This window comes from Cupressus sempervirens, chromosome 9 (assembly GCF_028749045.1).
Source record: "Cupressus sempervirens isolate cs-2001-9-10 chromosome 9, ASM2874904v1, whole genome shotgun sequence".
NCBI classification, from domain to species: Eukaryota; Viridiplantae; Streptophyta; class Pinopsida; order Cupressales; family Cupressaceae; genus Cupressus; species Cupressus sempervirens.
In genome coordinates this window covers 547522098-547666276 of record NC_143126.1, presented here as the reverse complement: position 1 = coordinate 547666276, position 144179 = coordinate 547522098, and positions in this window count along the sequence as shown.

Sequence of the window (144179 nt, the reverse complement as noted above, 5' to 3'; positions counted from 1 at the left end):
TGGGTTACAAAATAGTGAAGAAGGAAATTACTTATGATCTTGTTGAGTTGCAGTTGCAACAATTGATTGAGAATTAGGGAGCTATAAGGAAGACCAAAAGTGTACAATGTAAATTTAGATCTATTCTTATATGCATTTTCTTTTATGTACAAAATACATTTCCCACATTTGGTAAAGTTGCATGGAAAGTAAACAAACCTATTATAGGTCAAATAGGTGAATTTATTGAGCAACTAGGTAATAACTTTGAATCTATCATGACAAGTTATTTTGAAGATTTTAAATAATCAATGAAGAAAAGAGTAAGGATACCAGTTTCACTAGTGGAGAAACATTTTGATGATGTTTTCTTCCTAGTTGACACTGATTTCACATATGTTCATAAAACAATTCCTAAAGTGAGATGGATAAGGCCATTAGGATATGAAATAAATGTTGATGAGGTCTCTGCAACAATCACAACATTACTTATAGAAGAAGTAGATAAAGAAGCCACAACATTTGGAAACTATGACATGGCCAAATCAAAGATCACAATGGAATTGAAGACTGCCTCAATGATTAGGAAGAAGAATAAATTGGTTAAGAAGATGAAAGAAATATTTGGTGAAGGAGAAGATGAAGAGGAAGAGGAAGATGATGAAGAAGAAGAGGAAACACGAGCTCAAGCACCATTAGTATTAACACAAGGTTAGGGAGAAGACCAACAAGAAGAAGAAGTGCAAATTGTAGAAAGTGTTGAGGAAGAAGAAGCTAGTGAAGCACCTATATCTACTGAGAAGAAAAAGAGAAAAGAACAGACATAAGTAGTCAACAAACCAAAGAAGGTTTCTAAAAATACTTAGCCTAAGCCTACAATACCTACCACAATGGATAGCACTAGAGTCACTGCACAAAAGGCTAAATAAGTAGCCAAGCCTAAGGAGAAGAATGCTGAAGCTCAGAAGAGACCAAAGAGGAAATATGTTGCTCAATCTGAATCTGATGAAGAGAAGACTGATTTGGATGAAAACAACCAACTTCAAGTCGTAAGTCATAGTCCCTCTTCAGATTTAGACAATCTATGTGAGAATATTAGGAACAATGTTGATTTATCAGGATTCTCTCATATTGAATTTGACAATCTTGGGAAGATTGAAAAGAATCAAGTTGAAGAGGTAGTATATGCCATGATGGAAATATTCAAAAAGAATCCTCTAGAACTTTCCAACTCCATACCTAAAAGATTGTATGATAGAGTTGAGCAAAAGTGGCATTATCGTTTAGACATTGAGAAAAAAATTAGGGAGACAACTCTTGCCCAAGTTATGCCAAAACTTAGTAAGGCTGAAATGACTAAAGTCATTAAGAGGTATGCTGCAATATTTGTGCCAAAATATAGGGAATTCAACATATTGAAAAAAAACATTGAGGATGTTGTACAGAAGTCCAAGAAAATGTGGAAAATAACATATGGACTATCAACATCTGGGGAAGCTGAGCAGACACCTATTGAGGTAGGTTAGGATAAAGAAGATGACACATAATAGGACATAGTTGAGGGACACACCAATATGAATGTTGACACCTAGACACCAATTGAAGAAGAGCAACAAACATAAAAAAGTGTACAAGATACACAAGTGCTGAGTGCCAACCTTCCATAGGAATTAAGTACAAATGTTAAAATTGTCAAAGTTAAAGGATGTTATTGAGACTATTGCTCAAAACATCAATCCCCTTACAGAGGATGATTTGAAAAAGATACTTGTTGAGACCACTCTCCAAGCCAAACTTTGTGACAACCCTGTACTGGTGAGTGGAAATGAAATTCAAAAGGGATATGTAGAAGAGGAAGTGCAAACACTAGACACACCTTTAGTCACTCCTCAAGTCACAATTGTATAACCTTCACTACCTATTGTGGTATATCAAAGGAAGGAGACAACAAGTTCCACCATTAGTACACCACTGTAGAACACTCTAGTCTCAAAGAATGTGCAAAAACTTGAAAAAGATAAGGATGAGACAGTTGGAGAAGACAAACTAGAGACATAAGAGAATGAAGGCACTCAAGGAAAAACATGCTGAGTAGATACAACTGCACTTCCAACACAAGATCAAGGTGCAACTAGAACTATAGAGGAAGAAAAGGACAAGACCGAAGAGTTAAGTTTGACATCCAAGCCAAGGTGCAACTAGAACTACATAGGAAGAAAAGGACAAGATCGAAGAGTTGAGTTTGACATCTAAGCTAGAGGAGCAACTAGCAATTCAAGCACTAGTGACATTACTAGAATCTACTACTCCTCCTAGTCAAGATCTTTAGAGGCCAAACACAGATGCTACACCATTACAATTTTTAAGGTCGAGTCCTAGCTCATCTAAGGTAGAAGAGGTAACTACATATGGTGATGTTAGCCTAGATGAAGAGATTGTATTGCCTAAATTTGATTTGGCAACAATCACAATTGAGTAGATGGGTATATTACAAGAGGCCCTAGAAAAGAAGAAAAATCAAGAACTACTTAGAAGGGAGCATAGGAAAAAGAAAGCTTTAATTGACATCAAAGAGATTTTCCTAGATGCATTTAGTTTGCTGACTTTAGATAAAAAAAAGCCCATCATTGAACAATTAATCAATATAGTGTAAAGGGTTAATAACATAGACCTAGATACAAATGTAAAACTACTTGAATGGTCTAAAAGGAAGTTACAAAATAAGGTGAATGAGAAGATATCAAGTGTTATTGCACTAACATAGGTTGAACTAACAAACAAGATAGAGAGTGTCAAGAAGGTACTAGAGAATATTTTCTATTTGTACACCAAATTGTGTAATCCTACATTCTTCACATAAGAAATAAGGAATCACATCCTAAGTTTGGAGAGCCATATATAGTCATTTGGCAGTACTTTGCCCAAGTCTTCAACTCAAAGTGATAAACACTTCAGGTACCTCTTGTAATCTCAGAGTCAGTTAGCATCTTTACAAGTAGATGAAGCCAACATTAGGGCTAAACTTATTAGCATCCAGTCAACATTGACTCCACACATGGAGATATTGCACAAGAAACTAGGCTATGTTGAAACTCCTATACAAAAAGATCCTCATCTTTCTACATTGGAAGGATTAGTCCACCTTATTATCGAGCTAGACCTCCAAATCAAGTCTATGGAGGTAGCTTGTACTAATTGGGATGCAACTCTAAAGATTATACTTGAGCTTCATAAATCATTTTTGGACAAATACACTACTAGTATATAACCCATTGATATAAGTGTCAAAAAGGGGGAGTAAGAGTAATGAGGGAGCTAATGGGGGAGCCAATAGAGTAAGAAGAACAAAGATGGAGAAAAACCCAAGGGGGAGTAAGTAAATAGAGCAACAAAAGACCAAAATATCAGCTCAGACAAAAATAGAGACAAAGTATCAGTTTATGCAAATCTACTCAGTACGAGAAAGATTTTGATACAAAGTATAGAGAAAAATTGAATAATCAACTCAAGGGGAGTTATGAAATTTTGAGGTATGACTGATAAGTCATGTGTTGCAAAATTTTGATATTTTAAATTTTTTGTATAGAAGTCAAATAGATATCTATGTTATGCTCATAATGATAAGATCATTAATGCATGACCAAGTGTTTTTTGACACTCATGTCAAAGGGGGAGATTGTTAATCTCAAATTGGTTTTGAAAAGTGAGTGTCTATACACTTAAGTCATTTACTTAGTTCATGCCACAAAAGTAACATATGTTGAGTACAACATATAAGTTAGAGCATGCCAAGTAAATAGTGAGTGCCAAGTCATTCAAGTGCTACACAAATAGTATGTGCCAAGTGATTTAGGTGCTGAGAAAGTAGTACATGCCAAGTCATTCAGATGCTAATTGACAACATTGAAGTTATAGTTAGTGTCGACCACTAGGGAATTCAGATGCCAAGTAACACAATTTTGACATAGTTGTTTGTATTGGCACAAACTACTATGTAAACCATTTAAAGCCAACTTAAGGATTGATTTATGATCTTTTGTTGATAAGGACAAATATTAAGTGTGAATCTCTATGTATTACATGCATCCAATCAGTAAAAGGGAATGTGTAGAAATATGGGTGAATCATAGCTATTGATTTATACCTAATCCTAAGTCACTTAGGTCTTCTTAAGGAAGACAAACCCTAAATGTTCTAGGTGTAGAGAAGGAGAGTTTGCATGCGCAAATAGCACATTCATGGTGACCAAGGTATTATGATTTGAGTTTCATTTTAGAATCAATTAAAGGATAATAGAGGAAAGGAAATAGTGGACATTAGAGAGACATTTGATCAGAAAAGATCAAGTACACATCAGTATAAAGGTGATCCGACATCAAGCAATAGAGTGCTAATCAGAGGATCATTGCTAAGACATTCTAGTAGGTGAATCAGTTAAATCTCTTAAGAGAGTAGTCCTAATAGGCTGTATTGAAATCCTCTAACAAGGTGCTTACTTAATTGTGAGTTAAAGTCCTTTAATCAGGCACACTTCTAATAGGGTGTTGAAATCCTTTAATAGGGTAAGAGCTAATAGTCCTTGTAAGCTTTTAACAGGGTATAGCTTTCACAGGGTAGATCATGTTTCATGATCAAACATTGTAACCTTCATTAGATACACTTTATTACTGTAGTAGTGAAGATTTGTGGGTGTCATCCCCACCCTAGTTTTACCTTCTCATTGGAGGGTTTTTGGGTAATCATATCTTGTGTCATACATGTGTGAATGCTTACTTGTTTACATATTTTAGATGTATATGCTATATATGGTATTTTAATTTACTTGTTGAATTATGAGATGGATGTATGGTGAATATTTTATGGGTAAATGTTTGAAGCACTAATTCACCCCACCCCCCCCACCCTCTCTCAGAGTTTACCTTTCCTATTGTAATTCCAACAAAAAACATCATAATAACATTTACACAAGTTTGACACTAGGATTTTATGTGGGAACCCACTATGGGAAAAACCACTAGCATCATGTCACTAATTTTCGCTCTTCTAAAGTAAGCCCTATTTGGAGCCAACCCTATTAAAGTTTACAATACATATTGTTAAATGTAACATTGTTAAAGGATTTAATCACCCTATTAGGAGTGGCCTTGTTAGAGGACTTTAGAAAATTCCATTAGAATATCACTTGGTTAAAGGATTTATATTGACTGCTAGGTCCTTATGACTATTAGTTCCACCTTGATTAAATTATTTCAAATACTATTCACAATGGTTAGAAAGTAACAACATGTTTGATTTGTTTAGTACAACTCACTTTGCATGTTTAGATATCTGTTCAGCTCTCAATATTGATTCACTTTCTGGCCTCCATTATCATTTCAAACTCAAATTTTATTGGCAACCCTTTAAGCAATCACCCTTCATTTCTTCTCAATTAATCTTTCTACTCAGATTTGTGAGTAACAACATTAGTAATAGTTCCAATTGTCTAGAACTCCTTCACGCTCACATACAACACATCACTGCTATAAGTTTCCCTTTGTACCTCTTTAAATAGGTAGTTCCAATATTTTTCCACTTAATCAACACCATAGATCTTAGGTTTCCTGATTTGATCCATCATATACAATATATCTGATTGCCACTCTATTAATCTCTTCTTTTTTAGAAACTTTCCTTGAATTTATCTCTTAGGTCATTTACCTAAACCTCTCTTGGAATTAAATGATCCAACTCGTCAATCCTTATTTTCAAAATGTTTTCCATATCCCAAGAAATCAACTTAGTCAGCTAGAAATTATGATTTCTTACAAATAATGAAAATGTTGTTCCTCAACCAACACTAAGTTTTAACACTTGGTCATCACTGAATTACTTAGTTGCTATAGAACTTCTTGCTTGACATCAACACTATCACTTGTTCAATACTAATGCTTGATTAACATAGAATTTGCTTAGCACATATTGTGGCTTGGTTGACACTAGCATCACTCAACATACACATCAAAATTCCTTGATCTTTTACTTTGTTACTCGGTCAAGCTTAAACAAGTGACCTATCTTTGCTCACAATTTCAAGGCTTGAACATTATTGTCTTCTCCTCTATCAACATGATTTAAAATAATCACTTTGTCTTGTCAAAGTCTAACTAATCAAATGTCCATTTTAAACTTCCTCTTAATAACTCAACCTTTTCTCTAGATGATTTTGTTATAAATAGCTTCTCAAATCCTCTTCATTAATCAAATAGATTTGACATCAATGACAACACAACAATTGTTCCAATTGTAGTTTCCAACAATAGTGTTAACCAAGAATTTGTATTGACCAAGTGTCAATATATGTGCCAAAAAAATGTTAGTAGTGACCAAATAACCTTGTGATGAATTAGAATTAGAACACAATGTTGGCCAAGGGACAACATTTGATAGTTTATGAGGAAATCATGATTTCTAGTTGACAAAGTTGATTTCTTGGAATATGTAAAATGTGTGAAAGACAAGGATGGATGATCTGGAACATTGAATGGAAGGATAGGGTTTAGTAAGTGATCAATGGATTAATTTGAAAGAGAAGTTTTTAGAAAAATAAAAGGATGAACAAGAAATTAGAAAGATTCATTTTATATATTGAATCTGATCGAAAACCTAAGATTTATGAGGGTGTTTAAGAAACAAAAGCTTATAATTACCTATTTAAGGATGTACAAGGGTTAACCTAAGTAGGTTGGAGTAGTTGTTGATGCTTTAGATTGGTGAAATTAAGAAAGAGGCTAAGAAGAGTTATGAAGAGGTAAAGGGTGATTTCTTTGAGGGTTTTGAAGCATATCAGAGACAAAGTTGACAATGCAAGCCAGTTAGTGGATCATCATGTGAGCTAAATTGTGATATGTATTTGCAAAGTGAGTTGTCATTTTCAGTTAAAACCTATTGTTACTTTCTAACCATTGTATCAGTATTGAAACCCTATAATCAAGGTTGACCTAATAGTCATATATAAATCCTTTAATCAAGGTGACGTTTTAATGAATGTTCTTAAGTCCTCCAACAAGGCCAGTCCTAACATGGTTATTAAATCCTTTAACAAGGTCACATTTAACAATGTGTTTTGTAACCTTTAATAGGGTTGGCTCTTAACAAATCTCACTTTAGAAGACTGAAAATATTAGTGATATGTTACTAGTGGTTTTTCCCAAATTGGATTTCCACATTAAATCTTAGTGTCAAACTTGTGTGGATGTTATTTGTGATGATTTACTATTAATGTTTTACATTCTAAAAGTTTGTTATTAGGATAGTGGACTGCTAGTTGATGTCATTGAAAATATTCAATAGAGGTTGAGGTAATGGATGTTAAGAACTAAAGTAGTTGAAGCATTTTTTTGTTTTATTGGTATATCTAGACCTTGGATAACTGATTCAGCCCCCCTCTCAAATATTCTAAACATTCTAACAATTGGTATCAAAGCATTGGTGCTTGTAAATAAAATTTTGAAGGTACCTAAAGCTAAAGATCAAGATGTACAAAAAGGAGGCGCCAAGGTTGAACAAAGAAAACTTCCCTACATGGAAAATTTTGATGAGGCCACATTTGGCAGAAATTGGAGATTTTTCAATACACTTTGTGGATAATGCATATGTGGAGATAACATTTTTTCCTTTGATAGCTCAACAACCGAAGTAGAAGAAAGAACACAACCAAGCTATGTTAGAGATTGCATTAGCCCTAAGATATGCCAATTTTGATGACATAAAAGACTATAAAAATGCCAAGGAAATGTGTGATATACTATAGACCATCTATGGAGGAGACACAAATGTCTTAAGCGAAAAATAAAAAATCTTGAGAGGCAAGTTTGATGAAATGAGAATGATTAAAGGTGAGAATACTATCTAGTATTGTGGAAGAAAAAAGGAATTTGTTAATGCCATAAGAGAAGAAAATGGAATGATTGATGATGAGACTGTAATCCATAAGGTATTGAGAACTCTACTTCCTATTTATGCTATTAGGGTTTCTACAATACAAGAATTGAGATATACTCCTGGTAAAAATGTAACTTTAGAAGGTGTGATTAGTAGGATTACTCCTTTTGAAATGTCAAATTTTAATAATTTCAACCCTACCACTATTGAATCTACTTCTAAATCACAATTAGTTCTTACTAAGAAAGAAAAAGGAAAATGAGTTAAAAGTGACAGTGATGTTTCTGATGATGAACTTTATGAGCTTGAAGCATTGATCATAGAAGACTTCCAAGAGGTGGAGGAAAATACAATGGTAAGCTTCCTATATTCTATTTTTCATGTAACAAAGTTAGTCACATTTCTACAAGATTCCCAAGTAGAGAAGACAAGAATGAAAGGAGAGAAATCAATTACTAAGAAAGAATAGGTGACTAAGACAATAAGAGAAACAAGGACTATAAAGACAAAGGTAAGAAATCTTGTTACATTGCTGAAGAAGAAATTAATAATCAATCTAATACTAATGATGAAGAAGTTTTCTATGTTGCTATGAAAGAAGATTCTAATGAAGATGAGAAAACTACATTAATTTTGTATGAAAGTAAAGGAGATAGATGGATAATTGAAAGTGGTTGTTTACATCACATAACTAGTGATAAAAGCAAATTTGAAACCATGAAACCATACAAGGGTAGTTGTGTAAAGTTTGGAAATGATACACCATGTCTTTTGAAAGGTAAATGATCAATACAATTTATTGATACCATTAAGTGTGAAAATATTTATTGTGTTGAAGGACTTAATTACAACTTGTTAAGTGTTTTATAGTTGAATAAATCAGGATACATGGTTGAATTCCATCACAAAAAGGCTAAGATATTTGATGTTGATGGTGGACTAATTGGAAGTGGTGATCAAACAAGAGGAAATTTATTCTATCAAGATTTGTCTAATGAGACATGTTTGTTTGCATAGTATGGAGACATATGGTTATGGTATAAGAGGTTGTTTCATGTGAATTTTAACAATTTGGTGAGCATTATAAAGATGATAAGAGTAATAGGTATGCCATAATTAAAAAAACTTGATAATGTTATGTATAAACAATGTCAATTGGGAAAAATGACAAAGTCTAGTTTCAAGAGAAAGACATATTCATCTAATGATATTTCTTGACCTTTTTGGACCTATTGGTATTCAAAGCTATGGCGACAAATATTTCATTCTATTTGTTGATGACTATTCTAGGATGATGACTATGATGTTTCCTAAAGAATAATTTGATGCTTTTTAATTATTTAAGTGGTATTTAGCTAGAGTTGAAAAGGAAATAGGCAAGAGTCCAAAGTGCTTGAGATCTGATAGAGGTGAAGAATTCATCTCTAATAAACTCAATATATTCTACAATCATAGAGGAATCAAAAGAAAAATGTTCGTACTAAGGACCCATCCTCAAAATGGAATTGCTAAAAGGAGAAATAGATCAATCATGGACTCTGCTAGAACACTAATGACAGATAAGAATGTGTCATAGAAGTACTAGAGAGAAGCTATAAGTACAACAATTTATACTTTGAATAGAGTGCAAGTTAATAAAGGTACAAATGTTACACCCTTTGAGTTGTGGTATGGATATGCACCTAATGTGAAGTATTTTAAAGTTTTTGGAAGCAAAATGTTATCTACTAAAGAATAATAGAAATGAAAAACTTGATACAAAATTGATGAAGTCATATTCCTTGGATATTTCACTAAGAGAAAAGCTTATAAGTGTTCGAATTCTAACACTAAAAAACTTGTGGTAAGTGGAAATGTGGAATTTGATGAATATGAAGAAAATAATGAAGTTTAATGAAAGAAGGAACTTGAGGATTACAAGACATTTATATATGTGAATGAATGTGTTCCTTGCACCTTACTTGAGAAAGAGAATGAAGCTATAAATTAGAAACAAAGTGTGAATGCTGAGTTGCAATAGCTAGTTGCTGAGCAACAAAAAAATGATGCTCAGGTACATGTAGAAGATGCCAAACATTAGGAAGACAATGAAAAACAACAAGAACCTAACCCAGAGAGACAAAATGAACTTGAAATCATTTTAAAAGGTGAACCTATAGAAGAAGAAAGAAGGAAATAACCTATACTAGCAAAATATGTGAGAAGACACCTTGCACCTAAGCAAATTGTTGGTAACAAAGGATGTGGAGTTATGAAAAGAAAAAGACTCAAGAGTGAGACAAGACTAAATTTTGAATTTGAACCTAGATCATTAAAATATGCTTTGGATAATGAGGATTGGATCCAATAAATGAATGAATAAATTGAGTAGATAAAGAAGAACAAAACATGAACACTGGTACCTAGACCTAAGGAAAAAAATGTTATTGGAACAATGTGGGTATTTAGGAACAAGCTAAATGAAAAAGGTTAAGTTAGAAGGAACAATGCTAGATTGGTATGAAAATGATAAGCACAAGAAGAAAGAATTGACTATGGGGAAACATTTTCCCCAGTTGCAAGACAAGGAGTTAAAACATTACCTTCATATTCTACTTATAAAGGATTTAAGGTATATCAAATGAATGTCAAATCTGCATTTCTAAATGGATTACTTGAAGAATAACTTTACATTAAACAACTAGAACTATTTTTAGATCCCAACAAGAAGAACATGGTATGTAAGTTGCATAAGGCTCTATATGGTTTGAGATAAGCCCTTAGAGCATGGTATGAAAGAATACATAATTATTTAGTGGAGATTAGATTTGCAAGAACTAATGACAACAATAATCTATATTTGAAGACTAGTAGTAACAATGAGATATTATTATTTGAAATTTTTGTTGATGGAATCATTTTTGGAGGAAACAAAGAATTATGAAAGTCATTTTAAAAAGAGGTGAAGAAGGAATTTTAAATGTCTATGTTTGGTGAGCACAAATTCTTTGTTGGTTTACAAGTATATCAAATAAAGCAAGGTATTTTCATTACTCAATAAAAATAAATCAAGGAGATATTGAAGACCTTTGGAATGGAAGATTCAAGAACAATTAGTACACCTATGGATATAGGACATAAGTTATCTAAGAATGATAATTATACTGATGTGAACCATACATTGCATAGATCAATGATTGGAAAACTAGAATATGTTGTTAATAATAGAATTAATACTACATTAGCAGTTGGGATTGTTGAAGATTTTTTGCAATTCCTAAGGAGAATCATATGATGGCAATAAAAAGGATACTAAGATATCTAAAAGGAACAGATGACTAACTTATATTACAAGAAGAATGACAAGTTTGAACTGAAAGTATACACAGATGTCGATTGGGCAAGAAATGTTGATGACAAAAAGAGTACAAGTAGAGGAGATTTATTTCTAGGAAAGAGACTAGTTTCATGAACAAGCAAGAAGAAGAACTATATTTCTCAATCAAGAGTTGAATATGAATATGTGGCAGTAGCAGTGAATTGTTCAAATATCATATAGATCAAGAAATTTTTGAAAGGAATGATGGAAGAGATCATTGATCCAGTTGTTATCTATTGTGACAACACTAGTGCAATAAATATATCAAAGAATCTTGTGATGCACACAAATATAAAGCATATTTATATCAAGTATCATTACTTGAGAGAGCTAGTTCAACACAAAGAAGTGAGATTGAAGTATGCAAACACCAAGGAGAAAATAGTTGATATTTTCACTAAAGCTTTACCTAAGGATGCTCATGAATATCTAAGAGGTAAATTAGAGGTGATTCCTCTAGACAAGGCTACTTAAGCTAAGATGGAGCTCAAATGTGCTAATAAGAATATCTTATGAATTCATGCAATCAGTCTTAGTTTAGGAGCTACCTAAAGTAGTAAAGGAAGAAGCATAGAGTAAGGAAAGGAGGACATAATGTTGAATTAGTATTGTCATTAGGATACCTACATGATCAAGATGTATGAGATAGATAAAGTGTCTTTGGCATTGTTGTCAAAGAAGGATATTATGAGGCAGTTACCTATGCAGTAACAAGAAAGAAGGAGACTATGTTAGATGAAGAGAATGTAAGGGAGATTATGAAGATGAATTTGAGTTATTCAATAAGAAATGTTGCAAAGAGGTAGAATGTATGCAAGGTTTTGCTAGCAATAGAGAGGAAGCTGATTGGTTTCTTGATATGATATGATAGAGGGAGCTTATGTGTTTCATATCAGAGCTGCATGGATGAGAATTACAATGCAATAAAAAGAGAGAAGATTGTTGGACACATTGATAAGAATCATAATGAAACTAAGGATAATAATGAAGATTTGATACTAAACATAGAGGAAGATTTCTTGATGCGGTACATGTATTGGATTGCATCATAATGAGAGGTGTTTCCATCAATGCCAAAGAGAGAGAGATTATTGGAAACTATAGTTTGGAACAATTATTATGTTTTCATTATTGTCAAACCTTATAGGTAAGATAGTTTTCTATCTAATTTGATGCCATATCTCAATAATTGATGAAGAGGATTTGAGAATTTTCTCATAACAATAGAACCTAGAGGAACGGTTGAGTTATGAGAGGAAACTATAATGGACACTTGATTAATTAGACTTTGACAAGATAAAGTGATTTTTTAAATCATGCTACAAGTGAAGATGATAGTTGTACTAAAGCCTTGAAGAAGTGATCATAGATTGACCAAATACATAGGCTTAACTGAGAAAAAGAGTAGAAGATTAAGGAAATTGCAATGTTTTCTGAGTGATGCTTTTGTTGACCGAGTGCCAGTATGTATTGAGAAGAAGTAGTATCAACCAAGGATCAGTACTGACTGAGCATCAGTATATGTGCCAAACTAAAATGTTGGTAGCGACTAAGTAACCCAATGATGATCGAGTGTTAGAACATATTGTTGGCCGAGCGACAACATTTGAAATTATATGAGGAAATCATGATTTGTAGGCTATAGAATTGATTTCTTGGAATATGTAAAACATGTGTAAGATAAGGATGGATGACCTAGAACATTTAATGCAAGGATAGGGTTTGGTAAGTGATCAGTAGATTAATTTGAAAGAGGATTTTCTAGAAAAGAAGATAATGAACAAGAAGGTGGATAGATTAATTACATGTGTTGAATTTGATCAAAACCCTAAGATCTATGTGGTTTTTAAGCAGAAAAATATCAAAATTACCTATTTAAGGAGGTACAAGGGCTAACCTATGTAGGTTGGAGAAGTTATTGATGCTATTGATTGAAAAAATAAAGTAGAAGGCTGAGAAGAGTTACAAAGAGGTAAAGGGTGATTGCTTGAAGGGTTGCCAAGCATATTAGAGATGAAGATGACAATGAAGGCCAGTTAGTGGATCAACATGTGAGCTAAACTGTGATCTTTATTTGCAAAGTGAGTTGTATTTGTTAGATCAAAACCTACTATTACCTTCTAACTACTGTATCAATATTGAAATCCTTTAATCAAGGTTGACCTAATAGTCATATGTAAATCCTTTAATCAAGGTGGCATTCTAATGGAGGCCAAGCTAATGGATGTTAAGATCTGATGTTTTTGAAGTGTTCTTTTATTTTTTGGTACATCTAGACCTTGGATAATTGATTCATCCCCCTCTCAATTATTCTAAACATTCTAAAAGGTTCATGATACCTCCACAATTGTTTGGAAAATATAGAGATACAATTTTTTCCTTGTTGACACCGACACCACATAATTCAAGTTGTTAAACTGATATTTGCATGGTTAGAGCTCATAGACTATGAAATTAATATTGACTAACCCACCAAGGCCACAAAAGAATTTTTGGATAAATCTATTAATAGGAATGCTAAAACCTTTTGTAAATATGTAAAATATAATAATAGAATAAAACTTGACATATTAGCTCCAAGAATTAAGAAGAAAACCAAGAAGATGATAGACAATTTAGAGGGAGCACTTGGTGAAGGTAAGGAGAAGTCAATATTAATACTTACAGAAGGAAAAGGAAAAGATGTTGAAGAAGGAGTTGGAGGTAAAGAACTTGAAGTATTTATTAGAATAATTGGGGGGGTAGGGGGGTGAATCAGTTATCCTTAGGTCAAGATGTGCTAGTTTAACTTTTAATCACTTCAAATACTTCAGATCTAATCATTAAGTAGCTTGTGTTGAAATGAGATTGTTAAGTGAAGAAGATTGATGAAACTATCATGGAACAATCATTATTTTGTCACCGATGTCAAACTTACTACTTGTTGGTGAGACAATATCTTACTTTGGTCTGCATGCTATCATTTGTTTGATTGATGAAGTTGATCTGAAAAGAAAGGATAACAACAGAACCTAGAGAAAGTTTGATTATTTGGTGTATAAAAGGAGCACTAAGACTAATCAAGAAATTGATGATATAGTGTATTTTTTAACTACTTAAGTCTATAATGAAACTATACCTGAGAGAAGACTAGAAGGAGGCTAAGTAAAGAAAAGTGTCTGCCAAGCCTGATCGAGAAAATAGTGTAAGCATAGAAAACTTAGTTCATGCAGAGTAGAATTGAGCATGTGTCGAGTGTCAGAAAGTTAGTAAGTGTCGAGCGTAAAAAAAATATAGTAAGTGCTAAGCATAAGGGAAATGAAAGTAGTGACCAAGCAAGGAAGACTTAGTTGATGTTGAGCAACTCAGTATTGGCTGAGCATCAGAAGATTGTTATTGTTGAGTGAACAGTTTGGATGTCGAGTGATAGTAAAACGAGTTTAATAGAAGATTTAATGAATCTGAGCTGGCAAAGTTAATTTCTTGAATTGTGCGAAGTATGTGGAAGATTTATATAATGAGCTAGTGGGACAAAATCCAAGAGAAACCATTTTGAGGAAAATTCAAAGAGGATTATAGAAGAAGTTTCTAGAGGGGACTGAAATGGAAAAGTGGGTAGATTCATTAAATCTTACCTAACCCTAGAATGGATGATTGTGGTTAAGGAAGAAAAGACCTAAATTATCTATTTATAGAGATAGAAGGCTAGAAGAAATAGTTGTCATGTGTGAGAACTTAAAGAAGACAAGAAGTCTAGGGTGTTTCTTCATATGGTGGCCAAATAAAAGAGTTTGCAATTGGCATGCAAAGAAAGAAGGCTTAAGAGGTTGAAGGTTTGAAGGGTGAAAAAGAAGTAGGAGATGAAGGGTATGAATGCCAAGAAGAATGGAGGACTGAATGTGAGATCTGTAATCTATAAGTGAGTTGTATTTTATTGTTAGATCAAGTCCTATTGTTACTTTCTAATCATTGTAACAATCTAGATAAATCCTTTGGATTTAGGTTGACCTAACAGTCATTTGTAAATCCTTTAACAAAGTGACATTCTAATGGAATGTTCTAAAGTTCTCTAACAAGGCTCACTCCTAATAGGGTGATTGAAACCCTTTAACCAAGTCACATTTAATAGTGTGAATTGTAACCTTTAACAGGGTTGGCTCATCACATCACTCACTTTAGAAGAGTAAAAATTGGTAGCATGTTACTAGCGATTTTTTCCAAATTGGATATACACATAAAATCGTTGTGTCAAAATGTTTGATTGATTTTGTGGTTTTGCATGTTTATATTTCTGCAAAGTTATTTTGACATAGGACAACAATATGCATGAGTTTGATATATTAAATGGTCAATGCATGCATAATGATAAGTTGCAGTACTAAATTTTTTTATGTGTACATTTGGACCTTGGATAATTGATTCACCCCCCTCTTAGTTATTCTAAATTATTCCAACAACTCAATCTCTATAGAAAATAATTAGTAACATAAAACTTGCAATCCACTATCCTAATAGTAAAAAACTTGCAAAATATAAAAAATTTATAGTAAAACATCTCAAATAACATCCACACAAGTATGACACCAAGATTTAACATGGAAACCCAATTTAGGAAAAACACCAATAACATGTTACCAATTTTCACTCTTGTGAAGTGAGTTCTGTGAGGACCCAACTCTATTAAAGGTTACAATACACACTGTTAGGTGTGACCCTATTAAAGGATTTAATCACCCTATTAGGAGTGACTTGGTTAGAGGGCATAAGAACATTCCATTAGAATGTCATCTTGATTAAAGGATTTACAAATGACTATTAGGTTAACCTTGATTAAAGGATTTCAAATTGATACAATAGTTAGAAAGTAACAAAATGTTGATCTGAATAAATACAACTCACTTTGCAAATACAAATAATAATGTGGCTCATATGATGATCCACTGACTAACCTCCATTATCATCTCTATCTCTAAGCTACTTGGCTATCCTTTAAGTGATCACACTTCACCTCTTCACAACTCTTCTTAATCTCCTACATAATCTCACTAGGCAATAACATCCATTTTTTTTTGCTCTTTACTAAGGGCTTTACCAGCTTTGCTAACCTCTATTATGATTATCCCTTGTTCCTCCCTAAGGTAACTTTGATATTTTCCTACTTAAACACCACTGTAGATCTTAGGGTTCAGTCAGATTCATCAAAACCTTCCACCATTTCCTTCATCTTCTCCCCTTCTAGATACTTCTTAAAAATTCTCTTTGAATCCATGTTGAGGAGTGCATAAACATAGTTTATCATGTAGTATATGCTCTAGGTCATGCATCCTTATGTTCAACACATTTTACAAATTCCAAGAATTCAGTTGTGTCTTCTAGAAATCAAGATTTCATCACAAATTGTCAAATGTTGACACTTGGTTATCATTAAATCACTTAGTTAATATGAAGTGTTTTATTTGATATAATTTCTGATACCCAGTCAATACCATTGCTTGATCAATGTTGTATTTTTCTTTTCTTATACTATTACTTAGTCAACATTAGCATCACTCAACATATACTTCAAGTTCCTTAATCTTCTGCACTTTTTCTCAGTCAAGTATATGCATTTGGTATTCTTCTGATCATTCCTTCTAGGTTTCAATACAACTATCTTCTCCACTTAGGTTATGATTGAACACGCACATTATCTTGTCAAGTTCTAACTATTCAAGTTCCCATTATAGTTTCACATAACTAAACATTTCCTCTAGGTCTTTTTGTTATCTCTTCTTCTCAAATCCTTTTCATCAATCTTCTTGATATGAGACTCTCCTTAGGTAGAAACTCTCCCACCAATAGGTTTGACAACAATGAAAATAGAACAATTGTTCTAATTGAAATTCCAATAGTACTAGTGTTTAAGGATAAGAAGGGGAAGAGAAAAAATTGGCTACACCATAGAGTCCAAATGCTATGCACTATAGAACTAGAGTTACCACCCTTGCCATACCACTTGTAAGAAAAGGAGTTACCAAGATCATAAAACCATAATCATAAAAGAAAAGAAAGGATTATCATGCATCCTCAAGGCAACAAAAAAAGAGAAGGAGAAGGAAATTAATTCTAGAAGAAGATTGTGATAAGACCAAATAAGATGATGTTAGCCAATTTAGACTGGATAGAAGTAAATGATTTGAAATAGTTTATGAGGCTACAAAGTCATTAAGGGATACTGGAGTGCCTGCTAATTTTAGTCACATTAAGTACCATATATTGAATTATGAAGATAAGCTAAAGATTGAAAATTCTTTAATTGATATGATGCCTACTTTTAAGTTTACTCCCATTGAGATTGGGAATATGATCCCTAAAAAAATGTACAAAAAAATCATTACTAGATGGTGGTATTATTTAGATACCAAGCACCAGATGAGGGAGTGTCTACTAGCTACTATTATACTAGAATCTCAAGGGCTATAGTTGATTGAAGAAATGAAGAGATATTAGAAGAGGTTTCTATAAAAATAGAGGGTACTACAAATTTTAACTAGAAGATCAAAAGAAGTTGATGAAGAAGGTCAAAGGATATGGACATACATTTCAAAAACAAGAGATCCTTAGGAGACTATACAAGTAGAAGACTCTAAAATTTCACATAAAATTTAATTGGATAACAAGGAAGATGAATTTAAAAATATTTTTATTCAAGAGTTTATGGATGAGACACTTAATATGGTGAAGGATATAGTTGACAGTGTAATGATTAAAGATCTTACTAGTGAAGATCCAAGTGATGAAGTAAAAAAAGATCAATATGTGATGGAAGATACCAAGAGAAATTTTGAATACAACACTTTCACTAACTAACCTACCATGCACATACTAGGATACACACCAATAATTGAACAAATCAAGGCATACACGAGGCCTAACCCACAAATTGAACCACAAAATGTAAATACTAATGTTAATGATTCATTAAATGTTTTTGTTACAAATGTGTACATGGATGCAAAGAAAACAAATGAACAAATACATGAAAAACAAGGTCATACTACTCAAGAAGAAAATAAGGGTACCGGGTAAAAAATTGGAGATGGTAATGATGGTGCAACATGAATAGAAGGAGAGACCAATGTTAATTCATCACATAATTTTTCTACTGGCATAGAAAATAGGCTACAAACTCAAGGACCTAAGAGTAAGGGATTGAAGGAGAAAGGTATTCAAGCTCAACCTAAGTTGAGTTCACATGGTGAACAAGAAAAGGAAAAATAGAAACAACCTAAGGATCAACCTCATGTATTAAAAGTTTATAATGTACAAAAATTATCCCTCAAACAAAGAAATGAGAAAGGAGAGTAAAAGAACGTTAATGAGCCTAAAGAGACATATAAAGAGCAGAAGGACTATATGCCACCTAAGATATACCAAAGCATAAGCACAAAAACATCAAAAGATGAGAAGAAGAAGAAGACATCAAATATGAATCCTATAACCCTAGATGAAGTTATTGTTATTCTTGATTGGGACCCCCACACTCTAAACCTAGAAGAACTAAGAGAATATGGAGAATTATGTACCAAGAAGGTAGAGCAAGATAATCTTCGACAAGAACTTAAGAATAAATATATTTTAATTATTATTTAGGACATCCTATTAGAAGTTGTTCTTGATACTACCTTATATGAGAAATACCCCATATTGTAAGAAATAGTATTATTAGTTAAAAAAGTGAATGAACATGATATGGATGCACAAGAGAAGCTACTAGAGTTGACATAGAAGAAATTTGAGCACAAGTAATGGAAAAGGTTGCCTAGACTATCACAATTAAGGAAGAAAAACTTTCCACTATGGTTACCAAGTTGGATTCTCTTGTTTAAAATGTAATTTCATTATTTCAACAGTTGTGTGATATTCCTCATTTCACATAGGATATTAGAGAGAAGTTGAAGAAAATTGGAGATGATACAAAGAAAAGTGTAGATGGATTGAAAACTGACTCAAGTTCCTATCAAGTTCACTACTCCTGAGTGAAACATTATATAGGGGTCCAACATGAATTGCTAATGGAAGAAGAAAAGACAAGGGACAAAGCACATGAAATGAAAGCTTTTTTATTACCACATATTGAGGTTATACAAAGACAAATTAAGAAGACCAAGGATCTAATAGGTGCACCTTGAGTTAGTCTTAGAATGGTTTTGACATTTGAGTGCCAACACACTTAACCACTTTCTACATTGAAGCCGAGCACACTATGCATGCAAAGCCACAACATGTGCTGAGTTAGAAAATCCAACAAGTGCTGAGTGATCTTCAGGTGTTGAGCATCATAAATTAGTTAGTGCTGAGTAACATAGAAAGCACATATGAGTCTGTAACTTCACTAATTTAGATGTAAACCATTTTTATGGCTGACATTGAAGGATCTAGAAGGATCAAACATATAAGATCAAATATTTTATTTTTCCCATGCAAACAACATGCAACCAATAACAAAAGTTCAAGGAATGAGCAAGAAATAGAGATTCAATATGGATCATAGATCCACACCTAACCCTAAGTCTTTGAATGTCTTTATAAGGAGGACAAAATCTCATTGTATTATGATTTGATGAAGGAGTGTATGGGGAAACTATAGTGGAGTTCAGAGTGAAGAGTAAAAAGACTTAGAGGAAAAGAGAAACATTTAGACATTCAGTTGATCAAAACAAAGCAAGGGATACGAACAAATATCAGATCTCATGGGATCAAGATCAGAGAAAGTAGACCAAGTGCCTGTATTCAAAAATCAAGGAATGTAAGCTATTAGGTTTATTTTACCTAATACTCTCTAGCCATTGTATTAGAAAGGAAATCCTATGTTGATAGGTTAGCTTAACAACTATTTTGTAGAGCCTTTAAAAAAGGTGATTAAATCCTTTAATAGGGTAACACTTCATGTAAAGTGGTTGTAAATCCTTTGACTAGGTCACTATTGACACAATGTAAAGCCTTTAATAGGGTAGGCCTTTAACAGGGCAGACCATCAGAAGTGGTTAAAAATTATTGTTGCAGTGATTTTGTGGGTATCATCCCCATCCCAATTTTACCTTATTATTCTTGGAGGGTTTTTGGGTCACCAAAATCTCAAGTGTTATGTGGTGATGCATGTTTGTTTTTCATGTTTCCATGCATGCAATATACTTTTAGTTAAAAGTTTTAATGGATAAAGTGTAATACTTCTAATTCACCCCCCCTCTCAAAAGCATTCTTCCTATTTGTATATTCCAACAATTGGTATCAGAGCCAAGTTCTCTCAAAAAGAAGCCTAACAGCTTGGAGGAAAAGATCTAAAGATGGAAGTTTTCAAACTTGGAAAGATCATTGAGAATCAAATGATAGATGTGCATCTCGCTCTACATAAGGTAGAGGAAGCTAGAGAGGAATTAAGAAAATCCTTGGAAAGAAGGAAGGAGATAGCCATAGCTGAAAATGATATAAACTACAGGGAGATTGATACCACAAAAGTATTTTCCAAAGGAGATTTAAAAAAGTTTGATGCAGCAATAGCAGAACTGATGGAGAAAAACAAAGTTCAAGCAGAAGAGATAAGATCTCTCAAGATGGAACATGAATCATAGGCCACAATGTTATGTGAAATCACTGAACAAAAGAAAAGAGTGGTCGAGGATAGAGTCATGATGGAAGATGACAAAAGGAATCTTACAAATAGAATTGAAGAAAAATGTACTAAATTAACAAGGATCTCGAACATGCAGATGGATACACTTTCCCAAATTATGAACCTTCATCATGAACTCAATATGAAAGATATTGAGATCTCTACTTTGAGGATGTAGAATGAACAACTACAGAATGAATTGAATAGAGAAAAAGAAATAGTAGAGAATCTCAACAAGTCAAGTGAAGCCATCAAGTACTTTGAACAGTTGCTGAAATCCCCAAGATCAGCCCATGATACATCAGGACTTGGATACAACAACACTGAAGTTGGGAAATCATCAAAGAGTGTTGAGCAAAGAAGTGACAAAGGTAAGGATTCAAAACCCACTTGTCATTACTGTAATAAAAAGGGGCATACTGCTAATGTTTGTAGGAGTAGAAGAATCAATTAGCCAAACACACCAAAAAGCAAGGGTTACTATCACAAGTGCAACATGCAAGGACATATGACACAAGATTGCAGGTCCAAAGTCACAAGGATAAAAAGATTTGATGGACATTTCCATAATTGCAAGAAGTATGGACATAGAGCCTTTGAATGCAGATCAAAGCCTATGTGGACATCAAATCAACCAGCAAAAACAAAAAGAAATGAAAATCATTACAATTGGGACTACAATACAAGGCAAAGTTGTCATTATTGTCAGGAATATGGACATATCCCCAAAAATTGTATAGGGACACACTTCAAGAGGGAATTATAGCAGGTGGCTAAGTTAAACCACTTGTTTCAACTACTTGAAAACTAGTCATATCAGCAAAAACTATCGTAGAAGGTCAAAAGCACCAAAAAATGAAGCCAACAAAGGAAAAGAAAAGATTTCTTAAAAAAAAAGAGGGCAAATGAATAAGACTTGGAAGAAGAAAGATGAGTGCAACACATCAAGTGAAGGGATCACTTCACCCAATGGGTCAAGTGATCACACTTCATCAAACTAAACATGAATAGATGCATGGGACTGATATACAAAGTTATATCATACACCAATCCCAAGAAAAATAAGTACTGAAAAGAAGAAATCAACATAAACAAAGATGCCGAGTCATAATATGAAGATTCTTACAAATTGTCTAGTTGTCCTCAGAGGTTGAGTAAAACTCCAGTGGGTGCCGAGTTCCTAACAGTGACCGATTTGATGACTGATGCTGAGTTGAGTAACTCCAATGGAAGTTGACTGAAGTGGAAATGTAGTGCAAGCCGCGTAATGTTAAAATCCTTTAGAAGCTCAGTGGGTAGTTGAGCATTTAATGCGATGGAAATAGGGTATATTATCGCAATTTTAATCATTTTTCTTCATCGTGAACGAGAAGCAAAGAAGAGAAAGAGAGCAGAGTGACTTCATAGCAAAGAATCCAGTGTTCCAAGAAGATTCCAATCTCTTACAACATGTTTTCATCGATCTTGAGGTATTTTTGTTTGTGCCGAGCTACGTAGTTTCATATTTCTTTGTAATGGAAACCCTAGTCTGCACAAATGGCTTTGAGTTCTAAGAAAACCCATGACAAAGAGTCATTTGAGGTCCAGCTAGTATCTAATGAGGTTAAGCAGCCTAATTTTTTTCCCATCCCTGAAGTTGCATATAAGAACAATCCCGTCAGAGCCCTTTCTCGCATACCCCCGAAAGTTGTTATGGTTCAAGACATAAGGAGATGCTTTAAATGTAAGATAGGAGCCATAGGAGATATGGAAATAAGGGAAGCCTTGTTAGGATAAACCACGGACAGAAATAAAAACTACATGAAAATATAACCAATAACAGAAAATAATAGAACACACAGAAATGAACACAAGGCACCAAGATTTAACGTGGTTCACCCAATCCCTGGGCTACGTCCACCAAACAGCAAGTCCAATCTTATTACAATCCAGTGATTACAACCTGATTACAATCCGTAATCCCTTACAGCTCAATACCGCCGTAAGAACCAATTTCATATCACAACATTATGAAAAATACCCAACCCTAAGCCCTTTTTATACAAGTATTAAACTGCTTTAGGGTTATAACATGTTGGCCATATGTCGGCCATAATATGTCGGCTACTTCCTAAATTTTTTTTTTTTTGGGGCGATGCCCCGAACCCCACTATTTATGAAGTATGTACAGTACTTTCCTGATCAGTCACGACAATCTAACAATCTCCCACTTGGGGACTGATCAGGCTCCACACTAAACAACAATCTCCCACTTGGAGACTAATCCTGTAGAAATACCACTACCACATGGGGCTCCCGTTGGATCAAACCATCCTGGACTCTACTGTTCTTTTATTCATGTTCAGTCTAAAAGACCAACCAAAGCTGAAGAGGAGTTCAGCTTCTCCCTTGTTACAACCTTTGTCAACATATCTACTGAATTGTCATTGGTATGTATCTTCTCCAGCTTTAACTGTCCATCCTACAAAACTGATCGAATGAAATGGTACCGCAACTGTATGTGTTTGGTCTTAGAATGCAGAGCTGAATTCTTAGCAAGATGAATGGCACTCTGACTATCTGTGAACAAATAATTATCCTTCTGAGGATGTCCCAATTCTTCCAAGAAGAACTGAAGCCATATCATCTCTTTGGCTGCCTCTATAGCAGCAACATACTCTGCCTTTGTAGTGGAGAGAGCATTAATCTTCTGTAACCTAGAAACCCAGCTCACGGCTGCCCCACCAACAGTAAAGACATAACCTGTAGTACTCCACCTGGTATCAATATCCCCAGCCAAATTTGAGTCAACATAGCCCTATAAATCAGTAGTAGAGCCCCCAAAGTGTAAACACTTATTGGATGTTCCTCTCAAATATCTAAGAATCCGCTTGACAGCATTCCAATGCTCAAATCCTGGATGACTCATATACTTGCTAACGGCTCCCACTGCATGTGCAATATCTAGCCTAGTGCATACCATAGCATACATCAAACTTCCTACAGCTGAAGCATAGGGTACCTTGGACATCTTATCCTCCTCTTCCTGTGTCTTGGGACACATCTCCTTAGTCAATTTCAAATGACCAGGTAAAGGTGTGCTGACAGCTTTAGCATTCTCCATAGAGAAACGTTGCAACACCTTCTAATCATAATCAGCTTGAGATAGCATCAATGTTCTGTTCTTCCTATCTCTGCAAATCTTCATACCAAGGATTTGTTTTGCTGCCCCCAAATCCTTCATAGCAAATGCATGTGCTAATTGGCATTTCAGCCCCTTAATATGATCCATGTTAGACCCAGCTACAAGCATATCATCAACATATAAACATAAAATAATGTAGCTATCATCATCCAACCTCTTAAAATAAACACAGTAATCTAAATGACACCTATTATATCCATGCTCATGCATAAAACTGTCAAATTTCAGATACCATTGCCGAGGTGCTTGCTTCAAGCCATATAAACTTTTCTTCAATTTGCACACTAAGTTCTCCTTACCTTTGACCTCAAAACCCTGTGGCTAAGCCATATATATTTCTTCATCCAAATCACCATGAAGAAAGGCTATTTTAACATCCATCTGCTCTAAATGCAAATCTTCAGTAGCCACAAGACTTAAAATAGTACGAATAGAAGTCATTTTAACAACAGGAGAAAATATCTCATCAAAATCAATTCACTTTTTCTGTGCAAATCCTTTTACAACTAACCTGGCCTTAAATCTTTTCTTATCTCCTTCCTCTTCTTTCAACCTATAAACCCATTTATTCTATAAAGCCTTTTTACCTGTAGGCAACTTGCACAAATCCCATGTCTTATTTTTCAGCAAAGAGTCCATTTCATCTTTCATTGCAGACTCCCACTGAATCTTAGTATCCACCTACACAACTTCATCATAACTTTCAGGTTCACCAGCATCAGTAAGTAAAACAGAATACAAAGAGGGAGAAAACCTTTGTGGAGGTCTAATTTGCCTTGTTGACCATCTAACATTCACTGGTGTGTGTGTTATTTGTTGTTGCAGTTGTTGCACATCATGAGGAATGGCTGGAACATCAGCTTTTGGAGTATCATCCAGCACTACATAATCATCTTCTTTCTTCTCATGTTGCTACAACAGATCTTTGTACAACACTTTCTCATTGAATATGACATCCTGACTTCTAATAATTTTAAGATTTTCAAAATCCCAAAGCCTATAACCAAATTCATTAATGCCATATCCAACAAAGATACATTTCTTTGATTTAGCTTCTAGCTTGGTTCTATTTTCAGAGTCTATATGAGCAAAAGCTTCACAACCGAAGGTCTTGAGAAAAGAATAACTCACCTTCTTACCAGTCCATGCTTCCTCTGGAATACCACAGCCCAAAGGAGTAGATGGACCTCTATTAATCAAATATACTGTAGTATTGATAGCCTCTGCCCACATGTGTAAGGGCAACCCAACATGCAACCTCATGCTCCTTGCGCGCTCCATTATAGTCCTGTTCATGCGTTCAGCCACTCCATTTTCTTGTGGAGTCCTTGGAATAGTTTTTTGTCTATGAATACCATTAGTGGAGCAATAATCTTCAAATTCATGACTGCAATACTCACCATCATTATCAGATCTGAGACATTTTAATTTCTTACCAGTCTCATTTTCAACCAAGCATTTCCATTTCTTAAAAGTTTGAAATACATCAGATTTCTGTCTAAGGAAATAAATCCATACTTTTCTAGTTGCATCATCAATAAATTTAACATAATAATGAGAGCCACCAAGGGAAGATACCTGAGCCGGTCCCCATACATCTGTATGCACAAGCTCTAATTTCTCCTTTTTGTTTTCCTTCCCTATCTTTACTAAACTCACTCTCTTTTGTTTTCCATACACACAACTTTCATAGAAATCCATATTCACACATTTTAGACGTGGTAAAACTTTCCTTGAATGAAGTACTTTCTTACCTTTCTCACTCATGTGCCCAAGTCTATTGTGCCACAGTGCTGTATCAAAATCTACAACAGCTATTTGTTCTCCCTGCTCAACTGCAGTAATTGTTCCTGAATATTCATTTTTCTCTGAAATAATCAAAGTAGAAGGAAAAATATGACCTATACAAAGATATAAGGTGCCTACTTTCACACCTTTTTCTACTACAAGGGAACCTTTTGAAACCTTCCAATTTTTATCATTAAAAGTAACTACACAACCCTCATCACCGAGTTGCCCTGCTGAAATTAAATTTCTACTTAGTTTTGGAACATGTCTTACCTCATGTAGTAGCCAATGATTCCCATTCTACAACTTAATCTTAATTTTTCCCTTTCCAAAAATCTAACAGGGTTCATTATCCCCCAAATAAACAAGCCCAAAATCCCCTTGGACATAATCAATGAAATAACCTCTATGAGGTGTAGCATGAAATGAAGCACCAGAATCTAAAACCCATGAATCATCAACACTCTCTAAAGAAAGAAGCAAAGCATCCTCTTTGGATTTTTTACTTACCACATTTGCCTCCTTGTCTCCATCTGATTTATCTCCTTCATTTTTCTTTCGATTCCAACAATCTTTCTTTTTGTGCCCTGGTTTCCCACAGTACCAGCAATCATTTGGTCCTCTCGATTGAGACCTTCTCCCCTTTGACTTTCCTCTTGATTTCCCACGATTTCCAGAGTTACTTCCTCTTTCATTCATTCTGCCCCTACTTTGTGCATTTAAAGCACTTCCTGATGTAGATCCACCTGAGGATTTTCTACGAGTTTCCTCACTTAAAATAACACCGATCACATCATCATATTTTAGGGTACTAGATCCAGGAATAGAATTACTCACCGCCATTACCAAGCCATTCCAGCGTTCAGGCAAAGAACACAAAATCAAGAGAGCCCTAATTTATTCATCAAAATTGATACCCACAGAAGATAATTGACTAGTAATAGTATTCAACTCATTTAAATGATCTGCAATAGACCCACCTTCTGCCATTTTCATATTAAATAAATGCTTCATGAGAAATACCTTATTTGAAGTGGAGGGCTTTTCATACAGTGTCGCTAGGGTTTTCACCAAATCTTCTGTCGTCTTTGCTTTTGTAATATTAAATGCCACCGATGGTGCCAAGCATAATCGAATGCTTCCGAGTGCCTTTCTGTCCAAAAGATCCCATTCAGCCTCTGACATAGTTCCCTGATTCTTGGCTTTTCCTTCCAACGGCTTCCATAAATCCTTTTGATATAAATAGTCTTCCATTTGCATCTTCCATAACTGGAAGTTCTGCCCATTAAACCTGTCAACCCTCAACTTGCCCTCATTTGCCATCGCTCCCACTCAACTGTGAGACTCCCACTTAACCGTGAGACTTTCCTGCAGAGGATAACTGAAAGAAAACCTTGCTCTGATACCACTTGTTAGGATAAACCACGGATAGAAATAAAAACTACATGCAAATATAACCAATAATAGAAAATAATAGAACACACAGAAATGAACACAAGGCACCAAGATTTAACGTGGTTCACCCAATCCCTGGGCTATGTCCACCAAACAACAAGTCCGATCTTATTACAATCCAGTGATTACAACCTGATTACAATCCGTAATCCCTTACAGCTCAATACCGCCGCAAGAACCAATTTCGTATCACAACATTATGAAAAATACCCAACCCTAAGCCCTTTTTATACAAGAATTAAACCGCTTTAGGGTTATAACATGTCGGCCATATGTCGGCCATAATATGTCGGCTACCATGTTGGCTACTTCCCAAAAAAAAATAAAAATTTCAGGGCGATGCCCCGAACCCCACTATTTATGAGGTATGTACAGTACTTTCCTGATTAGTCACCACAATCTAACAAGCCTATGAGAAGTTGTGTGTTGATGGAGTTTTGAAGGATGAATATAAAATTGCTGAGAGGAAGGGTTTAACATGAGCTTTGGGTATTCCCACCATATTTAAGATAGAATGGATTAGACTTGTGTTAAGCAGAATTCATGATGGTAGTCTATGGTTAGAAGATGTTCCCATAAAGATCACAAAAAGAATCATTCATAGGGTAACTGGATATCCTACCCTAGATTGGTAAAAGACCTTGAGAAGTGAGTCCAAGGAGGTTATTGAGAAAAACACAAATGCCAAGTGGAATAAAAGAGGAATGACAATTGACACCATTCAAGATCCTCTCATTGAATTTGCTGTTAGAGTTATTGCTCATAAATTCTATCAATCCAATAGACTCAATAGTGTGCCTTGTATTGCAATAGATGTAGGCTACAAATTGGTGAAAAATGATCATACTTATGATCTTGCAGAGCTGCAACTACAACAGATTAATGAAAACTTAGCAGCTATAAGAAGGACAAAGGGTGCCCAATGCAAATTCGGTGCAAATTTGGTTTGTATATTCTTCTATGTTTAGAATGAATTTCCTTCTTTTGGAAAAGTTGCATGGAGAAATGATAGAACTATCATAGCCCAAATTAATGAATATATAGAATAAATAGGAGACAATTTTGACACATTGATGATGAGTTATTTTGAAGATTTTAAGAAATCAATGAAGTAAAGACTCAGGATTCTAGTTTCTTTAGTGGAGAAACATGTAAATGATTTTTGTTTTCTTTTAGATATTGACTATACCTATTTACAAGCCATCATACCAAGAGTGATATGGTTAAGGCCTCTTGGTTATGAGATCAACATAGATGAAGCATCTATAGCAATAACTGCACTATTGGTAGAAGAGATAGACAAGAGTGCCCCACACTTTGGCACTTATGATGTGGTAAGGTGAAGGGTGAATATGGAGTTAAAGACTACCTCCACACTTAAGAAAAAGGATAAATTGGTTAAAAAGCTAAAGGCAAAACTTGGTGAAGGCACAACAGAAGGGGATGAAGAAGAGCATGAGCAAGGACCACCTACATTAACCCAAGGCATGGGTGAAGATGTTGAAGAAGAGGAAAGTGGAGAGAAGGATGCACCCAAGGCTGAGCCTAAGAAAAGGAAAGCAAAAAAGAAACCAGTTACACAACATAAGGCACATAAAACTATGACAAAACCTAGCCCAACTAAGCCAACTACAAGGGCAGATACAAGGGGAACAACCAAAGTAGAAAAGAAACAAGAAAAGAAGAAGGCAATAGAGCAAGGTGGGCCTACAAAGTAGAAGAGAAGAAATTTTATTGCACCATAGGAGTTAGAGGAAGAAGAAATAGAATCTGATGAAGAATAGTTTAGAATGGTAAGACACTACACTTCATCCAGATTAGAAAGCATTTGTAATGGTATTAGAGATAATGCAGATTTGTCTAGTCTTAAGACCATAAAGATTAATAAGTTGTCTTTAGAACAAAAAAACACAGTTGAGGAGTCCATCTACAATATGATGGAAAAGTTCAAGGCTACTCCACTTGAACTTGATGACTCAATACCCAAGGAGCTAAGCACACTAATTGAGAATAAGTGGCATTACTACCTCAAAGTGGAAAAGGAAATAAGAGAGTCAACTTTGGCTCATGTAATACCAGACCTTACAAAAGGTTAAATCAGTAAGGAAAGAAAAAAATATGCAAGAAAATTTGTACCTAAATATCGAGCCTTCAGTATCTTGCAGATTTGAATTGAAGATGTTGTCAAAGAGTCAACACAAATATGGAAGGTAATCTATGGATTGACTACAAGAAAGGAGGGAGAAGAGGACCCTTTTGAAGGGAGAAATGAAGAAGAAGATAATGATGAAAGTGAAAAAGAGGAAGATGTGGAGAAAGATGCCCAAGAAGGTGAACAGGCAACAATTGAGGAGCAGCAACAAGAACAGAGTGTCCAAGACACCCAATTGTCACCTCCTAGTCCTCCACATATTACAACTACACCTGCAGAATCTGTAAAAATAAAGGATGTTCCTAATACCTCTTGTTAGAATATCAATCCACTTACTACAGAGGATCTCAAGAAGATTCTTCACCAAACAACATTGCAATTACAGTTGTGCACTAGTCCCATTTTGGTGAGTGTAGATGAATTGCAGAAGGTAGTAGCTGAAATTACCAAGGAAAAGGTGAATCCACAAGAACCACCTTCACAAATTCCTATAGCTACTAGTACTCAACCTAAAGAGCAATAAATCAAAGATACAACTTCTAAGGTTGACACTATAGTAAGTACACCTACAGGGGAGACAACAAAAGAGCAAACTAGATAGAAAGATACCTCTGTATCTATAGCACAAACACAAGGTTCATTGCCTAAGATAACTATCATTGATCAAGGTAGAAAATAATAGGAAAAGGAAGGGTAGATCCCTAAAGAGAAGGAGCAATAGGCAATTCAAACATTGGCCAACTTGTGACGCAGGCAAAGGTGAATAACTAGGGCCAAAGCCTCACCCAGCTATTTAAACCACCCCGCAAGAGTTAACACAACAGAAGCAAACACAAGTGGATAGCAACCAAAGGAGGAGAAGAGGGAAATACTTCTATTGATTCATCAAAATATCTTCATACATGCCCAGATGTGAGGCCTTCTAGGTTATGACCAATTACAATACATTCACATTCAAAGATCCAACAACAAATTCGCACTTTCAGTTCTACTCCCTCAAAACTTTCTTTTCTCTAAAAACTTCCTTCTTCTCAAACTTACCTAGCTCTAAGCCTAAACTCTCCATTTGTACTTGTCAAAATGGCTTATAGAACATTCTAGAACATTACATAAGGGGAGGGCCAACCCAACAAGGGTCTGGATTCATCCCAAGAAAAGATCTTAACTCGCAAAAATCATGTCCAAATACTGGCACTCGGCATACACTAGGTAACTTGGCACTTGAAGGAATGTTACAGTAACTCGGCACCTAAAGAGTGCTACAGTAATTCAGCACCTAAAGAGTGCGACAAGAACTCAACACCTGTAGAGTGAGATGGGAACTCGGCATCTGAAGAGTGCTATAGTAACTCGACACTTGAAGAGTGTGATAGGAGCTCGACAACTGAAGAGTAACTCAACACTTGAAGAGTGCGACAGGAGCTCGACACCTAAAGAGTGATACAGTAACTCGGCACCTAAAGAGTGCGACAGGAGCTTGGCACCCGAAGAGTAACTCGACACTTGAAGAGTGCAAAAAGAGCTCGACACTTGAAGAGTAACTCAGCACTTGAAGAGTGCGATAGGAGCTCGACACTTGAAGAGTGCTATAGTAACTCTGCAGCAACTGCAAAATGAACAAAAATTTTGCAAGATAGCAAGGCAACCCAGGATGCTCCTACATCAAACAACCGAAGTTGGAAGAAATTATTCTCTTGAATCATTGAGACGTCCCAACCTGAGCTGAATCCAACTTAAATTGAGAGATCCATGAAGCATCTTCAATAGGTCTGTTCTTCCACTTCACCAAATATTCATAGTAATCTTATCCTCTTGTACTCTTGCCAACTCTTTGATCCAATATTTGTTCAACTTCCTCAATCTGTTTCTTAGGATAATCATCTAGTATAAAAACTTCATCCTCTGACTCATGATACTTATACAAATCAACAATGTTAAATATAGGAGATATATCCATGTCATCAGGTAACTCAACTTCATAAGCATTACCACTGTCAAACTTCTTCACAATCTTACAAGGTCCAAATTTCTTCATCTTCAACTTGCTATATGTTCCAACTGGGAATCTTCCTTTCTTTAGATGAACCATCACCTCATCACCAACCTAAAAATCATGTTGTCTTCTAAACTGATTAGCATTCTCCTTATACTTCTGATTACTTTGTTCCAACCTCAACTTCACTTCTTTATGCAAGGACTCCATAAAGTCAAAAAATTCTTCTCCTGCAACACTTTTCTTTTCTTCACCAACAACATCTCTCAAATTTGATATACCTCTAGGATGCATTCCAGTAACAATCTCAAAAGGTGTCTTCCTTGTACTCCTATTCACAGAATTGTTATATGCAAATTTAGCTTGTGCCAATACCATCTCGCAATTACTTGGCTTATTCCCAACTAAACATCTCAGCAAATTACCCAAGCTTCTATTCACAACCTCTGTTTGTCCATCTGTTTGTGGATGGAATGTAGAACTAGACTTTAATTCAGTACCCATCTTCGTCCACAACGTTTTCCAAAAATAACCAACAAACTTACTATCTCTATCTAAAATAATGCTTCTTGGTAATCCATGCAATCTCACAATCTCTTTAAAGAAAAGTTCAGCAACATGCTTTGCATCTGATGTCTTCTTACATGGTATGAAATGAGCCATCTTAGAAAATCTATCCACTACAACAAATATGGAATCATACCCTTTCATTGTTTTAGGCAATCCAAGAACAAAATCCATACTTATATCAGTCCAAGGTTTCTCAGGAATAGTAATAGGTGTATACAAACCTATATTTTGACTCACTCCCTTTGCAACTTGACAAACTCCACAGCTCTTTACAAATTTCTAAACATCCTTATACATTTGTGGTACCAAACTCAATGTCTTATCAATTCCAAAATGTGCAGCTAATCTACCATTATGCTTTTCCTTAATCAAATTCAACCTCATAGGACTTCGAGGAATACACAACTGAATACCTTTGAACAACATACCTTCTTGAATGAAATACTCATCATACTTACTTATGTGTTCTGTCAGATTTGGTGATCTGCACTCTCTCCACGCCTCAGAAAAATCAGGATCAGCATCATATAACTCTTTCATCTCATCAAAACCAAGAACTTCAACCTTCATTTCAGTCAACAAAGAACGTCTTCTACTCAATGCATTAGCAACTTTGTTAGTAACTCCACTCTTATGCTTGATCACAAATGTAAAACTCTGCAAATACTCAACCCACTTCATATGTCTTTGATTCAATTTATATTGACTTCCCAAGTATTGTAAAGCTTTATGATCAGTGTACAACACAAACTCCTTAGGCATCAAATAATGTCTCCATTTCTTCAATGCTTGAACAATGGCATAGAATTCTTGATCATACATAGAATATTTTCTTTTAGCATCATTCAACTTTTCACTAAAGAAAGCAACAGGCTTACCTTCTTGACTTAATACAGCTCCTATTGCATTACCACTTGTATCATATTCAACTTGAAATACTTTGTTGAAAGTATCAAAACTCTTATCAGCTCCATGCATCCACTTGAATTCCTTTTTATCTCCCCTCATTGTTTCAGTCATAGCATTACAAACAGCAATGGAATTCTTTATAAAATTTCTATAAAAACTAGCCAAACCATGAAATGATCTTACCTCACTTACATTCTTAGGTGTAGGCCATTCCAAAATTGCTTTAACCTTTTCAGGATCCATCTTCAAACCATCAGCTAAAATCACAAACACCAAATACACAATCTCTTCTTGCATAAAAGAACACTTTTTTAGATTAATCAATAACTTTTCCTCTTTCAACCTCTGCATTACTTGCCTAATATGCTCAAGATGTTCTTCCTTAGTCTTGCTAAATATCATAATATCATCCAAATAAACAATCACAAAATTACCCAAGAATCTTTTCAGAACTTCATTCATCAACCTCATGAAAGTACTAGGTGCATTAGTCAGACGAAAAGGCATAACCAACCATTCATACAAACCATCTTTTTTCTTAAAAGCAGTCTTCCATTCATCACCTTCTCTGATTCTAATCTGATGATAGCCACTCTTCAAATCAATCTTGGTAAAATACTTTGCCCCACTCAAACAATCCATTATGTCATCCATTCTTGGTATAGGAAAGCTATATTTCACTGTTATCTTGTTAATGGCTCTAGAATCTGTACACATTCTCCATTCTCCATTTTTTTTAGGTGCTACTACAGTAGGTACAACACATGGACTCAAGCTTTCTTTGATCAAACCTTTCTGCAACAGTTCATGCACTTGTCTGTTAAGTTCTTCATTCTCTACATATGTCAATCTATATGGTGTTTTGTTTGGCAAACTAGGTCTAGGGATCAGGTCCATACAATGACTTATACTTCTTATTGGAGGTAAACCATCAATAATATCTTAAGCAATAATGTCTTTATACTCATTTAGCAACTCTACAATTTCTCCTGGCACTTGGTCAATACTACCATCTATCACTCGGTCACTACTGATTTGCACTCGATTAACATTGTTTTCTGGCACTCGGTCTCCATTAACAAAACTTGGTTTTCTTGGAATTATAGAAAAACAAACCTAATTCTTCTTTAGTTCCTTTTCAAATTGTTTCCCATTAACCATGCAAATTTTTATAGTAGTACAATTAACCTCATTTGGAACTTCAATCAAAGGCAACAATGTTTGTTTCTTCCCATTTACCCAAAGAGTATATTGATTCAATCTTCCATCATGTACAACATATCTATCATATTGCCAAGGTCTACCCAAAAAAATATGACAACAATCCATGGGCATAATATCACACAAAACTTCATCAAAGTAATGTCCAATTTTGAATTTCACGAGGCATTGTTCACTTACCAATATCTTATGCTCATCTTTGATCCATTAAACATGATAAGGTTTGGGATGTTTCAGCCTCTCTAACTAAAACTTTGTAACCAGCTCTTCTGATGCTAGATTTGTAGAACTTCCACTTTCAATGATCACTTTACAACATTTTCCAGCCATCTTACATCTTGTCTTGAAAAGATTTCTCCTTAAAATAGGTTCCTTGTCACTTCTCTTATTGCATAAGGTTCTTCTCACCATCAAATTTTCTCCAGCCTCAGGTCCACTTGGTGAACCCTTATTATCTTCTTGAATCACATCATTTCTATTATTCTACCCACCTTCAAAAGATCTACATTCAAAGGATCGATGCCCTTCTTTGCCACATCTAAAACAATTACCATGAAATCCACCTCTAGAATAAGAATTACCTCTTCCTCGATAAGAATTAGTGCCTCCTCGATAAGAATTACCACTTTTCCATTCAATCTTGCTTTTGTTATCATTCTTCCATTTAGATTTTCCTTTATCCTGCACAAAACTTTCAGATCCACCACTTTCTCCATAAGATCGACCTCTGCCTCTCTGGAATCTACCACCTCTACCTCTCTATCTTTGTTCATGCTTCTTTGTCAAGATCTCCTCAGCCGTCAAGGCATACTGATATGCTTCTTCTACACTTTCTAGCTTCACAAAACTTATTTCATCTTGTATTTTAGATCTCAATCCATTAATGTACCTTTCAATTTTCTCAACATCATCATCCACATGTCCAGATCTAATGTCTAATCTATAGAATTCCTCAGTATATTCTTTCACAGTCATGTCCCTTTGTTTCAAATTTTGCATCTTTCTCAACAAGCTAACTTGGTAATCAGCAGGAAGGAATTTGTTCTTTACCTTGTTCATCGTCTTTGGCCAAGTTCTGATCTTCTCCTTTCCTCTCCTTTGTCTATCAGTTTGCAAGTGTTCCCACCATAATGATGCATGACCTTTCAACCTAGTGAGTGCAATCTTCACCTTTCTATTATCAGGAGTGTTTTCATACTCAAATAACTTCTCCATATTAGAGATCCAATCCAACACAACATTGGTGTCCAATTTTCCATCATAAGGAACAACTTCTACAATAGGCTTTGAATTCGCTCTAGATAATAATCTCAACAATCTTGCTTCATCTTGGTCTTCCTCAGGTTCAGGATTATGGTTTGGTGCTACTACTTCATCATCACTTACATCATCAAGATGTGCTCCTCTCCTCTGAGCTGTCTCCACAACATCTAATCTGGCTGCAATTTGTCTCAACTGATCCAATATAGCATTATCAACATTATTTCCTCTACCATGAACCATCTTTACAAATTAGGTTCCTACAAGATCGTAACCCTCTGCAAGTTATAGGTCAAATCCACAGATCTGCCACCCTACAACCAAATCTAAATCAGGGTTCTACACGATCCAATCTCCACAAGGATGAACCTCAAGCTTTGATACCATCTGATGCAAGGAAAGGTGAATAACTAGGGCCAAAGGCTCACCCAGCTATCCAAACCACCCTGCAAGAGTTAACACAATGGAAGCAAACACAAGTGGATAGAAACCAAAGGAAGAGAAGAGGGAAATACTTCTATTGATTCATCAAAATATCTTCATACATGCCCAGCTGTGAGGCCTTCTGGGTTACGACCAATTACAATACATTCACATTCAAAGATCCAACAATGAATTCACACTTTTAGTTCTACTCCCTCAAAACTTTCTTTTCTCTAAAAACTTCCTTCTTCTTAAGCTTACCTAGCTCTAAGCCTAAACTCTCCATTTATACTTGCCAAAATGGCTTACAGAACATTCTAGAACATTACATAAGGGGAGGGCTGACCCAACAAGGGTCTAGATTCATCCCAAGAAAATATCTTAACTCGCAGAAATCACGTCCAAATATTGGCACTCAACATACACTGGTTAACTCAGCACCTGAAGGAATGCTATAGTAACTCGACACCTAAAGAGTGCTACAGTAACTCATCACTTGAAGAGTGCGATAGGAACTCAGCATCTGAAGAGTGCGACAGGAACTCAGCATCTGAAGAGTGCTACAGTAACTCGGCACCTGAAGAGTGCAACAGGAGCTCGGCACTTGAAGAGTAACTTGGCACTTGAAGAGTGCGACAAGAGCTCGACACCTGAAGAGTGCTACAGTAACTCGACACCTAAAGAGTGCAACAAGAGCTTGGCACCTGAAGAGTAACTCGACACTTGAAGAGTGCAATAGGAGCTCGACACCTAAAGAGTAACTCGGCGCTTGAAGAGTGTGATAGGAGCTCGGCACTTGAAGTGTGCTACAGTAACTCAGCACCAACTACAAAATGAACAAAAATTGAGCAGGATAGCAAGGCAACCTAGGATGCTCCTGCATCAACTTGCCTAGAACAAGGACTCCCCCTAAAAATTCACAACAGTCGAGCTTTTTAGTACCATTACATATATATATACTGGGCTCGAGTTCTACCAAGGTTGCAAAGGTACTTCACTATAGAGATCCTACTCTTGATGAAGAGATAGTCATTCCCTTTGACATAAGTGTGAAAAAGGGGCAGATAAAGAGAATGGGGGAGATGAGATAAAGGGGGAGATATAATGTTATATCGGTATTCAGCATGAGACATATTCAACACAAAATTTTGGTTACCAGGACAGAACAAATAATGGCACAATCAACTCAGGGGGAGTTACAATAATTTTGTGGTATATATTGTTTCTTACAAAATTTTGATCAAGTTTTTAAAAAAAAAGAAACCATTGTATATATACTGAGCAGATTAGTGAATGTACTCATAAGGTTAGATAAATAATTCTTAGTTAAGTGTTTTTGACATCATGTCAAAGGGGGAGATTTTTAGTCTGAGAATGATTTTGACATTTGAGTGCCAACACACTTAACCACTTTCTACATTGAAGCCGAGCACACTATTCATTCCAAGCCACAACATGTGCCAAGTCAGAAAATCCAACAGGTGCCAAGTGATCTTTAGGTGTCAAGTAGCCTTTAGGTGTCGAGTGAAGATCAAGTGCTGAGTGACTTCAGGTGCTGAGCATGATACAAAAGCGAAGTGATATTTAAGTGCTGAGTCACAGACGATGCCGAGCAAAATAGAAATGCAACAGGAGCTGAGTGAGATAGTTTTGTTACATGTGTTGAGCATTAGAAATAGTAAGTGCCAAGTAACGTAGAATGCACATATGAGTATGTAACTTCACTAATGAGATGTAAACCAACTTTATGGATGACATTGAAGGATCTAGAAGGATCAAACATATAAGATTGAATCTTTTATTTTTCCCATGCAAACGACATGCAACCAATAACAAAAGTTCAAGGAATGAGTGGGAAACAAAGATTCAATATGAATTGTAGATCCACACCTAACCCTAAGTTTTCAAATATCTTTATAAGGAAGACAAAATCTCATTGCATTATGATTTGATAGAGTGTATGGGGAAACTATAGTGGAGTTCAGAGTGAAGGGTAAAAAGACTTAGAGGAAAAGAGCAACATTTAGACATTCAGTTGATCAGAACAAAGCAAGGGATATGAAAAAATATAAGTTCTCAAAGGATCAAGATTAGAGAAAGTAGACCAAGTGCCTATATTCAGCAATCAAGGATTGTAAGTTATCAGGTTTATTTTACATAATACTCTCTAGCCATTGTATTAGAAAGGAAACCCTATGTTGATAGGTTAGCTTAAAAACTATTTTGTAGAGCCTTTAAAAAAGGTGATTAAATCCTTTAACAGGGTAACACTTCATGTAAAGTGTTTGTAAATCCTTTAACCAGGTCACTATTGACACAGTGTAAAGCCTTTAATAGGGCAGACCATTAGAAGTGGTTAAACATTATTGTTGCATTAATTTTGTGGGTATCATCCCCACCCCAGTTTTACCTTCTTATTCCTAGAGGGTTTCTGGGTCACCAAAATCTCAAGTGTTATGTGGTGATGCATGCTTTTTTTCATGTTTGTTTGATATGTTTACATGCATGCAATATACTTTTAGTTAAAAGTTTTAATGGATAAAGTGTAATACTTCTGATTCACCCCCCTCCTTAGAAGCATTCTTCCTATTTGAATATTCCAACACCTTGTTTATCAATTACTGATCATATGTTACATTTTGTAACAAAGGCAAGAGTGGAGAAGAAAATTTTGAAAGCATTGAAAGAAAATTAGGACTCCACCATGGGTACTTTGATAAAGACTCATAACTAGTTTCTTGATAACTTGTGAGTGTATTTTTTTAAGAAATTTCATTTTCGAGGTTATGTTTTTTGCTAAGTGTAAAAAAAGTGAGAAATTTGAAATGATATTATGTATTATATATTTAGTTATAAATAGGGAATGATATGTATGTTGATAGGGGGATTCTGAGATATAAGTACAAGTTATGTTGGGAGATATAAGGATTGTAATACTAAAGTGTTCTACACAAAAAGAATTTTGAAAAAGGTTTTGCAAAACACATGATATACCGAGGAAAAGTACATGATGTGGAAGAAGTATGTATTCTGGGGAAGTTATGCAAATTTTCACTAAGTCAATTTTGCACTATTATGTAGAAGGTTTTTGCCACTAATGACAAAGGGGGAGAATGTTACTCCTATAGACATTAAATATTGTCATTAGTGAAAAAGGTTTATTGGTGAGTATAGAGGATATTGGTCGATGAACATTGTTGCTAAGAAATAGTTTATTGACCAAATCCAAGAAGAATGATAAAATAAGCATGGGATAGTTGTAAATGAGCATTAAATGCATCAAGAAGTTCTATTTATACCAATTGAAGACTTAACTAAGAAAGCCAAGCATAACTGAGCATATTGTTACAGATTGTCAACACATCTACTGAGCATGAACATAGTGTTTACTGAGCTATACATGAAGAATATAAAAGTTTGGAATGTCACTAAAATTTATGTATTTTGATTCCACTGAGTGGGAAAGGATGTTTACATAGATCAAGTAGAATATTTGGTAAGATTTATTGGGAAGAGGACTCTGATTAGTCATGAACCCAAGATAAAATATAAACCAATGGAATAAAAGAAGGTTAATGAAATGACAATGATGACTCTAGATCTTAGATCTTGATCTATGGTGTATTCTATGAGTTTCCTAAACCCTAATTAGGTCATGGATTGCAGATGCAAAAATATTTCTATATGATGACCTATTGGGAAGTAGTTTAAGGCTATTATTTCTGAAGTTATGTTGATGAGGGGATAAACTAGAGGAATGAAGATGTGAATCTACTATAGAGAAGAGTACTGCACATCAATAAAGGTAGATATATATGTCAAAAGAGGTGATAATGAGTTGAGAAGAAGAGAGATATTGACAACAAAGTAATTTGCACTCAAAAAGATCAAGTTTACTATTACTTTCTCACCACTGTAGTGGATAAATCCTCTAATAGGGTGACCTAATAGTTTATTTGTAAATCTCTTAATTGAGTACACATATTGTATAAGTGTTGCAAAATTCTTGAGAAACATGGATTCTTAATATCCTTTTGTATTACTCCAAAAAAAGTAAGTCACCAGAAGTGACAAATATTTGTAGCCCTAACAAGGCAACCTCTTGTTGTAGTAGTGAAGGATTTGTAGGTGTTGTCCCCACCACAAATTTCCCTCTAACCAAGGGTTTCTGCATGACCGAAATATGTGTCATGTGTTATGATTTTATGGTTTAAGTTTATGTGCTACTAAAGTAGAATAGATGAGTTTACTTTTATTCATTATTGAATTTATGAATATACATGTCTACCAAGTTCATAAATCATAAGGGAAAATCATATTTGAATGAGTATAAAAGGTTTAAAGGATACTAATTCACCCCACCCTCTCAGAATCTTGCCTTTCCTAAATATTCCAATAGAAATATAATAAACTTCGCTAAGGGATTACGAGTTCTATCTCTTTATCATGTGTAAACAACCTTTCATTTGAGAAGAATTATTTCTCATAACATGCTATAAACATTATTGGACCTTCATAATATGACTATAAATCCCTACATGTGCATCATCATTAATTCATATTAATCCCTTTGAATGAAATTATTTTCTAAACTCATTATTTTACCTTTCTTTAGACAATGCTAACATACAAGATCAATACAAATATTCAAGAGATAATGTATGCACAATGCCAATACAATAACAATAAGTCATTTATCTGTATATATATGGATCTAAGGAATATTGTACCATATTAATTACTAACTCATTTATGATAAATAGGTTAAATATAATGTTTATATCAATCTTACTTATGGGAGAATCCTATTTTTGCATTGATTTGTATATAAGATTTTATACTAAACTAAAGCCCAGTTTTGACTATATTTTCTTTTATTTATATCTTTTTCTCCCTCTAAGAGTACATTTAAATCTTGCATGAATGGGAACACATTGATAAAAAGTTTAATAATTCTTTAGTTTCTCCTATCTCTTGTTTTGTGTAGTATAAGGCTTTAATGAGAAGAGATGAGAATTAAGTATCTCGGAAGCTGCAGTGATATTTATAAATTTTAGTTTGATATTGATGTGTCACATTAGTATAAAGGAATTAAAAGTAGAATGCATTATTTGAGACACTTGATACATATTTCATTTCCTATTTATTCTTTAAGAATAATCAATTACTATCTTTGACTCAAGTAGAATTCTATCATTTACAACTGACTACTAAAATAACTGGTATTGTTGGCTTACTTTCAGCACCCAAGTTTTAAAACTTAAAAAGTTAATCCCAAGGGAAGAATCTACCCCATTTTCTTTACATTTATACAAGTTTAATTAATATTCTTGTTGTAAATCACCAGTAGCTTCCTGATAAATACTGCATCCGTTGAAAGGTGCGAGACTTTGTATCAACAATCTTTCATCTAAAAAAGCTCGAGAGCCATCCTTTTATAGACATGATGAAAATGATGGTTTATGATCTAAATGGGAGCTAAAAATGTAGGTAAACACTTTGAAAAATGATAAGCCTAATAATATGGTCTTCATGAATTTACCTTACCTAGTCAAATCGACATGCATTATGTGGTAGCACAAACTAGGCAGCCGAGGGAACAAATAACATATGGAAAATTGGACATTAATAGGAAATATTCTGAATAGATCAGGATATCTTTATGTAATCTCAAAATTTACCAATGTACTAAGAAGAAATGAAAGAGTGGGACCATAAATAAATAAAATCACCAAGAGAGATTCCAGGAAGGAATTGTTTTGTATCCCAACATGGTTCCTCCCACAATCTAAAACTTCTACCCTGAGGTACACACACCATATATGCATGTGTCACATGTACAAAAAGATCTATGAATGATGGTGACAAGTAAATGAAATCTATTAATGCTAAATGTGAAGCAACATAGATTGTATGAAAATTATTTTGTAGAATAACAATTGTGATATTCCTATCAGGATTCAATTGTGTAGATTTTTGAGTCAAACTCATTGACCCATGTATCATGAGTAGCGATTCACACATGAATCCATATCTCATGAGAATAAATGGAAAATTTACCACTCATTGGATCTAGGTGATGCTCATAAAGATGAAGTACTAGGACTTCTTGGGAGGTCACCCATCCTAGTAATAGTCACCTTTTAGCACATTTAACTATGGATTTTCTTCCATGGTTAAACCTACTCTTATTTCAACCAAATTTAAAAAATCTTTAAAAAATGTTGTGCCTTATGAACCATTCTTTAGAAATACCATTAATCTCATCAATAGATAGATATGAGCTATTTTCCATAGCAAGTCAAATTGTGATATTGCTATCAGGATTCAACTGTGTAGTTTTTTGAGTCAAACTCAATTACCCATGTATCATGAGTAGTTATTCACACATGAATCCAAATATCATGAGAATAAACCAAAATTTTATCACTCATTTGATCTAGGTGATGCTCACAAAGGTGAAGCACTAGGACTTCCTGGGAGGTCACCCATCCCAATACTACTCTAGCTTGAGCGTGCTTAACTATTGAGTTTCCTCCATCATTAAACCCACTTTGATTCAAACCACATTTGAAATAATTCACCAAGTATTGTTCCTTATTAACCATTCATTAGAAATCCCATTAATCTCATCAATCAATAAGTAGGAGATATTTTCTTTATCAAGTCAAATTGTGATATTGTTATTAGGATTCAACTATGTTGTTTTTTGAGTCAAACTCATTAACCCATGTATCATAAGTAGTGATTCATATACAAATACATCTTCCATGATAATAAATGGAAAATTTAGCACTCATTAGATCTAGGTGATGCTAACAAAGGTGAAGCACAAAGACTTCTTGGGAGGTCACCCATCCTAGTACTACTCCTGCTTGAGCATACTTAACAATGGAGTTTCCTCCATGGTTAAACCCACTTTTCTTGCAACCCCATATATAAATCTATAAAAAAAATTCTATTTCTTATAAACCATTCACTAGATATCCCATTAATCTCATTAATTGATAAGTAGAAGATATTTTCCACAACATGTCCAATTGTGATATTCCTATTAGGATTCAATTGCATAGTTTTTTGAGTCAAACTCATCTACCCATGTATCATGAGTAGTGATTCACACATGAATCCATATTTCATGAGAATAAATGGAAAATTTAGCATTCATTGGATCTGATGTGATTCTCACAGAGGTGAAGCACCAGGACTTCGTAGGAGGTCACTCATCCCAATACTACACCAACTTGAGCTATGGATATTGTGATATTGCTATATGGATTCAACTTTGTAGGTTTTTGAGTCAAAATCATTGACACATGTATTATGAGTAGTGATTCAAAAATTAATCCATATCTCATGATAATAAATGGAAAATTTAGCTCTTGTTGGATCTAGGCGAGGCTCATAGAGGTGAAGCACCAAGAATTTATAGGATTTCACCCATCCTAGTCCTACTCTAGCTTGAGCATGCTTAACTATAGATTTTCTTCAATGTTTAAACCCATTATACTAGTGAACCCATTTAAAAAACTATCATAAAGTGTTGTGACTTATGGAACATTCATTAAAAATACCATTAAGCTCATCAATTCGATAAGCATGAAATATTTTCCACAATAAGTTAAATTGTGATATTGCTAGCAGGATTCAACTATATAGTTTTTTGAGTCAAACTAATTGACCATGTATCATGAGTAGTGATTCACACAAGAATCCATATCTCAAGGGAATAAATGGAAAATATAGTACTCATTGGATCTATGTGATGCTCATAGAGGTGAAGTACTGAGACCTCCCAAAAGGTCACCCACCCTAGTACCACTCTAGCTTGAGCACCCTTAACTATGGAGTTTATTCCATGGTTAAATCCAATCTTCCCGTAAATTAATTTGAAACACCTTAACCAAGTTTTTTTCCTTATGAAACATTAATTACAAATCCCATTAAGCTCATCAATTGATATGTAGGATATATTTTCCACAACAAGTTTGATTGTGATATTGCTAGCAGGATTCAATTGTATATTTTTTTGAGTCAAACTCATTGAACCATGTATCATGAGTAGTGATTCAAAAATGAGTCCATATCTCATGAGAATAAATGGAAAATTTATAACTCATTGGATCTAGGTGATTCTCACAAAATTGAAGCACTGAGACTTCCAGGGAGGTCATCCATCCTAGTACTAATCCATCTTGAGCACACTTAACTATAGAGTTTCCTCCATGTTTAAACACACTCTTCTTGAAACCCCATTTGCAAAACCTTCACCAAGTGTTGTTACTCATGAATAATTCATTATCAATCCCATTAAGCTTATTAATTAATAAGTAGAATATATTTTCCACAACAAGTCCAATTGTGATATTGCTATCAGGATTCAACTGTGCAGTTTTTTGAGTCAAAATCATTGACTCATGTATCATGAGTAGTAATTCACACATGAATCCATATCTCATGAGAATAAATGGAAAATTTATCACTCATTAAATTTGATGTGATTCTCATGGAGGTAAAAAAACATCATTTCCTGGGAGGTCACTCAACCTAGTACTACAACTTTAGCATGCTGAACTATGGATATTGTGATATTGCCATTAGGATTCCACTGTGTAATTTTTTGAGTCTAAATAATTGACCCATGTATCATGAGTATTGGTTCACACATGAATCCATATATCATGAGAATAAATGGAAATTTTGCACTTATTGGATCTAGGTGATGTTCAGAAAGGCAAAGCATCAAGACTTCTCAAGAGGTCACCCATCCCAGTACTACTCCAGCTTGAGTTCACTTAACTATGGAGTTTATTCCATGGTTAAATCCACTCTAATTGGGACCTAATTTTAAAAAACTTCACTATTTTTTTCCCCTTATGGATCATTCATTATAAATCCCATTAAGCTCATCAATCGATAAATAGGAGATATTTTCCACAATAAGTTAGATTATGATATTGCTATCAGGATTCAATTGTATAGTTTTTTGAGTCAAACTCATTGTCCCATGCATCATGAGTATTAATTCAAAAATTAATCCATATTTTATGAGAATAAATGGAAAATTTAGCACTGATTAGATCTAGGCAATGCTTACAAAGGTGAAGCATCAAGACTTTTAGGGAGGTCATCCATCCCAATACTACTCTAGTTTCAACAAACTTAACTATGAAGTTTCCTCCATGGTTAAACCCACTATGCTCACAATCCCATTTGAATTTTTTTTCACCAAGTTCTATTCCTTATGAAACATTCATTAGAAATCCAATTAAGCTCATGATCGATAAGTAGAAGTTATTTTCCACAACAAGTCCAGTTGTGATATTGCTATAGGATTTAACTGTATAGTTTTTGAGTCAAACTCATTGACACATGTCTCATGAGTAGTGATTCACACATGAATCCATATCTCATTAGAATAAATGGAAAATTTAGCATTCATTGGATCTGATGTGATTCTCATAGAGGTGAAGCACTAAGACTTCTCGTGAGGTCACTAAGCCTAGTACTACTTCAACTTGAGCACACTTAACTATGGATATTGTGATATTGCTATCAAGATTTAACTGTGTAGTTTTTTTGAGTCAAAATAATTGACCCATGTATCATGAGTAGAGATTCATAGATGAATCTATCTCTCATTAGAAAAAATGGAAAATTTAGCACTCATTGGATCTAGGTGATGCTCATAGAGGTGAAGTACTGGGACTTCCCAGGAGTTCACCCATCCCAATACTACTTTAGCTCGAGCGCTCTTAATGATGGATTTATTCTATGGTTAAACCTAATTTACTTGTGAAAAAATTTGGACCATTCATTATAAATGGACCATTCATTTGAAACCCCATTAGGCTCATCAATCAATAAGGAGGAGATATTTTCCACAACAAGTCAAATTATGATATTGTTGTCAAGAATCAATTATGTAGTTTTTTGTGTCAAAATAATTGACCCATGTATGATGAGTGGTGATTCACACATGAATCCATATTTCATGAGAATAAATAGAAAATTTAGTACTCATTGGATATAGGAAATGCTCACAGAGGTGAAGCACTGGGACTTCCCAAGAGGTCACCCACCTGAATACTACTCCAACTTAAGCATGCTTAACTATGGAGTTTCCTCCATGGTTAAACCAAATATACTTGAAACTAAATTTGAAAAACCTTCAAAAAGTATTAAAACTTATGTATCATTCATTAGAAATCTTATTAATCTCATCAATTGATAAGTAGGAGATATGTTCGACAAGAAGTTAGATTGTAATTTTGCTATCAAGATTCAACTATATAGTTTTTTGAGATAAAATCATTGACCCATGTATTATGAGTAGTTATTAACACATGAATCCATATACCATGAGAAAAAAAGGAAAATTTAGCTCTCATTGGATCTAGGTGATGCTCACATAGGTGATGCATCGAGACTTCGCAGGAGGTCACCCATCCCTGTACTACTCCAACATGAGCACACCTTATTATGGAGTTTACTCTATGGTTAAACCCACTATGCTTGCAACCCCATTTTCAAAACCTTTACCAAGTGCTATGACTTATGAAAAATTAAATAGAAATCCCATTAATCTCATCAATCAATAAGTAAAAGATATTTTCCACAACAAGTCCAATTGTGGTATTTTCTATCAGGATTCAACTGTATAGGTTTTAGAGCCAAACTCATTGACCCATGTATCATGAGTAGTGATTAACAAATGAATACATATCTCATGAGAATAAATGGAAAAATTTGCACTCATTTTATCTAATGTGATCTTACAGAAGTGAAGCACCAAGACTTCTCGGGAGTTCACTCAACAAAATACTACTCCAAGTTGAGCGTGCTTAACTATGGATATTATGATATTGTTATCAAGATTAAACTATGTATCTTTTTGAGTCAAACTAATTGACCCATGTATCATGAGTAGTTATTCACATACAAATAAATCTCTCATGAGAATACATGTAAAACTTAGCACTCATTGGATCTAGGTGATGCTCATAGAGGTAAAGCACTGAGACTTCCTTGGAGGTCACCCATCTTAGTACTACTCCAACTTGAGTGTGCTCAAATATGGAGTTTTTCCATGGTTAAACACACTATAATTGTGACCCCATTTTGAAAACCTTCACAAAATGTTGTGCCTTATGTACCATTCATTATAAATCCCATTAAGCTCATCAATAGATAATTAGGAGATATTTTCCACAAGTCAAATTGTGATATTGTTATTATGATTAAAATGTGTAGTTTTTTGAGTCAAAATAATTGACCCATGTATAATGAGTAGTGATTCATGAATGAATACATATCTCATTAGAATAAATTGAAAATTTAGTGCTCATTGGATCTAGGGGATGCTCATAGAGGTGAAGCACTAAGACTTCCCAAGAGGTCACCCACCCCAGTATTGCTCTAGCTTGAGTAGACTTAACTATGTAATTTCCTCCATGGTTAAAAATAATCTTCATGAAACTAAATTTGTAAAGCCTTCACCAATAATTGTGCCTTATGAACCATTCATTTGAAATCCCACTAAGCTCATCTATCAATAAGTAAGGGATATTTTCAACAATAAGTCAGATTGTGATATTGTTATTAGGATTCAACTGTATAGTTTTTGGAGTCAAATTAATTGACTTATGTATCATGAGTATTAATTCACACATTAATCCATATCCAATGGAAATAAATAGAAAATTTAGCACTCATTGGATCTAGGTGATTCTCACAAAGGTGAAGCATTGGGACTTCCTGAGATGTCATCCATCCTAGTACTACTCCAGCTTGAACATGCTTAACTATGGAGTTTCCTCCATGGTTACAACCACTCTTCTTGCAACCCCATTTGAAAAACCTTCACCAAGTTCTATGACTTATGAAACTTTTATTAGAAATCCCATTAATCTCATCAATCAATAAGTAGAAGATATTTTCCACAAGGCCAATTGTGATATTGCTACCAGGATTCAATTGTATAGTTTTTTGAGTCAAACTCATTGACCCATCTATCATGAGTGGTGATTCAAACATGAATCAATCTCTTATGAGAATATATTGAAAATTTAGAACTCATTGGATGTGATGTGATTCTCATAGAGGTGAAGCACCAAGACTTCCCAGGAGGTCACTCAACCTAGTACTACTCCAACTTAAGCATGCTTAACTGTGAATATTGTCATATTGCTACCAGTATTCAACTATGTATATTTTTTAGTCAAAATGATTGACCTATGTATCAAAAATAGTGATTCAGACATGAATCCATTCCTCATGAGAATAAATGGAAAATTTAGCACTCATTGGATCTAGGTGATGCTCATAGAGGTGAAGCACGAAGACTTCCGAGGAGGTCACTAATCCCAGTACTACTCCAACTTGAGCGCACTTAACTATGAAATTTTTTCCATGGTTAAACCCACTCTACATGTGACCAAATATGAAAAAAATTCACTAAGTATTTCACCTTATAGAACATTCATTATAAATCCCATTATGTTCATCAATCAATAAGTACGAGATATTTTCCACAATAAATCAAATTGTGATACCATTATCACAATTCAATTGTTTAGTTTTTTGAGTCAAAGTAATGGACCCATGCATTGTGAGTAGTGATTCACACATGAATCAATATCTCATGAGATTAAATGGAAAATTTTGCACTCATTGGATCTGATGTGATCTTGTAGAATTGAAGCATCAGGACTTCCTAGGAGGTCACTCAATATAGTACTATTCTAACTTGAGCACACTTAACTATGGATACTGTGATATTGTTACCATGATTCAACTATGTAGTATTTTGAGTAAAAATCATTTAGCCATGTATTATGAGTAGATATTCACACAAAAATCCATCACACATGAGAATAAATGGAAAATTTATCACTCATTGGATCTAGGTGATGCTCATAGAGGTGAAGCACTGCAACTTTCTAGGAGGTCACCCATCCCAATACTACTCCAACTTGAGCGTGCTTAGATATGGAGTTTTTTCCATGGTTAAACCCAATGTAATTGTGACCCCATTTTAAAAACCTCCATGAAGTGTTGTGCCTTATGGACCATTCATTAGAAAGTACATTAAGTTCATCAATTGATAACTAAGAGATATTTTCCACAACAAGTCAAATTGTGATATTGTTATTATGATTATAGTGTGTAGTTTTTTGAGTCAAAATAATTGATCCATGTATCATGAGTAGTGATTCACAAATGAATCCATCTTTCATGAGAATAAATAGAAAATTTAGTGCTCATTAGATTTAGGGGATGCTCACAGAGGTGAAGCACTGAGACTTCCCAGGAGGTCACACACATCAGTACTACTCCAACTTGAGCACACTTAACTATGTAATTTCCTCCATGATTAAACATAATATTCTTGAAAATAAATTTGAAAAAACTTCACCAAGTGTTGTGCCCTCTGAAACATTCACTAGAAATCCCATTAATCTCATCAATCGATAAGTAGGAGATATTTTCCACAACAAGTCAAATTGTAATATTGCTATCATGATTCCATTGTATATATTTTGAGTCAAACTCATTGAATCATGTATCATTAATAATTCACACATTAATGCATATCTCATGAAAATAAATAATAAAAGGTGAAGCACTGAGACTTCTTTGGATGTCATCCATCCCAAAAATACTCCATCTTGAACATGCTTAACTATGGAGTTTCCTACATGGTTAAAACCGCTCTACTTGCAACCCCATTTGAGAATATTTTTCCATGTTCTATGACTTATGAATGATTCATTGTAATTCCCATTAATCTTATGAATCAATAAGTAGAAGGTATTTTCCATAGCAAGTCCAATTGTGATATCGTTATTAGGATTCAATTGTATAGTTTTTTGAGTCAAACACATTGACCCATGTATCATGAGTAGTGATTCATGCATGAATCCATATCTAATGAGAATATATGGAAAATTTAGCACTCATTGGATCTGATCTAATTAATTATATAGGTAAAGCACCAAGACTTCCTAGGAGGTCAGTCAACATTGTACTACTCCAACTTGAGCACACTTAACTATGGATATTCTCATATTACTATCAGGATTCAACTATGTAGTTTTTAAAGTCACTATCATTGACCCATATATGATGAGTAGTGATTCACACATGAATCCATTTCTCATAAGAATAAATAGAAAATTTAGCACTAATTGGATCTAGGTGCTGCTCATAGAGGTGAAGCACTAGGACTACTTGGGAGGTCACCCATCTGAGTACTACTCTAGCTTGAGCACACTTAACTATGGAGTTGTTTCCATGGTTAAATCCACTCTAATTATGACCACATCTACAAAAAATTCACCAAGTTTTGTGCCTTATGGACCATTAATTAGAAATCCCATGAAATTCATCAATCAATAAGTAGGAGATATTTTCCACAATAAGTCAAATTGTGATATCGTTATTAGGATTCAACTATGGTGCATTTTTTTCAAACTAATTGAGCCATGTATCATGTGTAGTGATTAACACATGAATCCATATGTCATGAGAACAAACTGAAAATTTAGTACTCATTGGATCTAGGTGATTCTCACAGAGATGAAGCCCCAAGACTTCCTAGGAGGTCAGCCACCCTTGCACTATTCTATCTTGATCACACTTAACTATGGAGTTTCCTCAGGGGTTAAACCCCACTTTGCTTAAAAAGAAATTTTAAAAAGCTTTAGAAAGTGTTGTGCCTTATGAACCATTCATTATAAATCCTATTAAGATTATGAATCAATAAGTAGGAGATATTTTCCACAACAAGTCAGATTATGATATTGCTATCAAGATTCAATTGTATAGTTTAAAGAGTTGTTGGGATGTCATTTTTCATGATGCTTAAGGATAGGAATCCTTTCAAACTCCTCTCTTGGAAAGCTAATCTGGGATCAACTCCAAGGTTTTGGGTGATCTTTGGACCTACTAGAATCTACTCAGTTGAAGATAAATGTATTTGTTCACAAGGATGCCTTTTCTAGTTCAAACCAATTTGGATGAGATGTTTGATTTGCTGTAATGAAAAGTAACCACAAAAGAGATATGTTTTTGGTATTTTCTTTTTTATGATGAAATACAATTTATTAATACAACTATATGAGTTCCTAATTTAACCAAGTGTTAGAAAAGCAAATAAAAAAGATAAGGCAATGAGAGATTAAAGCAAATAAATTTGAAAGGGAAATTCCTAATGGACATAAACCACAGTAACAACATGTCTATGAGTTAAATTGATGAAAAGATAAACTAGGAAACCAATGAAAATAGGAGCAATACCTCCTCAAATCCACTGATGCAATCGTCGATGGGAACTTAGTAAAAACTAAAAGATATTTCAGTACTCATGGAATCTCAAGGCCACAAAAAGTGCGCTCATGCAAGACAAAAAGTTATGTAGGCACAATAAGGTGATCTCTTCTCGAACTTAGTACATTAGAAAAAATTTTCAACATATGACAAATGCCAAAATTGAAAGATTTCACAATCAAATCAATACAACAAAACCATTGGCTCCATTGTTATTCATGAACAAGAATTCAGAAAAATAACACACTTCGACAAGAATAACTACACTTAGAATGAGAGCACCAATAGCATATGTTATTGCATAAAAACAATGGCCTAGATTACATATTACATCCATGTATTTATAAGAAATCATCTCCTCAATTTCTGCTGAGAATGAGAGATCTCTTAATGCAAACATATGCTTAAAATTAATAAAACAAAGATAATTATATACAAACTGACTCTCTAAAAGGTGCTAAGTAGGTCTCCACCTTCATTTATATCAATTAATGGGTGCATGAGCTTTTACATGCCTTAAAAAAAAGAAAGAATAAGTAGATAAGAAGAAGGAAGTTGCAAGAGGATTTAAGAGTCACTAGAAGCTCTAAAAATGGAAGCTTGACCTTCTCTAGGTGTTTCTGGGAGTTGAACTACCATCAGAATGCATGTCTAGTGCATGGAAAGCTCTAAATTAGCAACTAGTAGTTAACTATCGATACACTATTACTTCTTCAAAAATTTTGGCACACCTTGTGAATATCATACATGCGCACTTGTGCACCTTGATTGCAAGTTCCAAAAATGAAAATTTTTCCCAAGTGCCAAAACTGAATTTTTAGCTTTTGGGTTTTGTACCCCTTTATACCAGAGAAATTTCTAGATGTTTGCTCTTGAATTTCTCTATAATATTGGCTACTTGGGAAGCTTTCAAAAAATCCAATGCTTTATACTTATCTTTAAGTGTTTTTCGGTAGTTACTGACCTCCATACGGGTCCTCGCAAAATCCTCTAGTTTAGTGACTTGTTCTAACAAACCCTATTTAGTCTTAAATGCTTGCCTAATATCTTCATTAAACAAAGCATCCCAAAATTCTTTAGAATTTTTCAACAACTGATTGTACTAAATTGATTGTTATTTTTGACTCATCTTCAAAAATATGAAGGGCAACAACATCATAATACTTCTCTGCTTCCAAAATTTTCTCTTGAGTATGGTCCTTCAACTTTTGAATATGTTAATGAAGTCCTTCCATGACCTTATTGCTGGCAACTATCTTCTCAATCCAATCTTTGATCTTATCAAGATCTTCCACTATATACACTTCCATGAGTGTACAATACTTTTGACCCTTTATTGCTATCAAAATATGTAGGTCTTTAGCCCAGGTATGTACATCATCCATTAACCCAAAATCCTAGTTAACTATAGATACTAGTTTATCTACACTTGAATGAACATAATGCAATAGGTTCAAATTACCTAGTATTATTTGCATACCCTTCTATTCAAAATTGTCACGCCATTGCTGACATGCTCCCAAAAATGAATCCATTTGTGATGTCCCCTTTTCTTTTTGCTCTAATATTGTAGCAAGAGTAAGCTCCTGATGATCCAGGTATATTAGGCCCAGTATTTTGTGCATATAACCCCTTATAATTTCATTTTTCTCCTAAGCATCACCAATTCTGACTCATTCTTGTACAAATGCTTGAGAACTTCTTTCACACTCATGGTGATCAAAACTTTGGCAATATCTCCCATGGGCTTCCCTAACAAGACCTCCTCGATTTGGTAATCATTAGGTTTGATATTTGATGTCAGCATGTGGAGGCGGGATGGAAATATGTGCAAGCAAGTCCTTGTCTTGGTTCTTCATTATGAAGGCCAATGGTCGTGCATCACCTGTAGGTGGCTCAGGCTTCTTGATTTCTTTGACTAACTCTTCCATTCCCTCAGCTATAGTTACATTTATCTACCTCTTGTGTCAAATCGTAACCTCCCTCTTTAGCTAGGCAAGTGTAGTGCCCATTGGAGACATGTATTTGGCTAAAGAGGGGATTTGTACTGGAAGATTCTTCCCCTTATTACTCCTTTCTAGCATCTTTTCCTTTTGAGAAAAATCTATACTTGGAGTCTTTGTGTCTATTGTAGATAGGGTCCTAGCCTCTATAACATGAGGAGTTTGCTAAGGTTCTTCTAGTATTTGAACCTCCTTTGATACTTTATTGGTTGGAATTTTTTCAGGCTCTTCCTCCTCCTCTGGTGCTTTCTCTTTTTCTTCAATGGTCAGAGGGAATGGGGTGGCTAAGCCTTTGTCCAAAAATGAGAAATCCATAGATGGTGGTGAGGGTAGGCTAAAAGATCCTTGAGGCATAGGTGGTATTTGATTCTAGTCCTTTCCTCAGGGTTGACTCCTTAGAGTATCCCTTGTTTTCTCCCCCACCATCTCAGTGCCAATAGGCATTAAATCAAAATTAGATAGGTTAAAAACACCAGTCCCTTGATCCTCCAAGTCTATGATCCAATGTTTTTGATCATCCTTTGAAGTTGTGATATGAATAAGTTATGTTGGACCAAATGGCAGTGTTAGAGTGGAACTCCTTCTCCTTTCCTCTTCCAAGGACCTGGTTGATTGAGTCCTTTTACTCAAGGGAACATTATCAGGTTGTTCCTCCTCTTCTTCTTCAACCTTAGGAATGGCTTCAGGGGAGGAGTATTCTTTTTCTTCAATTTTCTTCTTCTTTGTGGGTCCCTTATAATGAACTATACCCTAGCCTTCTTAGGAGATGAGGGGAGGCTTCTTCTAGCTCTTGTTCCTATCTTGGAGGAGGCACTTGCTCAGTCTCCTAGACTTGGGCTACCTGGTCATCTTGAGACTCTTCTTGTTTAGGACCATACTGTGGTTGTTGAGATGGTTGGGCCTAATCTATTTGTTTGCTACCCCTTGTCACTAGTTTCCTCTTATTCTTCCCTTTATCTAGTCTAAAATACTTAGCCTCCCTCTCATGTTGATAAGTTATTTCTGGCCTCACTAGGGATTGAGCAGGGAAGGTTGGTACTATGGATTTCTCACCTTTACCCTTAGTTGGGCGTGTTGTAGCTTGTAGAGGAACAACCTATGAAACTAGATCAAGTTTTAATGGTTTCTTGATCCATTCTCTTGTCAACTGGACAATATGTTGGCCTTTGTTGTTGATATCTGCATTCTCATCTCTATCAACTCCTGCATTCATTATAGGTCTGTCATATATCTTGTCCCTTTTATACTGTGGATCTAAGACATCCTTTGTGTCATTTTCAACATTCTTGAGGAGAATCTTCATCTTCAATGCCATTTCCACTAAATATAGAGTCATCCTACAATAGTCTCTAATTTAGACATCATAGTTATCTATGGCATTCATCCAATGATCCTCTAGCATATCCTCGTGTACAAACTACTTTCCTACCAAATACTACACCCTTCCAATATTAGCAAAGTATGAGTGAGGGGAATTGTACTCTTCCAAGAGATATTGATCCCATTCTAAATCAAAGGTTATTATATCATACTTCTATTTAACCTCAAAAGCACCTATGGTAATTGTCCACACCCATGTCTTCTTATGCTATTTCCTCACTCTAGCATATGTAGATGTGAGTTTCTTGACAATCTCCAACAAAATGAGTCTATCCAATGAATATCTCAAGAGCTTCTTTGGGTTTACCTATGTGGTGACTACCCTCAATTACATGAATGTTTTGAATTGAATGTAGTAGGTGCCAATTTTTGTATTCCTTGTTGCTCCCTCTATTGACATTATTTTAGCATAATCACCCTCTATAAATTAGATGATTGCAAATATGAAACCATCATTCACTATCCTGTATTCCTTTCTCTGATATGAGAGCTTCTTCTTCACCAGCTGAGGATACACCACATAGGGATGAGTATTTGCATCTTGCATGCTTCCCTTTTTGTACAGTGCTGGGTAGTTAGTTGTCCTTACTTCCAATAAGTACACCAAATATGATGTCATATAGAACTTGGGGTTAGTCTTGACTCCCACCAGCTACTCATGTAAATTCTCACTAAGGATAGTAGCCCAATCCATTGCCATTTTTGTCATCTTGATGGTCTCTATGAAGTGCACCATCCAAATGTTAAGGTGTCCCATAGCTCTACTCAAAAGTACAATTGCATAGCCAATATCATCCCTCATGTACCCTTGTGTCATATCTACCTTCCCTATTCTATGACCTACCGATGTTCTATCTATTAAGAAGGAAGATTGAATTTTTTTTTGGCTTACTTTTCATTCTCCCTATACCATCTTTCTGCCCAGTCATAGGTCATCTTTACATATTGATCAACCATTGGGAGATGTAACACCTTCTCAATATTCCTTTGTCTGAGGTCAAAAACAATCTCCCCTCTGGCAAACTTGACAACCTATTCTTTAGGCACATAATATTCTACCAAGGTCATTATCAACTCAAAGGATTGTATAGAAGTTAGATGTGATGCTGCATTCACTAGCTTAGACCTGATCATAGATGATACCATTATGAATCTTTCTTTAGGCTTGTTGCATATATTGAGGAATGTGTTCCAATCAATGTGTCCCAGCTTGGTGTCTCGAATTTATGCATGTCTTTCTTGAAAGCATGATTTCTTTGGCACACCTTGGTATTTAAAAACCACTAGTTTGGGAGCCATCATTTATGCAAGAGAGGATGATGAGGATGTCATTATATCTACATAAATAAAAAGGAATTAGTCTGGAGAGTTGCAATTCAACCTAGAAACAAACCCTAATTACCAAAAAACCTAACTTAGAACACCAAAACATGAAAAACCAAATTAAATCCCCCCATAAAGCTCTGATATGCAAAATAGTGCACTTAACAAGTGCACTAGGTGCACTAAAAAGGCATATAAAGGGTCTTTTGGAATAATTGCACACACATGCACCTAGATGAGGTGCACATGCACATGTATGCAGCTGTGCACATGTGCTTAGTACAAGTGCTATGTGGGGGGGGGGACTTAGTGTTCAAAATGGTGCACAGATGCACACCTTGACAAGGTGCACATATGCACACCATTATTTTAGGTGTCTTTGTTTGTGTAAAAAGGTGTGTATCTATGCACCATGGGGAGGTGTGCACATGTGCACCTTTCCTTGGTGATTTCTTAAGTTTCTTTTAGGTTTTAGTTTTACTAAGGGTGCGCACATGTGTACCTTGGATAGGTGTACATGTGCACATCTTTGGTGCCTTAGGTTTTGTGTATTGCCAGTTTGAGGTGCACCTCTGGATGTGTAGAGGTGTAGGTTTGATCAAGTACATGAGAATAATGAAGAGAAGGGGAGAGGGTACCTAGACTTATATAGGCCCAGGAAAGTGTGCACCTTTTGGAGGTGCACACCTGTACATGTTCACATGTGGACCTCTCCAAAGGGAGATAAGTGCACACTTGTGCATTTAGCACACCTGCGCATCCCAAAAGGGCGTGCATGTGCGTTAGGTGCTCTAGTGCACCTTTTGGAACTAAAAAACCTCAATTTCCTAGAAAATTCTCAGTTCTAGCATCTTGTTCTTTTTAGTTAGAGGACAAGGGCTAGACCCTTAGTCTAGGTGGAATCCCAAAATGACCCAGCCCTAGAGTAGGGGTCTAGGAAACAAAACAAGTACTAGGGAGTCCCTATTTCTAGCAGAAAGGGGGTGTGCATTGTGAAATCACAACAAGAGTCAAATTGATTGACCCATGTATCATGAGTAGTGATTTAGACATTAATCTATCTCTCAAGAGAATAAACATAAAACCCCCTCTCATTACTACTTCATAACAACAACCTTAGCCACTAATACATGTGATAATGCACAATTGATAGATGTAGGTGCTTCTTTTCACTTAGATCTCCATAGAATCTAGTTTGATATGTTATTCCCAACTAGTACTGAGAGGGGGAGGGGGCATGTGAATTAGTATGTTAAATTTTGAAAAATAGCACTCATTAGATCTCGGTGATTCTCAAAAAGTTTAAGCACCAGGACTTCCCAAGGGGTAATTCATCCTAGTACTACTCCACCTTGAGCACACTTAACTATATAATTTCCTCCACAGTTAAACCCACTTTTCTTGCAACCCCATTTGAAAAAACTTCACCAAGTGTTGTGCCTTATGAACCATTCATTATAAATCCCATTAGGCTCATCAATTGATAACTAGAAGATATTTTCCACAATAGTTCCAATTGTGATATTTCTTTCAGGATTCAAATATATAGTTTTTTGAGTCAAACTCATTGACCCATGTATCATGAGTAGTGATTCAAACATGAATCCATCTCTTGTGAGAATAAATGGAAACTTTAGCACTCATTGGATCTAATGTGATTCTCATAGAGGTGAAGCATTAGGACTTCCCTCAAGGTCACTCAACCCAGTACTACTCCATCTTGAGTGCACTTAACTATGGATATTGTGATATTAATATCAAGATTCAAATGTGTGGTTTTTTGAGTCAAAATAATTGACTCATGTATCATGAGTAGTGATTCACACATGAATTCATCTCTCATGATAATAAATGGATTTTTTTTCACTCATTGGATCTAGGTGATGCTCATAGAGGTGAAGCACGGGGACTTCCTAGGACGTCACCCATCCCAGTACTACTCCAACTTGAGCATGCTTAACCATGTAATTTATTCTGTCGTTAAACCCACTCTACTTGTGACCCCATTTGCAAAACCCTCACCAAGTGTTGTGCCATATGGATCATTCATTAGACAACCCATTAAGTCCATCAATCCATAAGTAGGAGATATTTTCCACAACAAGTCAAATTGTGATATTGTTATTAGGATTCAACTGTGTAGTTTTATGAGTCAAACTAATTGACCCATGTATCATGAGTATTATTTTTGACATGAACCCATATCTCATGAGAATAAATGAAAAATTTAGTACTCATTGGATATAGGTGATGCTCACAAAGGTGAAGCAAGGAGGTCACCCACCCCAATACTACTCTAGCTTGACAACGCTTAACTATAGAGTTTCCTCCATGGTTATACCCAATCTTCTTACAACTCAATTTGAAAACAATGATTTTTTTAGTGGTGAATCTTCACCAATTGGCTATTCTATATCTTTGGCAAATTTTAACTTGGCGAATAAAACCTACATATGGGGTGAACCACGTCGCCTAGATATTAAATAATTTGGGTCCAGATCCCAAGATAATTGCTCATTAGTTTACACATAATTGGTCCCAAATCCTAGTTCAATCACTAATGTAATCTACATTTAGAATATAATTATTTAATAATTTTCACGATTCTTTCCTTGATGTTTTCTTATTGAACAATGTTATTTTTTCCTTAAAATAAAATCATATTTTCCCTCGGGTTGAGCATTGCCTACGATTTTATTGACATGTGTCTCCAACTACCCCCATTTAGCCAACTATTTTGGTCTTTGGGACATGTGTCCTAGTTTCGAGAACATTTAGACTTTATGGCATGGCGTTTAAAATTATGCCCGAAATAGATCTTAAGCCCTAGATCTATATTACATTGACGGTCCAAATTAATTCCTTTCACCATAAAAATGATAACATTAAAAGTGATTACGACCAAGTTGGCAATAAAAAAGGACACATTATTAATTGAATCTTAATTGATTGGCATACTACAAGTACACTATATGGTGTACACTTGGCATGTGGGCCATAGACAACTTGTGACTATAAATTCACCAAAAAATTAAATAATCTCTCTTTAGAAATTGACATATTAGCCAACTATATTAATATTTTTTGTTATATGAAATAATTAAATTGCCTCTTAGATTACAAAAAATGTGTGACCAACAAAAAAAAATTGCCTACATTTATTTTCATACACATTTTTTTTTTTAATTCACCATAGTTATTATTAAATTTTGATATAGAAAGGAAAATTTTGCAAATAGAAAATAAATTTCTCCCTTGCCTCGAATGAAAAAATTTCCCTCGATTAGAAAATTTTCTTGCATATTTAATGTTGTATTCGCCAACATTTTACATAATTTTCTCAGGAGGGGTTTCTTAAAGTTATCCCTATTTGAAAAACCTTCACCAAATGTTGTGACTTATGAATCATTCACTATAAATCTCATTAATCTCATCAATCAATAAGTAGGAGATATTTTCCACAACAAGTCAAATTGTGATATTGCTATCAGGTTTCAACTGTTTTATTTTTTTAGTCAAAATCATTGACCCATGTATCATGAGAAGTGATTCACAGATTAATCCATATCTTATGAGAATAAATGAAAAAATCCCTCTCAGTAATACTTCATAACAATAACCTTAGCCACTAATACATGTGATAATACATAGTTGATAGAATTAGGTGCCTCTTTCTACTTAGATCTCCATAGAAATAAGTTTGGTATGTTAGTCCCAACTAGTACTGAGAGGGGTAGGGTAAATTAATATATTCACTTTTAAAAAATAGAACTCATTGGATCTAGGTGGTGCTCACAAAGGTTAAGCATCAATATTTCCTAGGAGGTCACCCATCCTTATACTACTCTAGCTTGAGCATGCTTAACTATGGAGTTTCCTCTATGGTTAAACTCACTCTGCTTGCAATGCCATTTACAAAATGTTCACCCAGTTCTATGCCTTATCAACCATTCATTATAAATCCCATTAAGCTCATCAATCAATAAGTAGAATATATTTTCCATAGAAAATCCAATAGTGTTATTGCTATCAGGATTCAACTCACTACTACATTCGGACTCCAATTGTGATGGCATGCTGTCACAATTAAGACGACCACCTATCACCTGAGTGACAATAATAGGAATTGGCCCCATCAGACAGGCATTAGGCTTTTTCTATTGAAAATTTTGATAGCATGGGCTTCCATTGTAATTACAATAGACAAAGCCATCAAAATTTGGAAAAAATAAGGTGAAGAGTTCCTCTTCACATTGTTGGATGTTCGATGGTATCGTAACTACAACGACCTATAGTTTTAGTTGGTTGTTGTAGGTCCAACAATATTTTTGTACGCCCTATAGGCATCCAACCAAAGTGATGTTGCAATGGTGATGAGATGTAATGACAATTTATTTCAAGCAATGACCTTCCATTGGTGGTTGTCATTGCAATGGCGACAAAAATGTTGTCAAAGTGACGATTGCCCATTGGACAAGTCGTCGCAATTGTGAAGGATTGCTGCATTATAAAAAAAAAATCATTTGCAAAGCTCTACATGGATTACATAATCACACTCTGCATGGATGGATGCCATACCAACTTTTGTACAAATTTTATGAATATCTACTCCATTGAAGCATGCCATATAGTTAGTTGTCATACAATCATAGGTTAATATTAAGCTTCACTTGGGTTTGAGGATATTTTAATATTCTCTACTAATCAAGGCCAACCACATGAAAATGGAAACTCATCCCCCTCTAACATCTAAAATCTTTAAGAAATGATCAATCTTTAAAGTACAAAAAAAGGTTCTAGACCTACAAAAATGATAGATCATTTTCCCATCTTCTGGTGCATGTCCTTTTTCTATCACATCCAAAATAAGATTTTGCCACTCTGAATCAAGAATGCAAATGTAGTTGCATTCTATATGCATGGACAATAGAAGAAGCTGAAAAGACCTAGCATGTTTACATTTATTTAATAGGCCTATGCAAACCTTTAACAAAAATGCAAACTTGTTGGGTTTTTTCAGCTCTACTTGATGTCATATGTATATGAATTGAGGTTGCCTATTGAACTATGGTGTCCTTCTACATTGCCTAAAACCAATACATTCATATAGTTAGTTTTCATATAATCATAGGGTAATGTTGATCTTCACTTGGTTTTGAGAATAGTTTAATCCAAACCTACAAAAGTGACATCATTTTCCTATCTTTTGGTGCATGTCATTTTTCCATCACATTCAAAATAAGATTCTACCACTTTGAATCGAGAATGCATGTGCAGCTACAGTCAAATGCATGGGCAACAAGAAAAGCTGATAAAATACAACATGATTACATTTATTTAATAGTTCTATTAAGTTTTTAAAATTATAGACCATCATGAACAATGTTTGTGATGGTCCATAACTTAAAATACCTAATTAAAGACCTCTAACAAAAATAGAAACCTATTGTGTTTCTTAGCTATGCCTGATGTCATATGCATATGAATTGACATTGCATATTAAACTATGCCATCCTTTTGAATTTCTTGAAACCAAGATATTCACACAATTAGTTGTCATACAATCATAGGTTAATGTTGAGCTTCACTTGGTTTTGAGAATAGTTTAATATTCTCTACTAATCAGAGCCAACCACATGAAGGTGGGAGCTCATTTTCCTCCCCCTAACATCTAAATTCCCCATTAACATCTAAAATCTTTAAGAAATTTTCAATCTTTATAGTACTTAAAATGTCCTCATTAGTCCATCTTCGTTGCTCACGAGCAATTCATCACATGAGTACATGTAAGAATGTCCTCATCACCTCCTGCATAAAAAAAATCCAATATTAGAAAATTCCCCATAAGAAATAATAGTTCAAGTGAAATAAACACATGAAAAATGGGAGAGAAAAAGAGGAATCTACTTACCAATAGGCATTGTCATTGCATCTGTTGCCATGCTACCTATTGAGCGAGTTTTATTGTCTTTCTATTGTGCAAATATCTCTTTGTTTATATACATACATACATACATATAGACATATACATACATACATACATACATACATACATGCACACATACATACATATACAAATATCACAAGGGCATGACAACGAGATGCAAAGATCACAAGGGTGTGACAACAAAATGCTATGATTACAAGGGAATGACAATGAGATGTAAAGATCACAAGGGTGTGACAACAAAATGCTATGATTACAAGGGAATGACAACGAAATCCTAGATCTCCACTGATGTCCACAATCCACAAGATCTGTATATATACATACATACATAGATGGACACACACACATGTGTGTATGCATGTACATATATATACACATATATATACATATACACATATATATGTAGATATATTTATATACATACATACATACATACATACATCAACATATGCAATTTTATCACCTTGAAAAATAGTATTTGATCTTGCTAGCTGGGAACAACTGATTATTCATTTTATTGTACCTAATATGATGAAAATTCTATAGGAATTTGTAATCAACCCAACTAATCAACAACTAGACCAAATTAATAGGAGCAATAGATACTTGGAATCCTCATAGGGAGAGCGTTCCAATATATCCATGGTTATATCCTTGCCTACCATTTTTGGCCCAGCATGTGGAGCCTTTATATCTAACCATTCATTATAAATTGGGGAATGTGCTTCATGCCTGGCATGCAAATAGAAAATAATATAATCCTTCATCACACAAGGTCTTTCATTCGGTGTGCTCATTCATTAAGTACCCAAGTGTGGTGTCATATACATACATAGATATACATAAATAATAGTTGCAATGTTGGAGGCAATATTTTTTCGAAAGTGGTAGCAGGTTTTGTATCATTGGCTTTGTTCAAGTCCTGATTTTAATGAAGTAACAAAATGGTTTTTAGGGTGGAAAGAACTATTTCTCCCCGAGCTTCTTGTTAATGAGAGGATAAGAAGTTTGTTAAATGTAGCCCTTGAAATGATAAATCAAGTTGTAGAGGGTACGACTATGGAACAACCTGGGGCTAGAGAGAATGTAAGCTATCTTAGGGTGACAGAGAAATGCCAATTTTATGCACTTCAACAACATATGATTAGCAACAAGCCTTAGCTTCCATGGGCAATGGGATTTACCTGAATAATTCCATGGGTCACCTTAGTTGAGTTTGAAGGAAGTGATTGTAATATATGCACAAGAACATGACATCCAATCTTTTCCTAAAGTGGGATGCACACATAATGGTCTTTAGGCTTATGGCTTTGGAAGTCTTAGTATCTATCTAGATTCTATAAATCAACAAGTTCTTGCATAATATTGAGATAGATGGGTGATTGCATCATTGGAGCAACTAGTTGAGATGCACTATAATCAAATTGGAGGAAATCATTGATAAACCAAACATATAATGAAGAGGAAACTTGAAAGAATGAATGCTAAAATGCTGAAATGAAAGCTATCAATGATCAAACACCTATTCTAGAGTTACAACACAATGTGGAGTTAATTTTACATTGAAAAAAAAGAAAATAAAACATGACATAAATCATTCCCAATTTTATGTTCACAACTCAAATGCTCTCCCATGGCCTAAGCTAAAACCCTTTTTAATGCATCTAAAATTAAGGAATAAAATATGATTATGTCCCCAATAGAGAATTCAAATGCAATTTTTTTGGATTCCACTTAGTACCATGTCAATAAATTCAAGAAATTCTAATACCATGCAAATTAACTTACATTGATTTCGAAGCTTAGGCCCTAACAACAGTCGAAAGGTAAATTGTTGTCAAAGAATGTGCTAAAAATAAGAAAGAGTACATATTTAGAATGAACATAAATATTGGAAACAATGAAGAAACATATAATCCTCTTATACATAATCAAGATTATGTCAGAGATGAACTCAAGAAATTGAGCAATATAGGAGGTGCTCAGCCATATATTCTATCTATCTTGGGTGATTTGGCAAGAGGCTTCTGCAAGGGAATGAGTCTCATGAGTTAGCATATAATGTCTTAAAATAGTTAAGTGCTACCTAACTATGTTCACAGTGTCTGCACATTGGAGGCATGCTCCACCTACCAGGCTACCTACATACCCATATCGACGGGATCAAGACCCTTGAGCTACTCACTCTAACGAATACCTAGTTCTAGTTTCTAATTGTTTTGATGTAGTTATATTCCTATAACCACTGGTGAGCTTTACTCACCTAATAAAACTCTTCTTCATCATACACCCACTTGGGCAATTTTCTATAATTAAATACAGTAATACCTTGGTGCAACCTTTGTGTTGTAATTTATAGTTAATGTGAGGTTAACCTATATACAACCTAAGTCACTCCTTATATAGTTCAAGTGAAATAAACACATGAAAAATGAGAGAGAAAAAGAGGAATCTACTTACAAATAGACATTTCCATTGCATCTGTGGCCATGCTACATGTTGAGTGAGTTTTATTGTTTTTCTGTTGTTCCAAGATCTCTCTATTCACACACACACACACACACACACACACACACACACACACACACACACACACACACACACACACACACACACACATATACATATGTATATATGTATATATATACATACATACATATCCAAAGATCACAAGGGCATGACAACAAGATGCAAAGATCACAAGGGCATGATAATGAAATGTAGTGATCACAAGGGTATGACAATGAAATACAATGATCACAAGGGAATGACAAAAAAATCCTAGATCTCCATTGATCTCCATAATCCACAAGATCTCTCTCTAAATGTACATACATACATAAATGGACACACAAATATGTGTGTGTATGTATGTATGTATATATGCACATATATGTACATATATCTACATATACATATTTATATATATGTATATTGTAGTGTCTTTCATGTTTGCAGTCTATACCCTATTATATTTTGATCCAAGAGATACTTGTTACTCATGTTATTTTTACATTTGAGATGACCTGATGGTTAGATGCTATACTTTGATTTCTAGTATCATAAATGTTAGATTACTATGTTGTTTAGTTGATCACATCTACATGATGATGCCTTTTTGAGATGATAGTATGTTTTATGATGATATCTAGTTATCTAGTAGTTGGACATATTATTTGATTACATTTATATGTTAGATTTGATGCTGTGGTTATTTACTTCATTCTTTCTTTGTGATGCTTTATGCAAAAATGAGTGATGTAAATGGATTATTTCAATAGAATTAAATAAATGATTAAATTAGGTTATTTAATGCATTTATTGTTTCAGCTATGTTATTATATATAATTGCACTTGATCGTGTGTAGGATTTATATCCTTGGTAGTGGCACATGGAGTTAGTGATTCAGCTATTCATATCTAGCCAATATTGTCCCTATATGGTTGACATATCCTAATTAATTATTTAAATTAAATCTTCTAATGATTTAATAGATCCAGACTCAATTGCATTATGTGATTAGGCCTATGAACGTGTATGTGCATTTAGAGGTTCACATTGTCACGAAAGTTAAGGAATTTTGTAATTTTGGCTTAGGGGAATTTTGGGCTTTATTTTTTATTAATTTAATTCCTGATAGCTTTGTTGTAGATGAATTTCAATTACTTAGAATAGGTTGTTTTCATTTGGGTTGATTTGAGTTTTAACTAGGTTACTTGGTTATTTACCCTAATCTATTATTCACTTGAAAAGTGAATAAGTATCCAAAAAGGGATTTTATTCCTCACTTCTCACTTTCTGAAATAGGAAATTTGAGAGAAAATTTTCAAATCCATTTCAATGAGATTGTATTTTTGTTCGTTGTAGGAGCTATGGGCATGGGATTATTGTGAGGTTGGTCTCATTAGATCTAGATCAGGGAGACCTTGGTTTGTTGCAATTTTTTCCAACTTCCATGAGATTTTTATTTGATTGTTTAGTTTCCCATTTTTCCCTTTTTGGCTTTCAGGTAGGGCTCTCCTATTTTGTTGTTTCAGCTCCATTTCAGCTTCCACTTTTGGTAGTTGTATGTTATGATGTTGAGAACTAATGTTCTCCTTTGTTTTTTATTGCTAGTTTTGCTTGGTTGGTCGGGCATGAATGTTTCCCTAATTTTCAGGATGAGGGTTTGGGGTTTCACACTGTTATGCTGGCTATTTTTGCATATAGTGTTCAAACCTAATTTTTATTAGATTTTTGTGGCTTATTCATCCTTGGGGTGAATGAGTTTTTTTTTTGTTGATTTTCATCAATGTTGGGTTATTGAGGTTTTTGCCTCAATTTGTGTGCCACCTATTTTTCTAGGGTTTTCTTGGCATGATGTTGGTCATGGACTTAGATTATTTATAGAATGTTAATCTAATAATTTTTTTATTGGTATGTGTGCCACATCTGTACTCTTGAGCTTGTATTTGATTGAGTGTTATATTTCACTTGTGTTCTCATCCAACCCTTTATTTTATGATCTTCATGATGTTGGTGCACCCATACATGAGCATGTAAGCGTGTATTTTTCAGGTGCTTGCGAGGCTTGAACTCCCAATTTTATTCAGTGGAGTTATGTTCATTGGGTTGGGTTGGGAATATGCATTGCCTATGGGCAGTGATCGTGTGATGAGCATGGGCGTGTAGGGTAGGCAGTGGAGAGGCTTCTCTTGTAATCTCAGTGACTATTTCCTAGTTTGGCATGAAGAATTTTCTAAGTAATGACTAAAGAAATAAACTATGTAATAATACTAAGATAATTAAAATGTGATGCTTGTGCAATTTATCCAAGGGTGAGCGTCTTATAGTTTGATTCTGAGAACACTTAGTGATGGCCTCCAAGGGAGTATTTTGAGAGTGTTTCCACACTAGGTTTAGCTTGGGAGTACCAAGCGTATTACTCTCCACTATAGTCCCTACATAGTTGACCCATAGAGTGTCTAAAGAAGACCTATTGTACTTGCATTGTCTCATGATCTTGGTTGCAGTCCTCTTTACAACTTGGCATGAGTGTTAGCCATGGACATTTTCTTTATGTGTGTTTGTGGTTGGATCATTATCTCCATCAACATGATGAGAGTGGACCTATGGGTTTTACATGGTTGGGAGGCCTAGCTACTTATACCACTATTGGGGACCGGTGTATAGAGGCAGTCTATTTCTAATTGTGACTGATGCTTGATGTTCACTTGGTATTTCTAGGTTTTTAGAGTAGGTTTCTATGTGAGTTATCCTTTAATTGGAATTCTTGGATATCATGTTTAGGTGATGTTAGTTTATTTGACACATTCCTTTATTTAATGTTATCATTTGGATAGATGATATGATTCCCTCTTAGTTGGAGTATCTATTGCTTTATTGGATTAGCATGTTAGACCTTCTTGTTCTTATGATGTTATTACATTGTAGTAGTAACACTTTCATAAGATAGCTCCAACTATCTAGTTGGTAGTTTGGGATGTTTTGCATGGGGGATGGAAAGGGGCTTCGAGGTCTCATGATTCTATTATGGTTGGGAGGAACCATGCAAGAGTTTAGTTTTGTATATTCATTGCAATTTTTCTTTCTGCATGCTTTTCATTTCTTGCTATGGATTAGATGGTTAGTTGTGTTTCCATCTTGTTGTTCTTTTGTTTAAGTGTCCAAGCCAAAATTTTTGGATCTGGTACTCCTTAGTGTGGAGGTTCTAACTCTTTTCTACCCCTCTAATAATTCATCAAAATGTTTCCTTGCATTCTTGGGTGACAGTTCTTCAACATTGGGTGATACTAGTGAAATATCACACACCTTAAGGAATTCTATTGCACAATATTGGAAAGTATTGCATGCCTTAAGGAATTATATCGTATGATATTGGAAAGTATCACATGTTGTTAAGAGTTATATTGTATGGTATTGGAAGAGTATCACATGACTATAGGAAACTCTATCACCTAACCCCTGAAAGTATTGCATGATAATGTAGGAAATGTTGTACAATATTGGTGAAGTATTGCATGTGTTTGTGGGAAAAATTTCTAGGGAGATCAGCGAGAACTTTTCAACTTAACTAAAAGGTTTTGAGAGGTGATTTGGATACCCTTTATGGAGTTCCTTAATCCTAGTGTTTGACCTTTCAAATCTGGGATGTTTCAGATTCGAATGCATTTTTTGACCTTCGTAGCTTTGTCATTTTTGGTCAGTTTTGGCACTTGGAGATCTTTGATGTTTGGATGTTTGTTTAGTCTTCCATTGTGATCTTTGTGATCCTTGTATGTTGATTATCATGTGCATCCATACTTTAAAAAAAAAAAAAGAGCTTGGCTTTTATTTATCCTTGTTCCAAGGATCTTTGAGCAGGGCATTAAATATATACATACATACATAGATAGATATAATACATATATATATACACATACATACATACATCTAAATATGCAATTTTATCACGTTGAAAAATTGTATTTAATCCTACTGGCTAGGAACAACTGATTATGGTTATGGCTTGTTTCTTTCTAAAAACATCTTCTATGATATTTTTTAATAAAATTTCTTGCGAACTTTGCCCATTTTTCCTAGTCTGCATTATTTTTCTGTAGGATCTTGAGCTAAGTCACTTAACTCGGGTTGAGTGAGTTTTATTATTTTACTATTTGGATTCTAGAATATGTATGCAGATAGATCAATTTTTCTATTGTGCTAATATGTAATAAGCACCTTAAAAAAGATCTCTCTCTATATATAAAATGTAAAATTTCTTACTAGATTTCATATTTGAGGCTGACTAATGTACAACTTTTATTGCGGGTATGAACGCTGATTTGTGATGGTGAATGGGTATGTCTCCAAATGGAGACATGGACATTCATAATCACATGGAGGGGTGTGATGGTGGATGGGCATGTCTCTAAATGTAGACATGCACATTCACAATCACATCGGTTTGGTGATGGTTTATCAAACTCTATTTGGATAGACTTAACACAAGTCTTAATCATGTATTACCAATCATTATGAACTACAACCCAACATAATATAGATTGATAGTGATCTAAAATAAAAGGAATCAAAATAAGTTTTGATCATGCCTTAAATGAGATCTTAGACAATATATATATGATCATTAGTTTCAACTGTGCATTGATTCATATACTACTATTACACACACACACACACACACAGTCATATGTAACTCTATGTGCATCATACTGGTATACATATATACATGTGTGTGTGTGTGTGTGTGTGCTGGTCATAGTTATTGTTAGATCAAAGTTACATGCTTTAATATAAAGACAACAAGTTGTGCAATTTTTCATGTATTGCATTTTCATTTGCTTTGCCATTGCTTATAAGAGTGTTTCAAGGCTAGGAACCACTTCAAAATCCTTTGCATGGCTTAAAACTAATGCCATTGTGGAAAAGAGAATAACTTCAGTGAAGAGTTGAGTGTAAGGCTAAACCTATGCTACAAATTCCTGGGAGCCAAGGGACCCTAAACCTATGCTACATTTTTTGAAGACATGGGAGAAGTTACTACGTACTTTAGGTACTTCATAACATTTTGGATCATATAGTGATGCCCAAATTAACTTCAATACATGCATGGTTACATCCTTGGCTTCCATTTTTGGGCTAGCGTATGGAGCCTTTATATCCAACCATTCATTATAAATTGGGGAATGCACTTCATGCCTAGCATGCAAGTGATGTATCTGCATATGAAATTTTATCACCTTCAAAAATTGTATTTGATCCTGCTAGCTAGGAACAACTAATTATTCATTTTATCTTACCTATTTGATGAGAGTTCTACAAGAATTTGCAATCAACCCAGCTAATCAACAACTAGACCAATTTAACTAGGTTATGGCTCAAGCATGTGCTATTCCCATTTATCATATGGTTGCAATGTTTTAGGAAACATTTTTTTCAAAGTGGCAATATGTTTTGTATCATTGGCTTTTTTAGAGTCATGATTTTAATGAAGTAACAAAGTGGTTTTTAGGGTGGAAAGGACTATATAATAAAGAGGAAACTTGAGAACTTGAATGTTGAAATTCTTAAATAAAAGCTATCAAGGATTAAACACCTATGCTAGAGTTACCAAACAATGTGAAGTTGATTTTAGATATAAACAAAAAAAAAAGAACATGACATAAATCATTCCCCATTTGTTTTGATTGTGGAGAGATGTGTGCGAAAGAGGGTGGACAACTTTGAACAAGGGTGGAGAGCTCTGAACATTGGTGGAGATTTCATTGATGTGTCCTAGTGATTGCTGCATTTTGTTTCCATGCCCTTATGATCTCTTCATTTTTTTGTTGTGCCCTTGGTGGAGATCAGTGGAGATCTATGATTTCATTGACGTGCCCTTGTGATTGTTGCATTTCATTGTTGTACCCTTGTGATCTTTGCATTTTTTTGTTGTTCCCTTGTAATCTTCATGCCCATTCTCTACAATTTTTTTGTCATGTCATGCCCTTATGATCTATGTGCCCTTTGAAGACTACAACATTTGAGGTCAAATTGTGATGGAAATTTGTGAGGAAGGTGTAATTTGTGGTGTATTTAGGCCCAAATATAGTAGTGCTCTACGATTTTCTTCAAGGGGAGAAGAGGAACGTGTGTAAATGTTCTTTTCTTTTCCTTCTAAACATGTATCTCCTTATATTTCCCCACATATGTGTGTGTCTATGTATGTATGTGTGTATATTTATAGAGATCTCTCTATTTATATACATACATAAACACATAGACACACATATGTGTGTGTGTGTATGTATGTATATATACACACAAATATATACATATGTATATATATGTATATATGTATATACATACATACATTCATACATATACAAAGATCACAAGGACATGACGACAAGATAAAAAGATACATATATACATACATACATACATACATCTACATATGCAATTTTATCATGTTGGAAAACTATATTTGATCTTTACTTAATCACCAAGAGATAATATAATCCATAAGTACAATTTTTTTTATACTTAGTTTGGTATGAATAGTTTTGATTGAATTCATCCGAGGAGAGTGAGTCTACTCATGATGATAATGGTTCCATGTATTGGTTCTTTAGAGGAAAGAGACAAGATATTAGATGTTGTTTATGGATATTGGATGATTAATTTGTGATGCCAATATGTCCTCCTCCATATTGAATTTCTATATCATCAAATTGCTAGATACAAATCACTAGACTTGGTCTTCTGAAATGGTATGGGTTACTTGGAATTGTCAAACTTGAATTGTTGAACTGTATATTTAGATTGATGAACGAACACTTTGAATCACTAGTTTCATGTTCAAAACCTTTGGCCTTTGAAATGCAAACTTTTATTTTGATTTGTGGTACATGGACTATTATGAACCAAAATGCACCTAAATGTTCTATATTTGTGTTTTAGTGATAACAAATATGAAGATATTGAAATTTAAAAAGATAACTATCAAAGATCAATATTTGTGTTTTAGTGATAACAAATATACAGTCTAATTTTAAGAAAAATAAAAGTCTTAAATGTATATGATTAAATAAAATAAACAAGAGTAATAGTTGTAGCTGTATAATTCAAGTATTACTAATTATGTTAAACACAATGTTCAATAAAACAAGTATGAAGTAAAATAAATGGATCATCTTCTTGATCCTATTATGACTTAATGTGAATGCATCTAATCATTACCTAGATGATATTATGCACGAGATCTTTACTCAATCACCAAGAGATAATATAATCTATAAGTATAGATTTCTGCATACTTAGTTTGGTATGAATAATTTTAATTAAATGCAAGGATAATTGGTTGTGTGAATTCAAGACATGAATGATTAATTTAATTTAACACAAGTACTATGCAAGTGTGTATGTATGCATGTAAATTTGTTCACACAGTGAACTGATATACAGACATACACGTACATATGCATACAATCATCATAATTAGTTATCCTTGAATCTAACCAAAGATATTATATATGAACAAGAGATACATGTTTACAAGGGAAAAGAAACAACATTTACATAGGTGCCTCTTCTCCCCTTGAAGAAAATCATAGAGCAAGGGCATAGAGATGACAAGGAAAAAACACAACAACAAAATGCAGTGATCACAAGGGAACATAAAAAAAATCCTAGATCTCCACCATTGTTCAGAGCTCTCCACCCTCTTTCATGCGCAATTCTTCACAATTAATTAAAACAAATGGGGAATGATTAATGTCAACTTTTCTTTTATTTTTTGTTTATAACCAAAATTTAAGGCATTAGAGTGAAGGAGAAGGAGTGGCTTTAGAAAGAGAAGGAGAAGGCGCAGCTTTAGAAAGAGACCACATGACATAAACAATAGCTAGACAACATAGAGAATATTATGGGAGCCATTAGATAGAATCCAGGAAAGTGTTGAGGTAGGCACTATGACATTGGAAACACCAGTTAAATTAGTCTAGTTGCTGATTAGCTGGGTTGATTAGTTTATTATTATATGATCCAATGGTAATGTTAGTTATTATTTTTACATACATGAAAACATTATTATTATTCAATATTATATATAAGTACATAACTGATAAGCACAATGAACTTTCTAAGAGTTTACAATTGTTCAACAAAATCAATGTTTTACAAGAAAATGCACCTAAAGAAATGTTAGCTCAGAGGCAAGAACATGGTGTTGAAATAATATAGAAAGTGCTTGACATGAGAGGTCTATAAGTGAGGGTATTGACCAATATTAAAAACTTAAGTGCTAAAATGAAACCTATTGATGATCAAACATCAATGCCAGAGTTACAACACAATGTGAAGTTGATTTTAGATAAGGTAGAGGTAGATATTTAGAAGTTTGATAATAGAGTGAAGGAGAAGGAGTGACTTTAGAAAGAGAAGGAGAAGGAGTGGCTTTAGAAAGAGATTGCATGGCAAAAACAATAGCTAGAAAATATAGAGGATATTATGGGAGCCATTGGATAGAATCTAGGAAAGTGTTGTGGTAGGTACTATGACATTGGAATTGCTTGCAAGTGTCTTTGAGAATTTATAGTCCAAATATCAAATGGTAATAATATTGTTTCAAATATTTTCTTAGTCTCCCTACAATGATCCCAAGTATCAAATGCTTATAAGAGTTTTTCAAGGTTGGGCACCACTTCAACATCCTATGCATGGTTTAGAGGTAATGTCATTGTGGCAGAGGCTTCCACAAGGGAATGAGCCTCATGATTATGGCATTTACAGAAAATTAGAACTTGATTCTTCAACTCCTTACACTCAAATATTCACTGAAGTTATTCTTCAAGTCCTTGTATATGCAATTTTATCACCTTGGAAAACTATGTTGATCCTACTAGCTAGGAACAACTAATTGTTTGTTTTATTTTACCTAATCTAATGACAGTTCTACATAAATTTGTAATCAAACCAACTAATCAACAACTAGACACATTTAACTGGGTTGTGGCTAGTTTCTTTCTAAAAATATCTGCTATGATATGTTTTTGTAACATTTCTTGTGAACTCTATCCATTTTTTGTGGTTTGCAATATTTCTGTGGAGGATCTTGAGGTAAGTCTTTTAGCATGGGTTGAGTGTATTTTATTGTTTTATTATTTGGATTCTGGAATATGTATGCAACTAGATCAATTTTTTTGCTGTGCTAAGATGTAATAAGAACCTTTTAAAAGATCTCTAAATATAAATGTTTAGAAGGAGATAAAAAGAGATACCTATTTAGAAGGAGAAGAAATGAACATTTACATAGCTTCCTTGAAGAAAATCATAGAGCTAGGGCACAATAATGAAATCACAAAGTAAGGACATGATATGACAAATAAATTGGATCACAAGGGCACAAAATGGAAAAAATTGTAGATTAAGGGCACAACAATGAAATCTCAGAGCAAGGGCATGATAATGAAATGCGGAGATCACAAGGGCATGAAAACCAAATCACAAAGCAAGGGCATGACAATGAAATGTAGAGATACAAAACAACAAAATCATAGAGCAAGGGCATGACAATGAAATACAGAGATTAGATCAATGAAATGCACCAATGACAAGGGCATGGCAATGTTCATTTCTCTCCACTCTTGTTTAGAGCTCTCCACCTTCTTTTGAAAATAACTCTCCACAATCAAAAAAAAATGTGGAATGATTTATGTCATGTTTTTTTTTTTTTGTTTATACTCTCGGTGTCGTCACAATTATGACACCAACATCGGTATTGTTGTTGAAATTTTTTTCTGTGCTCCCCTTAGGATTTGTGACAAGGGCTTAACTAATTCTTGTGTACTAAAAGTTGAGAGGTTTTATTAGGCATTAATAGGTCAGTATTTTGGTGTAATTGAAACCCCACTCTAAAAAGTGGTATCAAAGCTGTCACAATTTGACCCCAAATGTTGTAGTGACTGTATAGTTTTTTTGAGTCAAACTCATTGGACCATGTATCATGAATAGTGATTCACACATGAATACATCTCATAAGAGAATAAATGGAAAACTCATCAGTCATTGGATCTAATTTGATTCTCATAGAGTTGAATCACCAGGACTTTCTAGGAGGTCACTCAACCCAATACTACTCCAACTTGAGCGGGCTTAACTATGGATATTGTGATATTGCTACCAAGATTCAACTGTGTAGTTTTTGGAGTCAAATTCATTGATCCATGTATCATGAGTAGTGATTTACACATGAATCCATATCTCATTATAATAAATGGAAAATTTAGCACTTATTGGATCTAGGTGATGCTCATAGGGATGAAACATCACAACTTTCTGGGAGGTCACCCATCCCAGTATTACTCCAACTTGAGCACACTTAACTATGGAGTTTCTTCCATGGTTAAACCAACTCTTATTGTGACCCCATTTGAAATACCTTCACCAAGTTTTTTTTCCTTATGGATCATTCATTATAAAGCGCATTACGCTCATCAATCGATAAGTAGGAGATATTTTTCACAAGTTAAATTGTTATATTGTTAGATCAAGATTCAGCTATGTAGGTTTTTAGTCAAACCAATTGACCCATGTATCATGAGTAGAGATTCACACATGAATCTATATCTCATGAGAATAAATTGAAAATTTAGTACTCATTGGATCTAGGTGATACTTAGAGAGGTGAAGCAAGGAGGTCACTCGCCCTAGTACTACTCTAGCTTGAGTACGCTTCACTATGGAGTTTCCTCCATGGTTATACCCACCTTTCTTGCAGTTCAATTTGAGAAACCTTCACCAAGTGTTGTGCCTTATGAAAAATTCATTATAAATCCCATTAATCTCATCAATCGATAAGTAATATATTCTCCACAAGTCAGATTGTGATATTGAGATTCAACTATATAGTTTTTTGAGTCAAACTCATTGACCCATGCATCATGAGTATTGATTCACACCTTAATTCATATCTAATGAGAATAAATGGAACATTTAACACTCATTAGATTTTGGTTGATGCTCACAAAGGTGAAGTGTTGGATTCACCTATCCCAATACTACTCTAGCTTGAGCACAATTAACTATGGAGTTTACTCCATGGTTAAACCCACTCTGCTTGCAAGCCCATTTTCAAAACCTTCACCAATTGTTGTGCCTTATGAACCTTTCATTAGAAATCCCATTAGACTCATCAATCAATAAGTATAAGATAGTTTTCACAACAAGTCCGATTGTGATATTGTTATCAGGATTCAATAGTATAGTTTTTTGAGTAAAACTTATTGACCCATGTGTCATGAGTTGTGAGTCACACATGAATCTGTCTCTCATGAGAATAAATGAAAAAATTATCACTAGTTGGATCTAATATTATTTTCATAGAGGTGAAGCATGGGGACTTCCTGGGAGGTCACTCAACCTAGTACTACTCCAACTTGAGTGCACTTAACTATGGATATTGTGATATTGCTATGAGGATTTAGCTATGTAGTTTTTTGAGTCAAAATAATTGACCCATGTATCATGAGTAGTGATTCACACATGAATCCATCTCTCATGAGAATAAATTAAAAATTTAGCACTCATTGGATCTAGGTGATGCTCATAGAGGTAAAGAATCAAGACTTCTCGGGAGGTCACCCATCCCAATACTATGGAGTTTCTTCCATGGTTGAATAAAATTTAGCACTCAGTAGTACTCCAGTTTGAGCATGTTTAACTATGGAGTTTCTTCCATGGTTAAATAGAATCTAATTGCAACCCTATTTTAAAAACCTCCACCAATTGTTGTGCCTTATGGGAAACTCATTCAAAAGCCCATTAAGCTTATTAATCGATAAGTATGAGATATTTTCCACAAGAAGTTAAATTGTGATATTGCTATCAAGATTCATAGAGGTGAAGCATTGATACTTCTCGGGAGGTCACCCATCCCAATACTACTCTAGCTTGAACACACTTAACCATGGTGTTTCCTCCATGGTTAAACCCACTTTTATTGCAATGACATTTAAAAAACCTTCACCAAGTGTTTTTCCTTATGAACCATTCATTAGAAAGCCCATTAAGCTCATCAATCATCAAGTAGGAGATATTTTCCACAAGTCAAATTGTGATATTGTTATCAAGATTCAATTGTGTAGTTTTTTGAGTTAAAATTATTTACCCATGTATCATGAGTAGTAATTAATACATAAATATATATCTAATGAGAATAAATGGAAAGTTTAGCACTCATTGGATCTAGGCGATGCTCATAGAGGTGACTCACTATGACTTCCCATGAGGTCACCCATCCTAGCACTACTTCAACTTGAGCATGCTTAACTATGGAGTTTCCTCTATAGTTAAACTCAATCTTATTGCAACTCAATTTTCTATACCTTCACCAAGTTTTTTTCCTTATGAACCTTCAATAGAAATCCCATTAAGCTCATAATGGATAAACATGAGATATTTTCTAGAACAAGTCAGATTGTGATATTGCTATTAGTATTCAATTGTATAGTTTTTTTAGTCAAACTCATTGACCCATGTATCATAAGTAGTGATTCACACATTAATCCATCACTCATGAGAATAAATTTTAAATTTAGCACTCATTGGATCTGATGTGATTATCAGAGATGTGAAGCACCAGGACTTCTTGAGAGGTCACTCATCCTAGTACTACTCCAATTTTAGCATGCTTAACTATGGAGTTTCCTCCATGGTTAAACAAAATCTTCTTGCAAAACCATTGGAAAAACCTTCACCAAGAGTTATTCTTTATGAACCATTCATTAGAAAGCACATTAAGCTCATCAATTGATAGATAGGAGATATTTTCCACAACAAGTCAAATTGTGATATTGCTATCAGGATTCAAGTGTGTATTTTTTTGAGTTAAAATCATTGAACTATGTATCATGAGTAGTAATTAATGCATGAGTCCACCTCTCATGAGAATAAATGGAAAATTTTGCACTCATTGGTTCTAGGTGATACTTATAGAGGTCAAGCATCTAGATTTCCTAGGAGGCCACCCATCCCAGTACTACTCCAACTTGGGCACACTTAACTATGGAGTTTCCTCCATAGTTAAACCCACTCTTCTTGCAACACTATTTTCAAAACCTTCACCCAGTATTGAGCCTTATAAAACATTCAATAGAAATCCCATTAAGACAATCAATCAATAAGTAGGAGATATTTTTGACAATAATTCAAATTGTGATATTCCTAGTAGGATTCAACTGTTTAGTTTTTTGAGTCAAACTGATTGACCCATGTATCATGAATAGTGATTCAAAAATGAATCCATCTCTCATGAGAGTAAGTGGAAAATTTAGCACTCATTGGATCTAGCTAATGTTCATAGAGGTGAAGCACCAAGACTTCTCAAGAGGTCACCCATCCCTGTATTACTCCATCTTGAGTGCACTTGACTGTGGAGTTTCCTCCATGGTTAAACCCTCTCTTCTTGCAACCCCATTTTCAACCTTCACCAAGTGTTGTGCCTTATGAACCATTCATTATAAATCAAATTAATCTCATTAATTAATAAGTAGGAGATATTTTCCATAGCAAATCAAATTGTGATATTGTTATTAGGATTCAATTGTGTATTTTTTGAGTCAAACTCATTGATCCATGTATAATGATTAGTGATTCACACATGAATCAATTTATCATGGGAATAAATTAAAAATTTAGCACTCATTAGATCTAGGTGATTCTCACTGAGGTGAAACACCGAGACTTCCCAAGAGGTCACCCATCTTAGTACTACTCCAATTTGAGTGCACTTAACTATGGAGTTCCCTCCATTGTTAAACCCACTCTGCTTGCAACCCCATTTGAAAAACCTTTACCAAGTGTTGTACCTTATGAATACCATCTCTTATGAGAATAATCAAAAAATTTAGCACTCATTTGACCTACGTGATTGTCACAGAGGTTAAGGACTAAGACTTCCTAGGAGGTCACCCATTCTAGTATTACTCCAACATGAGTTGCTTAGCTATGGATTTTCCTCCATGGTTAAACCCACTCTTCTTGCAAGTCCATTTGTAAAACCAATTACTAAAAGTTCTAGTATACCAATTTAGAAAGAAATTACTAAAAGTTGTACTATGCATACAGTTTGTGCAAAGACAAGAATCAAACACATGTCATACAGGAGATGTAATGTGGTTTCCAATTACTTTATGTAGATGATAGAGATTAAAAATATTCTAAGGCTCTATACCTAGAAGGATCCAATCAACTTGCTTGATAGAGTCTCCATGCTTATGATAAAACATTCAAACCATACAATCATAGAAGCAATTGTGATGTAATATGATTAGTTTTTCTTCCCACACTTGAAATTATTGAAACTTGAAGCAGGATAGGATTTTTTATGATCATTGATAAATAAAAAAAACAAATCCCTAAATAGACCGAGTTGGTAACCAAAGATAACTTCTAAAAGACATAACCAATAGGTGCCAGTATAAATTGATCAGAGAAACATATTACGACTGTGGTAACCCTCTAAAATTTTAGATTCATAATATTGTGGAGGGCCATGTTAGAGGGATATTATAGGACCAAAATTGTTGCTAACCTTAATAATAAAAATCATCCTAATATTGTATTTTAGTTCATGTGGTTAATTTTAAAAATTGTAGAATAGGGGAACTGATGGTGTCATGTAACAAACCAAGAAGAGCTATTGGAATATTTAAAATAAATTTTGGGTAACACTGGTAACTCTAAAGTGTAGAGACATTTTGAATGAGGTGTGAATTAATAAAAAATACAGAGGTTTTACACCCCAAGTCAGGAAAATAATGGTTCCAATTTGCACGTAGCATGACTAGTGTTAATTTCTTGATGTTATCTATCAATATATCATTTTGATGATTGGAAGAGTTTTTGGTGACACGAATCATCATTTTAAAGTCCACTTATTTGATTTGACTATATAATTCCAAAATTTAGGAAAATTGTCTTCCTAAACTATTGATTCCAATGTTATAAAGATGAGAGGACCAAGGAGGAAGGTAATCAATTGGAAAATAAAAGATCAAATGAAATGAACATTTTAATAATCATTTATAGAATAACTGAAAAGATATTGGAAAACAAGAAATTCCAATAGGGGTTACTTATTTTAAGGGGATGGTGAAGAAAGTTTTTCTTTTTTGCATATGTCTTGAGGCTACAAAAGGAGGTGATACATTTTTCTTGACTGATTGTAACAGATGGAAATAAAAAGATTTATCTTATACTTTCCACATTTTTATTGTAATAGAGGAGTCACAATGATCATATGGTCATTTTTTTATATGTAGAAATAAGGATAAGTTTATGTCACATAAATATGGTTTGTATGTTTTCTTTTTTGGTTGGGATGAAGTCGCTAGCCTTTTCATGTTGCTCAATATATTCTTCTATCACTATATTGAATACATGTTTTATGTAATTTTGTGGTTTATATATTCATGTCTACATAATAAGATGTTTCATCTGTCATATTTCCCCTGTAATATGAAAGACTTAATAAATGGTCTTGGGATTATTTTTTGGTTTTTCCTTATCATTTAGTTTTAAAGTTTGATAATCAAATTCATTCCATGTTTATGGATTAATGTTAGTACACATTAGTGTCTTTAGGTTAAAGACATATGAGTTTTTTTATTCATTGAATATCTTTTAAGAGGGAGTTGTACCTCTCAATTTAGAGGAAAGCTATTAATCTTGTGATAGCCTTTCCAACTATTGTTGAGGTTTGTTCTTCATTTTGGGAAATTTAAGTCACTTTTTTCAATTATTTTTTGAAGAAAAAATATGTTTACCAATATATTTTTGGTGACTCTACTAGGGAAGAGGCAAAGCTCTAGTACTTTCTTTTATAAAAAATCTTAAGGTGCCTCCTTAAGGACGAAGGTTGGTGACTCTAAATTTATTTGGTTGAAGAATTCTAGTATAAAAATAACCTCCTAAATAACCCAATCTTGGCAACCACATTTTGGCCTCTTTTTTTTGCCTCATTATACAACCATACCTAGAAGATCAAGGAGATACTTTCCTTTTTTTTTTGGCAAGAATATCCAAGATCCTGATAATCATATAAGGCATGTTTTATTTCTTGTAGGATCCTTGGCATCTCAGAAGAAGATGTTTTTGTCTATATTTTTATTGGATTTCTTGATGGTAATGTCCCTGTTTGGTTTCATCATTTGGAAGATAGGTGTGTCATTAGTTGGAATGCACTTGAGAATAAATTCCTTGCAAGATTTGGTGCAATAATTGATATGGGTTCTCTTTTATTTCAAATTTTCAAAATTCAAAAAGTAGAAACTCAAAGAATGAGATACTTCATGAATAGGTTTAATTGATCATTGGTAAATATTCCTCAAGTTGATCAACCTATTCAAGCCAACTTTTTATTAATCTTGATCACAACATTACATCCAAAGTTTAAACTCTATCTTAAGAAAAGTAAGGTGTGTTACCTAAAAGTTTCCAAACAAGAAATTTTAGGATTGAAGATGATTTAATTTTGTGAGAATGGTTCTAGAAAAGTGACTTTTTAGAAGTTTTGTATAAATAATTGAGATTAGAACATGAAGAGTCTATACCAAACAATATTGTCTTTTCAAATAATGTCTACTACAACCTAGAAAGGGGAACAATTTTTACCAAAGAATATTTGACTTGTAATGAACATTTGGAAAATAAACCCTCTATTCTAAACTACTCTAGTGATGAAGAAGATGAAGAGTTTCATACACCACTAAAGATCCCAACAAAACTTATGGAAGTGCATTCTCCTAATAATATGGTGCAAGGAACAATCACATGTTCACATTTATGTAAACAAGGAAGCCTTCAAGGGTATTTTTTGGTAGAAGACTTGAGCTATAACAATGCATTATTCCTACCAATCGAATATAATGAAGATTAAAAGGTAAGGGATAATCCTCTTTTTTAATTATGTGATTCCCAATCAACTGATGAAAGAGTGTATGGGAAGGAAAATTTTACTTCGAGGTTTATTTTGAAAGTAATGGTAGTGATGAAAATGTACATTGTAAATAAGGAGAACGTGATCATTTAAAAAGAAGAAGGTTGTTATAAATTCATAAAAAAATATTATGTTCTTCCTCATGCAAGTGGTTATCTTCTTGAAGATGTAATTCTCATTTATTACCTACAAGTTAGGGTTGAACATCTTCTAAGTGGTGAAAAGGAAGGTGATATAGCTATTTTTGAAGTAAATCAACAAGATAAAGTGATTGTTGAGGAAGATCTATCCCCTTCTCCAACCAATATCGATTTCATGATTGATAAATCTGAAATAAGTTGTATTAGCTCTGATTTTGGTCAAGATAAAGTTGATTCAAACCATGTTTAATAATCTAGGGTGATTAGGGAGAAAGATTCATTGTCTCTTTTTCTGAATGATGATTCAATTTTTGAAAAATTTGATGTAGCCTATGTTCTTTGTCAAAATGAAAATGAGGTAGACCAAGTTACACTGGTGGATTGTCATAGATGAATGACTCAAGTTTATCAAAAATCAAACTTGGAGTTGCAACAAATTATAATCAAGAAACATATGGAAGAATTAAAATTATGGATTATGACTCTATCAATTTGGGCTTCTTGTAAATAGTAAATATTTGGTGGAACCTCCTATATTGGGTTTTTGGTTGGCAACACTTTTAAAAGGCACTGACCTTCTTCACAACCATGCATACTTCTCCTAGCTGTTGGATGGTTTTACGTCAGTTATTTCTTTCCCCATCTCTTAAGGTAGGATTTTCTTACCTATACATTTTTGAAAAAATATATTTGGCTTTCTAAGTTCTCATTGCATGTAGTTTAGTTTGCTAGTTTTTGTTGTATTGTTAGCTTAGTAGTTTGGTGTGCTTCCTTGCTTCCCTCCACCATCTTTGCTAGTAGCTCCCTATTCTCTATGTCACCTTGAATATGAAACCAAATGGCTAACACTAGTCTTTTACTAGAGGCTTCTAGATTCTTTATGTCCTTTCTGACCCACATCCCCAGTTAGAATTAGCCATTGGCTTGCTTTCAATGACCAAGTTTTCAAATTTCAAAAATTGATCTCAAGGGAAGAATCTACCCCATTTTCTCAAAATTTATATTAGTTTCCTTAATAATGTTTATGTGAAGTTGATATTTTGTGAAAATGAAGTGTTTGAAATAGATATTATAATTGAACCTCAAACCTCATAGTTTATAGTTCAAAATGCAAGTTTGTTGATCCCAAGGTTCCTGGTCCAAGTTCATAAGTGCTGGCTCAAGTTCACACTTTAAAGTGAAAATTTTCCAAGTCAAATCAGTGGTTCAAGACCCAAAGCACAATTTCAAATTCAAAGTCCAAGATAATCAATTTAGATCTATAATTCAAAGATCCAAGTTTATTATTTCAAATTCATGAGTGTAGGAAGTTGAAGGAGTCTATCTAGTATCATATTCAATAGTACAAAGCTCATATTCAAAAAATATTTACAAGTTCCCTAATCTCCAAGTGTTTGCAAGTCACCTATGGTGGAGTTGATGTTAGAAAATATTCATCAATTTTATGTACTATTGGGCTTAATGGGGAATTTCAAACCCTTCCAAATAACCAATAGAGTTCTTAATTTATAAATCACCAGTAGCTTCTTGATAAATATTGCATCCATTTAAAGGTGTGATACTTTGTATCATCAATGTTTCATTTAAACAAGCTCAAGAGCTAGCCTTTTAGAGCCATGATGATAGTGATGGTTTATGATCTAAATGGGAGTTGAAAATGTAGGCAAACACTTTGAAGGATGATAAGCCTAATAGAATGGTACTCACAAATTTTCCTTACCTATTTGACTCTACATGAATGATGTGACAATACAAACTAGGAAAATGAGTGAGGAAATAATGTATAAAAAACCAAACATTAATAGGAAATATCCCTAATTGATCAAGCTTTCTCTACATATGCTTGAGCTTAACCAATGTATAGAGTTCCTATGGGTCAAAGAATGGTTCTACCAAGAATAAATGGATGAAAAGGATCACAAATAAGGGAACCCACTAAGATAGATTCTAGGAAGGAATTGTTTTAGATCCCAACATGGTTCTTCCCACAATTTGAAATTTCTACCCTAAGACACACGTGCCATCTATTCATGTGTTACATCTCCAACAAGAGATATAAATGTTGGTAATAATTAAATGAAAGCTAAGCATGAAAAATGTGAAGTAGCATAGATTTTATGTAAATTATTTGACACAACACCTTATACTAAAAGTTATATTATGCATGCAGTCTATGCAAAGGCCATAATTAGGCACATGTCTCACAAGGGATGTAATGTGGTTGTCATTTCCTTTATGTGGATAATAGAGATTATCAAGATTCCAAGGCCTAATACTTGGAAGGATCAACTCAATTTTTTTGATATAGTCTCCATGCACATGATAAAATATTCAAACCATACAATCATAGAAGTGATTGTGATACAAGATGATTAGTTTTTCTTCCTACACTTCACATTATCGACACTTGAAGTGGGATAGGATTTTTGATTCTCATTGATACATAGATAAAATAAGTCCCCAAATGGATAGTGAGTTGGTAACCAAAGATAACTTCTAAAAGACATAACTAATAAGTGCCAGTATAAATTCATCATAGCAACATATTATGACTGTGGTAATCCTTTGATTTCTTAAATGCTCAAGATTAGAGAGAGCCATGTTACATGGATATGATAGGCTCAATATTTTTATAGCCTTAATAATAATAACCATCTTAATGTTGTATTTTAGCTCTTTTGATCAATCTAAACAATTGGAAAATAGGAAAATGGATGGTGCGATGTAACAAACCAAGAAGAGCTATTGGTATTTTAGAAAGGAAACTCTAGGTAATATTGTTAGCTATAAAGTGTGGGAACATTTTGAATGAGGTGTGAATTAATAAAAACCACAGAGGTTTTACACCCCAAGTAAGGAAGATAATGGTTCCCCTTCCTACCTGGCATGATTAGTGTTATTTTCCAAATGTTATCTATCAATCTATCATGGTGATGACTGCAAGAGTTCTTGCTGACACAAGTTGTCATTTTAAAGTCCATTTATCTTCCTAAAATATTGATTATGATGTTATAAAGATGAGGAGACCAAGGAGGAAGGTAATTAGATAGAAAATAAAAGACAAAATGAAATGATCATTTCAAGAATTACTTATAAAATAATTGAAAAGATATCAAAAACCAAAAACTTCCAACATGGGTTACTTATTGCAAGGGGATGGTGAAGAAAAGTTTTTTTGTTTGTTTTTGGCATAGGTCTTGAGGCTATGGAATGAGGGGGTACATTTTTCTAGATTGAATGTAACAAAGGGAAATAAAGAGATTTATTTTATACTTTCTACATTTTGATTGTAATATAGGATTCAAAATGATCATATAGTCATTTTGTTATATTTAGAAATAAGGGTAAGTTTATGTCATAGATCATGTGGTCTATATGTTTTCTTGTTTGGTTGGGAATAGTTTTGTGGTTTTCCTTTTTGTGTGTCTAAATATCTTCTTCTATCAGTATATTGAATACATGTTGTATTCAATCCTATGGTTTATATATTAATGTCTGGAGAATAGGATGCTTCATCTTCATATTTGCTTTGTAATGTGAAAGAATTGATAAATGGTCTTGGAGTTGTTTGTTAGTTCCCCCCCTATCACTCAGTTCATAAGTTTGATAATTTCACATTCATTCCATGTTTATGGATGAATCTTAGTGCACCTCAGTGTCTTAAAATTAAAGACATATCAATTATTTCATTCATTGAATATTTTCTAAGAGGGAGTTGTATCTCTCAAATCCATGGAAAGCTATCAATCTCATGATACCATTTAAAACTATTGGTGAGGTATTTTCTTCATTTTAGGTGATTTGAGTCACTTCTTTCAATCAATTTTTGAAGGAAAAATCTATTTACCAACAAGTATTATGACTTGTTGTGCTCTATATTTGACCAATGTATTTTTCTTGATCACTGATGTATAATAGTTGTGAATCTTATTTAGTTTCATCTAATGATTAGTCATCCAACTAGTTCAAACTAGTTAGTATTCAGTTCCCTTATTATAAATCTTCACATTGCCCCCACAAGATATACTTAATCCCTTAATCTTTTATCCCTTCATAGTTGTTTGTCTCCTTTCTTGCAATGTTCCTTCATAGACCCCTTTTTTTTCCCACGACGATCTTCATTACTACAATTGATCAATTCATTGGATTTATTTTTCCTTTCACAATGATAGCATCATGCTCTGGTACCACTTGTAATGTCACCTATTGAGACATTCCTTAAATTTTCTCGTATTTCTAGATTAAGAATTTTGTCGACTAGTTCAATATATTGTAATACCCCCTAATAATGGAATCTAATATTAAATAATAATTAAAATTCTCATTTTTAGTTGATTGAAATTATATATAAAAGTAATAGATAAATATAAATATATATATATATAAGACTACAGGAATCGGTGCAACAGGGCCCCCCTATAAACTGCAGTGCGCCTGGTAAACTTTTTAACGTGACCGGTAGCGCTGGCACGACACGCCCACTGGTACCACGAGGATGGGGGAGACTAAAACCCGTGACCAACCCCCTATAATAGGGAAGATTTAGCCAACCGAGCTAGGGCCCCCACCCCTTATATATATATATATATATATATATATATATAACATTAACAAACTAACCTACTCAATATAGGCCACCATTCAATTATTAATATTAAATGATTGGTTAAATATTAAATAACTACTATTAATCACAAGTAGTGGGAGTAAATGTAGAAGGAAAAATATCAAGTGACTCCTATAAGGGTTGTGTCCATGTCAATGCCCAATTCAAAAGTGAATGACATGCATTGGAGGGAGCACAAGGAGATAAGAAGAAAAAATAAAGGGAAACAAGAAACTGTGTGTAATGTTCTCGTTATGAAATAAATCATTTATAAAAACTATTGTTAATGGGCCGATTGATTTAATATATCTTTGAACCATTTTTATTTGTTTCCATACTTTGTGTCATCGTTGGTTATCTTTGTACACCCTCAGAAAGTTCTCCTGATGGGTATTTAAGCACATCTTGTAGGTAGTCTTTAGGTATGCATAAGATTTGGATTATTTTCTCTGTACTTTAAATTCCTTTTAGGATTCTTTGTTGTTCACCATTTTGGAAGTGAAATATCTTCCCTATTTGGCCGTCTTAGTTTTGGTGGGAATCAATCCTCACCCTATTCTGTCGCCTATAATACTTTGCTTAGGTCTAGCAAATCAGAGCACCATCTTTCAACGTATATATTTCTTGAAGGAATTATTTATATTTGATCTTTATTATTTGGTATTGGATTCCATAAAATTCTATGTGATTGTGAATGATAGGATGTTTCTCACCATAGGGCTTAGATATCCATCCATACCACTTCTTGTCCTTGTCTGCACTACTTCTTCCATGGCTGTACGACTTTCACCTTACACTCAAACTCTTCCTGTCATCCACCAGTTCAACATACGGCCTGCCATATGACCATCTTAGCCTCATGTCAAACACCCTCCTCTCCCTCTCCACCATACATTAGCCTTGACTACTGTATGGTCATCCTTGACCTTTATATAGTCATATTGGACTACCATACGACACACAAAAATCTCTGTACAACCTCTTGGATTATCCTCTATATGGCCATAACACAGCCTTTGTATGGACACTATCCCTAGACTATACGACCCTCATCCTAGGCATTGTATGGTCATCAAATTAGTTTTTTCAATAGGCCTCGGCACATGGGAACATTACAGTGGTATCAGAGCTTCGATCCTACCAGCTTGTGGATAGTAAATGAGATTTTATAGTTGGAAGAGAAGAAGGACACATTCTATTGATAGAATGGTTGCCGAACTTGGGGCACTACTGAGAGAACTTGCCAAGAATCAGGTACAAATCACTAATACTTAGTGACTCATGGAAGAGACTCTCAAGAATTTGCAAGACAATAAAATATCTAGAGAATAGAATGGTCATAGCATAGACTTAGTGTCAGGTAAATCAAACCCTCATCTAGCATGCTCTCAACCTTCCATGCCATCTTTTCCCCCACAGGTGGAGGCACCACATAGAGGGAAAAAACCAACCTTCGAAGATATGCAAGAACAACCAAGAGAAGATTGGAAGAATGCAAATTTTGAGGAGGATATATCCTACAAAGATTATGTAAATTTGAGAATGAGATATTCAAGAGGTAGAAACCAAGGATACTTTAATGATGATCTTAGAAGAAAGTTCAGTAAAGTAAATCTATCTCCATTTCATAGATCTAGATCCATATCTATGCAAGCACGGGTAATGAAGGCATCCGATACTTACTTCTAGCTGAATCCTATTCCAGAAGAAGAAGCAATCAAACTTGTGGCACTGCACTTGGAGGGAGTTGTGCATGAATGGTGGCATGATGACACCATCAAACTAGGGCATGATAAAATAACTACATACACAAAATTCACTAAGAGATTGATAGAGCGATTTTATGGTAAAGATCCAGAACTCAATTTCAAAGATTTGGCATAGCTGAGACAAACTGGATCAGTCAATCGATACATTGTGGAATTTCAAAAACTCTCTATTTTGGTCACGGATATTTTTGAAAGAAGATGGACAATGCTCTTCATGGATAGACTGACAAAACCACTAAAAGGTTGGGTAAAAGGGTTCAATCCTATCATGTTGTTAGAGGCTATTAAGAAGGCATGGAGTATGGCATCATCATCTATGTCATCTTCTCAAAGTTACTAACACCCCAAAATGCTTGTGTTTCTGAGGGACAAAGATAATAAACCTTCACCTAGGAAGTCATCATTGGATGAAGCAACCGGACAGGAACTCTGAAGCAAGAAATTATGTTTCAACTACAAGGGACCATGGGAACCTAGCCATAGATGCCTTAGAAAAGGGAAAATACAATAAATTGAGGTCGTGTTTGATGATGAGGAGGAATAGGAAGAAACACTTATCGAAGAGAAACAACATCATGATGAAACTGATATGGTTATTTTGAATTGTATAGAAAGAATTGTAGCTTTGGTATGGCGCATAGGAACTATTTTCCTAGCTGGTAGCTCGAGGTGCACAATTTTTCATGTAAGGGTACCCTTCAAGGAAAAAGTGTTACGATGATGCTGGGTAATGGAACCACTCTAAATTTCATAAACTCATCTTTGGTGAAGTGAAGAGGTCTACCTATGGAGATGCACAAGATTCAAGTTAAGGTTGCTAGAGGGACTCTTCTACCATGCGTGCACCTTGTTCCTTAGCTAAGTATCACAATGGTGAATCAAATGGTGATTGAGGATTTCTCCATAGTGGACCTTGATGATATGGAAGTTATTCTAGGTATACAGTGGATGGAGACACTTAGAGTTTCAAATGAATGGATTTCACTTTTGTTGTTGATGTAAAGAAGGTTGTTCTTTATGGAATGGAAAATGAGGGTCTGAAGGAAGTTTTTGCGCATCGGATGGAGTCAATTTTTTAGCATGATAACATTCCTTGGGCTGCACATTTTTTTGTTTTGACAAAACCTATAAAAGAGAAATGGACAGCTCTTCAGGATGATGATCTCCAGAAGATTTTGAGCAACCACGATAAAGTTTTTATAGACTTTCCTGTTGGCATACCACCACATTGAGGTTTTGAATATACAATCAAGTTGGAAGAATGAACCAAAATAGTCATAACCACACCATACAACCATCCCAAGAAGTTCAAAGATGAGATTGAAAAGATGATTCAAGAACTGCTAGAGAAAGAATGGATCCATCCTAGTTTTAGCCCTTTTGCATTGTCGGTGTTATTGGTCAAAAATGAAGGATGGGATGATGTGAAAGTGTGTGGACTACCATGTGTTGAACAAAAAAAGAAGAAGAATAGATATCCCATTCCAATGATAGATTACTTACTAGATGAATTACATGGCATAGTCTATTTTTCAAAAATAGATCTCCATTCTAGATACCATTAGATCTGTATGAGGGAGAAGATGTAGAAAAGATGGCCTTCTATTGTCATTCTGAGCATTATGAGTTTTTGGTCATGCCATTCAAATTGACAAATGCACCTACTATATTTCAATTATGCATGAATCACATCTTCAAAAAACAATTGCGTAAGTACTTATTGGTATTTTTTGATGATCTTCTTATTTATAGCCGAACATGGGAGGAGCACCTAAAGCACATGGAGGAAGCCCTAAGGATCACAGAGGAATAATCTTTGTTCACCAAGCAATCCAAGTGTGAATTTGGTATGACAAAAATATTGTACCTAAGGCATGTTGTCAATAAGTATGGAGTTCAAGTTCATCCAGAGAAGATTTAGGCTATTCTTGATTAGCCTCCCCAAAATCACTCTCAAAATTGTGAGGATTTTTCAAACTATGTAGTTATTACCAGAGGTTTGTTATTACATAAGTGGCAAAGTATCTTGATGGATTTCATACTGGGGATTCCCAAGGTGAATGGAAAACATTGTATTTTTATGGTGGTTGACAGATTGACAAAGTATGCACATTTCTTTTCCATCCCCTCAGATCGTCAGGTTGCACAAGTTGTCAATCTATTTTTTAGAGAAGTCTTTCACCTACACGGGTTACCATGAAACATTGTAAGTGATCGGGACGGGTGATTCATCAGTATCTTCTAGACAAAACTATTTTGGATGGTAGGGACAAAATTGTCACCAATACTAGTTACCACCCTCAGACAAATGGACAAACAAAGATTGTGAACAAGTGGCTCGAAGGTTACCTTCGAAACTACATTTTGGCACAACAATGAGTCTGGGTCAAATAGATACATATAGGGGAATATTACTACAATACCACATACCACATGTCCATTAGAATGACACCCTTTCAAAGCTCTGTATGATTATAGACCCCTTTCTTTCATCAACATAGTTCTAGGTGATAGCCACGCACCAAGGGCAAGGGACTGGCTTCACAAGGGACAAGACATATTGAGATGCTTGAAGGAAAACTCACAATGAGAAAAAATCAATAGAAGATGTACACTGATAGACATAGAATGGAGAGGAGTTTCAAAGTAGGGGACTTGGTCTATCTCTGACTCAAGTCATATTGACAATCCTCATTGAAGGAAAAGGGAAAAGACAAATTGAAGCCATGATTTTATGACCCCTTCATGTAGTTTTTCACATTGGTGAAGTCGCGTATGAGCTAAAAATTTTGGAGGGAAGTTGTATTCATAACATTTTCCATGTTTCATGCCTAAAGAAGGTTGTAGGGTAGAACATCAAGGTAGCCACAAACCTTCCACCACTCAATGAAGAAGCAAAGCTCATATTGGAATCAATCAAGATCATCAAAGTATGTGAGAAGACTTTGAGGAATGACACAATGAAGGAATATATGGTGCATTGGAAACACTTTTCGTTGGATGATGCGATGTGGAAGGGTGAGCACATTCTCTATCACCTGACATTTTATTTTCTTGAGGTCAAGCAAAAATTTGGGACAGGAGAACTGTAATGTTCCTATTATGAAATATATCATTTATAAAACTATTGTTAATGGGCCGATTGATATAATATATCTTAGAACCATTTTTATTTTGCTTTCCTAGTTTGTGTCACTGTTGGCTATCTTTGTACACCCTCAAAAAGCTCTCCCGACGGGTATTTAAGCATGGCTTGTAGGTAGTCTTTAGTTATGCATACAATTTGGATTATTTTCTTTGTACTAAAAATTCCTATTGGGATTCTCTATTGTTTGCCATTTTGGAAGTGAAAGATCTTCCCTATTTGGTCATCTCAGTTTTGGTGGGAATCAACCCTCACCCTATTTCATCACCTATAATACTTTTCTCAGATCTAGAAAATTAGAGCACCATCTTTCAACATATATATTTCTTGAAGGAATTATCTGTATTCAATTTTTATTATTTGGTATCTATATTCCATCAAAATCTATGTGATTGTGAATGAACAAGAGTGTTCTCACTGTAGGGCTCAGATATTCATCTATACCACTTCTTGTCCTTGTCCATAGTACTTCTTCCATGGTCATACGACCTGCACCTTCCACCCATGTTCTTCCTATCATCCACTAGTCCAATGTACAACTTGTCATATGACCATCTCAGCCTCACACTGTACACCCTACTCTCCCTCTCCACTATATGTTAGCCTTGACCACTATATGGTCATCCTTGACCTTCATACAATCATCTTTTACTACCGCATGACACACAAAAATCTTCATATGACCTCCTGGATCATCCTTCATATGGCCATAACATAGCCTCCATATAGACACTATCCCTAAACCTTATGACCCTCATCCTAGGCATTGTACAACCATCAAATTGGTTTTTTCAATAGGCCTCAACACATGGTATCATTACATGGTGACACTTAATAACTCAACCCCTTAATGGAATACATGATTGGATGCATAGCGTAAAGGAGATATGATCGAACCTTGCAATGATATCACATGCAGACTACTAATGTGCGAGTGAATGGAATAAAATATGGAGAAGTTAATATAAAACATGTTAACAATGATGTTCTCAATGATAATATTAAACAATAATCAACACTATTAACATTCCCCCACTTTTCACATATCACATCAACTGAAACAAGGGAGTGTATCGGCCTTGGTATGTGCCCTTGGTATTTTCTCTTGAGCCAACAAGTCATGTGTCCTAGTATAATAACCAAGGTACCATGCATTACTTAATATTTATAATTGAAGAACTTTTTTATACTATAATATTAGTTCCTAATAATATTATTAGATTAATCCAATTATTAATATTATTGGAGTAAATAATATTTTCCAATATGGGAAATAACTAATCCCTAGAATTCTTATACCTTCTAATTTAACTAACAATAACACCATCTCTATTAAGATTAAGATAAATCCTAAGTTATTGATTTAAATTCTAATTAATACTATCCTTCCAAAATTATTATTACCTAACTTGTAGGAGGAGTATAGTGCTACTAAGGAGGGGCTTTTATACATCAAATATAATGGATCTTTATTCAATAGATGGTGAGGGTTAGTATTCCACAAGTATTTGTGAAATGGACATGGACTTGTAAACTTTGTAGGGAGTCCATAGATGGTGTCTAGAATATTTGGATAACACCTATATCCTTCATCCATAAATCCTAATAATAATATCATTTGATGACTAAAATAACTATTAAGAACTTTATAAATGATTAAATAAGTATCAATCATGACTAAATCGGAAAGGGAAAATTAAATATATCCTCTTATATATAGTAGTGTTTAATATTTCTTTATATACTTTGATATGAGAAAAAAATGTCTTTTCATTTAACTAATTTTGATAAATAATCTCCTCTCTATTAATTAAAATATTAATTTTATATATTAACAAAATAGGGTCAAGGGTCAGGGCATATAAGATCACCCCACAAAAGTTCACATGATACCAAGGTCAGAGAACTTATTAAATATTCATTAAAAAAATATCAATAAATTTAGGCTTCAAGAGCAATACCGACCAAGGGAGGAGGATCATAGTGATCATCTGACCCCATACATCCATGAGGTTAATAGGTGGGTTGAGTAGAGACCACCCATTATTAGTAGCATCTATAAGGAAACTTGGCAATAAAGAATATAAACATTTCCACATAACCCATAATAGATCTGAAATAAATAGGGAGTTAAAATCCACATGCAAGAGAATAGACAACATACCCACCAAATTGTGACACAAGATATACCCTGGGAAACCCTCATTGTGCGAAAAACCCAGCCTCCAAAAGCATCCATCACAATGTATTATTCAGTAAAAAATATCATTACAATACAACCATGGAAGCCTTCATTGCCATAGCCACAACCAAGAAAACTATGTGAACAAGCATGAATCCACACATCCCATGCCATGCTTTCAACCTTCACAAATGCTCCCTTGGCAAACCTGTCAAACTTTGTCCTACTCGAATCTTGCCTTTCTCACTCTTACTCTCTTGTCACACCAACAACTACCCTTGTGGCTACTTATACAGTAGAAAGTCCCACAAAACCAACAAGTGGTATTACATAAACCATGTGCTAAAACCATGTGCTACCTAACCCACTGACCCCACATTTAATATTGGGCATTTAATTCTTTTCCCCAATATTAAATAGTTACATAAAATATTATCACAATGTTACAAAACAACTCATCAAGAATATTCCATGGGAATCTTTACATGTTGCACGTCCATCTAGGCACAACATTACATAATAAAATAAAATAATAAAATATAACAATATTATGCAATGTGTGCAACACCCATTATCTCAACAATCTCCCACTTGTTGTATACATTGCATAGGGTCAATCCGTAGCCACACAAAATGAACAAGGGAACAATCCCTCCCAGCACATCCACCATCATGGATCAAAATACACCAAGTGCTCCATCCTGGTACCCGCAACAAAAAATCAAAGTATCCAACATCTCAAACATGAATGATCTCACCTCTATTATGCAACTACCACTGGACATACATAGAAGCCATCCAAAGAGAAAGCCACCCAATCTGTCGCATTAGAAGATCATAAAATCCTATACCAACTAAAATTCTAAGCACACAAAAAAAACTTGATCCAAAGGTAATCACATGTATTCATAGTTGTCAAAATATCCATAGCTGAAATAGCACCCACAACAAGTGCCAAACCCATCCAACTATCCATACCTCAAAGGTATGCCAAGTGAATCTCATATCACCGACATATCCAATCTGTAACCTGCAATCACAAGCCTCAAGATCAATACCTACCACATATATACCAAGAAGCTTCCACTGCAAAAGATAATGTCAAATCTATAACCAATCCACTCACAACATCTCAAAGAAGTGAATCCATGTAGTATCAAGGACATCCACAATACATAAACTGATATCCTGCAAGAACAACTCCCGTAATAAGTCTCCAAGAGTCTCCCAAATTCTCCACAACCAACAGAGGAAAGAGATAAAGAAATAACTATGTCATCTCTCATATGACATACATGAGCACAAACCAGTGATCACAATCTCCAACCAATCTCAAATCCAATGTAGGCAAAAATGAACATCCAGGAAGATAACCAAGACCGAAGAAACCATGCAAATCATAACCTGTATCATGTCCTTCTACACACACCTCTAGATGTAAACTGTGCAAGTATGATCTCCTCCATAAAACCCCAACAAGAAGCCTCAACAACACCCAAACCATACCATATAACTCATCATGGATGTAAGTCTCTCACAAGAAGATCAAACTCATAAACCATTCCTAATCCAAGGAATATGCCCAATATAAAACCATCTCCCAAACTTAACCAGCATAACAACATATGCACATGGAGATAACCAATGGTAAACTATCTCTCAAATGAACCCTCTAGAACTAACTCATGTACCATAGCTCAAGATCCATATCCATGAAAGACAAGCATAAATATAATGCAACTGAGAGAAACAATGGGCTATACCTCTCAAGTAGCAAACTGCCGAGTAGACCAAGAGTGGGGAATGAGAATGCTCATCTAGATACCCAAGTCTCCAACCAAGACTCATCTAAGAACAATCTCCTCTCAAGTCCATATTAGGTGACTGCCCCTCAGACTTCCTATTGAAATCATCAACCATCCCAACAAATACTTCTCTAATCCAAGAGAAATCAGCGTCACCACCATCTCTAAGTATCCATGAGCACCTGTAACCAATCAATCCATGCCAACTCTAAAGGCAACATAGCAATATCATGAAGTATCCAGCTTATGATCAGTGTACTCAATACCAAGAAACTAAACCAAGATCAATGTCAAAGTTCCAACCATGGCCTCAGGAACATAAACATGACAACATGATCTTACCATCTCAACCAAAAGAGATAACATGCTCCATATGAACACACCATAACATGTCACAACTCTAAATGTGTATCAAGAGTATACCATGAAATAATAATGAAACCATCCTCATACCAAGGATAACATGCCAAATAAAAGCATAAACCACACCTTTGCCAAGAATCCTGTGAGTCCTCAAGATGCAACCATCTCCACACACCATGAAAAAAACCATCTCCACATACCAGGAAGAACCATCTCCACATACCATGAAGATAACAAGTGCACCATGCAAATGTCAAAGACGCTTCTGTAGCAACAGGATCTAAGAAAAAGTTCCAACATCTGAAAACACTCAATAAATATATCAATGCCAACAACTCCCACTCAACCATAGTACCGAGTCTCCCATGGCATCATAAAATCCATCTCCTACATGAAGATCCAAACCAAACCAGGAACTAATCCTGCACTGTCACCCCATCACTATCACAAGCTCCCACTAAATCGTGTATCCAAGCTATCCATGACATAATGATGAAAAATCATCCTTTAACCATGAGAATCAACCAAGGCATCAAACCATCAAAGAACTCAAAGTGCACATCATGAGCACCTCAAAAGAAACCAAATAACCATGATCCTCAACCAAGAAGATATACCACCATAACTAAATCAAAAAATCCAAGCTAATGAACATCAAGGATGTACCTGTATAACCAATCATGTCATGCCAAAAAATCCATGACACCATGGTCACATCCATGAACCAAGCATCAATCACTCAATATGTCTAACCTGTTAGCATAAAATAGTCAACCACAATCCTCCACCATGACTATGCCTGGTAACAACATCTCATCCCTTCTACATGAAGATAAAATCATAAAATCATGTGACTTAGGGCATAGACAACCCAAATCTAAGCCACCAATCTGAATATGCATCAATAATGAAAGATCAATGAGAAAAGACAACCCATAAACAAGCTATAAATGCAACCTATAAGTATAGACCGCTTACAACACTGCACAACTTGTAGATCCAACAAGTCATCATACATATCCAAACCAAACACTGATGACCATATTATCATGAGACCAAACTTGAGTATACGATGACATCAAATCTTAAATCTCCAATGCCATAAACTCACAATGTTACCATAGTCAAAATATACCATAAACTATTCAGATCAATATATCACCAAATAAATTTTTCCAAACTTGCACCAAATTTGAACCAATGTGTAGAGCTCTCCAAGAGCTTTTCGTTGACTACTCAAAGTCCAAAATTTGACTCTGCATGCCCAAGTTATGCCCTAATTCGTGCTCAAAATAAATAACATTTGACTTTAGGGCTCTTAAAACCTGAAAAAATCTCAAAATCATAGAATCAAACCTATACCATGTGTAGTGCTCTGAATTAGCTTTCCAACACCTATAAGAACTCTGAAATCTGATATTTTGACAGAAAGTTATGGCCCTTTTACTAAGATAGTCTTTTTACCATTTTCATTGTGATTTTCCATTTTTTATTTTTTATTTTTGTGAAAATTTTTTTGACAGGATTAAATTTGACGGCCATCATGGGTTGAAACACTTTAACTCTTTCATTTCCTCTGAACATGTCAAAACTACAACATATTATATATCAAAATTTATGGAGATGTCAACCTAGATCCAATGGTGAGGTCTGTTTTTACCCAGGAGGTCATTTCTACAAGCTCCCCCCCAAAACCCTCATTTTAAATGAAACATCCAAAAAATCATTTTGTCCAAAATTTTTCCATGCCCAAATATTTTAACATCCCATCATAACAGCAAACCCAAAACCCTCAGATTTGCAATAAACAACTCATATATCTTGCCCTTTCTTTTATCCTCTCATGCATTCTCATGGATTCAATCTAGGGTTACAAACAATAAAACCATAGCTCTGATACCACTTGTAGGTAAACTTGGCAAGAAAAAATATAACCTTTTCCACATAACCCATAATAGATCTGAAATAAATAGGGAGTTAAAATCCACATGCAAGAGAATAAACAACATACCCACCAAATTGTGACACAAGATATACCCTCGAAAACCCTCATTGAGGGAAAAACCCAGCCTCCAAAAGCATCCATCACCATGTATTATTCAGGAAAAAATATCATTGCAATACAACCATGAAAGCCTTCATGGCCATAGCCACAACTGAGCAAACTTTGTGAACAAGCATGAATCCACACATCCCATGCCATGCTTTCAACCTTCACAAATGCTCCCTTGTCTAACCTGTCAAACTTTTTCTCGCTCGACTCTTGCCTTTCTCACTCTTACTCTCTTGTCACACCAACAACTACCCTTGTGGCTGCTTATAAAGTAGCAAGTCTCACAAAACCACCAAGTGGTATTACATAAACCATGTGCTATAACCATGTGTTACCTAACCCACTGACCCCACATTTAATATTGGGCATTTAATTCTTTTCCCCAATATTAAATAATTACATAAAATATTATCACAATGTTACAATACAACTCATCAAGAATATTTTGTGGGAATCTTTACATGTTGCACGTCCATCTAGGCACAACATTACATAATAAAATAAAATAATAAAATATAACAATATTATGCAATGTGTGCAACACCCATTATCTCAACAACATCATTTTAATTTACTTTAAATTTCTTCCTTATTCCTGGGAGGAATGATTTTTAGGGCTAGGCAAGAGAAATACCAAGAAGTAACCTTAGGCCATGTAGAGCCACTGCTAGGGGTGGACCAACCAGCATTAAGAAAAAAAGAAGGATAAGGGGTACCTAGGGTCCAACTAGAGCCATGATGAGGTGGAGAGGCCAAGTGATGATGCCAACCATCATTCCCACCACTAGAAGAGTGACATGGAGTCTAGGATCAAGGAGTTTGTAACCTTGGTGACATCAAGGTAGAGTGAAGTAAGATGATCTATAATTTGATTGTACTTTGGCCATTGTATCAGGGTTCTTGCCCCAATAATTAAGAAACTCCTAAATCTGGGCCACCTTTTTGGCATGTATTCAAATTTGCATCATTATATTACTATATAGACAATCTTAAGTAGACATAAAAATATTTATATAAAGAAATATGTGAGTGAAAATAACAACATTTATATCTTTCCAAATCATGAATAGAATCCCCATTCTAAAAGCATGCCAAATCTAGATGTATTTGAAGAGAATTCTGAGTGAATCGCCCAACAAAATTGTATGCCAAGAAAAAGGCTTTGAACTAAAGGGTTTGAAAAATCATGAATCTAGATCCAATACTATTGAGATCTTCTACAAAACAAAAAGATATACAAAAATGTCTCAGGTTTCCGACTAAAAAGGACACTAAAGATTAAGAACTCCTAAATGCCTAAGCTAAGGACCTAGGGGTAAACCCTAGGACAAAACACACGTAGAAAAATGTACAATCTTTAGTTGGATGATGGAGCTCAAAATAGTGTTAAATACATGTCTCCAAATTTTCTAAGAAGATTAAATGTGCCACCATCGGTTAAGAGTATCAACCATAAGAAAGTGTGGCACCAACTAGAGATATCCCATATTATTCCTATAATTAGCAAGAGGAGTGTAAAGATACCATTTCTAGTCCTTCCACCATGGCTTGATAGGTTGAATAAATATCTTATGAAGCATGTGAAGGGGGAAGAAAAGAATAGTAGGTCAAATGTCTTCCAATTAGGATCAGATAAAGAAAACTAGACCTGCATGTCATCCAAAGTTTTGAAACTTTGTCACAAGGTAGGAGGGTAAAAGGCCTACTTGGTTGCAACTATATACATTAAAATTGTAATAAACAAGATTAAGAGCTTAGGATTATAGAGGAAAATACTTTTTATTTCCCTTCTATCTAACTTCATTTTACTTTTCCTAATCCTAGATTCTTACTATTATGGTAAAAAAGACCACAAGTTAGTTCGTCAGGTGATTTATTATAAATTATAGGTCCTACCCCAAGGGAGTTTTCAATGACCTTTAAAATAAGATAATTAATTTTTGCAAGGACAGGGATAGGTCTACAAATGATCCAAGAAGAGGTTTCTAAGTGCATAGAATGTTAAGGTGTCAAACCATACCTTGCCAAGCCAAATATTTGCATTACTTGGGCTGCCTAGAAAATAGAATGCCTCAAACAAAGAGAAGGATAACTCTCACAAATGATAGAGTTAAGTTCTGCAATAAAATGGTAAAGGATCCACGATAGGTCCACATTAAGGATATGACTATGTGGGAAGATAAACCATGAATAGAAATAAACATTCTTCAATCAGCAAATAGGAATAGTGAAAGAAAATTGTTTTGGTTGATGCAAGACTGTCAAAGTACCCAAGATTCTCCTACATTAGATACTTCGGGTAAATAAAGAACTAATATCCACAACAAGAATCCCTAATGCTGTGATAAGTATCATTAAGATCCAAATAAGCCTCTTTATTTAGAGAGCTATCTTTAATAGGTTTATGCTACCACTAAACCTAGTATTCTTTGTAATATTTTCCTCTAGTGCTTTTATTATCCAAAATCCTATCAAATCCCTCTGTCTTCTTCTTAGGATAATCAGACTTATCAACTGTCTCTTCATTTGATTCATGATAGTCAAAGATGTGTGAAATATTAAATATAGGTGAAATATGCATATCTCAAGAAATTCAACTTAAAATACATTACCATTGTCATGTTTCTTCAAGATTCTACAAGGTCCAAACTTCTACATCTTCATCTTATTGTATGTGCCAATTGGAAAATTCTTGTTCATTAAATGTACCACTACCTCATCTCCAACCTCAAAATTCTTATGTATTCTCTTCTTATCTACTCTATCTTTATATCCTTGATTAATTTCATGTAGATTACTTTTTACTTCTTCATGCAAATTCTTAATAAAGTCCACAAATTCTTCAACTTTAGCACAATTCTTCACTTCAACATCCAATCTCCTCAATTTATTAGTTCCTCTAGGAATCATGTCATTTATAATTTAAAAATGAGTCTTCTTATTTATACTTTAAAAATGAGTCTTCTTAGTAATTCTATTCAGATAATTATTATACATAAACTCATATTGTGGCAAAAAAAAATCCTAATTAGAAGGTCTATCTCCAATCAAACGTCTTAGAATGTTACCCAAACTTCTGTTCACAACTTTAGTCTATCCATCTTTCTATGGATGAAATGTAGAACTAAATTTAAGACCAACATTTAGCTTCATCCAAAGTATCCTCCAAATATAACAAGTAAACTTAGTCTCTCTTTTTGAAGAAAGAGTCTTAGGCAATCCATGAAGTCTCACAATCTCTCTAAAAAATACACGTGTTATGTCTACTAAATCTAATGTCTCATGCAAGGAATGAAATGTGTCATTTTAGAAAATCTATCAACCTCTAAAAAAATAGAATCATTACATCTCTGAGCTCTAGGTAATCCCATAACATAATCCATATTGATATCTTCCCAAGGTCTGCAACGTATACGCAAAGGTGTGTATAATCCAACATTTTGACTACTTCCTTTAGCAACCTGACATATTCTGGAACTCTTCACCATCTTCTAAACATCCTTATATATTTGCAACCAAAAGTATCTTTCTAAAGTCATCTTCACTTTCTTATCAATCCTAAAATGTGTTGCAAGTCCACCACTATGTTTTTATTTAATGACATTCTCCCTCATAGATCCTCTATGTATACACAACTCAACCCCTTTAAACAACTTGTCTTGTTGAATGAAATAATCAACCCACTTATCTTGTTCATCAGTTACAAGGTTCTTACAATGTTTCCAAAAAAATCAAGGCCAATCTCATAGAAGTTCTTTAAATCCTCGAAATAAAGCACTTCAACTCTCATCTCTACCAAAAAAATTCTTCTTCAATTTAGTACATCTACTAATTTATTAGATTTTCTACTTTTATGTTTTATTACAAAAAAAAAGTTCTACCTATACTCAACCCATTTCATATGTCTTTGATTCAACTTATTCTAACTTCTCAAAAACTATAAGGGACCTTTGGTTGCTGTAATTAGATAGGGATTGGCATTTGTAATTATGAAAAATTCTAATCTCTTGTTTGGGTGCACAAAATTAAAATAGGAATTAGAAAAAAATAGAGTATGATATCCACATTTACTCTCAAATACGAGATTTGTTATTCCATCAAAATAGAAAAAAATTCTCTAATTTCCATTCTAACTCCAATTTGATAAAAATAAGCATTGGCAATTAATTAAAATAAAAAATTTGAGGTTTTCCTTACTTGTTTTTATCCAATGTTGAATAATTCTTTTTCTCCTATGCTTTGATTCAACTCAGTAACAAATTAGTTGTTTTGAGAACCAATTGATCTAATTGTGCTAAGAGATGGAGAGTTTATGGAGTTAGCTTTTGGAAGAAGTGATAGAGAGGGTTTTACTATGGCTACCAGAAGCCAACAAAGTAGAGTTGAGAAGTGTTTGCACAAGATAAAAATATGAAAATGTCATTGTGGCTAGACTGAACATGTGAAACGATCATTGTTCTTCCTCTGCACACTAGGGAAATCTTGATGTCATCACAAGACTTTTTTGCCATAAAAATACAAGTGATGGGTGAGGCTTCATTGGTAACTCTTTGCTATGTTCAAACCATGGTGGGAACTAACTTTGTGAGGCTAGAAAATACATAAACTTATGCCTTCTATAATGCCCCGCCCGGAGATCCTTGGACCAAGGATTCAATTCAAGCCAAGATAATTTTTTTTAACAAGTATGAATGCACATGTAAAAATCATATAGGGATCACATAGATCGCAATAGAAGACTTCACCAACAATCTGAGCAACCAACAAATCTCCAAATGCCACTACCGAACAAAACAACCGATGACAAAGAACGCATAACTGAATTTGAATCGAACACATTCCAAATTCAGAATGTGACACCAAAGGATTGAAGAATGCCTAAGAGGGTACCCCAAAAAACTCCCAAAAAGTTTAGATCAAACTGAAAAGTGGTCGCTGCCCGCCTACATAGGTCTTTGCAAAAATCCAGGCAATACTTTAATACAACACTGGAAAGTACTGCGTGACATTCATAAAGAAGTTGGGCGACACTTTCAGGGACTGGGTGATACTTCACTTGAAGTCATGTGATACTTTAAGGGTATTGTATGATAGTTCTTACAAGGAGCTGTGATATTGGAAAGTATCGCACGATATTTCTCCAAGAGGCGTGCGATAGAATTAGGGGACGCATGATATAGTTTCAATGGGCATGCGATACAATATTGTATCACACCATGCTGATAAATGATCACCTAGGAAACTCAAGAAAACCACTCTAAGGGTTAAATGAGGAATGAAATGAGAAAATAAACCTCCACATCAGGGAGTATTGGATTCACATAGATCGAGGAGCGAACACTAGAGTGCATAAACAATAAGATGCCATGGAACAAGGAAGAGGAACATCTATCCATCTAAACCAAAGTAGTAAAGAATGTACTGAAAGCAACATCACAGTGAACATAAGCAACATCGCAATAACCAAACAACCAAACTAAGTACATGATTCCTCCCAACCATCAATAGCATCATAAGACCATCATGGATCCTAGCGATCCCCCGTGCGTAACATCCCAATCCACTGACCAGATTGTTAGTACTATTGTAATAGGGACACACTCCTAAAACATGCTATGATATAAGCATAAGGAAATCTAACATGCTAGTAGTAAAGCATAAGATAATCCTACTAGTAGATAACATCACCTATCACATGCTAATCATCAATATAAGGAAATCTAACATGCTAAACCAATAACCAATAGATAATCCAATACAAAAATTCACATCATGTAGTCATATGCTAAATATCATAATATGGGAATGCATCAAATAAACTAACATCATATAAACATGATATCCAAGCATTCCAATGAAAGCATAAATCACAAGAAAGCATACTCCAAAACTTGAAGTATCAAGTGAAAACATCTAGCAACGGTCACACTAGGATAAAAGACCGTCTCTGTACATCAGTCCCTAGCAGTGGTGAAGGTAGCTATGCCTCCCAACCATGTGGAACCTATAGGTCCACACCTACTATTTTGATGGAGATAATGATCCAACCACAAACACACATAAAGCACAGCATCCAAGGCAATCACTCATGCTAGACAGTATGATGGTTGTAACCAAGAACCTAAGATAATGCAAGTAGTAGGGGTCCTGGTCAGACACTCAAAAGTCTACTAAGTAGGGGCTAACATCATGGAGAGTTGCTTGGCATCGACAAGACCAAGCTCAGATCTATACGGATTCAACTCCCTCAATGGAAGGCTCATACACTATGTAGATTCAACTCCCTCAACGGAAGGCTCATACACTGAAGCACTATTTTATTATCTTTAGTTTTATTAACACTCACACATTTTATCTAGTTATCACTTACTTAAAACTTCCTCTGCCAACCCTATGGTGTCATGATACTAGGCTGCAAGATAGAAGCCCCCTCCATATGCTACCCTACCCTACCCATGCTCATCCTATGACAAGTGCCCGTGGGCATGCATACTCCCATCCCAACCCTAATGATCATAACTTCTGGAAGTACCATGGAAGATCAAGCCTCACAAGTCACCTGATAAATGTATGCAGATATACTCATGTGTGGTGCACCACTATCACAAAGATCATAAAACAAGGATTGGATGAGAAAATAATACAAAAGATAACAACCAACTAAAAGCAATACGGGAGGACGAATTCTACACAAATCCTAAAGCCAATAAAACCATACATCATGAAATCACTCAATTGGCCTCAATTTGAGAGTACAGATTCTACATGAATCCTAATGATGCAACAAGACCAAACGTCATGAACTCACTCAACCGACCTCAATCTGAGAGTATGGATTCTACACGAATCCTAATGTCCACGAAACAATAACAAAGGTCCAAAGAACCAAAACAACAGGTATAAAATCACTCAACCAAACACAACGTCAGGAGTACGAATGTGACATGCATCCCAATGCAAACATAAAAGTACAATAAAGGTATGACCGACATCCAAAGAGATGACCTAGGTCCATGACCCAACTCATGCCAAGAAAACTCAAGAAAATAGGGCGGCATGCAGAACGAGGTCAAAACCCCAAATTTTGGAAAAAAATTGAAATTAAAACCTATTTGACCTTTGGGTACAAAAATCCAAAAAATCCAAAAATAATTAAGTTCAGACAACGTATGCAAAAATGGCCCGCATAACGGTGTAAAACCCCAAACCCTCATCCCAAAAAATAAGGAAATGTTCATACCTGCCTAACCAGGTAGAACTAACATACAAAAATAGAGGTGAACACTAGTTCTCAGCCTCCAAACAAATGGCTACAAAAAATAGAAGCAGAAACAAAGCCAAAATAGTAAAACAGGAAAGCCCTACCTCACAACCAAAAGTGCAAAATAGGAATTTGAACCATAAAATAAATAGCTCGCAGAAGTAGCTTAAAATTGCAGCAATCCAAGGTTTCTCCGAGCTAGATCCAACAAGCTCAACCTCATGACTATCCCACGCCCATAACTCCCACAATGAACATAATAATAAATCCTCATGAAGAGGATTTTGGGTTTTACTCTCCAACTTTCTAATTCAAAAGTGAGAAGTGAGGAATTAAATTCCTTTTTAGATATTTATTCGCTTTTTGAGTGAATAATTGATTAGGGCAAATAACTAGCCAACCTAGTTAAACCCCAAATTGATGCAAATGAAAATAGGCTATTCCTATAAATAGGAATTCATCTATGGAAAAGTTGCCAAAAATTAAAATAAATTAATTAAAAGCCCAAAAACCCAAAAACACAAAAATTTCCTTAACAACTTTTGCAACAATGCAAACTTCTAATGCACAGACACACTTACTAGTCTAATAACATAATGCAAATGAGTTCGGATTTAATAATCACCAAAAAGATTAATTAAATAATTAAAATAAGGATACATCAACCATACAGGGATGACATTGGTAAAATATGAATGGCTGAATCACTAACTCCATGTGCCACTGCCAGGGATATAAATCCTGCATACTAAACAATATGATCAAGTGCAATTGCATATAACATGTCTGAAGCAATAAATGCATTAAATCACCTAATTTAACGATTTATTTAATTATATTAAAATAATATATTTACATCACTCACATTTGCATAAAGCATAACAACACAGGAATGAAGTAAATAACCATAGCATTAAATCCATCACCTAATATATTCAGTGATATTCCAAATAGCGGATAACCAGATATTATCATAAAAATACACTGTCATCTCACAATGGCAGCATCATGCAAATATGATTAAATGAATAGCATAGCAGTCTAACATCTATGATACTAAAATCAAAGTATAATATCTAACCCTCGGGTCATCTCAAATATAAAACATAACATAAGTAACAAATATCTCTCAGATCAAAATATAACAAGATAAATGTCTGCAACACATTACCAAATCATCCAATTTCTAATCATTTAAGAATTTAATAATGGTTTTAAAAACAACACAAAAAGGCACTTAAAACACATAAGCAAACACAGTCATAAACATGACTAACCACTACTATAGGAACCTAGTCTAGTGTAGCATGGTAATAGTACATAGTGCAATCTTTGCACACATCTCACGATAATCATAAAACAACCTCATGATACCACATTGATCTTGGTAACCACTAACACAAACCTCAGTGAACTATAAATCACATCATAATCTCATAAATCAACCAAGAGCAATAAATAAAGCAACTGATATAGAACATAAATCCAAACACCTCAATGGTGTAGACCACTCATGGTCACAATCATGATCCCATCTCAATGAAAGGTCAACAAGGTTGCATCCATTAGGATGACTTATGGAAGTCAAATGGGAGAGGCACTACACCTTTATCCATGGCCTTGACTACCTTATTCATCTTGTACAAATATATTGTAAAATGTGTTCATTCAATGATTTGGAAAAGTATATCATAGGATGGTTGCATGAGCCTTTGAATGTAATAAATATTAGTTGATTTAGCAACCCCATGTTGCAGGTGGTGTAGGGGAAAATGGTTTATTTACAACATATATTATTCATAGAGAAAATTAATGGATGGATGGCGTACACAACCTTACTTGTAATGAAATATTTCTACACATTGTAATAAATACATGAAATAAGTTTTAGAATATCTTTGTGGTGTAAGTCTTCTTGTAATATAGTGTTAGCTACCATCATTGTCACTCATTTTAGCTTGTATGGTCTATGATTAAACTTCTCTAGAAACATAAGAAATTATCAACATGATTGATGATTGTGATTCACCTTGGTTGGTATTATATAAGAGGTTAAGTAGATGTTTCAAACTCTAGGTTGCAAGATTATATTGTACAAGTGAGTCTATACAACTGATTTGTAGATCTTAATATTCCATTGTAATTAATTATTTTTGAAGGGTATATCTCTACACATATTACAAGTATTATTTAAATTGAAAGCTAAGCTTGTTTAGTGTAATGTCAGTATCAAGTATGCTTCCACTAAAATCAAGTATGTTTTCATTCAATGAGAAGAAAACTGTTTATGAAGAAGATGGGGAATTTTAATATAAAGTTTTCTATATCTAACATAAGCAATCTGAATTCCATTTCCTTGTTGAATGTTATGCATTTTGTATATAGAAGAAGTATATTGTTGAGAATAACTTCTCCAATTTGAGTAATCCACACTTGGAACCATAGTGACATTGGAAATATTAATGGGAAGCAAGATAATGAGGGGGGGGGGGGGGGGGCGGCGCGGGGTGGTTGTGAATCAAGGTCTTAAACTTATAGTGATAAAAACAAATTACTAATTTCACACCTAAAACATATTGATAAAATAGTAAAGCTAAAACATTATCATCCATGAAAACTTCAACACATAACACAATTATTTGGTAACCCACAAACACTTCAATGTGAAGGTAAAACTAGGGTGGAGAAGAAACCCACAAATCTTCATTGTTGCAACAATAAAGTTAACTCATTAGGGTTACAATATTTGATCATAAGATATGATCTACCCTATGAGGGTTCTACCTTGTTAAAAGCTTGAGAGACTATTAGGTCTCACCTTGTTAGAGGATCTTACACTCACAATGAAGTAAGGAATCTATTAGGAGGTTTACATAGATCTATTCAAAGATTTACCCTGGCTCAATTAAGTGTAATTGATTTAGTACCTGAACCTCGATTTTCTCTGTAAGCTGGTCTTGGGTCTCCTCTTCACAATATCTCTAATCTGATATCTTTGTTCAGTCCTTCACTAATTTGATTGCCCTTTGTCTAATTTTCTTTCAAAATTATTCTTTACACGCATACAAACACTCACTCCTCAATTAATACATACTAATTATAGGGCTAGAATCCTTCTTAAATAGATTTCTTATGAAAGTTCTAGATCTTGATTGATAGTTTGCAATTCATGATCATCTTTTGCCATTTCTATCTAATTTTCTAATTGGTTGAATTACATTCCTTAGGATCATTACCTTCTATAATGATGTGTGATCATCTCCTTAACTGGCTCTGCAAATATTAAATTTCATATAGAAGTCATCCAAAATGGTTTACATACATGTTTGTTCCATTACAAACTCATATGACAAAACCAAATTGCTTAGCACTTGAATATTCTCGATCATGTTGACTCATTCATACTGTCACTTGAAAATCATTAACTTGTCAATGTGCTCAGTTCCAACTATATTGCTTAGTACATAAAAGTGCTTGGTCTCACTAAATACTCGACAATCACTATCTTGCTCGGTATGAGACTTGTATACTCGACCTTTACTAGATGACTTGATTGTAGTGATGGTCGTGTAATCTTGCCTAGTAAATGACTAAGTTTTTGGACACTAATAGATAACATAGGCTTAGAGATCAACAAGTGAATGACTAATCAGATCTAATGATATGGTTGATAGAGATCCCAATTTGATGGTAATGTTAGATTTTTGGGTTTGAATCAAACAATCCAAAACCAAATTCTAAAATCCATAATCTGGATTTCAAATTCTAGAATTCCAAATCAAGAGTTCTAATTCGCAAATCATATTCCAACAACCAAATAGGCCCTAAAGCTTTATGATCCGTGTATAACAAAGACTTCCTAAGCATCAAATAATGTCTCCATTTCTTTAGAGCTTGACTTATTGGATAAAATTATTGATCATAGAATAAATAATTTATCTTAGCATCATTCAATTTCTTACTTTAGAAAGCTATAGGTTTACCTTCTTGACTAAAAATAACACTGATGAAATTACCATTGGCATCACAATCAACTTGAAAAACTTTGTTAAAATTAGGTAAAATTAGGTAAACTTTTAAAAAATTCCTTAAATGTTTCAATGCTTTTATTTTCTTCATGTGTCCACCTAAAATCATTTTTATCACCTCTCATAGTCTATTTTTATCACCTCTCATAGTCTATGTCATAGCATTACAAATTGAATTAAAATTTCTAATAAACTTTCTATAGAAGCTTGCCAGTTCATGAAATGATCCAATTTCTCCAACATTCTTAGGTGTAGGCCAATAAAGAATAGATTTTACCCTTTTAGGATCCATCTTCAAACCATCAACAAAAATCACAAAATGCATAGACAAAAGTTCCTCCTTTATAAAAGAATATTTCTTCAGGTTTATCAAAAACTTCTCCTCTTTCAACCTCTAAAAAACTTGTCTAATATCCTTAAGGTGTTCCTCTTTAGTTTTAGTATATATTAGTATATCATCAAGGTATACAATTAAAAATTACCCAAGAATTTCTTTATAACTTCATTATGTAAGAAATAGATAATACTAGGGGGGTGGGGCATGGGGTGAATCAGTATTCTACAAACTTTTGCCCACAACTGAATATTGTTAATTACTTTATAACTTAAATATGAAAGTAAACCAACAATGTTGAATAGTAAATATAACCATACACATAGAGAACTCATAACATCATTATTTTTTAACTAGGAAAACCCTGGCCAAGGGAAAACCCCGGTGGGGATGATACCCACTAGATGATTCACTAAACAATAGGATCCTGTGAAGGATATTGACCCTATTAGGAGTTTATGAAGTACATATAGTGTATCAAGTCCTTGTTAGAAGCCTCAACCTTGTTAGGAGTTGGTACATCCATTACAGTGTATGCAAGAAGAGCCCACTACCCTAACATGTAATTATACAATTCAATTCCTTCATAGAATAGATATACATACAATACTTGCTTGGTGTTGTAACTCACACTTGCTCTAATCTTATATCAGATTTTGTATCACATAAGCCTCATAGATGGTTCTCAAAATATTTCACATGTCACATCTAATCATGCAACTTCCATAGTATCTGCGCATTACACACATTCACTGTACAACACACTTTCCCACACTATTTTCACAACATAAGATCTTTACTTATACCTTGTGTATTCACAATTTTTTGCTCAATGAGCTTTCATTTCTTCACACACTTGAAATTATATAAAATAATATCCACATAGTCAGCTTCACATGACTTAGTAATTATTTTGAAATCAAAACAATTCCTATAATCGTAAAGCTTTTTTTTCTGCTATGCTCTATTCTGCATTGTTAAAAACCAACACAATTAAAATTACTGTAACTTGCATCATATAGATCCTACATATATGCACACTGGTACACATCATCATGACAATGTAACAAACCTTCCTCAACTGCACATAAACTTAACTCTCTGTACATTGTTCATACTGTTAAGATCTGTTCACTATACTCTTGCAAACTATCTCATACTTAGACAATTTTCTATCTCTGAATGCATAAATAAAATTCTGAGTATATGTTGCCATAAATGAAAACCATCAAGACATCTAATTGACCATATTTCCAACACATTCATTAGCCTCATAAGAGTACTAGGTGCATAAGTTAAACCAAAAGACATAACCAACCACTCATACAAACCTTCCTTAGTATTAAAAGAAGTCTTCCACACATCTCCATCTCTAATTCTAATATGATTATAGACACTTTTCAAATAAATATTTGTAAAATAATTTGTTCCACTCAATCTATCCCTAATGTCATCCAACTTGGCCAAACACAATCTATAATTCACTATTAATGTTATTTATAGCTCTAGAATACATGCACATTCTCCATTCTCCATTATTCCTAGGTTCTAATACAACAGGTACTTCACAAGGAATCAAAATTTCTCTAATCAAACCTTTCTCAAGAAATTATTTCACTTGCCTATTCAATTCTTCTTCTCTATAGGTGTTAGTGTATGTGGTTCTTTATTAGGTAAACTAGCTCTAGGTATAAAATCCATACAATGAGTTATGCTTCATGTTTGCGGTAATCCATCAGGAAAATTATTAGAAATAATATCTTGAAATTTAGCCAACATAGATCTAACCTTAGGTGCATGTTCAAGTTCATTTTGTTTCTTAGTCTTTCTAGGAATTAAAGAAAAATAAAGATTTTGTTTCTTCGTATCTTTCACAAACTAATTTCCCTCAACCAAACAAATTCCTATAGAAGTATGTACATTGAATTTGCTCTAATTTCTTAACCAAAGGAAACAATAGTTTCTTCTTCCCATTAGGCCAAATAGTAAACTAATTCAATCTACCATCATACAAGTATTTCTTATCATACTACCAATGTCTCTCTAAAAATATATGACAATAATCCATAGGCATAATATCACATAAAACTTCATCAAATTGATTTCTAATTTTAAATTTCACAAGGCATTGTTTACTTACCAATAATTTATGTTCATCCTTGATCCAAGAAATGTGATAAGAGTTAGGGTTTCCAATCTTTGTAATTTAAACTTAGTTACCAATTCTTCAAATGCCAAATTATTAGAGTTGCCACTATCAATAAACACTTTGCAACATTTATCTTCAGTATTAATGAGACTTTTAATCAAAATAGGTTCATTACTCAATTGCTCATTCCACAAAGTTATCCTCATCATCAAGTTCTCTCCTTTATTTGGTTCATTAGGTGCATCAATCACTTCTTCATAAATCAAAGTATTTTTTCTAATACTTCCCACATTCTTACTAGAAAATGTACATTCAAAATCTCCATGTCTTTCTTCACCACACTTAAAAAAAGTACCTTTAAACCAAGATTTATCTTCTCTCTTTTCATTATTAATATTCCTAAAGTAACCAGCATAATTGCCTCTAGTATAGTTACCTCTTTTTTTACTTCTACTATCATCTTTACATTCAAATTTGCCTTTGTCATTAAATGTTCTATTAGATATGCTACTCTCTCCATAATATCTTCCTCTACTTTTCTAAAATCTTCCATCTCTTTCTCTCTATCTACTTTGTTATTTCTTCTCTAAGATTTCTTCATCTCTTAAGGCACATAAATATGCTTTTACAACACTTTCTATATTTACAAAGATAATTTAATCTTGTATATAAGTCCTCAAACCATTCAATTATCTATCAACTTTCTCAACTTCATTATCAATATGTCTAGATCAATTGTGCAACTTATAGAATTTCTCATTACAATATTTCATAATCATATCTTTTTGTCTCAAAATTTGCATTATTCTCAATAAATTAACTTGATAATAAAGAGATGGAGATTTAGTTTTCAACTTACCAACCATCTTTACCAAGTCCTTATTTTTCCTTTTCCTCTTCTTTCTTTATTCAAGTCTTCCCACCAAAGAGATGCATGCATCTTCAACTTTGTAGCTGATAACCTCACCTTTCTATCCTTAGCAATACTTTGATAGCCAAAATATTTCTCAATCTTAGAGATCCAAACAAATAAAGCATCAGTGTCAAGTCTTCCACTGTATGTAGAAAGTTCAAAAATGGGTCTTTCATTCACTCTATTAAAAGCTCTTAGAAGTCTTTCTTCATTTTGTGCTACCTCAGGTTCTAGATTCAGTGATACTACTTCTTCTTTATCATTAAAATCTTAAAGATATACTTGTTTCAATAGCTTCAAGTCTAGCTACAATTTGTCTCAACATATATCAATAATAACATTGTCTACATTTCCTCTACCTTGAATCATTTTGATAATAGTTCCTACAAGAATCATAACTTTCTACAAGTTATAGGTGAGAAACCAATTACACCACCCTACAACCAATATCCAACAAGGTTCTACATGATCCCCAAAATTTTCCAAGAAGGAAAATCTCTCTAATACCTCTTAACATAAGATAGAAGGGAAAAAGTCCTACCTACTCACAACCATATATATTCAAATTAAAATAATAAATATTAAGAGATGAGTCTTGCGTAGCCTAATTCTCTTCCTTCTCTCTAACTTCATTGTACTTTTCCTAATCCTCGATCCTTACTTTTATAGCCAAGAAGACCACAAGTCATCATGTGAGGTGATTTATTAAGAATTATAGGTCCTTTCCCAAAGGAGAATTAAACAACCTTTCAAATAATAAAATTAGCTTCCATGAGGTTAAGGATAGGTCCACAGGTTGGGGTTTCTAATTGTACAAAACACCAAGGCATCAAACCAAACCTCAAAAAAGCCAAATTTTCACATTATTTGAGCTTCCAAGAAAAAAAAATGCCTCAAACAAAGAGAAGGATACTCTTGAAAAGGATGGATTTAAGTTCTGTGAGCTTAAGAAAAGGATCCATGATAGGTCCACATTAAGGAGATGACTATACATGAAGAGAAACAACAAAAGATAATGGTCATTCCTTAATCAAAAAATTGGAATAGTGAAATAAAATATTATTGGTTGATGCAACATTATCGAAGTACCCAAGATGCTCCTACATTCGGTTTTTAGTAGCCTTGGAGAAAACATCTTTAGGTGTTTTGATATCATGTTTGAAAAAACATAGTGCACTAGTATCCTGTACTTTAGGAAGTAGAACTCCTTACACAACAAAAAGGGGAGACCACCAAATATTATGTTTACTCATAGAAAGCCCATCCCTGAAACTATCTTCAATCTAATGAAGCCATAACTTGATGGCTTCCCAAGATGTTTAGATGCTTTTGACAAAAAAAGTGCAATAAATTTGCACTGGTTTAGGAGTGTAATGAATGGTTTGAAAACTAATCCCCTTCCAAATTGGTTTATTAATTAGGAAACTCAAAGAAATGCAATGCATGAGAATAATTTAATAGGCTTAATCTTTAGTGAGTGAATAAATAAACTATTTGGCATATGGTAGTACCCTTCTTCTAAGTGAAAAGAAGGCCAAGGCCTCCAAATTCCTTGGGAAGACAATAATACTTCCAAGTGACTCTGTGAAAATCATGATGATCCTCTTTAGAAGCCCAAATAAAACCCCTAAGGAGTTTCTCCAATTTCATGTAAGAGGCCTTGGAAGGATCCCAACAAGAGGAGAAATAAACATGGGTGGTAGCCAAAACCTTGGAACAAATGTGGAACATACCAACTAAAGAAAGATGCTTGATAATCTAGTATTCAAGCTTCTCAATCTTAGCAAGAAAAAAATTCCAAAGCTCCATGGGGAAAGCTTAGAAAGAAAAAGGGATGCCCAAAAAAAGGAAGACATCTCTTTGTTGGATCAGGGAGCCATGGTGGGGCTAGAAGAAAAGGTTGTCTATAACATAGGGTTTTGTGTCATTGAATAATTGGACCAGAGGCTAGGGAAAAAGTGTTAATGCATTGTAAATCATTAGAAACATTTTCCTCATCCTCAATGTGAGTGAGAAGGAGTCATTAACAAAATTCCCATTAATAAGATGGGTAGGTGAATCATGTAGGGAAATACCTTTAACAAGGATGGAAGAGATGGAATTGGTCAGAAGGTACCCAACACCTTATGTAGAAAGAACATATAGAGCCAGAGCTAAAGTACATCCGTGGATGATAGACTTGAAGAGGAAAAATGCCTTAGATTATTTTTCATTGAAGGTGATGCAAGAAGAAGAGTCCCCAAAGAGCATTTGAATTTACTAGATAAAAATAGGACCAAACCTAAGGGCTTCAAGAATGGTTATAATGAAGGGGCATTCAATATGGTCATAATCCATGTTTAAATAAATTTTGACAAAGAGAGATTGTTTCCTAGACTTGTGAGCCCACTCCATTCCTTCCCAAATTGCAATAATATTGTCCATAATATATCTAGATTTGATAAAACTAGTCTTCTTAAGATGCACAATCAAGGGAAACAAATGGTAAATTTTTTGAGCCAAAACCTTAGCAATGATCTTTCAATAGAAATTAAACAAGTGATAGGCCTCAAGTTGTAGATTTCTTAGGGTCACTAGCTTTAGGTATAAACTTAATGTTTCCTTTGTTGATAATGTTTCCTAGAGATTTAGTGTGAAAATATTTAAGGTAGACTATATGCGAGTTAGGACCAATGGAATCCCACATTATTTTATAGAATTCATATGGAAAACCATCACATCTAAGAGATTTTTCATCTTCCATGAAAAATATAGCTTCTTTGAGGTCATTGATGATGAAAATTTTCTTATAGAAAGCATAATAACTCAACCACAAGACAATTTGAGGCAACACCAATGCATTCATTCAAAGATTGGTCCCCATCAGTTGAATTTCACTAGGAAGTGAACACCTTCTCATACTATCAAATAAAAGCATGAAGAATGTCAGGAAGTTCTAAAAAAATATGTTGACCTTCTTTAATTCTCTTGATCCCCACAGAGGTATGATGAGCTTTGAGAACCTAAAAAAATTTATTGGAGGCTTAGTTACCAACTTTGAGCTTCTGAAGGCGAGCCTTAATTTGGGATCCCTTGGTTGCATATTTATCAACAATTTTATTTTGGTGGTAGAGATTATCAAACCGAAGTCATAGGTCTAAATCAAATGGATTCATGGCCAAGGCCTTGGAATTTGCACACAGATCTTTGGTAGTTACATCTTAGAAACATCAACAGTATATGACAAGTTGTCTACCATAAATGCAGATAAATTTTCCGTATGAGTGATGGTATCATTCAACCACTAGGTCTAACCAAAGTGATTATAGGGTTGAGGCTCTAAATTCTAGGAACACAAGATTTGAGTTGTAGTGGGTTCATTACCAAGAAGTGATGTGTTGAGAAACAATTACATTTTGGAAGGACATTGCTTAGTTGTAGAGGAGGTAAAGGAATGATAGCTAATTTTCCTTTTTTAGCAAAAGAAATTTTTTTTGAGAAGTAAGCATATCATGATCAAGCTACTTGAAAATCTTGTTAGATTTGGCTTTGAAATTGGACCAAGTATGACAAACCCCACCAAGCCAAGGGTCATTAGCATCAAGATAAAAATGACTAATTTATTATGCATATAGTACCAAGCCTCTCTTTTTCCAATTGTCCATGTAAAAGAAAAAAATACCACCTTTGTCAAAAGCCAACTCAACCATATTGAAATCCCCACACTTGACCCAAGTGGTCGGTCATAGATGATCCACCATGCAATGTCATATATGTGATCTTTCAACATCATCACATGGACATTCATTTAACTTTACAAAAAATATTATATATATATATATACTTCAATTTATATAGTTTGATCATTAATTTAATCATTATACAAATTATATAATTCTATATTTTAATATAATAATATTTAATTATCATTTTTTAAATTCTCATACTTTAACATTATTATTATAATGTAATATATTGTGTACTATTATGATATGGTTATAATATTGTAATTATATCACTATTTATTTAATATTATTCTTTTTTGATTACTTATTCATTTACATTTTAATTATATAAATCTTATTTTGGTGGGGATATCACAATAACATGTTATTTTTGTGGTATTTTTTATGATATCGTCTTTGGTGAAAATGACAAGTTGAGTGAAGAGTTTTCTGATGATATGCAAGAAGAATTTGAGATGTTCATAATAGGTGAGATGAAGTTATTTTGTTGTTTCCAAATTACACAATAAAGTCAAGGAATTTCCATATCACAGTCAAAATATGTGAGGGAGTTTCTAAATAAGTTTGGTATGTAAGATTCCAAACCAATTGGAACTCCTATGGTAATTGGTTGCATGATAAAAAAGTTTATGAGACACCAAAGGTATACTAGACTAGATACAAATCTATAATTGATGGTTTACTATACTTGATACACAAACAAACTAGTATCATGGGTGTAATATGTATGGTAGAAATATTTCAAAAAGAACCGAAGGAATCTCATGAAGTTTTTTAAAGAGGATATTCAGATATTTGAAAGGGATAATTGATTATGGCTTATGTTATGGTAAGGAAGATGATTTCAGATTGTTTTCATATTTTGATTAGGCAAGCAATGTGGATGACATAAAAAGTACACTTGTCTTGATGTATTCTTCTTAGGTAAAATATTAGTTGCATGGTTAAGTAAGAAACACAATAATATATCTAAATCTACCACTGAGGAATTTTTTTTTTTTTTTCCTACAAATTATTCACAAGTGGTATAGATGAAGTGATTATTACAAGATACCAAAGTATGGATGAACCCAATACAATATATTTCAATAACTCAAGTTCCATCAATATTTCAAAAAATACACTATTATTTCATGAAGGATCAAGTTAATACAAAGAATTCAAGTTTTAGCATTTTCCTACAAACGAATATATTACATACATTTTTCCTAAACCATTGTCCAAGGAAATACTTCAGAACCTTAGGGACATGCTAGAGGCTATGCCCCCTTCTGATCTAGCATAACATACATTGGAATGCATCAGTCCAAGGTACCTAACAACAATATATTTATTCTTGGATTGATGAAGTGATGATGCACCTTTGGGGGAGTACTGAGTAAATTTCTTGAGTTTGGTAAGTATTGGAGATCAAATATACATGAGTACATGTGAAATAGATATTTGGTACAAAAATTTATGAGATGATATTTTGAAATTCATTGTTGGAAAAATGTTCTATGTGCACCTTTTTAATTGATGTCAAAGAGGGAGAGATGAGATTTTTATTTTTATAAAGTGAAAGATAAATATTTATGTTAAGGAAAATATGAGTATGATAGTATGCATCTAAGGGGATTCATGTTGCATGATAGAGAGAAGAGTATGCATAGATTATGTGACAAAGGGGAGACATATTTCCTCTAGCAACAAAGATTTGGTTACGGTATTGGTGTGGCTACTGTATTTAAAGTTATTTGGTGTCAATGTACATATATGTTGAGGGATATGTCTAGTTGATACATGTAAATTTACAAAGGATCAATTGAAGGTATGATTTCTTTATAGTTGATTCATCAGAGATTAGAATTTCATGTTCGGGAAGAGTTTAAGATAGAATTATAATGTTTTAAACAATGAGCTTCAATATGACATAGTTAGCCAATACAAAGTTAGAAGCCTACTCAATAGTTGGTTGTGAGTCCGTAGCTGGGTTTGTGCATGCTAATGAGGATCATAGAGTTGGTTCCAAAGTGATGGAGTTGGAGCATATAGGAAGAACAATGTTTGTGGTTGACCTAAAAATATAGTATGTACCTATGGATCATTACATGATTTATGGAGTTGTTGTATGTTCAATTATTTTGTTAAGGATAATTTCTTTGTAATATCTAACATACAATGGATCAATTTTTTAATATGAGTTGTAATAAATAATTTTTTAAATAAGGTGTTTAGTGAGGCCAACCTTGTTTATTTCTACAAGATTGATGAATTATATAAAATAATATAATCAATTACTATTGGAAAGTGTCTTAGTTGTGTAGAAGGATGTGACCAATGTATTGGTAAGAATGTGAAGAGGTATCAGAGAAGTCTAATGTAATTCATCATAACTGACTATGCATATTGAAGATGTTACTAGTTAGTACATAAACATGTGGATTATTTTCCACCATTGGGTAATTGTCTAGTTGTAATTATAAGGAAGTGAGCCTTTCTTTCAGTGGTAACTTCTAGGAAATATGCCTAAATACAAGTGAATTCCCCTTTGTACCATAGATTCCACAATGTTTTTTGGTGTTATGTATTGTATGTGTTTACATGCTTAACATTTTGATCTAGGGTTAATGGTTGGACCCTATAAATTTTTAAAAAGTTTTAATAGTTTGGTCATAATTAATTCACCCCCATCTTAGTTTTGTGGTGTTTTTGTTGGAAATATAGCTAGTTAGGATGAGTTAGGGTTGTCATTTATGGAAACATATATCTCAGGGTGAGATTGTAGAATATACAGTTGAAGATTCTACAGTCAAACAAGAAATTGTCTAAGTGTTAGACAATTTCACTAATAAAATAGAGATAGTTCTTGGTATTGCAAAGACTATATAGATATTTGACATGTGCATAGTTAAGGACATGTAGCACAGAGTGTCATGATGATGTACCTAAGTGTGTAGATCATTACAGACAAAGTTACAGGTCAAATACTAGTAAAGGCAATATACACACCATAATAGAGCACAACAAGAACATAGGAATTCATGAAATAATTACTTAATTGTGTAGGGATGACATCCTAGATGTTTATACTAAGTTAGCATAATGTGTGAATGCATCAAGATGACTGCACAAGAGTTTTTGTGAAAGAAAAGAGTATCAGTAAAGAATCATTACATGTGAAGTAGGTATGATGTTGTGAATGAGCAACAATGTGAATGTGAAGTATATTATGTATATGAAAACTAAGTATGTGATATGTAAACTTGTAGAAGAGATCTATGATGCAAATTTTAATGTTATATTAGATCTATGTGAAGTACAAAAATCAACAAAAAAAAGGTTTTGTATCTATCTCATTTGTATAAAGGCACTATATTGTATAATTTCATGTTAGGGCAGTGGGCTCTTCTTGTATACAGTGGTAATTGTATTACCAACTCCTCATAGGGTTGAGGCTTTTAACAGGGTCTACTCCTTTAACAAGGACCAAGATACTATATGTAATTCATAGAGTCCTAACAGGGTCAATATCCTTAACATGATTCTTTTGTTTAGTGGATCATTTTGTGGGTACCATCCCCATTGGGGTTTTCCCATGGCCAAGGTTTACCTAGTTAAAAAGAAATAGTGTTATGAGTTCTCTTTGTGTATGGTTTTATTTATTGTTCAAAATTATTGCTTCTTTCACATGCATGTTGCAAAGTAATTACTAATATCCAGTTATGGGTAAAAGTGTATAGAAAATTGATTCACCACTCCTCTCAATATTACCTATTTCTAACAATTGGTATCAGAGCCCACTTACTGAGAAGAGGCTTAACAACTTGAGTAAGATCCCTATGGATATGGAATAGATAAAGAGAAATCTTGAAGAAGCCATAGAAAATATTGATATTCTTACAAAAGAAAGAGACAACCTAAAAGAAATGAATGAATATGCAAAATATTACATTGGTAAGCTAAAAGACAAGATAGATCATCTCAAATCTTGAAAAGAATCAAAATAATAGACTAGTGATGGTAATGAAGTAGAAACCCTTAAGAAATAAAATTAGATCTTGAAACATGAGTTGAAAATTGTTAAACTTAAGTTGAGTCTGAAAGAGGATGATAGCAAGATTGAACTAGATCTAAAATATGAGATTGTAGACCTAAGATCCCATCTGACTCAAGTAACATGTGAATTAGATTCTATCAAAATAGAGCATGCAAAATTAGAGAAGTGCAATATCATTATAAAAGGAGAGTTAACGTAGGATAAGAAATAGTTAGAAAAGATTTATTCCACTAGTAAGAAAATTAATGAATAATTTTTATCAGAGATCCTCTCATAATAAGACAGATCTTACATATATTATTGGAGAAAAATCACCCAAGAAAACTGAAATTAGGAAGGAACAAGATATAGTTATTGAACTCCCTAATCCTAAAGAAATTGATCAAAATAAGATTGAACCAAGAAAACCTACAGAATTATCTAAAGAAGTTGAGTAAGTTAATCTATCTAAGAAACATGATGAACCAAAACAAATAGAGAAAGTTGAACCGCCTAAGGAGGATAGATATGAATTCAAAAGTAGATGTTTTATATGTAATGAAGTTGGTCATATAAAGAGAGATTGCACAGGTAAATTTTTAAACCTATCATAGATTTCTATTATTATAATTGTCATGGTTTTGGACATAAAGTAATAGATTGTAAGAAACCAAAGTTTGATAGTAATAATGGAAATAGAAGAATGTTTAGGAATACTAACCCTATAGGTAATGAAAGAACAAGATCACAAAGAAGATCCAATGATGGAGAAAGATCTAATGGAGTAAGGAATCATATTGTATGTTACAACTATAACAACTTCAGACACATTGCAAGAAATTGCAAAGCACTAGATAATTAGAATGGAACCAATTAGAGAAGGAATGCACCTGCATGTTAGTTATGTAATAAATTTGGACATATAGAAAGATTTTTTAGAATGGATAAAAGGAATTTCAATAGGAATCCTAACTATAGAAGGAACAATAAAAGAAATGACAAAAGAAATGACAAAAGAAATGAAAATGTTAGCAATAGTAGCTAGAAAAAAGCATTTAAAGAGCACGTTGAAGAATTTAAGGAAGTATTTGTGAGATAAAATGATCTAGAAAGTTCACATATAGTTTTAGAAGAACAATTTTTTGATGCACCTAAAGAAAGAATGAAATCAGTCATAATGTGTAATTCATATTATTTGAATTAAGTACCTTTTATCAAAGACAAAGCATCAATAAGATGGAATAGAAATTAGAAGTTGAGTTGAGAGTTACGAAGTTAACATGAGGTAGTAAATATTTTAAGGAAGCTTTGGTTAAGAGCGCAAGTCATTTGGTAATCAAATGAAGGAGAATGAATTCAAACAAGTTTACTAGTTAAAAGAGTAACAATTTTATGAATTTTGGTAGATGTGCAATTAATGCAAAGTTAAATTCAAAATATTTAAGGAATACTAAAAAGATTTTGAATACCATTTGATCATGTGAAGAATTAAGAAGCAATTTAGAGTGATTTGATAAGTAAAGGTGAATTGAAGCATTCAAAGTGCAAAGTGGAAAAAGCCCTAGTTTTGCAAAATTTAGGTATTTTATGAAGTTTTTTGAAGTGTTTGAATCTACTAAAATGGAGAATCCTACTATAAGTGATGTTAGTGAGAGGCCAAGATATGTGTTTAAGAAGCACCCTTTTATATCTCAAATAGATGATCCTTTAGGAGCATTTTCACAAGTTTCAAAAAATGTTCTTCATATAGAAGATATCAGATCAAACATTCACTACAAATTTGAGAGTATTGGAGTTAATGACATCCATAAGGATTTAGACCTAGTGTGCCAAGGAGAATTGTCATTGAAACAAGAATTCACACAACTAAAGGAATTGAACATAGAAAATCATATATTTTATATAGACTTTGACAACCATGAATGGAGTAGAATCATTCTAAGCTACATTCACGAAGGGATGTTTTAGGTTGGTGATATGCCTACCATGATTGACAATGACATGATTCATAGGTTAATTGGTTTATGCAATGAGGGAAGAATCCTAGTTAATGAAAAGAATGTGAAGAAGATGGTGGAGACTATTCTGAAGAACAAATCAAATGGTAGGAATATGAGGATTGACCTCATAAGGAAAACATATGTAAGATTGATCAGAAAGATCATTGGTTATAAGATGAATCATAATTCAAGATTGAACTTAGTACCTACTAGATTTTTGCATGCAACTTACCTGATGACAATTGAGAAAGAAAAGGTTAATATGTGTGACATTCTAAGACATCATTTATTGGACAACATAGAGAAAATGAAGAAGACAAAAAGTGTTGTGTTCAGGTTTGAGTCACTATTGATACACCTATTCTTCCAAGTGATTAGGAAATTTGCTAGTATGCCTGATAGGGAATGAGATAAAAAGAATCAATGCACCATGACCTTGGTGACATATCACTATAGGAGAAAATATGAGGAGAGGATTGTTGAAGACATAAGAAAAATGATGAAAGGTTTCCAAACTATAATGGAGAAGAGATTCAGGATACCACCCTCACTAGTGGAAAAGTACAAAGATGACATACGTTTCATGGTTGAAACAAATGTAACATGTATGGGGGCAGTTGTGCCAAGGGTTAGGTTCATAGACCCTATGGGCTATGATTTAAGTGAAGAGATAATTAAAGGATATGTGAAGATAATACTAGAGTCTAAGGAAGATTGTAATGTCCCGTTTTAGGACATCTTCAGGTTTTTCTCTTATCTGAATCCATTCTATAATATTTTCTAATTTTCTATCTCATTTACCTCCTTATTCTCAAAATCTTTCATATATATTTCATATCCCTTTCTCCCCCTCCATAGTTTATTTGATATATATATATATATATACTTTGTTATAAGAGTCATGTCCTTTCATTAATAATTATATTAATAATATTATTGTATTAATTAGTAAGGTTAGTTATATTATGTCATAAAGTATATTAATAATTATATTATTAACATATAAATATATATTATATTATAATACATTTTTTAATATAGCACTTGTATTAAAATATATCATTAATATAAGTCTAACAACATATATTATTAATATAATTCTAATATCAATAATATATATATGTATATATATATATATACATAGTGATATCGTTATCAATCATGTTAGTGCTATAAATATTATTAATCATATATATCATAGTATTGATATATATATTATTTATATTCAATAGTATGTTATTTTAAATGTGTATATATATGTATGATAATATATATTTTTAACTTATATACTTTATTAATCATTTTAATATTATAAACTTTATATATTTGACCTATTTATTAGTTAATTATATATGTCCAAAAATGGGGATATCACAGCCATCCCCTCTCAAATTTGCTTGTCCTCAAGCAAAATCTTTCATATACAAACTCCTTCATAGATACAAACATATTTGTATACCAAAGTCCTAAAATATTTATGAAATATACATCTCAATGAATGAAAACACGAAGCAAACACGATGTAGATAGATGAAGACATAGAGCAAACACGATGTAGATAGATGAAGACACAGAGCAAACACATAAGACACACATCACGCATTTCCTTAATTGTGAACCTGCAACCAAAAATAAAAATAAAAAAATCATTAGTACACATTATATATAAATCAATCCCCTGACAGGGTGTTTATGGTCTCAATCCATTTATTAATTCATCATTTTCTAAATATGGGAGGAGGAACCATAATAGGGTGCCCTGTTACCCAACCAGTGGGCCTCACCATTCTCCCTCATTATCATTACCTCTCTCCAACCATTATTTCCAATAAGGTGCCTTTGTATGATGTACCCTGAGATGTCCCATCACCGAGGCCTTACCCAGTACCTGTAGGCTTTATCCGGTACCTCACATGATGTCCCCCAGTCCATTCCACCGCAGGCCTTATCTCGACTTGGAGAATCATGATCTTAAGGTGATTCTATCAACTATTTTCCAATAAGAAGTCTTTTAAAGCATAATCTTTGAAGTATTAGATAGTTAATCTTATCATTCAATTATAGGAGGAGAAACCATAATGGGGTGCCCTGTTACCCAATTAATTGGCCTCACAGTTCTCCCTCATTATTGTTATCTCTCTCTGACCATCATCTCCAATATAGCGCCTTTGTATGATGTACCTTGAGATGTCCCATCAGCGAGGCCTTACTCGGTACCCGTAGGCTTTATCCAGTACCTCGTGTGATGTCCCCTAGTCCATTCCACCACAGGCCTTACCTTATCTTGGAAGATGATGACCTTGTATGATTGAAGTGGCAATTTATGAGTATGAAGTAATCTTCATATTCACTTAAGATCTTCCTCATGTATAATCCTGAAAATAATTTGATTCTAAGGTGAGAATCTCAAAATAAAAGAATTGTAGTAATTTCATCTTAAAATTCAAAAATCAAAATAAATCAAAGATGAACTTATCTTGGAATATGCAATATATGGTAGTCTCTTCAAATGTATCTTTTGAGTATGTATCTCTTAATGGAAAGACTAGTATCACCTTCCCATAGAAGATAGAAGTACTTGTCACATTGCCAAATCTTCAATGGTTCTTCCCTAAGAATCTTTAGTGAATCTTTACACATGATTACCTTATGATTCAATATATAGTACTAACAATTGTGATTGATCAAAGTATTTAGATTATGTTGTGAGTCTCTCCTTTCTTCAATAATTTACAAGTGCCATTTATACTTCTATCTAATATGACACCTTTTGAATTTTCCTCTCCAACTCTCATACATATGATGTTCATCAATCCTTTCATTTTTGTATTATCATACTTTCTTTGCTTAATCTTAGTGATCATTTCTAATACTAATATTCACAAAATTATAGTGGTTATCATTAAAGTCAAAATCTATTATGTTTGGTGGTGATCAAGTTGTAAATCAATTATAATATAGTATGATAATCTTATATTCAAATCAGCTCATACTTCATCCAATTAAACTATCAATGGAGTGTTTCTCCAATGTCAAGTACTATTCAACAATAATCAATTTCCCCAACTTTTCATCACTGCAAATTGAGAGGAGGCATTAAACAATAGTCCGTAGCCTTAAAACTTCCCTAATTTTTGGATATACTAATCGATTGATGTACAAGAATAAACAACTCACTAAATAGGAATCATTTTTAGAATATTGCTTCCCAAACATTTCAAATATTTCATAAAATCTTTATTGTAGAGCAGTTTAGTCAGCGATTAATACATTTGATTTTGGATGTTTTGATTTTAAATCACATGCAACGTTTAAGAACAATATTTTTCCATATTTGGTATGATCGTTCTATCAGGGGTTAAGCCAGGAATGAATCGTCCTCATTTTAGATCCATTTTATTATTATTTTCAAGTCTTTTTTCTTTTTTTTTCTGTCCATTTAGTAAGGCGAAGCCACGTGGATGGCTTTCGGTTGAGTGGGTCTTACTTGTGTTGGGCGTAATGTATTTTTTCCCTAATGGAGGAACTATTGAAAAATTATTATAATTGTCTCTTTCACATATATTTTTTCATTTCTTACTCTTTGTCATACTTCACAGGAATCCTTAATCTTTTTGTCATTTTCTTCCTTATCACTCTATTCTCTCATTACTTCTCAGTCTTTATATGGATCACTAAGTGCATAATTTGATATTTTGAATGATCTTTGGCACTCTATATTGATCAACGTTACTCATTTCTAATGTTAAATAATTTTTGTTGGGTTTTCAGACTTGAAGTTAAGAATTATTTCTCTATTCTGCTTCTCACACTTCAAATGTATATAATTATATTGATACGAAAAATTTATGTTCGGTAATATCACTGAATTATATCGAACTATTCCCCAATCAAGATGAATTGATATTGAATAGAGTGACTGAAAACACATATGTATTATCAGTGATTAACAGCAAAAGGCTCGAGTATTTTATTTTATTTTGTAATGTCCAGCATAACATTGTACTTCCAACCAATGGTTTGTTGTAGTATATTTCGTGGATTGCCTTAACTAGGTTAGATTTAAGGCGCCAAATAAATTGCCTCATGAAAATAGCTTCTCATTTCACCTATAGCATGAAGTTTCAGGATCAGTTGTTGATAAGGAAGTCTCTAACATGGTTTCTTTTTGTTTGCATTATTATACATAGGTTGGTAGGATCTGTGCTCTGATACCACTTGTAATGTCCCGTTTTAGGACATCTTCAGGTTTTCCTCTTATCTGAATCCATTCTATAATATTTTCTAATTTTCTATCTCATTTACCTCCTTATTCTCAAAATCTTTCATATATATTTCATATCCCTTTCTCCCCCTCCATAGTTTATTTGATATATATATATATATATATACACACACTCTTTGTTATAAGAGTCACGTCCTTTCATTAATAATTATATTAATAATATTATTGTATTAATTAGTAAGGTTAGTTATATTATGTCATAAAGTATATTAATAATTATATTATTAACATATCAAATATATATTAAATTATAATACATTTTTTAATATAGCACTTGTATTGAAATATATCATTAATATAAGTCTAACAACATATATTATTAATATAATTCTAATATCATTAATATATATATATATGTATATGTATATGTATATGTATATGTATATGTATATGTATATGTATATGTATATATATATGTATATATATATATGTATATATATATGTATATGTATATGTATATATATATATATATATATATGTATATGTATATGTATATATATATATGTATATGTATATATATATGTATGTATATATATCTATATGTATATGTATATATATATGTATATATATATATATATGTATATGTATATATATATGTATATATATATATATACATATACATATAGATATATATACATACATATATATATACATATACATATACATATATATACATATATATATATATATATATATATATATATATATATATATATATATACATAGTGATATCGTTATCAATCATGTTAGTGCTATAAATATTATTAATCATATATATCATAGTATTGATATATATATTATTTATATTCAATAGTATGTTATTTTAAATGTGTATATATATGTATGATAATATATAATAATTTATATTTTTAACTTATATACTTTATTAATCATTTTAATATTATAAACTTTATATATTGGACCTATTTATTATTTAATTATATATGTCCAAAAATGGGGGTATCACAAAGATAAAGACACTCTTAGATAGGGAACTTATGCAAAGAAAATTGAGAAGTAGAGAGCAAGCTCTAAAGTAAAGATGTTAAGAAGAATGTTGAGAAGAAATTGAATCAATTCTCAAGGAATCTGAAATAACTAGAGAAGAATTAAATCACATAAAGGGTATATCCTTAGTTATGAAGGCTAGTGGGAAAACAAAAGTATTAGTAGCAACACATATTTCCATAGCAAGACCCTTAGAGGGAGTGATAGTACTAGGATCTACTTCACTAATATCTATTGTTCCTTATGTTATAGTAGCACAAGTGAAAACAACTATTGTACAACCATTGAAGAAGACTGATGATGAGGAGGTACAAATAGTAGAAGGAAAATCATTTACTCCAGCCAAAAGGAAATTAGAGAGACTCACTAAGGTGAAACAAGAGGCTGAGTCGCTTAGAAAGAAAAGGAAAAAGCAATTATCAAGTGGCCCTAGAAAGAGAAGAAAATAGTTGTAGATGGTTGAATCAAATGAGTTAGATGAATTTAAAGATGAAATAGAGGATAGACCTACATAGAAAGTAGTTGGAGAAGAACGGATAACCATTGGGAAGAAGCCTTGGAAGCCAAAAGAGAGAATTTAAATATGCAAATCATCAATGATAATAATTCATTCAATTAAATAAGTTTTATAGTATGTATATCAATATGGATAGAATTCAGTTAGAGAATGCAGTAGTAAGAAATATGATCTTGAAGAATAAAATATTTGAAGATGTGCAAAGACAGATACCAGAAGACCTATATAATAGGTTGATAAATAGGAGAAGAAGAGTCATAGGCGAGGATAAGAAAATCAGAGAGAATATGATCAAGAATTTTTGCAAAGTCAATAGTGATAAAGAAATGCAAGATATAATGAAGGGTATTGAGCCCTTACTAAGAAATAAAAGAAGAGCTATTATTTTGATGGCAGGAAATTATAGTGCGGTAAACAAGGAGGAAAAAAAGCCATTATTAAATACATGAATTTTGTACCTAAATAACTGAGCACAAAGTTAGGGGGAGCAATCCCTATGTCTATTGAGAAGAGTATACCAGCAACAACAGAAATGGAAGCAAGGGATACTTAGATGATAGATCTATCTTCCTAGATCTCCATTGGGACTAACACTATGCAAGTTGGTACCACAAGTGTCATTGTAAACATTGTGAAGATCCTTTCAAGGAGCTTGGGCCAAACATTGTTGGCAATATCATTGATTACTCCAGCTTTGATGAGGAAGAAGAAAAGAGAAAGAATGAAGACAAAGAGAAAGAGAGAAAAGAAGATGACAAGAAAGAAGAATAGAGGAAGAAAAGAAAAGAGCAATGAATGAAAAGAAACATAAAGAAGTGGAGAAAAAAGAAAAAAGAGGAAGAGAAGAAAAAGAAGAAAGAAGAGGACAAGAAAAGGAAAGAAGAAGAAGAGAAGAGAAATAAGGAAGAAGAAGAAAAGAAGAGAAAAGAAGAAGAAGAGAAGAAGAAGAAAGAAGAAGAAGAAATAAGAAGAAGAAGAAGAGGAGGAGAAGAGGACAATGGATGAAGAATTCAAAAGAAAGGAAGATGAGAAGAAGAAAGAGGATGAGGAAAAGAGAAGAGAAGAAGAAATGAAGAAGAAAGCATAGGAGGATGAGAAGGAAAGTGCACCCAACATGTCTCTTACCTCAGCTGTACTTACTAGTTTAGATGATGATGATCAAACAAAGTTGATATCATCCCTCAACAAGATTATCAATAAGAACAAACATGTCAAGAGTTTGTAGAAAACTCTTATGGAGGTAACTGACAAATTATAGGGAGTCATGACTGTAAAGTCACTTGATCCAAACTCAAAGGATAGAACAAAATTTGTGATTCAAGCCTTTGATGCTGTATTGATTATTTTTTTAGAGGTTGTAGTAGCACAAGCTCAAGCCTAGCATGATGCATAGATGTTTGACATTGTTTGTTAGAACATAAAAAATGACTTATTGAATCTTGATACATGCATCAAGGCATTAAGGAAGTGTAGAGTTAAAGGTAAACCTCTGTATGAAAATTGTGTAATGTCTTTTATCTTTACAAAAGAAAATGATAATGAGCTTAAAGGAAAGTGTGCAGAAGTAGAAACATTGGAAAATTAGTTAAGTCAACCTAGTGTGCAAATTGAAGCAATTGAAGCACATGTTAGCAAGACTTATGATGAGATAAGTCTGCTGGAAGACATGAAGACAAGGATAAAAAAAAGGTTCTCACTTATGAGAGAACATCTATTTGTGAAATTAAGCACAATTGAACGTTAGTTGGAGGAATGTCTATTAGTCAATACATCCTTTGATAGTTTTGTTTACTCAAATTTGAATGTTATGGAGATAGAATCTTATGGATTGTACAATCTTCTCTGCATTTCAAAAAAAGTAAAGGATTGTTGGGAGAAGAACATGAAGCTCCTTGCAGTCAATTTTAGTGACTTTATTTCTCACTTGTCAACCTAAGAAGAGGTAATTAATCAAAATTTTGACATGTAAATAAGTTTTGACACCTTTTTCATTGATGTTAGAGGGGGAGAAGTACACTGGAAATTGTATAAAGTAACAATATGTATAGAGAGAAATGTTACTTAGCATTATTTTGTATTAGAAGATATAAGGAAAGATGGTTATAAATATAATGATCCACAAGTTTTTTTAATTTTGTAAATTTTTGAAGGAAAATTTAAAAAAAGTTCTTTTGTATAACATTTTGGGACTTAGCCAATTTTACCATATATTTCCATCAATGCCAAAGGGGGAGATTCTTGGAAATATGGCTAGGTATGATGAGTAAGGTTTATCATTTATGGAAACATATATCTTAGGGTGAGATGGAAAAATATATAGTTGAAGATTCTACAGTCGGAGACATGAAATTGTCTAAGTCTTAGATAGTTTCGCTAACAATACAAAGATAGTTTTTAGAATTGTGAAGGCTATAGAGATACTTGGCATATGTGTAGTTAAGGACATGTAGCATAGAGTATCATGATGACATACCTAAGTGCATAGATCAATACAAATGGTATAGGTGAAGTTACAGGTCAAATACCAGTAAAGGCAATATACACAACAAAACAAAGCACAACAAGAATAGAGGAATAAAGTATTGAGTAATTATTTTGGTCAAGAAATAATTACTTAATTGTGTAGGGATGACATCATATATGTTTACCCTAAGTTATCATTGTTTCAAGCATGAATTTTGATGATATTCCTATGGGGGAGTATTATAGATATGTTACTATGATGATATGTTACATTCATGACTGAGTTTGTCATTGATGTCAACATAATAGTTTTCTATGGTATTCGACAGAAGAACAACAAAAAGATCAAGTTGGTATAGATGGCTAGTTGAGTATTCTAACTATTCGAGGTTATGAGAGATACTTTTGAGTATCTAGTATATGCAGTTAATGTCAAAAGTAGAAATGATAAGTCTATAAGAAGTTATGTAAGTTTTGGTGATGTCTGTTCTAAGATAGAGTTTACAGAGGCATGTTCTAGTAAACTTGTTATATCTCTTAGTAGAGTTGTTATTCTAAGAATCAAGGTTGAGGACATGAAGAAGACATGTTGGTGATGATGTGGCTAAGTTTTCTCATCATGGTATTGTGTTTACTTAAAGATATTCATGTTGCAAGGCAAAAGATTAATGTTATCACTAAGTGTAACGTGTTCATAGTATGGTCCTGTAATAATTAATTAAAAAGGTCTAACAATTGACTTAGAGAATTTGTGTGTGGACTCGGTATAAAGGAAGGACATTTTCCTTTATCATGGTATGGTTTTTTAATTCATGATAAGCAGTAGCAAGAGCGGAATGCGAAGTTGAGCAGAGCAATGTGAGAGTGAAGGAAACTTCATTTTCAATGTTTTGTCGAGTGATTCAAGGTTTGATATTTAGATTTGAGATTTTTGACCTAGTCTAAAAGGTCTAAAAATGATTGGTTTGGTTGATAGAACAAAGGAAAGAAGAACATAATAGTAAAATACATGTTTGAGAAATGAGCTCTTCTTGAAGTTGAAATTGTATGTTTGGGCAGTGGGCTCATCTTGCATACATTGTACTACAACTTATAATAGGGTTGGCACAACTCCTAATAGTGTTGGAATCTCCTAATAGGGATTCAAAGTCTCCTAACAGGGACTCTATGTACTAAATGTTGTAATAGACTCCTAATAGGGTCCATCCTCTAACAAGGAATATTAATATTAGTGCATCATCTTGTAGGTATCATTCCCACTAGAGTTTCCCTCTGATCAAGGGTTGCCCTAGTCAACATATCTAGTGTAATTGTCTATGTGCAACTTATTATGGTTGTTGTTTACTTTGGTTGAATGGTTAAGTTTGTTTAAAGAAGATAAATGTTTTAATCATTGGATAACTGATTCAACCCCCCCTAGTTATCTTGGTGGACTATTATTCATAACAATCATAATGTCTGAATGCATCAAGAAAACTACATAAGAGATTTTGTGAAATAAAAGAGTATAATTAAAGAATCATTACATGAAAAGTCGGTATGATGTTGTGAATGAGCAGAAGTGTGAATGAGAACTTGTATATTATGTATGTGAACTAAGTCTGTGATATGTGAAGTTGTATAAGAGATCTATGATGCAAATTTTGATGTCAGATTAGAGCTATGCAAAGTTAAATAGTCAACAATAAAAAGGTTTTGTATCCATCTCATTTGTATAAAGGCACTATATTGTATAATTACATATTAGGGAAGTGAGCTCTTCTTGCATATAGTTGTAATTGTATTACCAACTCCTCATAGGGTTGAAGCAACTCCTAATAGGGTTGAGGCTTTTAATAGGGCCTAGTCCTCTAACAAGGATTGAGACACTATATGTAATTCATAGACTCCTAACAGGGTCAATACCCTTAATAGGATTTATTTGTTTAGTGGATCATCTTGCGGGTACTGTTGGCTAAGGTTTCCCTAGTTAACAAAATATAGTGTTATGAGTTCTCTTTGTGTATGGTTTTATTTATTGTTCAACATTATAGCTTTACTTTCATATGTATGTTGCAAAGTAATTAATAATATCCAATTGTGGGAAAAAGTTTCTAGAATACTAATTCACCCCCCTCTCAACATTATCGATTTCAAATAGTTTCTTCTTCTAATAGATATTTTTTTTCCATTTACATGCATTCTTCCTTCATAGCCAATGCTCAATCATGAATAAAAAAATTTAGATATAAAAAAGGCATTCATAGATCCATTCATTTTTTAGGAAATCCTTAACTCTTTTCCAGATTCCAAGCTCAACTACTATAATTCAAGTAATATTAAAACATCTTCATAAATATGTGCAATATCAATATCCATTCATGAAGATATTTGTAAGGTAGATCTAACATTTACCTTTACGTTACATTTCTTTATGTAATTTCATTTATTTTTAAGGTTGATTTCTAAATAGGGATTTGTCCAAGGAAAATCCATTTAAACAACCTTTTCCCCATTTTCATTATTGTGTAGGAATAGGTGGCCCAATTATTAGAAATAATTTAGAGTGTACAATATTTGACAAACTATCCCAAGTAGTTTCAAGAAAAATCACATGGAAGATAGTTTTTTGGGCATTTTGAATTTGGGAATAAAAATATTTGGCATTTTGTACCCTCAAAATTAGATTGTAGGTTAGTACACTCCTCTAAATATTGTAGAATTAATTACAATTGTTTGCATGTTTCCTATCAATCTATTCCTCCTAGATCTTATAAATTTTTGTTATTTAGCCTCCTATTTTGTATCATTATGTCATTTCCCCTAAATTCATTTTATTTTTAATCATAAAATAGATAAGGATAATTATCCCACCTAGTGTTTAAGTCTAACTTGAGACTAGTGGGGCATATTCTTTCTAATTTTTCATTGAGGAAAGGTAGAAAATCCCTTACATTCGTCCTACCCACTTTTCTTTATGTACAATAACATTAGGCATATATTTAGAAAGATTTGTGAAATTACAAGATGATTTGAAAATAGATGTTAATTGATAAGTAAATAAATTTTAAAATTCACACAAGAGACACAATAACACTAATATTTTTCATGTGGAAAACCTTAATTAGAGGGAAAAACCATGGTGGCAATTAATAACCAAAAATATCACTACTAAATAAATAAGTAAATGTCCTCTTAGGAGCAATTAAATTCACCCTATTTAGACTATCTTTTCCCTATTAAGATATATTACAAACACCTATTAGGATTTACCTAGGTATAATATTTTAAACTCCCCCTGAAAGTCACCTTGTTAGAGAATTTTCACTTTAAACTTGTTAGGATCCTTGTCACTTTGTTAAGAGTCATTCAGTTAAGGTATTTTTCTTGCTAATCTACTAGAATCAATAAGTAAAGAGTGATTTGATATTTTCACTTAATGTATGATACATCTAGTATATCCTTGATCAACACTCTTCTCTATTTTACTTCTAAAGTACTTCCAATATTTTGTAAATTGTTACCATAACAATAATAATCTCACCAACAATTACTGTACATCAATATTTCATCTCCTTTAATACATATTCTAAGGTAGTGGAAAAATCCTAAACATATTACCATTTAATCATCTCCAAATGCAATTCAAATTTAATGAGTGAGCACCACTATATAGAAATCAAATCCATGATGTCATCCCAAAATTTTTTATTCTATGTAACTAATTGATCTCATGACTTTAATATCACCCAATTACCAATTCAACATAATTAACTCTTCTAGTTATGGTGACACTTCACACTATGACTTGTGATTGTCATTAGATCTTGTCCTATAATTATCTTTGTTAGATGTAACTCTACAAATAGCTATATCTACCTCTAGTTAATAATCCCTATCAACCAAACTCATCAAAACATAAAACATGTTGTTGTAAATCCAAAATAATGTGTCTAATTATACAATCATTGGTATATTACATACTTCATAATTTTGGTAATCTAATAAATTCTACTACTGATATAGTTTACCTATGAGCGATAGATCATGTTCTTTCTAGAAATTCAAAAATTGGTATAATGATTCAACTATTTTTACTCCAAAAATCTCTCCATTCATCATCATCATGCCACCAAATTTTTTTTTTAATTAATACCTTTCTTGCAATGTGTGTTTAAGGAAAATAGAATCAATTTATATAAATGACACTCAAGAGATGACTCAAGTGCTAAACAAGAACCTTCACTAGATACATGATTAATAAAAAAGGAAAAGTGGAAATGATAAGATAATACAATGTAAATGTTAAGTTAAGAAATCAATAGACAAATTTGTGAAAATATATTATAATAGACAAAAAATGAGAAAGAAATAAAAAAAATAAAAAACCATAAAGAAGATCTAACTTTTGATCAAATCTAAGCTCAAAATGGTATAGACATTATGTAAATGGAAATGTGTACCTAAGACATGATGGTAACGAGAATGTTCACTTGGTTTTTTCATTTGATTTTTTCATAGATAATCCAACCCTCTTGATCTTCCCAAATCCCATTTGACAACTGTGTAACTTGTTTGTGCTCGTAGAAAAATAGGGAAGAAGGTTAAAAAGGGGATTTTCTTAGTTAAATCCTTGTTTTGAAATAATCCTTTAAATAAAATGCAATGAAGGAAAGAGTGTTACCATGAAGAAGTGAACATATCTATAAAGAAGAATATTGTACCTTATAGATGAAAATACTTTTTAAAATGTGATCAAATATGTTGATGCAATAGCTTTGACTAATAAATAAATAAAAGTAAATCATGAAAGACAAAACCTAATGGAATATATGTTATAATTCAGCCCAATGTTTGATTAAGGAGAAGAGAGAGAAGACTTGAATGATGATATATGGACGTGGATCTCCTTCCTGTTAGAAAATTCAATTTCATGGCCTTTAATGAGGTAAATAAGCTAGATATATAGAAGAAAACACCTTGAATTTCTTCAAAATAATACATGGATGTATGCTTGGACTTGGTGGTGATCTTGAATTGGATTTTCTTCACTCTACTTCATAGCTTGATTGTTCAAATGTTTTGACAATAATAGACTTGAAAATATGTCCTTTGATCCCAAAATGAGGAGAGGTAGGTTTTTTCTTTGCCAGGTTAAGAATTAAACATATTGACAACAAGATTGGATTTCCCTCTAAAACTTTCGCATTCGTCTTTGGGCCAAATTTGTGTCCCATTCTCCTAGGACATGTCACTAATGGAATAATATCCCTAGGAGAATGAGCATATAGTTGATCTAAATTCCACGAACATAAGATATATGTGGGACCTCTTAGTATATCCCAATTTAGGAATAGGAAAAATCATCAATACTGGAAAAATAATTATGTATAGGACTTGGGTGAGGAAATAAATAATGGGATTGGAGAAAAAAGTAAGAAGCACATATAGAAATAAGGGCCAACCTTGATTTTAAGAGATATTGAGAAGATAGAGGACCCATATTTGGATTCATGTATCCTTGAAATGTCATACGAGGTGATATCATAGAAAATACATCAAGGGGAGCACAAAATAACCCTTAAACTATACACAAACTAGATACTTACAATTTGTGACATTATATAATGAATACAATTAGTTAAAATAATTGAGGACTTATATATGTTAAAAATTATTAATTCCTATACATAAAACATGCCACTATACATCCAAAATAATGTGCCTAATTACACAATCATTGGTATATTACATGCTTCATAACTTTGGTAATTTGACCAGTTCTACTACTAATATAGTTTACCTGTGAGCTATAGATAATATTCTTTCTAGAAATGCAAAAACTAGTATGATGATTCAACTATTTTTACTCCAAAAGTCTCTCCATTCATCATTATCATGCCAACAAGAAAAATGTTTCATTAATACCTTTCTTGCAATGTGTGCTTAAGGAAAATAGAAGCAATTTATATAAATGACACTCAAGAGATGACTCAAGTGCTAAATGAGAACCTTCACTAGATACGTGATTAATAAGAAAGGAAAAGTGGAAATGATAAGATAATACAATGTAAATGATAAGTTAAGAAATCCATAGAAAAATTTGTAAAAACATATTATAATAGACAAAAAAATGAGCAAGAATTCATAGAAATAAAAAACCATAAAGATGATCCAACTTTTGATCAAATCTAAGCTCAAAATGGTATAGACATTATGTAAATGGAAATGTGTACTTGGGACATGATGGTAATGAGAATGTGCACTTGGTTTCTTCATCTAATTTTTTCATAGATAATCCAACTCCATTGATCTTCCCAAATCCCATTTGGCAGCTTTGTAACTTGTTCATGCTCATAGAAAAATAGGGAAGAAGGTTGAAAATGAGATTTTCTTAGTTAAATCCTTGTTTTGAAATAATCCTTGAAATAAAATGCAATGAAGGAAAGAGTGTTACCATGAAGAAGTGACCAGATCTATAAGGCCACGTTTGTTTGCTGGATTTAACCTGGAATAGGGAAATGGGAATAGGAAAATTGGAATAAATCTATTCCAATTTTGGCCCAAAATGAGAATAAATCGAATTCCAAAAAAAAATTAGAATTCAATTTATTCTCATTTTGGGCCAAAATTGGAATAGATTTATTCCAATTTTCCTATTCCCGTTTCCCTATTCCAGGTTAATTCCAACAAATAAACAGGGCCTAAAGTGAAGAATATTGTACCTTATAGATGAAAATACTTTTAAAAATGTGACCAAATATGTTGATCTAATAGCGTTGACTAAACAAAATAAACAAAAAGTAAATCATGAAAGACAAAACCTAATGGAATATATGTTATAATTCACCCCAATGTTTGATTAAGGAGAATAGAGAGAAGACTTTAATGATGATATATGGATGTGGGTCTCTTTCCTGTTAGAAAAATCATTTTCATGGCCTTTAATGAATTAAATAAGCCAAATATATAGAAGAAAACAAATTGAATTTCTTCAAAATAATACATGGATGTATGCTTGGATTTAATGGTGCTCTTGAACTGGATTTTCTTCACTCTACTTCATAGCTTGATTGTTCAAATGTTTTGACAATAATAGACTTAAAAATATGTCCTTTGATCCCAAAATGAGGAGAGCTAGTTTTTTTTCTAGCTAGGTTAAGAATAAAACATATTGACTATTGGAAATTGGATTTAAAATATCATTGTTGAAGAACGAAAAAGATTGATTGCAAAGAGGAAGATTTTTGATGAATAATGTTTTCAATCATTGTTTTTTCACTGATGTCAAATCTACTATTTGTTGGAATGAAAATTGCTTATAATATCCACGTAATATCACTTAGTTGATTTATGAAGTGGATTTAATCAACAAGATGTAACAAAAGTATCAAAGGGAAAGGTTGAGTTATGGTTTTGTAATGAAGTACAAGGATCAAATAAGACAGTGGTAAAATGATGTATTAACAATATACTTGAAGATATAGAGGTTGGCCACACTAAGAAACACTGGAGGAATAAGTTGTAACAAGGTTGTTTGCAAAGCTTAACTAAGTTCATTAGTGAGTGCCGAGCAAGCTAGTTCATGCCGAGAAAATGCAAAATCTAGTGTGTGTCGAGTGATACAGAAGGGGTTGAGCAAGTAATAGGTGTTGAGCATCATAAAATTTAGTGGATGTCGAGTGAATCCATAAAAGGTGTTGAGCATCAGTAAAATGTAGGTTGTGTCAAGTAACATAGTATGTGCCAAGCACCAGAATTTCAATGATGCCGAGTTGCTGCACTATTTGAATAGTCAAAGATTCACTAGATTTGAGCTGACAAGTTTTTTTACCTTTGGAGCTTGAATGACTAAGTTATGGCCTTCCAAAGCTAGACTATCAAATAAAAAATGAATCTAGAGAGGGGTCTGATCAGCAAAACATGAGGTTAAATTTGATGTCCAAATGATCGTCATAGTAGTTCAAATTTTCTAGTTAATGATGATCATATGGCCATCAATTTTAACATAGTGAAATGATGATGTCAATAGAAAATTGGGCCACTTGGGTGATGTCACTATTGATGTCAATAATGTATGATCATGTACAAATGAGGATGATGTGTCTGACTAATTTAGCATGTAGAATGGGCTAACGTGTACTGTTTGCATGGTGGATCTATGGGGGGCCATGCATCAAAGTTGAACAACTTATGTAGCCACTAATTTTTGCTTGCATGTTGTACCACGTGTAGGACAGGTGGCCTGTGATGTGGAGCATTGCACTATCACATGGTTACAAAATTTCCATGTGGAGGGGTCTAATCTGATCACTGGTGGGAGCTGTTTGGTTGCCAAAAATATGAAGGGGTCATTAACAGTGTGTGGGTTTATCCCACATGCACCATAGAGGAGGAGTATGTGTTATATTAAAACACTGGCACTGAACCTTTAACAAATAAATAAACAACCGGTTGTTGGAGATGTGTCAGATTTGTATGTGGTTGTTGGCTATAATTTTAACTCCCAAAATTTGTGGATAGACGGTCAGGTTGTAAATAAAGTCATCAAAACTTGTGACAAAGGCCACTGGACAGAATGGTATGTTGCCCACCGGTATAATAAATAGAATATTTGTTGGATCAAAATGGAATATTCCACCTATAGGGGTTGGAATTTGACCACTCGGTTCCTGCAAAAAACATTTCTCTACAGGGCCTACTGACCAAATTTTTTTCCCCAAAAATATAGAAATTCAAAAATAATTGCAGAGAAAAATAAACTTTAGATCTGTTGAAACATACCAAGCGCTAACTCCTTTAAAAACCTTGCTCTTATACCATGTAAGAATTTGCCTTTGTCATGCCCGAAATTTTATAGGGCAAACATAGTCAATTTTTTAAATTTTTTTGAAAGGTGAACTAATGAAACATGCATATGCATACCTATACTTAGTTATGAATGTTTTATCGATCTAAGGGGGGGTCAAACATGTATCAAATATATATTAAAATGTTTTTTTTTTTATGGTGGAGTTGGGGAAGTTAATGATTTAATATTTTCTAACATTAAGCATGAATGCTTTTCATTGCCCCATTGCTTAATAACCTGAAATCTCCACTAATATTATTTGACGTATAAATCTCATTTTAAATCAACTGCTTCCTACTTAGTATTAGAGGGGCTATCATCTCATGTTTTACGTGTATCATTAGGATGATGTACATACTAATTACTTGCATGCCCTAACTAACATGTTATTTCTTAATGACACACTATACCTTTACCTATTTATATCATATTACACAATATCGCTAGTATGCTACACTCCTTCGGTCTTAATTTGTGAAGAGAGTTACCCACAAAGTCATGACACAAGTATGCATATTACTTAATATATGTGTATTATGATTCTCATACCTATGCAATATTATTAAAATTATTAAAATATGTTGATGATGGGTAGCATAGCCTCTAACCCATATTGATTCATGTTACTACTAGCCATACATTTACATAGCCCCAAGGCAACTCATAACCATATGTGAATTTGAGTTACATCTATTCGTTGCAACTTAACAATTTTCTTAAAAGAGTTTTAAACTACATTTTCTACACCTCTATTACTTAAAATTTTGCATTATACATAAATAAGAAAAAAAAAAATCATCACTACCCACTAACTTTTCACCATTCTTACCAATCTCCCTAGAAACACATGATCCTAATTCTTTGCTAACTATCCCTAAATATCCATGAAATAACAACATTTCCTACTGACATACAATTTTAAAAAAAAATAATCTAACTACAAATATATTACCAACTTCCTAAGTAATTACTTTACCTAACTACTATCCTAACTAAAATGGTTACTCATCTATTGTCCCTTGCCAATACTAGAACCCAAAAATAATACTAACTCTAAACTCACCTAACATAAATTATTCTACCAAGAAAACACTAATCCCTAAGAATCTATCCCATTCTATGGGCTACATCCTCTCCTAAGATGTCAAATCTGCATTACATCAGTTTTCCCCACCTCCACTCATCCTTCCCAAGTCACCTAGGTTCCTAGTTAAGCACAATATCTCTTTTAAATGAATGGAGGAAATTAGGGAGTTAATTTTGACTTTGTCAGTTCAACATTATTGCACTTTTTGGGTCAAACTCCTTTTTCCTCTTTCACATGCGTTAAAGGGGTCTTATTGAAGGTAATTGCACCTAGTCTTGGGTGGGGTCCATGTACCTCCCACAACTTGCCTCTTGGTTGATGGACTTGGGAATAAGTGCCTAGATGCATATGTCCCATGGTTTTGAGTTTTTTTTTTTGTTTATTCTATTTTATAATATACTTTCATTTTAATTTGTGTCATCCTTCATTATGGCACCTTGTGAAGAGTGTCTAGGATGGATATCTTTTTTTTTTTTGTTTTATGTTTAAATTTAGTAGTCTTTACATACTCACAAACCTACACCTAGGACATCCTATTGCATATTGTTTTTAAAAAAAAATGTCAATAGCCACATTAAGGTAGTTATTTATTTTAGTTTGTTCCTAGTCATTGGATAGAAATGAATATTTTATTAGTGTCCTACATCAAGTATCTTAGGTTTATTCCTTCTATTTTTATATTGGTCTATAATAGGAAGAATCTTTAATTTCTTGTTCTCATACAAATTCCAGAGAACCAAGAGTGTATCTACAACATGCTTTTTTTCTTTATAGGTTTTAGAGTGTGAGTTATAATGGCATTAATTTATACTACTATGCAATTTGGATAGTTTCTCAACTAATAAGTTAGTGTTACTACAGTCCATTTATGCATTGGTCTCATATGACTCAAATTTTAACACCCAAATGTATATTCTAGTTTTGGAGATATTCCAAGAAATGAATTAAAATCATGAACTAAAATTTCTTCCTAACAAATGAATAATTTCTCAAACAACACATAGATGTATCCATTGATGAAATCCTTATTCCATTACATTAAGCACAAACTAATCTTTACAATGATTCCACCTACATACAAGATCTTTTCTGTAATATGCATTACCAAAAGAATGATATATATTTCTTACATGAGCCATCCTTTCTTTGTCTACAACAATGAGGATACCATATTACGTCTTTCACAATGCCATACCCATACATAACATAGTCCAATTTTTTACATCTACTCATTTCCCTCTTACATTTCAAAGAGAAAAACAAGGAGGATTTGACCATCTTAACCCATATCAAATGACATGAAACTAAATGAACACACTACAATACTTTATGCTTCAACTATGCCCCAGAGAAGAAAACTCTAGCTTCTCCATGATGCTCATTTCCACAACCTGTACACAACAACACAAAATTGGGAACCATGGTGGCTCACCTCCCATCCTAGGCCTCAAAGAGGCCACCCACCGAGCTTGGGGAAACAATGCATAAATGGTTGCACTCCTTCACATTCACATATTATGCATAACCATAACAACACAACTCAACACAACACAATACACCCCTTTTAAAGGCCTGCACATAGATTCAACAATAGAATCAAGATATAGGGTGAAGGTGGGCTCTCTCCACTAGGAGAATTCAAATCCAAGAATCTCATATATTCACATAATCCCATAAGTAACATGCCCTTTCAAGGCTTAGCAATATCCCCCCTCTTCATACACCTCCTCATACCTCCCAAGAATGCAAGTAGTCATGAAGTCCATACACCATTGAAACACATCAAAATCATCTCCACAAATGGGAGAGTTTCTCAACTACATGGGTGAGCCCAACTAACCCCTTCACCCAAGAATCTCTTCCCTCCCAAGGATGAGTGATGCTTTACACCCATTTACACAAACAAACAACATGTACAAAACAAGATTCAAGGAAGAAACCACATAAAACTTCTCACATTCAACACACATACAACAAGATTCTTCATAAAACCACATCTACACCATATCAAATCTACAATGCAATGAAGAAACACTATGGATCATGGATACTAACCTCACTCCAAGCAATGGAAAATGAAAGTTGTTGTAGAGCCCCTTATCCTTTTCCTCCAAACCCTAAATGTCTCTAAAGTTAGAGAGTGGGCAAGTGAGTTTCTAGTTTGGCCATGCCTCTATATATGACTCCCATTTTCGGATTCAATATAAAATGCATTCTTTTTGGGGTCTCCTAGGTCTTCTAGGTACCCTAGTGGTCACTATTAGCCCCCTAAACTTAAAGTATTATCATGGGTAGGGTTTATTTTCATCACAAATTCACCTTAGAGCTACTTTTTGGCCCTCACAATGCTAGGTAAAGTTAAATTTCTAATTTCTAATGGGTGTAACCTTTGTTTCCCTTACTAAATCAAGGCAATTAAGTCTAATTCTTAGTTAGGCACTAATAGATTTGGCATCGATTTGTGATGGCTATGTGTCGCAATTACGACAGCAATGTGTCGCCATTGCGACAGATATAGACGTCATAGTTATTTAGTCACAATTTACAACATCTACCCTTTCCATCGCAATTGCGACACCTATCCGTCGCTATGCAACCACCTTGTTGTCCCGTCATCCTTGTCGCAATTCTTGTGTTTTTCGTCGCACTTGCAACGGGTTTGCCGTCGCACCTACAGTAACCCCGTCGCAATTGGAGGGTAGGTGTGATGACAACCGCATCATAATTCTCGTGTTTTCCATCGCAATTGCGATGCCAACCCCTCCAATTGTGTCGAGGTTATTGTAGGTGCGACGGCAACGCCATCACAATTGTGACGGTGGAAGGAGTAAAACAAAAAAAAAAAAATTTGTGCTTTAAGCTGGTCTGATGATTTATAGATTTCACTAAAGTTGACACCTAGACGGTGCTCTTCTGACATAGAAGTTACTTCCAGCATCCACGTAGCTGGATTATAACCTTCCTTGATCTGTGGAACCCCCTCAATGGTCTACATGAATCATTTCCAATTAGCTGAAACATATATGATGATTGCAGCTAGTGCTTGACTCTTAAGCTCAACGTATTGAGAATGTTTGCTAAAAGCTTAGTGGTCAACACTATCCGGCATGACCAATTCCTTGTATATAAAATCAACTTCCTATTGGTTCTAGTACAATAAACTATGACTACTTACAACTCCAAAATTCAAACTACTCATCAAAAGGTACCAGATTCAGATCTAAATCTCTCAATAGAATAAAACCGTAGTGGATGGCATCTTACCGAAAAATATTCTATAAGTTTGTTAGAATTGTGACCAAGTGGACCTGCATAGATAAGCTGACCTCCTCGCTTCATTAAGAATAGTTGTAGCATATTTCATTTAGCTTTAAGAAGATGCCAATTTCAAATGCTTCACAAAGCTATTTTAAGAAAACCAAATCTTTACCTTGTCAAATACCTCGAAGATATCAATACTAGGCTGATGGATTGTGCAAATAATAGTTCTCCCCATGTCAACTATATTTCTTACTGTTCTCATAATTATAGATGATGCCCGAGCATCCAATCCTGAAGTTGGCTCATCCATGAATATAATTGAAGGATTAGCCATAAGCTCTACTACTATTGTTAACCGCTTACGCTATTCAGTAGATAGGCCATTCAGTCTAGGAAGCCCAACCAAGGCTCCTCTCAAAGAAGTGAGCTCCACAAGTTCCATTACTTCATCCACAAACATCTGAACATTGAATTTCACATTGTAATATTACATATATAATTAAATAGAATAAAAACAAAAATAGAGCAATGAGGCTAGAGTAGGAATTTAGAATATTAAAAAACAAATAAAAAAGATGGTGCCAAAAGAATTCTAGATTAATATTCATCGGGAGTTCAATTTAGAAGGAGATTGTTACAGTGAATATTTTCGTAACACTTATCAAATCTTTGGTAGCCAGCAACCTCTTTGCACTGGACTTCAACTAGGTTGTTTATCTAGCAGTAGTGAGTCAAGGCATTAATAATGAGAAGTCAAATGGAGATCCTGATATTCAATGCTCACAAGATCAAAACAGCTTTGGTGTATGCACCAAATTTATGGTTGGAAATGAAACTAGGGCTAGGTTTGAGGCACCTACCAAGCTTCTGCATGCTCAATCTGTCAAGTAGATGAGGACACTACCAATAATCTATTTCTCAATTGTA